Below are 144,179 nucleotides of genomic sequence, written 5' to 3'. Positions count from 1 at the left end.
GTTTGCTGGTGACTCACATTTGGTCCTCCCGCGGATCTGTCTTCAGGAATGTCTCTCCACCTCTGTGACTGGCTTGTGTCTGCAGATGCACTCTCCAGTAGTGGCACAAGTCCTCGGTCTTGCCACATTTCTGCATTCCTCCTGCAGACCTGCAGTTGTTGTGATCTTCTGTGTGGCAGGTCTGTCGCACACCTTTCACTCCTCTTCACTTCTCCTTCATGATGTGGCATTGTGCCATACTCTTCTCCTTTCCAGTTCCCTTTCACAATGTGGCATTGTCCGATACTCTTCTCTCTTCTCCTTTCCAATTCTCTTTCACGATGTGGCATCATGCCACGCTCTTCTCTTTGTCTGACCAGGCCTCTCACTGTGATGTGGTGTCCTGCCACGTGTCACATGTTCACTTCACATGGACCTCTTGCTGGTCGCGTCCTGTTTATAGGACAGTGTATCTTCTCACACCTTGGACCTCTTGCAAGGGTAAACAACGTTTACCACGAAACTTTTTCCCTGCAGGGAATCACAACGCGGTTGTTACAACGACCGCGTTCCAACACCTTTCCTAGTGTCTGCACAGGCTGGAGTTGGAATAGTAAATTATACTATTCCAACATCCAGCGCCCCCCACTCCGCAAGTCGTTGTTCCATCTTGCGGAGCAATGGTATGCGGAATCACAACGCGGTCGTTGTAACGACCACGTTGTGATTCCCTGCGGGGAAAAAGACTGTGGGATGACGACATACATTCCATTCCTTTCTGTAGGACTTGACTCTTCTCTCGTCATGGACCTCTGGCAGGTCCTATCTCTTCCTCAGAGATCTACTTGGTGCTCTGCTCTCTGGATGAAGGATCATCTTTCTGCCTTTGCTTGGTGGTGCAGTGCTTGTGCCTTACGGCTGCGCCATTGCAGCCCTCGGTCCTGTCTCAGTTTTTTGCGTACTGGGCAGGGTTGGTCACTCCGTGTGAAATTCTCATTGATGGACCAACGGTGGTCATTCGGTGCTGGGGCGGCTAGCTGGTGTGGCCTCTGTCATGCATCATTACTTCTCACTCTTCGAGGGCTCTCTTTCCAGGGCTGCTGCTCGTGCTGTCAGATTCCCAGGTGTGGCCTTCTGTACACCTCTGAATGGTCGCCTACCAATGGAAAACAGGAGTATTCTTCAACAAGAACTATAAGATGCTGTTGATTCTCCCGAGGACCAAAGAAATCAATAGCAATTTTCTCCTACGCATGATGTGGCAATTCAAAAGGGTGCTGAATGACTTCAGATGAAAGACAGTTGCATATGTGAAAAGTCTTCAATTCTTTGTTGACCCTTTCTTTGGTATACGGAAACCAGACTCAATCACGGAGAGCTCTCTTAGTGGCAACGATTCCTTAATGCTCCTCATGGGCAACATCAGTTACTTGTTGTTGGAGACTCTCTGCAGTGACAATTCATGTATCCCACAGTGAGGCCCTTTTGAGTCACTGAAAGTTTATTCTTCCATTTTTGAACTTCAAGTACTCACTGCGAGAGGTCGAGAGTGCTGGTTCTATGATTGATGAGCAATAATGTCTTTCAACTTGTCACTATCTTGGCTCGTGGTGGTGGCAGTTTGTTCTAAAGACATGTCAGCTGGTCTGCTCGATTTCAAAATAAAATTGATGGAGGCCTTCACTGTCTTAGATAGGGTACCTGGGCACTGTAACCACACTTAAAAAAAATTTAGCAAGATTTCGATCTTTCCCTGGATGATGAAGATTTGTATAGCTGTATTCTTGTAACCTCAAACCCAGACGTTCAATTCTAAAACTCAGTGAACCTCCAGGATCTGCGGACCTTCTCCACTCCCACCCCCTTTCTCTCAGCGCCTTGAGACCCGTACCGGGTGAGTAGCTTATGCTTTATAAACACTTGATTGATTGATTGATTGATTGATTGATTGATTGATTGATTGATATGGGGTAATTTGACTTTGGGATTGCCTCATATCATTAACAGTGCTTGATGATCAGTCACAACTGTGAAAGGCTTTCCGTACAAAAGCACTTGGAAATATCTGCCAGCCCAGACCTCTGGCAAACTTTTTTTCTCAGGTTGTGAATAAACATGTTCCATTTGTAACAGGCTTTTACTGGCACTGCTGCAATAATTCTCTGGAAGTTTGGCTGTCCGTTGTGCTATTGCTGGGATTGCACCTAACCCTACATGGCTAGATTCAACAACAACCTGTGTGTGAAGCTCAGAATCAAAATAGGCCATTTCAGTGGCACCCTCAATAGCTTGCTTGATTTTTGGGATCTCTTCTCACATTCTCGTGACCAATGAAAAGACAAACTCTTTCTCGTTAATTTTCGTATGGTGCACTGACCATGGCAAAACCTTGTATCATGTATCTAGAACAGCAATTGGCCATTCCAAGGAATGATCGTAATACAGAAATGCCTTATGGGGGATTTGCCATAGACTATGCTTGCACTTTTGCCGGATCAAATTTAATAGCCCCATCAGAAAATAGATAGCCAAAGAATTTCAAACTTTTCTTGTGAAATTCACATTCGTCAGCATTCAGAGTTAAGCCTTCATTGTTCAGCAAACAACTTACTTGCCCATGGGCTTTGTCATGCTTTTTATGTGTGGTTCCAAAAACCAAAATGTCATCACTATAGTTAACTTCGTTTACTGTAGGCTGTATGACACATCCAATGACGTCTTGGAAAGTTCTGTAGCATAGGATATACCAAACTCATTTGCTTGAGTATGCGTAGAAAAGATTGTAATGTACCAGGATTTGTCTACAAGCTCCAGTTGGTGTTATCCTTTATGTAAGCCGGGAGAGGAACTTTGGGCCATTCAATTGAGTTATCATATCAGCAATGTGCAGACTGGGATGTCTCTCCTCACTCAATGGCCTTGTTGGGCTGACGCATGTCAGCGCATAGGCGTACAGCTCCTTGCTGTTTCTTTTAGGCACTATTACAATGGGAGAAACCCATCGTGTTAGACCAGTTGAGCATTCAAAGATGTCCTGTTTAAGCAACAAATTAGGTTCTTTTTCAACAGATTTTTGTAAGTGAAACTCGACTAGTCTGTGTCTTTGAGCAACAGGACGAACATTCTCATTTATGTGTACCTTTACTTTCATTGCTTTGAGTTTTCCTAACCCGAGAAATAAAGAAGGAAATTGACTTAAATAATTTCATGATGAGCTACATATTGTAGTTCACTGATATCAGTCCCATATCAGCAGCAGTGTTAAAACTCAGCAAACAGGCACTTGAAGCTGTTCCTTGAAGTATATAAACAGGCGCTTGTATCAGAGTTTCCTTATGTTTTATCGTAGCTACAAACGAACCTTGACTTTTTAGGGACGTTGAAGCAGCCGACATCTGACTTGTCCCACATGTGCATGCCTTTTTGAAGTAAACATTGCACAATTGTCATTGCCACTGGAAACGGATACTGAGAAAGTCTTTGTCGATGATTTGGACAACGATCAACTTTGTCTGGTGTCTGGTGTCTGAGGTAGCGTTTGGTTGGCCATTTTGTCTTCATGCTCTGATGCACTTACTTTTCTCTTCACCTTGCATGTTGTCACGAAATGGTTTGTATTACCACAGCCAATTCATATTTGTCCAATGGCAGGACATTTACCTTTGTGTGGAAACAACAGTCCACATTTATAACATGTTTTGTTTGGTGACATCGCCTTGTGTCCCCAGCCTTATAATTTGGCTTACTTTTCATGATCATGACTGATGCATTTTAGGCGCCTCCATGTCAATTGCTTAACAATCAGCACACTCTTCAGCGCCGGATGCCATGAGGACTTGTTCTAAGCTCAGAATTTCCACCAACATTGATCATCGAAAGGAATCTGGCCGACATCCATTGATTACTCTGAGGCGGGTAGCTTCCTCATCATTAAACTCACTGAATTTGCCGTGCCTCACCAGAACATCCACTCTCTCAACAAACTCAACAAATGGTTTTGCCTAGTCTTTGGTGTTCTTGGCTGATTATGTATCTTTCATAATCCACATTTGGCACTGGATTAAATTTGATATTCAAGGCGGTTTTGATTAGATCGTATGTCATGACACCTTCTTGTGGTATCTTTTTTGTAGCACCTTTCATTCCTTCACATGCCATGTTCTTCAGATACTTTAGAATATTTTTATCGTCTTTTTCATCTATTGCATCTATGAAATATTCAAAAGTCTTTATCCATGCAGTCCATCTATTGCCAAAATTGTGTTTCTTGGCTGTATTAATGCAGCAGCCATATATACATTGGTGGTAAGTAGTGGTCTTGCAGGAACTTCTTGGGGAACTAAAGCAGGCACATTCTCTCTAGCCCAGAGGTCCTCAAACTTTTTGATGCCGAGACCCCCCTGTCAAAATTTTCTGGCTTGAGGACCCCCCTCCGGACAAAAATTTCTAGAACTTGGTACTCCTCATCATTGACAAGAATAAACGCCCCGAAGTACCCACAGCAAATCATTTTGATGGTGGGAAAATATTATTAAACAGTGTTTAGCAAATCAAAGGTTTGTGGCTGACTGTGAATTGGAGTCACAGGCTTACTACTCAGTTCAAACATAAAGTCTCCAAAAAGAATTGCCCAAAAATGCACAACAATACTTTATTTTTCCCAAGCAAAGCATAATTTGACAAAACCTATTTGGGTGACGATACATTTCTGAACTAATGTGATGGGTGTGCCTGTTTTTCTCCTGACAGACGGTCAATTTGTAGATGCTTGACACTCACTTGCTTCCACTAGTGCCACCAAATGTCGCCTGCCCTCTCACTCATCACTGGAGCTCACTGAGCTATAAGGGATATAGCACGGAGTGGACAAAGAAGTTTACTGCATGTGAGGGCAGTGTATATGAGATCTAAAAAAAGAGTCACTTGTTTGTAAAGCGGGCAGTTTTAAACCTGTAATGGATTGAGCTGTATAGGTGTTTTGCAAGTAATGGTAGACTGCATGCATTTGTGCTTCTGCAGAAAATATTTGTGGAAGTAGCACAGAAATCAAGAGTAAAAACGCTCCACCTGACCATAAAAAAGCCCACACACTGACTGGCTACCCTTTGGGCACTACCAGACTACCCTATAGGCAGGGCAACTTGAATTATGAGGCAGGGGAGGACCAAATTAAGTGGCAGTTTTAAACTTATAAAGACCAAGCTATATAAGTGCTTTGTAAGGCATGGGAGACTATATGCATTTTCGCTTCCTGCAGACAGTATTTGTGGTAGTAGCACAGAAATCAAGATTGATACAGTCCACCAGACCAGAAAACAGGCCAGCGAGCAGCTAAAAAAAACAACCCACTCACTGACCTGACTTGTCAGCCCTTTGAGCACCTCCAGACTGCCCTATAGGAAGGGCAACTGAAATTATGAGGCAGGGATTGACCAAATTATGAGGCAGGGCTGACTAAATTGTGTGGTAAGAAAATGTAAATAATGTTATGTGATAAAGCATATTTTGGGGTAGTAATGCTTTATTATTTTGACATTTTTTTACACACAATAAGACTGGGCAAGATTTCACCTCATCAGTACCAGTTTATAACCAAAATACAGGAATGAACAACAGAAAGATGTCTAGTCAACCTTTGTGAAGGGCCTTCCACCCCACAGGAATACATGTCGGCACATTAGAGCTCACCTGGCCGAGAGCAGTAGTGGTCCCTTAAAACCCTGGAGGTGTTGTGCTGAGTTAAGCAGTTCACTCACGCCTCTTTTCTCCCACCCCCTGCCTTCCATCCCTCTCATCTGTCAATTAAAGTATGTCTGGCCCGGTCTCTCAATACCTAATAATCACACACAGACTGGGCTCTTCCCATTCATCCCTTCAGTGTTATGCTCCCTCCAAACCCCCTCACCCCTTCCGGCCCCCACTGTCAGCTGCATGATGGCAGTGCCATTTCTAATAGGGGCAGAGCACCTGCAGCTGGCACCACAGCTGCGCTGCCCCAACCCTGCCTCGGAAAAAAAGTAAAAGACACTCACCTAGCCCACTGAGAGCTCGGATCCGAGTGCACACAACACGTGATGCCTCTGGCTGTATTCTTCTTATTTCATGTGTTGAATACTCAATGATAACGCAAGATTGAATTGTGCTGGAACTGGCTAGTTTTGTCTTCAAAAAACTCTTTTTGTTTGAAAAGATTGTTACTTTCGGAGGCACAGCACCCCCTCACCCCCAGTGAACCTCACTCAACCCCCCCCCCCACACCCCCAACACCAGGAGCCCAGGATAGCCTTTGAGGGCTTTCCTCAAGCCAGCATGACAAAAACGGAAACAGGAGAGCGGCAACAGCAGGGGCAGAGCAGAGGAATACCAAAGACATCAATGGGGAAAGGGTGAGAGTGAAAATAAAGGGGGTGAGGGTAGCAACAGAGAGATGGTGGAAATGTAACCAGTGCCATCAGCAGTAGAAAGCGGATTGTTTTAAATGAACAAATCTTCCAGGGGGAAAAAGTATTCTGGGAAACATCTTTAGGAGAATTCTTGTAAATAAGAATGGGTGCGTGTGTGCGTGCATGTATGTTTGTGTGTGTGTCTGAGGAGTGAAAAGCCAGGGCATGGTGGATGTGGAGGAAGGCGGGGTAAGAGGCAGCTTACTCACAAGTTCTGTGAAGAGCCTACACAAATGATTGAGAGTTTATACAACCCTGAGGGTTGGCATGTTCAAATCCCCACCACTTCTGTTCAACAGACAAGTACTGTTGTGACCAGAAGATTACAGGCTTGATTGTGTAAAGATGTATGTCTCAAAATGAAATGATTCGATGCACCCTAAATGGCAGAATTACCAACCTCATAATGTCCTCTATCAGTTAGTTACTATACGTGAGCCCATATGCTGCAAAGTAACAGAACATTTGCTGCAGTTTGTACCCAATTCCTGCCATGTGTGAAGAGCGTCCATAGTTTTTTTTTACTATTTTCATTACATCACTACTAGAATATGGCATAACGGCTAGGGTGGTCGGCCTCGGAGCTCGGGAACCGGGTTAGTCTCGGCAAGGGCGCTCAACATTTTGTGATTCTGGGCAAATCACTTAGTCGCCTCATGCCTAACAAAAATTAACGTGTCCCTCTGTATCATAACTGGTGCTCATGTAAAGATGCCTTCAGGTCTAGTTTGTGCTATGTAAAACTCCACCAAAAAAAGAAACGACTCCACAAACTGATCCTTAAATGGTTACAATTCAAATAAGCCCACATGAAGCTGTGATAGTAAAGTTGGTTAGGCTCTGGGGCCTGACCATGAACACCCTCCTTTGTGGACAGGTGTTCTGTTCTTATCACTTTTTTCCCTCCAAAAGTATAGCAAATATTTGCAGCTATTGTCTCCTGTTTCACAAATATGCTTATTGCAGTCTATACCTTGTTGCGTTTCTTGCACTGCAACTCTAACGTTCACTATTGGCATGTTGTATTTCACTCTTTAATTGATATTCAGAATTGGTGTTCATCAGCTATGGCGCCTTGCTCACTTGACAAATGAATAAGTCTAGGAATAAAGCAAGCAGTAATGTTCAAACTGTTATCTGGGTATTTACCAACTAATAATGGCCTGGTAAGATGTGTGGATAGTTACTGCACATGTTTATATAATTTGACTACCAGAGGACAACAATTTTTTTCCATCTCCCATAATGGGCCAATTTGAGTGTGGGATTATGTTTGCATGAAACAAATGATATTGCCTGCTCCGGTCTATCCACTTTGAAAGGAAGACCGTTGCTTCTGTGCCATAGGAAGAGAGATCACGCAGTCTAAGAGCCTTTCACATCACAGTATCAAAAGAATTTTTTTGTCTCTGGAAAGCCTGTAAAGACCCACTGATGCAAGATGCGGTGTGCTCTGATAAAGTATAGAACTGGTACAAGACTGTTCATAATGCTGCCAGAATCTATGATGATAGTAATGAAGATCAAAATATGAGTGCAGTGTAGGTATGTTTTGAGGCACAGGAGGCTCCATTAACATGTTAACTTTATCAGTGTGTCTTCCATCCACCTTTTGGCTAACAGTACTTGAACAAAACATTGATTTTTATTAAAAAACTTAAAATACCTTCCCACAATATACATTCAAGCTAATAAATACTATTCAGGCCAAGACATTTCATTGCAAGGTAGAAACAATGGCACACTGCCACTTTCTTAAATTTTACCTCTGATGCCTTGCCTGAATACTCATTCACTTGATATCTAAACAATAGGCATATTTGCAGAGTGTCCAGCTCACCCCAAGAAGGCCCCTTGGTGTCACTGACAGATAACTGATGTTTATTTTTACCAAACTCAACAATAGTTATTTTATCAACCTCGTAAGGATGGAAGGCAGAGTGCACTCACCGAAATTCGAACCTGTGAACATGTGGTCAAAGAGAAACTCCTGGAACATGTACAAAAGTTTACTGAGCCACCAGACCCAGATCACTGCGATCTGCGAACTCATAATCCATTCCTAATGCATGATTTTGGAAAATAGCCCACGTACACATTCATAGCACATACATAATTTCAGTACTTTGCTGTTGTTTGATGTCACCTAGTAGCGGCGGAATGATGCTGTTAAAAATCGATTTCAAAGAAATCAAGGGACCACGCAGAATAGGAGAGTAAAAAGGCTTATGCAGTCAGTGTGAAAGAGGAAGTGAACATAAATAAATGTTACTTTTGTAATGTGGCCAGGTTTCAGAAATAGCATAGTTTGAAATAAAGGTGAGGGGTGTATGCATACATGCCAACATTTCAGAAGAGCAAAGTGGGAGATTAAAAAAAAAAAAATCGGGAGACTATGGCCTTGAATCGGGTTACTGACATGTATGGGCTTTGGAAGTGAGCTGCTGCAGGATCGGACATTTTCGAAACACAAATGCACGTTTTTTTTACCTTTCAGAAGCATGGAGGCAATGGCAGGTGATGCAAGTGTTGTGCAATGGCCTGGCAAGTTGCTGGCAGTGCACCCCCCCCTCCCCCCGTGTTTCAGCCCGGGCTGAAACAGCTTCCAGTGCAAACACACAGCCCCCCCCCCCAGTACTTCACAGGTCTTTAAAAGACCATTTACTTGCCAACGAGGCTGTGTTGGTTTTTCACCCCTTCTAGAGCCCCTGCATCGCCACTCTGACTATTGCTGGAAAAATTAGCCTGTTACACAATACCAAGCCCTGTCAGCTGAAACCCCGAGGAATCGGGTTCTTGCTTGCAGGGATCGGGAGGCGGGAGACTAGCCTTGAAATCGGTAGTCTCCCGCCTGAATCGGGAGGGTTGGCATTTCTGGGTGTATGTGTGTATGTCTGAGGGGTGAAAAGTAGGGCATAGTGGATGTGGAGAAAGGAAGAGGCAGCTGACTCACCAGTTCTTCGAAGCCTTGTTTTCCGATGTTCTCCAATCAGAGAGCACATTGAAATGCACTCTTCGGAATTCAAAACAAAGAGCACACGTTTTGGATTCCGGATCCAGGCAGGAGTGCGATCGGGAATGCGCGACCCCCTTTATGTGAGTCCACGCCCCCCCTGGGGGTCGCGCCCCACAGATTGAAGACCCCTGCTCTAGCCCCTTATGACGTGCTGGCTTCGGGGTCACCCATGACAACTTTTGGAGCTTGGATCTCAGCCTTTCTCTCCTTTGGAGCATTTACTTGACGGCGGTCTGTGAAATTGTTCTGGGCCCCACTGCGGCAGTTTTAGTGAGGGGGTCGCTCTTTTGGGGGAACAGCTCTATATCGGCCTGCTCTCCTTCGGAGCTCCTTTGTCTTAAGGAGTTGTTCTGGACCCCTATGCGGCAGTTTTGGTGGTGCTGTGGCTTCTTCGGGCATAGCAGCTCCACAAGTACCACCCTGACCCTCCCTCTGTGGCCACTTCACAGCACGTTGTTGTCCGACGATTCGTAAGTGGTTTTCGTAAGTAGATAAGCGTTGTACTCTACTAGTCCATGAAAGCAGATAACGTTATGATATTTGGTCTGCTTTGTGCTTAAAGTCTCTTCACAAACACTTGGTTAATCTCGGCTTCATAACACATGAATTTCAATTTGATTTGTACTGAAACATTGCTGTGCGCTGCTTTCATAACATGGTTGCATCTGCCTTTAGCGTTCTTACTCCATGTAGCGTATGACATTAATTCGCGTACTGGAGCAGTACCTTTTATTTGCGGTTGTTTCCTTCAGGTGCAGGCCCCCAACATGTAGACTTTCTAAGTCACTTTCTTTAGCTTCCAGCGTTTTATACAGGCTGGCGTTGCGCTGAGACTCCACCGGTGCCAGGGTTGATTCTGTACTTCAACTGCAGTACACATGGCATGCACTAGTAGTTGGCTAGACCGCGGCAATCTCTTTGAAACAGAGCTTTCAGCAGTCGGGCTTCGTATTCCTTATCTCTTCACCAGTTGTAGCGTCCTGCCAGCCCAGGCTCTCGCCAATAACCACGCCACATGGAGAGTAATTTTACAAGTCTTTAGTATGCTGCGTGCAAGTCAGAACGCAACATTCTAAGCCTGCCTTCAACTCATCTCTGCAACGCTTACGTCACAGACATATGGTGTAAAGTGGGAATCAAAAGAGTTCCAGCATTCTTTTATTCACAAGACACTACACTGGGGGGCTGCTCAAAGAAAGAAACAGAAACTAAGATAAACACAGAGGCTTGCTGTAAATGGCGGGGCTTTAGGACGGCCAGTAATACTTTGAATGGTCCTGGATAACAGGCTGGCATTCTCAGCACCTGTGCCTGAATTGTGCGCTAGTCAGCACACAGTGTGCCAGGGCAAGGAGAGAGCACAAATGTTCCATATCTTTGTAAATATGGAGCATTTCTGCTCTCACTTTCATACAACTGAGTGCAACAACTTTGTTTGCTCCCCGTGTAGGAAGGTGGAATCTGACTGCATGGTTGCCCCCATTTTTTCCTGGTGTTTTGCTGGTTTTCGACTTAGTCTGGGTGGGATCCTGCTATTCAGGACCCCAGTCTATCTGCTTTCCCCTTTAAATTGATTACATGTACTTTAGGTAGACTCCAGATTGGATTCTGGGGTACCCTTTTGAGTCCCTAGTATATGGTATACTATGTACCCAGGGCATAGGTACCCCAGAGGCTTAACAGGGGCTGAAGCATGTATTATGCCACCCCTGGGAAAGCATCGAAAATGACACCACAGGTCTGCTACTGCAGCCTGGGAAGGTGGTGCATGCACCCCTTACTGAGATGTAGGTTACCTATATCTCTCCAAATCACTGCACATGTAAACCTATCAGTCACCCCTATGGCAGGCCTTAACAATCCTGAAGGCAGGGTGCTTGGTTTCATGTGAGAGAGTGCCCATGCATGAGCAGAGACCCTTTGCAGCTTTTGGAATCTCTATTCCAGGGTTGTTTGTGATGCAGCCAAACCATATACTCTTAAGTGCATTATAATCAAACGGTAAATGCTAACTTTGGAATGGTTGCATGAAAACATGTTGTGTTTTGTGTCAAACACCTTGGAATCATACCCCCACTACAGTAACTGGTGTGGGAGTATGATCCCACTGTACTAGAGGGAGAAACATGGCACCACCGGTATACCCGGTACCAGCTTAACAGAGCCCTGGCATCACAAAATGGATGCTACAGCCACAAACACGAGTCTGACCTCCTGCTGCTGGACAAAACTCCCGCAGAGGTGGCCTGGACAATAGGTTTCTTGTCACAGGGAGGTGTGACCACCTCCCAGACAGGCTTTAGTGTATTGGGGCTGGGTGGGTGCACTGCAAGAGTGCTTTGAAGTCTGCACTGGGGGCACACTTGGTGTCCATTTGCATAGTCCAGCTCAAACTGGTTGCAGGGGCTACCAGCCCCTGCTCTGGCGCGAAACTGGACTAAGGAAAGGGGTGTAGCCACCCCTCTTTCCTGACCCTCCCATAGGTGGGTCCCTAGAGTTTGTCCCACCCCTTCCTTGGGTATAAGATAGGAACCCCTGGCTACAGGACTTTAGATTTTCCTGGATGAAAGTCTGACATATAATCCTGGAACTTCGATGATCTACAAGGCGCTGGATGACTGAAGAATCTCCCTTGGAGTAAAGGAGTTACTAAAAAGCATCTGACCGGTTTGCATCTCCGAAGCTCCTGCCGGACTCCGAAGAATTTGCAATACAGGAGGTGAGTTCCCAGACTTCTCAGAGGCTGACCCAAGCTCCCAGCAAAGCTGAGACCCATAGCCCTCGTGGGGACCGTGCAACTGGAACCCCTGGACACCATGCACATTTGCAAGTGCATAAGCTTCTCGTTGATCCTTGAGGCCGTGATTTGGGTTACTTGTAGTCCACACCCCGCGTAACATTTCCACTGAAGATTATTAGCCTACACTCACCGAGTGTCCCGTGGGCTGGTATTGTGTGATTCTTCTCAAGGTGCCTTCGCGATCTCTAGTCCATCAACTGGTGGGTCCCTGTGAAGGCAACTTTAACTTTAATTGGGCTTACCTGGTTGCCCCAGATGTGCCCTGACTCTCCATCACTTGGGGAGTCACCAGGACCTTGCTGGTCTGCACCGAAGCATCTTTTCTCTTCCTGCGTGGGTTGCTGTTGCCAAGGCTTGTTGTGTTCAATCCGAGCACCGACACTACAGCACTCCATATCCTTTGTGGGACAGCTCGAATCCAGCTCCTGGTTGTCATCGATGCCTCCTGGTCCTCATGGCTGCAGAGTCAAGCTTCACGTCTTCGCACCTGAAGCACCCAACATCAGTGGGCATTCATCTATCATGCCCCTGGTCTCTGTCAAGTGACCCAGACTCTGTCCCCTCTGCTTTAAGGTTCTTCTGATCTTCGATCCAGGATTGGATCCCTCCGGACACTTCTCTTCTTCCCGACAGCAGCACTTTGTAGCAGGTCACCATTGAAAACGATGACGCGACCCGACACCATTTGACACCTATGCACCCGGCTTCCCTGGGTGAGGTAACTCGAGTACTCCAGTGCTCCTGTGGCTGTTGTCCCTAGAACCCCCTAAGTCTAAAGGGTTTTGCTCAAAGTCCACTCCTAAGGGTCCTTAAACTTTAAAATTCCAACCACGACTTTCCCATAGAATAGTACGGGGCTCGCAGCTGTGTTCTCACACTGCACACGTCCCCCGTGGGTCTCCTGTGTCACTACCTTGGGTGGTTTCTTGGGGTCCCAGTGATTCTTCGAGCTCTAGGCACTGTGTCTAGTCAAGTCGTGGTTCTTATGCCACTTTCTTAGTATATGGTTTGGTCCGCCCCTGGGTCCCATTGTATATTGTGCTATTTACTGTCGTTTTGGAACTGTATTATAGTGTATCTTGGACTCTAATCTCATAAAGAGATTAGTAGTGAGTGTTTAGAAATAAATACATATATTTTATATAAACCTTGTGTGGTTCTCCTTTCATCTAGTTATTCAGAAGGTTATAATCTGGTAAACCAAGCTACTTTACGCTCCTTCAAGCATTAGCCTGAAGGCTGCTCTCCATAGCTACCACTAGGATAGCTTTCAACAAAGGCTGTCTTTAAACCTATCATCAATAAGAGTTGTTTGGACTGGTTCAAGGTGCCCGATATAACTAGTGGACAGCATATACCAGGCCAACTTCTCACACCTTGTGGTGCGCCAAAGTTTAATAAATATGCTCGTGGGTTTAGAAGACGTAACCATGGTACATCAATCTTGCACTCACCATCTGACTACAGCACAGGCAGTCACGGTGCTAGCTTCTAGCTCACACACAGAATGCGGTACCAGCACTGACAGTGCAAGGTTCTTAGTCACACAGAGTACAGCACAGGCAGTCACGGTGCTAGCTTCTAGCTCACACACAGAATGCGCTACCAGCACTGACAGTGCAAGGTTCTTAGTCACACAGAGTACATCACAGGCAGTTACGGTGATAGCTTCTCACTCACACAGAATACGGCACCAGCACCCACGGTGCAAGCTTCTTATTCACACAGAGTACAGCACAGGCAGTCACAGTCAAGCTTCTCACTCACATACAGAATATGGCACCAACAGTGCAAGCTTCTCATTCACAGAGAGTACAGCACAAGCACCCACAGTGCAATCCTCTTGTATATACAATCTGAGCAGAGCACATGCCATCAGAGTGCATGATTCTCCCTCACATAAAAGTTAAGCGCAGTAGCAGCAGCAGTTCTCACACACTGAGCAGGCACAGTGCAGTATCAAACCAGTACAGGCAGAACAAGCTACCTTCACACACAGGATGGGTACAGCAGCAGCAGTGCTCACACATGGAACAGGCACAGTGCAAGATCATACAGGTAGAACAAGCTTCCTTCGCACACATGATGGGTACAGCAGCAATGCAGACTTCCCTTATATATGGAACAGTCACAATCAGGACACAGTCATACATGCCACATCTGGGAATACTCAAGAGGCAGATTTTAAAACAAAAGGCATATCAAATCAGCCCCTAGCTTGAATTTGAGAAAGTGATAGCCTTGATAGGAGAAAAAAGATCCAAGATATGAAAATGTCAACTCAGAACATCTTTACATTCATAAAAGGTACACAAGGCACACACAACGACGATTTGAGTTTCCCTCATACACATGACAGGTTAATTACAGGCAATAGCAGTTCATGCTTCCTCTACACAGGTGCACTATAGGCAAATGAGGTGCATCACAGACAATACAACAGCAGTGCAAGCTTCCCTCCCACAGAAGAGGGAACACAGATGCCAGCAGTACAAGTCTACCTCACACAAAAGACATGCAGCACAGGCGCCAGCAGTGCAAGCTTCCCTCATTCAGAAGAGGTGCATCACAGACAACAGCACTGCAAGCTTCCATCACACACAAAAGAGGTGCATCACAAGCAAAAACAGTGCAAGCTTCCCTCATACAGAAGAGGTGCAACACAGACACCAGCAGTGCAAGCTTCCCCCATACCGAAGAGGTGCATCACAGACAACAGTGTAAACTTCCTTCACACAGAGGAGGTGCAGCACAGACACCAGCAGTGCAAGCTTCCCTCATACAGAAGAGGTGCATCACAGACAACAGCAGTGCAAGCTTCCTTCACACAGAAGAGGTGCAGCACAGACAACAGTGCAAGCTTCACTCACACAAAGAAAAGAGGCGCACCACAAGCAACAGCAGTGCAAGCTTCCTTCACACAGGCAAAAGGTGGAGGGCGGCAAAAAACTAAACATGCATGCATGCGCATAATGCAGTCCCAGGGTACAGAAGGCTCCAACCCTTCAGGACTCAGTGCCCCATTTTGTCGGGGTCAATGAATATCTATGTTGTTCGGCAGAGTCAGGGGCCCCTCATCACAATCTGCAGGGAATAGGGGCTGGGCATCATTCTCTGTCACGCTACTGAAAGGAGGCCAGAAAGCGAGAACCATGCAGATTCCGGCGATGGAGAATCTTTTTCTGTTGAACCCGCCTGTGCCCCTGGGCAGTGTGCCGACTGCGGGACACGAGAAAAGTGCTGCATATGTTCTCACATGCGTTCAGTATGTGCTGTACCATGAGCTGCAGTCTGGGGGTCGGGAAAGTGATAATGGGATACACCGTTCCACCCCTCTACCCCCTCTTCCCACCATCACTCACATTCAAAAGGCCTTACTTGAAGCACACATGCATTTTTCCACCCTAGATGGAACGAGGGCCTAAAAACACCACTAGGCCACAGCCTTACTGCGACACAGGGACTGCTCGACCAGGCCTGGCTTAGAAGCCACGTCTCAAGTTTCATGGCACTATAGTCCTGTTTCTATTCATGCCTTCCTTTACAGTCCACTGTTGATGTATCGTGACGGCAGGTGTACCGTGAGTGCTGCCTCCTCTGTGCACCTTTACAGATGTTACACTGCCCTCTGCTGGTAGTGCCTGCCACTGTGAGCCTGTATTACTGTCTTCTGGCCTCCGTACTCTGGTAATGTTCACTGCAGCTGTGCTTCCCCCGTTACTGTCACCTGTCCCTGTGTTAACATTACTGTTGCCATGGGGGCCCACCAGCATTCCGGGATATTTAATGCAGATTGAAAACCATGCAGCAGAAACGTGTACATAATATATTGGCACAAAACTCAAAAAGTGACGTCCCGGTCTGTTTAATTAAAAAAAAACAGACATCACTTAAAACTACAGATCTCACATGTGGGGGCCTTGTGGTGGTCTCCTGCTTGGAACAAGCTTTTTGGAGATGGTTACAGAGCAAGAAAAACTGACAAGGAGTTTTTGTCCCAGGCTAAGTAAAAATACATTGAGGAGGGTAAAAGGAAGCGCTTGTGTCGTTTGAATGGCACATTAGTATTCTGTCGCATTTTGAACAAGCATTTGCAATGCATGAGGTCTCGCATTTACGCGAGTTTGAGCTATTGGCATTGTAAGTGACAATGCCTTTTATTTATGCTTTGGTTTTTAAAACAGAAATAAAAAGGCATCGTCATTTACAATGCCAATAGCTTAAACTCGCGTAAATGCGAGACCTATTGCATTGCAAATGCTTGAGCTCACATGGGGCCTTCCACCCGTTAAGTACCAAGAGTCCTGGGTGTCTGTGTTGTTATTGTACAGCTGGTACCTGGCCCGCCCCAAAAAGATTATCCTGGCATTGCTTGATATCTTGTCTACGATAAAGCTTGCTCGGTCTCTAGAATCTCGCCCCATAAAGCAGCATACTATGGGTTGGTTTGATTCTGTGTGGGTCTGTGTATCTGCCCGTGTTGGGTGTGATTGGAGGTGGTAGAGGCCAGTAGCCCTACTGTTCTCCCAACTCAAGCCCATGATAGCATAACTGAGTTAATATCCCTCAGAACAGGGCAATAACTTACATAGCCGCAACAATTGACACAGATGACTTACTTTAATACGGATTTGACAGTCCAGACGAGATAGAGAGGCACCAAAGCAGGCCTCTATTCCCCGACACCTGGATGGCAGGGGGAGAGAGTGATGGTAGTAACAGGGAGGGGGCAGCATTTTTCAATTCTCGCCTAGGGCAGCAAAACACCTAGAAACGGCCCTGGCTCCGATGCATGAAGGTGACACCCCACACAGCAAGAAATCCGAGAGAGCCGGAAGCTTCAAACCAGGCACCCATCACGTTGCAGTATCGAGGACATCGAGTCCCTTCTGCCTGCCCAGCCTAGTTGAGCCCCTCCACCCCCATGTTTCTGGGATTTGTGGGGTGAGAACAGCTCTGCCATTGATTGCAGTGATTTATAATGGTATGACTCGTTTGCCACAGATGCACAGCAGTATGTATTGTTCGTGGCCGGCTCAGGATTTCTGTGATTATGCTGTGTTGATGTAAACACAGAAAGCAGTTTGCTACTTCTCTTGCTAAATTTGCACTCAGTAGATGCCTATGGGCCAGCAAGAAACCCAAAGGGTAACGAATGCTATGGAGGCAATATACAGAATCTTACGACCGAATGCATTAGCTAAGCCAGCTTGCATACACCCAAAACTGCACAGATGTGCCATATAGTTGGCTACCATTACTACGCTCACACCAACAGTACTTTCTAGAAAGATGTCACTATTGACGTCTAACAGAACATGTTGGACAGATCTCCCAGCTTACATCAAACATGGCCACGATGGCTCTCATAGATGGCTATTGTGGTAAGCATGAGAACATGCCATCAAAATGCACCACTCATATAAACACACGTTATTAGTCAAAACACACACATCTCCATCCATCACAAACATGCACACATAGATCTCCATCTTTCCCCTTAGACACGCACACCCATATATATGTGAATGTGTGTGTGTGTGTGTATATATATATATATATATATAATCTCTGTAACCAATTGACAGCACTCTCTGACATTAACTCTTAAAGAATAACATCAATCATACCCCTTGAGCTCAATGTGTGAGTGCCATTGCCCAGTGATGGTGAGAATTCAACTCATCTATTCTTGAAAACAAAATACAATGTTGTATTCTGTGTCCTGAAATGGTCATGGAAGGCTTGAACAGGCTGGTTATATTTTGACCTTTTCTGAGTGATGCGGAGTGGTGCTCACTTGGGAACCCCAGATCACATTATTATGGGGGATCAGTGGTTTGGTGGATAAAGGCCTGTGTGTGTGTGTGTGTGATGTTGTGAAGTCTGATGGCTTGAATGTTCATAAAATTTTTTAATCTGGTAAAGTTTGCTAGATGAAAAGTTTAAGAAGTCTATATCAAAATAAAATATCCGGCTACTTTAGCACCCCTTTGTTGAACTGGAAAATACGCCCTGCTTCCATGAAGGGCTAACGCCGCTCAGTGGCAGTCCTCAGTCCCTGGAAAGGTATCAAGGGGAATACCTGTTTGCTACTGGTAAGTGCTGGTACTTTCCCAGTAAAAGTACTGCATACTGCTGATAAATCCTGGTTGTCTCCATTTCAAATTCAGTGAGTGTAGGTACTCTGTGGCTGATAGTGCCTGCCCATGTACAGCTGGGTGTGTGTTGATTGGCACTTGGGGGTTTGCTGGGCACCTGGCTTTGGTGGAAGGGAGGCTGTGGGATGTCAGGAGGCCCTGCTGAAGGTGGAGGGGGCAGGAAAGGGCGATGGCAGATTATTAAAAGTGCGCCTCATGGTATCGCTATGTCAGGAATGTCCTTATCTCTTCCACTGAACTATGGGGTCCATCAGGGGAGGGGGGATGAGGCGGCCTCTGAGGGCATGAAACGAGGGGGCGAGGCCTGGCTGCAGGAGCCATGCTGCATGATGAATAAATTGTATATAAAGAAGCCAATTGTGATTACCCTTCATATAAATAAGCTGCGATTCATGGCCCCTGCGTTTCTTAACAAAACTTACCACACACCCCCTCCTGCTCAGAGGTGCAACAGAAACAAAAACACGTGCGACAGGATAAAAACATGCAGTGCGCAATTGCCAGCAGATTACCGCCTTAGAAAAGCATTGCAAAAACGAGAACCATGGAATCTCACTTTATTGTAAATCACATGGAATTCTGCAGGCACTGTGTTGTATTCAAGTGTGGGAACTCGTGGTGGGTGTGACACAGACGAAACCAGAGCGAGCTCTCAAGAATGGTCAAATATTAGATATTGACACCCAAAAAATCACAGACAGACAATACGACAAAATGTAATATCCTTAAATACCAGCACATGCTCAGAGGCAAATGAGTAACAGTGTTTGGGGTATAGGATAAAACTAGAACATTAAACAACTAATAGAAAAGAAACTTTGAGCCTTAGATAAAACAAGCATTGGCCGCGCAACGCGGGAAGCTTATAGTAATGTTAAACAAATACAAAACGACACACTGGTGATGCGCAGCAGCATGTGAAAGTGATTGTGCTGGAAGGGAGGCAGATGGCGGCTGCGTGCGTGCGCACTCGTGTGAACGCAAGCGCTAGGCCACCAAAAGCCTGTGGCAGCACTTTGGAAACCCGTACACTAAATGTCTCGCAGAGCAGCACATGCGCTGGCTCAGCGAGACCTAAAAATTACATTCACACCCCCTGCCCCCTCCCTCATCCAAAAAACTCTTCCCGAGACACCCCCTCCTAGAAGTCTACAGACAGCCATCTCCAGCCGGGCAACGGGGCAAGAAGCCAGCGTGAAGAGAGGGACCGGACCGGACCAGAGCGATAGAGATTAACAGAGTTTGAGTGGAGAGGGGGGTGCCAGGGTGGAAGAGGCGACCCCCGCACCAGCAGAGCAGGCAGGAGGACCAGAACCAAATTCTCGAGGAGGGAGTACGGCCCCCACTCCGCGGTGAGAGACGACTCAGAGACGCAACAAGATCTGCGTATAAATGCGGATGAGCTTGACCAAAGTCACCGAGGCTAAGAGAAGGAAAGTAAAAGGGACGACTGCAGCTGCCACTGCCACTGTCTAGTAAGATCTGCACCAATAAATACCACCGCTACCGACATTTTCTCTCCGGTGCGAAGACATCTGCAAGTCTTTCTACATTTGATCGTGACCCAGCGCAAACTCCAGGGACACGGTGGGGAGCTCCGCACTGCGGGAAGCGAGCAGCTGAAGCATCGCAGTGTAGTGGAGCCGGCCGGCGGGTACAGAACTCACTGCACCGGAGTGCAGGTGGTGAGGCTCGTGGGCCGTCCTGGCGGGACTGCGGAATGACTTTGAAATTTTATCAACTGCTGCCTGCGGCTGAGCTGGAGTGCGGAGGTGGCAACGATTGCCGGTGCCATCTCAGCGGTATAAGGCGACGACGAGGTGAGTGCGGCTGGCCTAATAGCTGACCTTGGACTGGATGTGCTCCCGTTGCGCGACCGGGGCCCGTCTAATTTCTCTTGTCTGGCGGCCCCGGGGTGCGCTAACGCGGGACTGCTGCACCTTGATTTTTATTTGTGCCCCTGCCTGCCCCCTCCATCTGACAGTCGCTCTGACTTGGGCCAGCTGGTGCGCTGTGGGTGTTGGCTGCGACTGGACACGGGCAGCCCCTGGCCTCCCCCCTTGTAAATTCTGCGGGGGTGGCTTGAGGACTGTGGTGGCTCGCCGGGTCACCCTTCTTGCGTTCCGCGACCTGGGCATGGTTTCCTCTTCACATACCCACCATCCGCTTCATGCACATTGGTTGGCGGAGTTGCCCTCTTTGTGTATTCTGGGAATCCACAGGCTAGCTACTGACCCTGCGGTTGTGCACCTAAACACTGCGAGCCTTCCGCATTGTATGTGACTCTGACTCTGCCTTTTCTGTGGCGGCCACTAGCTCCGTTGTTGCCCACAGAACTGTATCCTATTAGTGGTGCCCCCCCTGCTTTCTGGTGGCGACGGTGCTGTGGTACACCTGCGCAATCTTACAACAGCTGATCTTTGCCTTCGGTAGCATTGTGCCATTGGTCCCCTGTCAACCGATGCGATTGTCGTGAAGTCAGTGGCTACTACACCGCGCTAGTGGCTACGCAGTCTATTTAATAGAGGGAATTCGAGGGTTCCAGTCCACTGCACTGACCTTTGCGGGACTAGTTATTCACCCACAAAGCCAAGGTTAACATCAGAAGTTTGTTGTCTGCGACGCCATAAACAACTGCATGGTGAGACACGTCTGTGGGGGGAGCCGAGCAGAAAGAAACCATTGTTTCGGGAACTTGGGCAAGTTAGACCCTAAATAACCCCATTTGAAAGCAAGCGCCAAACGCGCACAATGGAATCTTCCACAGAGCAAGGCGCTGCTCTAGGTCCAACGGAAACTGCGGATAGCTCAGAAAAGGAATCTTACTTGAAGTACCTTCTAGTTCCACCACGGGAGACAAACTAGCCCTCTATCCCTGGCCCTGCACTTCTGGTTGCCTCCTGTCCACAATCTTATTAGATTATCCTCATTCGACCTCCGGAATATGCGCCCTCCTATTCTTATTCTTCTTCTTTGCTCTATCGCTACCCTGGTGGCCCCTTCCCTCCCTATCATGGCTGCCATTCGAATTAAGTCCGTATTTAACTGCTTCAAAGTCATTTATCCCCCTAATCTGTCCAAAGCAGCAGCAAAACGGTTCAAGCACAACACCCTTGAACAGTTCCCCGATTCCCTCTTTGTTGATCAATTCCACAATGGGTGCCTAGAGAAGCTCAAAAATTACCTACTTTTTTTCACTCATGATATCCCTTCCTGGTCCACCAGCTACTACAATTCCTTTAACGTCTCCTCCTCCTCATCTATCCCGCATGGACAGCAGCTAAATATTTCCCCTTCCGCCAGCTTTAGTGGCTCTCTCACCATTACACTTTACAATAATGGCACTGTCATGATTCAAGCTACAGTCTCATGTCTCTCTCTCTTTGACCATCTTTTCCACTCCCTTTGTCCAACCCATACAACTATGATCTCCCTAGATTCTTCCTTGAGCTCCTCTCCTTTCTCCCCCCCTGACTCCCCGATGCGCCATCAGGCCACGTTCCCGGGAGTCACAGGCCCACCCTTTATTCCCCCCTACTTCTGCGCCCTCCTCTCCCACTCTTCCCACTTCCCAATATGTTCCTCCCCCTATCCCGTCTGCCTTGCCTCCGGCACCCACTCCCCTCCCCACCCTGCACCTGCCCGAGTCTCTAACGCTTTCGCCTCCCCCCTAATCCATCCAACCTTCCCCCTTCTTAGTCCACCTGTTTTACAACCAGTTCTACCGTTCAACTTTCCTTACCTTCCCCTTTCCCTTCCCCTTTCACCCTATCCCTTTCCTCTCTTCCCCATCCCCCTTACCCCAAATTCTTCTCTTCCACCTCCCCGCTCTCCTCTCTCTTCAACCTCCCCTCCCTCTTCCTTTGCTTCCCAACCATGTCTCCCTCCCCAAATTCTTCTCTTCCACCTCCCCTCTCTCTTCAACCTTCCCTCCCTCTTCCTTTGCTTCCCAACCATGTCTCCCTCCTTGACAACTCCTTCCTCGTCTCTCCCTCTGACCTTGCAGTCCCATTCTCCCTCAGTTTCCACCTAGCCCAATCCCCCCCACTCCACCTGGCACCTGTCCCCCTTCATCCACCGTTCATAACCTACAGTTCCTGTCCAGCACCATCCTCTCTTTTCTCCCCATACTCATGGCCTTCCTGGGACCCCCCTCATTCCCCCCCCTGTACAGCCACCTCTCCCCTCTTCTCCACGAACCTGTGGCATTCATCTAACCCCCTGGCCTCCCCTCCCTGCTCAGCCTCTTCTCCTCTCCTATCCCCTTTCCTTTGGCCTTCATTTGACCCCCTCCTACTCCTCAACCTTCTCCTCCTATTGTTGATCTCCACTCCTCCTCTCTGTTCAACACCAGTAATAATTTTTCTCTTCCCACCACTGTGTTTCCATACACTCCTATCGCCCACCACCTTCCCACACCTTCCACCTTTGCTCCCCAAATCCCCACCCATTCCCCTACCCCTCCGACCCTCTGCACTTCCTCCCTTATCCCGTTCCCCTACCCTGCCCTGTCCTCCCACACTCCCTGCTCTCCCTCCAGTTTCCCGATCCCCCATCCCGCCCGCCCTCAATCACCCTCTGCACCACCTCCCTTATCCTGTTCCCCCCACCCCTCCCCGTCCCCACACACCCTCCGCACTCCCACCCTTTTCCTTCGTGCCTCCCAACACTCCGTGCTCTGCTCTCCGCTCCCTGGAAAATAAACTTGATTCTCTCATCTCTTCTATCTCCCAGCTTGTAGCTTCTATCTCACTTTTAAGCGCCAAGATGTCCCCCTTCCCTAATATCCTCCCGAGGAGTTCCGTGCTCCCGCACCCCAATAAAGCCAACAGTCTGTCCTCTACAGGCATCTCCAACTTACTAGCCAGCTACATGTCCACCAGCATCACCCCCCCCCTCCACCATCCTCTCCTAAGAATTCTACGCAGTTCACTATTCAGACTATCTCCTCTGTCAGAACCTACCAGCCTCCCTCTTACCGGCCAAAGCCAAAGAAGCGGAGATAAAAATATCGCGCTAGCAACAACAGGGTGCTAACATGCAAAATTGCATGTTAGCACCCTTTTTCACTACGCTTCCCTTTGCATCTCTAATGAGATGCAAAGTGGCGTTCCAGAGCAAAATAATAGGAGAAATGTCGCTAAGCAAAATTTCTCCTATTATCAAGCTTCACGCTAACCCTGTTAGAGACAAAAAAAAGCAGCGCTAACCACGGTTAACGCTGCTTTTTTACGTCTGCTAATTTTCAGACTTAGCTATGTAATCCAATGGGAGGTGGATTACATGGCTAAGTCCACCATGGGCTATCAACAAGGATATCCCTATACTTGTAGTTTTATCGCTGCATTACCAGCAATAACCTCCCAAAATGCCGCTGTCGCTGGATTTTTTTATCGCCTAGGCGATTAGCGTTGTTAATAATGCGATAACCAGGCGATATTATCCAGCGATAGCGGGCGTTAAAAAAATTAACGCTAAGCGCCCTTAGCGTTAATTTTTCCTGTTCCTTGTTAATATGCCCCTTAAAAACCCCTATCCTGTCCGCTCTTCGATGGCTTCTGATTGAGGCAAGATCCATTTACAAAACTGCTTGCATCACACATAAAACCTTACACACGTCCTCCCCTCGTTACCTGGCAAACAAGCTCTCGACCCTCTCGCAATGCGGAAAAGCTTCCGCTTGAGCCCCCCACCCCCTCCCCGTCTTCAAAAGGGAAAGATCGATGGCGCAATCCTTCTCAGGCAATGCGGTGAGAATATGGAACTCACTTCCCCCATTGCTCCGTGCTACCTCCTCTACCCGGATCTTCAAAGCTGATCTCAAATCTCTCCTCTTCCAAAGACACTTTGAGAACTAATACTTTCATTCTCAGGCCCCTCTTGGAAGTTCGCTCCTCATTGTAAAATTTTGTATTTTTTTTCCTGTACATTCCTCTCTCCTGCGTGCTTTATCTGAATTTGTGTCTATGCAACCATCATTTTTAGTCTCCTGTTTTTCTTTGTAATGTTTTATTGTGTTCCACTGTTCTTTTGTAACGTAACTGGCTCTATTGTACAGCACTACTGTTTTTCTTTGCAATGTTTTATTGTGTTCCACGGTTCTTTTGTAATGTAACTGGCTCTATTGTACAGCGCTCTGACACCTTCGGGTAATGTCCGCGCTTTATAAAAATGCGCAAATAAATAAATAAAACCAATGAGAACGAGTGTGTATGGGTCTCCTCTCCGGTCCTCTTCATCGGTTTGTGGAACGTGGGATGGAAGGTATCGAGGGCAGACATTGGACGTTACCCTGGTCCAATGAGCAGAAGAGTTTGGCAGTTTACTTTCCGGCCATGAACGCACAAGCTTTCCGGTTCCTTCATTTTTGCAGTTTTATATAGCGTGAACTCGACCCGAAGGCATCAGAGCGCTTTACACGGGCACCTGTTACGTCACAGAAGGACACCGTCCTTTTTGGTAGGCAGGGAGTGTGGGAGGGACAAGTGGTTTACACAGAGTCACAGGAAGCTGAACTGACGCCAATGGTATTTTTGTCCAATGAGGGCGCATCTTTGGTCAACATCGCAGGCATTTCAGGAAGTACAGATGAAAGGAGTCATGCTATTGGACGTTTTGTTGATCAATGAGTTCACACGGTGGGTAGTTTCCTCTCTGGTCCACCGCTCCTGCCCGTGGAGAATGTCTTGGATTCATGAATTTCCCAGTTATGCGGTCGGAGATAAACGTTTGTGATTGGCTGCAGCTCTTGGCCAATGAGTGGGTTTGCTTCTTACACCTTCGCGCTGAAAATAACGAGTTTTGACACATTCAGACTCCTTATTGGTGCCAGCTATTTCATGGCATTATATATCCAAGGAGGGCGCCTACACCGTGCTGCCCTCTCTGGTCCAGAAGCAATATTTTATTTCCACTTGAAGGATGACACGGGGCTCCGGATTGGTGGTTTTACATTTTTTGCGTAACATGATTGGCCACATCGCCCTTTAAATATGTTGGTAGGGCATTTGGATTGGGCAAGAAGGCCTCAGAAAAGAGATGTTGCGCTCTTCTATATGACCTTTGCAGGTTAGTGGGCCAGGAATCCAGAAGCACTGGAGTGTGTTGGAGAGTCGAGGAGCTGAGAAGTATGAGAAGGAGAGACCGAGCAATGCCGTGTACTTCCAATGTGAAGGTGGTATCGTCGAGAGAGCCAGGAGGCCTCCGAGACGGTGCTGCGCGGAGCCACGCTCCAGGAGGAGCGTGGCGTCAACAGGTACGGGAGCGCGTTACCGGGTGGGTGGGGAGGAAGCCTGCTGCTTAATGTCCTTCCCGTCATCCCGCCTCAACCCCGGATTCCCTGCACTATCACCCGCCTAGATTGTGTGACACTGCACCGGTGATTCTCCCATCAAGTGTCTGCAGGCCGCATGCCCGCCTTCTCCTCCTTACATCCTCCTATTACCCCTCCTCCTCTTCCTCCTCCTCCGTCCACGCCCTCGGGTTCATAGTCCGGCCCCTACCGGTAAATACTGGACTCTGCTTCCCTCTCGACTGGTTCCAAAGGTCCCAAGTCACCTGGGCTTCACACATAGTCCTGTCCCCTCTCCGGGTCCCCTGACTGTCCTTCTTGAGTCTCCTGTCCCGTGAGTCCTGCTCTCCTCAGCTGTCGTTCTTTCCCAAGTCTCCAACTTCTCTGCAGTGTGCTGCCTCCTGTCTCCCCCTCACCGCTCTCTCCGGCTGCAGGGTGCAGACCGGTCTGCAGAGGGCGCAAAGGGACGGTGATCGGGGGCTCGCAACATGCCCTCCTACGGACGGATTTTGGGGTGAGTAGCGCCATCATTTCCTTTACCCTTGTACGGGAGAGTCTCGCGGAGCTCTCAAGTTTCCCTGACGCAGCTTCGAGTTTTTTTCCCTCCCAGAACAGTATTTTCCCTTTGCATTTTGGGTCTTGTAATCCTAATAGGGTCACATGAGAGCTCTGTGTCATCAGAAGCCAAGAAGGGTCCTGTGCGTGGTGTGGGGAGGTATTAGGGTTCATCGTTCATGTGAGCAGTATAAGATACGAGGCACCCGGAGGTTAGTTCATGGACACTGAATACAGTAAACTGGCAAGATGTGCAAAAGTTCGACCAGCAGCGTCCATGCCACTCGCGATGCAAATACCCCTCGCTGCTTTACCTGTGCAAGCTTTTATATTCTGCTAATTCGATCCAGTTGGTTTCAGAGACGTGAACCAAGACTGCAACTACCAGAATACACTTGATTGTAACATAAATGCCCGGATGTGGAGCCTTGTGACTGTGGTGAGATGGAGTCCTATCGCACACCTGACATGGGCGGTGTAAAGCAGCTAAGGACTGTCACGGGTCATGCTGGGAGATAGGTTGTGTAGTATGCGTTGAGGGCCCCTATCGGTGGTATACAATGGTATGCGGTTTCTATAGGTGGTATACGATGATAGTACCTGTGTTGTGTTTGAAAGTATTGGGTTTCATAAGTCTAGTTTAAGGCAGCCACAATCAGCAGTATAGAAAGGTACAGGGGTCATCCTTGGTGGTATAGGCAGGAATAAGGGTTAGTTCTGTTGCTGCAGGTAGTTTATGAACAACCTATGTTAATTTGAGGAAAGTTATTGGTTGTATAGGAAAGTATTAGTTCCCCTGTACTCAGATTTAGCAGGTGTAAGGGTCTGTCTGGGCATAATAGAAAGACATGCAGGTTCCTATGGGTGGTTCTGAAAGGTGTGGGGGTATAACTGGATTGCATCGAAAGTTCTAAGGCTTCTATGGATGGGTGAGGGAGATATTACATACTGTTTAATGTTGTGAGCGCTCCTATAGGTGTATGGATGGGATATGGAGGTAGAAAGGTCCCTCAGGGCAGTACGACAGTACATACCATCATACGAGGAACGCTTTTGATGGTGAAGGTGAGTATGAAGTTCGTGTGAGTGGAAGGTGGAATAAGGTGTAAGGATTCTTAAGGGTGGTTTGGAAAGGTATGGCGGTCTCTATTGGTGTTGAGGCTGTATAGGAAAGTATAACCAAATGGTACTAGAGTCTCTGGGGTGGGCCCATTTATGTGTCTCCAGTAGTTTATTCGAGAGAGTGAGGCTCGTTGTCTGCAGTATCAGTAGGTGAGTTAGCAAGATGGGTTTTGAAGGTGTAAGAATGTCTGTGGGGCACATGTGGGGGCTCCTTGGATGTGTGGAAGTACTTGTGTTTGGTGTCAGACCCCTAGATATGATATCTACTAGTCCATGTATTTGTATCAAAAGTGTAAGGATTCCTTGAGGTGTACCAGAGCATGCATGGATCCATTTGGATAAGTCAGAAGGTGTGTGGGTTGTTGCTGTCATGCCAGATGTGAGCGCTCCGGTGGTGATACCAGATGGTGTGTGGCCCTTATGGTAGTACCCAAGGTGAAAAGAGTCCTAAGGTTGAATTAAAAAAAGTTGAGGGTCACGGTGGAGATGTCTGAGGGAGCACAGGGTCCTGGTGGTAATATCAGTAGTATGAGGGCTGCAAGAGTGCCTGCGATGTTGTCAGTGTCAGGTCCTTGGGTGTGATGGAGGTGGCATGAGAGTCCATGGGGTACGGGTGAAAAAGAAGGTGCAAACGATGATGCTAGATGTGTGGAATACTGGGGTCGATATGAGGTGTGAGAGGCCCCTCATTGTGATATCAGAGGACGTGATGGTTCACGTTGGTGTTTCTGTGGTTTGTGGCCTCTAGGGGTAAAGGAGGAAATGAGAAGGTCCATGTGGAGATGTGAGATGGAGTGCGAGCCTGTGGTGGTGATCTCAGAAGGTCTGATAGTCCACGGGTTTGATAACAGGCAGCACTGGGCTCTCTGGGTGATATTATAATGTGTTCTGGTCCGCCTATTTCAGTCACATCTATAGATGCTAGGGCCTATAGAAGTGGCTTACATCTATAAGGACCCTTGGCGTCAGAAGGTGTTGGGATACAGGTGGTGTATCAGGTGTGATACCAGTTTGTGGGTGGTGTCGGTCCTGTATTTGGGAATTATAATGTGTGAGGGGCCCCTCTGGTGCAGTGGGGATAGTTGTTGGTGCATAGGTTCAACAATGTGTGGGTTCTAGTGGTGGTTTCAGAAGATGGAAGGGCCTAAGAAGAGACATAGGGCACAGGAGGTGTGATCATGAGATCACATGATAAGAAAAAAATGCCTGAGGAGGGATGCCAGTAATGAAAGATGAGAATACCCATCAAGTACTAGATGCGTATCCTGGCGGACAGGGATAAAGCGCACTGTGACATTAGACACCCTACTCCTTTGGCCAATACTCGCTGTGACAGAACAAACACTCTGCATGCGTGCACCTTACTTGATTTGGAAGGCTGATGATGTCCCCTGAGCAAATGTTGCTCTGTTATAAATAGGGCTTACAGTTTTATGGTATTTATATTGTCAATACATTTCTGTCTGTATTTTTCCATGTTTATTTTTATCATTTTGTTTGTTTATCCATATTTATTTGGGGTAAGAAAACATATCTACGACTAGTGCATTTCTGCACTTATTCAATCAATAAAGGGCATTCTTACTTGAAAGGATGTTGGCGCTTTCAGAAGCCCTGTTTAATGCAGCACTCCTATGCAGTGCAATGAATCATTCGGATTGTAGCACAAGTGTAGGCATATCTGCAGCTGTTTAAAGGTTCAAGACACAGACCCCTTTGTACCCTCCGCCTGTCGTTATGCACAGACGAGGCATTGTTGGCAACATTAAGAATCACACAAAGAAAGATGCACTTTCCAGTTTATACAACATTTAAATAAATACAGCCAGAGAACTAGATGGTTTTCTGTCTGTTTGGCTTTAAAAATCTGTAAAAATAAATATATCAAATCAGCAAACTTGAAGCCTTCGTTATAAACCTCGGCTGCAGACCTTAAAATGCTTACAGTGGCAATGGTGAATCTCTGACAGGAGGAGCATCTTTTAACTCTCATTTGGAGGATCGCAGGGGTTAAGAAGGCAGTGGGACACCTCCCATTGGCTTCATTCGCCTCTGAAGTTTCTCTTTTGTATTTTGTAGTTTCCATAAATAACAGCGCGTGCACGCTCATACACTCGCCAATCGTTCAGATAAGTGTGCACTGACCTGGAGAAACATATTCACGAGTTGAAGTTTTCTTAATAGCCTCCTCGGGGGTAGTAAGCGCTATATAAAATACGGGTACAAATGCAATTTTGTTTACTTAGGGCTGATAGCCCTTAAATTATTATTTAATTGAATGCAGGTATAACAGTCACTGCCTGCAGCGAAGATCTGTACTAAACCTGCAGGTCACTGTGAGTCACGGGAACCATGCAAAAAGGGCCTATTTTAGAGTGTATTCTAACGAAATCCTTCGACTTTATTTGGGGGGATGGTAACGCCGCGTGTTGCAAGGTACTGAAGCGACAAGACTGTAGTATCCTTAAATGAGACTCAACCCAAATAAAGATGAAATTGCTGAGTTCTTTATTTCAGCCCCCCGCATACAGGAAAAGCACCTCCAGCGCTGACAGTCTCCGTAGCAGAACTGTCTTAAGAAAGAATCTAAGAATACAATACATTCTACAATCTAGAATAGTGTGACTCGTCTTCAAGCAACATACTACACAATCCCCCTTCTTAACCCCTTGCATGCCCGCCCCTTTCCCCGCCCAGTGCCGCGCCTTCCATTAGCGGGCGGAGTTCATGACGAGCTGGACTCGTCATGGGCACAGCGCCACCGCAGCCCATGACGAGTCCAGCTCGTCATGGGCACTGAAGGGGTTAAAGGAAACAAAACAGCCACAACAACAACAACAACAAAAATATCTAAATAAAATCAACTACAATCAAAGATTTCTAAAGATTTTGGTTTTTTAACAATTCTACCACTAGATGTTTTTACGATGTTTTCATTACAAGATAACTATGGTGTAACAGAATCCTGAACATCATGTGAATTGTGTCACCCAGGGGAGAATTGACATCTGATGAAACCTCCGGCAAGGAAACACTCTTTGGAGAGACAATACAATCATGTGAATCCTCAAGATTAACATCAGAAGATATTCTTGGAATAGAAGAACAATCAGAAGTTACATTTTCATCATTTGAATTAGAATTATCAATATGTTGTGAGAAATCACATGTATCTAACCACCAAAAATTCTTGCATTTATTACATTCTTCTGTTTCAGAATTATATGAAACTGGTGCAAGACGACTACAATGCCAAACTTCACCATTTTGAAGTAAAGCAGTGTTGTTCATAACCTTGACTTCTAGTTTAGTTTCACTAAACTTGCTTTCGGTTTTTGAAACTCTCTTAGCATTTTTAACTCTAACCCATTGACCTCTATGTAAGTTAACCTGTTTGGTGCCATGTTTCAAATCATAATAGGTTTTGTTTTTCATCTGAGATTCTTTAATATTCTCTCTCACAATAGGTATGTCGCAAGAAACTATTCCACTTTTATTTAACCAACCAGGATTGATTTTTGAATGTGGAATTCTGCCTCTCATTAAAGAAAAAGGACTTTTACTAGTAGTACCATGGATAGTACTTCTATATGCCCAAAGGAATTTTTTTTAAATTCTTCTTCTTCCCAAGGTAGGTTACTTTTGTTAGCAAGTTGGATAACTCCTTTAATACTACGGTTGGCTCTCTCAACAATACCATTACCGCTTGGGTGATACAATGCCGTGAATCTCTGTTGAATCCCAGAAGCATTTAAATAGTTTTTCATTTCAAGGGATTTAAATTGTACTCCATTGTCAGATTAAATGAATTTAGGGAAACCTTCCCTTAAGAAAATATCATCTAAAAATGTTATTACCGTTTTAGTATTGATGATATCTACAACACACATTTCTAACCATCTTGAAAAAGTATCAATGAGTACCAAAATGTATTTCTGTGAACTATCTTGCCAACAAATTGGTCCCATACAGTCAATGGCAACAACTTCCCAGGGAAAATTAGGGCAACCAGGAGAAGCTAAAGGTGGATTGGATGTTTTAAGCGTTTTATCAGAAATCTCACACTTCACACATGATCTCACACATCTTTCTACATCTAAATCAATCCTAGGCCACCAATATAATTCTTTCTGACGTAGTTTGGTGCGTGTAATACCTGAATGTCCTTCATGACATAGATCAACTATTTTATTCCTTGTTTTTTGGTGGGACAATTTTATCACCACGTAAAACCAGTGTATCAGAAAGACTTAGTTAATTCCGAACTTCCCAAAAACCTCTCAATTCATCGTTGACAAATTTTTTATCAATTCCATTCCATCCGTGCACAATTAATTGTTTGAGGACAAGTAATATTTGATCAGAGTTCTCTGCTTCGAGCCATTCTTCTTTGCTAAAACTACTTTGAGTTCTATTTGATGATATGTGAGCTACTGAAAAATCATTCCAAGAATTCATGTCGAGCTCAACCAATGGTAAAGACATACGACTTAGAAAATCTGCAGTAAAGTTTTTGACACCAGCCATATATTGAACTTCATACATGAAGTCCTGTAGTCTCATGGATAATCTAGCAATTCTGGCTGTGGCATTGTTCAAACCATCAGTGGTCAGTAATTTAGTCAATGGTTTATGGTCGCATCGTAAGATACATTTCCTTCCCCAAAGAAATTTCCTAAAATGTTCTAGAGCCCATACACAAGCTAGGGTCTACAACAGAGTAACGTTCCTCAGTAGGAGTGAGAGAACGTGATGCGAAAGCAATAATGACTTCTTTGTTGTTCTCATCTAATTGTGTCAGTACACTACCTAACCACCTGCTACTAGCATCAGTGGTGACAATGGTTTGTGCGCAAAGATCAAAACCTTGAAGACTAGGTGCTTGCGCAATGGCTGTTTTTATTTCCTCAAATGATTTTTGTCAAGAAGCACACCAAATAAACTGTGCCTTGTTTTTAAGTAGGGATCACATTACACAAGTTTTCTCTGAGAACTTGTCCACAAATTTTGAGTAAAATTCTGCAAGTCCTAAGAAAGATCTAAGATCCTCTTTCGATTTGGGTGGAGGAGCATCTTTAATGGCACTTACCAGGCTGGTTTTGGGTCTAATACCTAAGGCACTGACTTCATGACCCAGATATGTCACGTTATTTTCTGCAAATTTTACATTTTGAAAGTTCAGCTGTAACTTCTTTGTCTTGTAAGATGCGCATAACTTTCCTTTTCTTCATCATTAATTTTTTTGTTAGGACCCATTATAAGAATATCATCTTGGAAGAATATTATACCTTGCATATCGCCCAAAAATTCATGCATGAGCCTTTGAAATACCGCAGCTGCGGACGCTAACCCGAATGGCATGCGGCGAAACTGGTAACAACCAAAAGGAGTACAGAAAGGTGTGAGATACTCAAAGGATGTAAAGAAATTTGGTGATATGCACACGATAAATCAATCGTTGAGAACCATTTTGCACCTTTGGTTAATGAAAGCATTTCATTGATTCTCGGGAGAGGAAATTGATCAATGATTATATTTTCATTCAAATACCTTAAGTCTATGCACATGCGAATTTTCCCATTAACGCGTCTGGCAATAACAATCGGGGAAATCCGATCAGGTGCTTCAATTGGTTCAATAACTTCTGCATCTAGTAATTTTTTAAGTTCTGCTTTTACCTCATCTCGAACAATTAGTAGAATGTGACGTACTTTATGAATTTTGGAAATTGCATTGGGTCTGACTAAAATTTTATGTGTAAAACCCTCAAGATTCCCAATGCTGCCACTAAAAACGTTTGGAAATTCTTTTTTTTTTTTTGACCTTTGTAAACCAACTTTATTAGTTGTTCCCATAGAAATAAGAACAATTGATTAAATTAAACTGTATAGAGCAAAATAAAAATGTAAAAAGTCCAATTTGATCTTAGGGTCTGTTGACCTACTAAATCAAATACATAAGAAGGGTGACCAGATGCTGGAGGAATAAACCGAATACCAATTACTGAATCCAGTGTTAGGTTATAAACGTACATTTACAGGGGTGATTGCAAGCTGGTTTACCTTGGATAGCTATCAAATTTTTTTAATTTTTTTTTTTTTTAAATTATTATTATTAAATGGTGATGCAACCATAATACATACAATACACAGACAAATCAGCATATACAAAATGCACGACCAGAAGACACAGATATACAGAAAAGCAGGAAGGCACTGGGGCATGTCCACAGTTATTAGTAGTTTTCCCTGGATTTTGCAGTCACATGAACGGGGACATTCTGCGGGATACAGTCTGCACACCATTTAGTCCTCCCCCAAACACAATACATATCTTTGTGTAGTCTCTATTTTCACATTTTTCTTCAGATGTGTCATTTCAGTGGCCCTAAATATATATTATATGGCATATTGCCGTAATCAGTGCATTCCCATAGCTTACCACCCACCGTTACCGCCGTTCGAGGAGGCACCATCAGCTCCCCGGATTCCGCTTCAATTCCCAGTCACAGTGGGGTGACTCTACTATCGCTGCTATCAGGTCCGTCAGGGGGGGACCCACCAACTCGAGCCTGCAGATATTTCGGCTGCAAGAACCCAGCCTCTATTCCTCCACATCTATCACACCTGTCTGTGTCTTGCAGCCCAAAACGGCACATCCCAGCCGGGGTGCAGTACATACCCTGCAAAAATGTATAATGAATGATACGCAACCGGGCACTTGCTGAGATTTCCGCAGTCTGTGAGCAGCAGTATCGCCATTGTTCATCGGTAATGTCCCTTTTCAGGTCAGTCGCCCAGTGCGTCCGCGCCTTGTCATGAGGGATCTCGCATTCCGCTCGTATCGTGCGATACATGCTGGACACCAGGTATCCAGGATTTACACTCTGTAGCATCTGGTGTAGTGGCTTCAGTATCTCTGGCTCCCGCGGAAAGCTCAGGAGAATGGCCCGCATGCCCTGCCGCAATCTTACGTACAGAAACATTTCCAGGGGGGTGTGTTGTACGTCCCCAAAGAACTGAGCGGACGTACAAAATTTACCAGTACTAAACAGGTCTCCCCAGGTTCGTCTGCCCACTCGAGTGCATAATTGTCTGAAACCTGTCTCCTGCAACAGCGTCAGCCGGGGGTGAATCGTCAGAGGCAAAGTTGGGGAATAAAGGGTCGAAACCCCCAGGGTCCTCATAACATACTGCCAGGCGTCAATAGTGCTGGTGATTGTAGTTGGTGCATTATTCCGAGGGCGAGGAGGCACAAGTATCATTCCATCCAGGGGAATCGGGTCTGCCAGCCAGTAATAGGCGTAATGGGCTTGGGCGCAGGCATGATATAGCTCGAAGTCCGGGATGTCAAACCCTCTATTCAGTGCAGGCCAGGTAAGCACCTTCCACTGGACCCGCGGCCTTCTGCCCCCCAAAACAGTCGTATAAGCTCGGAACGCAGCGTTTTAAGGAAGAAACTCCCCGGGTAGTAAGGGAGATTAAGAAATAGGTATAAAAACTGCGGCAATATCACCATCTTAATCAATGAGGCTCGTCCTGCCATTGACAGGGGCCAGGCAATCCAGCGAGTAACGTTGTCGGTGAGCCGACTCATGGCAGTGCCATAGTTTAGTCGGATCATTTCCTCCCTATCTCCCGAGATCTGGATCCCCAGATATCTCAGGTCTGTGTCACACCATTCAAGCGGGTAGTCCAGTGGGAATTTGACCGCTGCCACCGTCAAGGGAAATACATGCGATTTTTCCCAGTTAATGTGAATGCCAGACAGTTTCCCGAAGATTATAAATTCTCGCAGCAGGGGGTTGAGGTTAGTCTGGGGGTCTCGAACATAAAGAGTCAGATCATCTGCGTACATTGATATCAATATTTGTCGCAGGGGGCATCGGAGCGCTCTATCATTATGGTGCTGTCGCAGTCTGCACGCCAGGGGTTCGATCGCAAGGGCGAACAGGAGGGGGGACAGTGGGCACCCTTGTCTAGTCCCTCTTGTAACGGGAAATGCATGTGAAACGCGTCTGTTAACGAGTACCCTAGCCGTGGGCTTTCGATATAGCAGCTGGACCCAGGACACAAATCCCGGGGGGAACCCCATGCGGAGCATAATGCCAAATAGATAATCCCATTCGACGGAGTCAAGCGCTTTAGTAGCGTCCAGGAACACCGCAGCCAATGGGAGCTCCGGCGATACATTCCGTAGGATCGAGCACAGCGTACAAAGATCATGAGAGGTTGCCCTCCCTGGAACGAATCCCGCCTGATCCGGCAGGACCAGTTTGCCTATGAGGAGGAGGAGGACTCGATTCGCTATGAGCTTTGCCAATATCTTGGTGTCACAGTTAAGGAGCGATAGCGGTCTGTAGGAAGCGCAAAATTGTGGTTCCTTGCCAGGCTTTAATATTGACGTGATCAGGGCTTCACGCATGGAAGGGGGTAATGTTCCACCCTCAAGAGCCTCCTCAAAGAGTTCTTTCAATATAGGGGCCATAGTATCTACATACGTTTTATAAAATTCAGCAGGGAGTCCGTCGAGGCCCGGCGCCCTCCCAGATTTCTGCTGCATTATAGCCTTGCGGATCCCGTCTAACTCAAATGGGGCGCAGAGGAACTCTCTATGATGGTCCTCCAACCATCCCAATGTAACGTCTCCCAGGAACGTCTCGAATTCCAAGGGGTCTCTGCGCTGTGTCGCATACAATTTGGCATAATGGTCAACGAATATATCCTGCACCATCCCCGTGTCTCGGCATAGCTCCCCCCCCCTACGTCTGCTATTTCAAGAATATAATTTTAGAACCTAGGTTTCTGTATGGCTTCAGCTAGCGCCCTTCCCGTGCGTTCTCCCTCCCCATACCTCCAAGCCGTCCAGTATTTCCCCAAGAACCTAGATTCTCTCTCAGCCGCATCTGTATATTCAGTTAGCTTGTCCCTAAATTCTGCATGTGCCCGTCCCCTGGCGTCCTGAGTCATCCGCACCTCCAGCTCCCTCAGCTCGGTTTCTAGTCTCTGGAGCCTCCCACGCTTATTTCGGAGCACCCCACAGCTCTTTGAAATGCACAAACCCCTGATCGTGACCTTAAATGCTTCCCATATAATCTCCACCGAAGTCACGGAACCCCTATTTCTCTGGAAGAAAAGCCCAATTTCCTCCTCCAGCTCGGCATGGAACACCGCATCCAGCAGTGCTGCGGGCTGCAGCCTCCACGCCCGCTGCGCTCCCCTCCCACCCAGCAGGTCAAGCACAAGGTGTACTGGTGAGTGATCCGAGTATGTGCGCGGCAGATGGTGGACTCCTCCAATGCATGGCCCCAGTCCCCTGGATGTTAGACAGTACCTATCCGAGGCCATGCTTGACACAAAGTGCGTGCCCTCCATGGATTGTGGGTGCATGTGGCGCCAAGTGTCTATTAGTCTGCCTTCTTCCATGATCTCTCGCATCGTGGCCTGTGTGCGATTGTAATGGTGTGGCAGCGCCCTTGATCTGTCCATGACAGGGTTGAAGGCTACATTAAAGTCTCCGCCCCAGATGACGTGTGTGGTGCCTAGCGCCAGTATTTTGCCCCAGAGGACAGTGAAGAAGTCTGGTGTGTCCACATTTGGCCCATAGCAGCTCACTAACGTGAATGTATCCGCTCCCAGTCTCCCCCACACTATCGCATATCTTCCCTGCGGATCCATTAGTTCTCCCTGCGGCACGAAGGGGGCATGGCGCTTTACTAAAATGGCAACACCTCTGGCATAGGAGGAGTAGGAGGAGAAGAGCCTGTAAGTCGCCCATCTTCCCGCGAATGTATTACTAGTGTGTGGAGCACAGTGTGTCTCCTGCAATAGTGCAATACTGATTTTATGTTGATCTAAATAGGAGAGTATTTGTCTCTTCTTTCTAGGGTCCCCCATTCCCCTTACATTCCAGGACAGTATCTCTATACAATTGTCAGGCACCCTGCCTTCCGCTCGCTCCATTAATAGTTACAGGAACCTTCCGTATCCCAATGGGTGTGTCACTGTCTACTTCTGTACAGTTGCACATTCTGTCTGAAAACATCTGAACCAATTCTAAACCATTCTCCCTATCCATCCCCCAACCCTCCTCCCACTGAAGCATCCCAACCATGCCAGTACCTCTGTTCCCTCCCCCCCCTTTCCCTTTGCAACTTAACCCCCAACAAAAACAAAGACACTTCAGCTAATTGCCGAAGAGATTCTTCAAAATGGAAAAACACCCTGAGGGATCTCCCAGATGGGGTTGTCACCAGGTGGCTCACAGGTATCACCTGCCATCCCGGGGACTCGCAGGAACGCGCCGTACACTGTCAGGAAGGCATGGGTGTCCGGTGTGGTCCATGGAAAGTCTTCATTACCAGGACTAGTATACTGTATGATGTGGGGAAATATTTCAACAAGTGGTGCAGGTCCGTCGCCAATGTGAGGTGCACTATTCGCTTCCGCGTTGGTTGCCATCCCACGACAGATAACACCCCTATCAATCAGTCCATGTCCGAGGTGGTAGTCGATTGGGACCCCGCAGTAAGGCGTTCCCCCTTTATTTCGGCGCCTCAATTGCTTCAAGAAGTCCTCAGCTTGCTGTGGTGTAGTGAAGAATTATTGTTTGCCCTGGTGGGTGATGCGGAGCCGGGCCGGGTAGAGCAGAGCATAGTCTATTTGTGCTTGCCGAAGCTTTTGTTTCACGGGGAGGAATTTTCTCCTGTTCTCCTGCACCGTAGCAGTAAAGTCCGGGTATATAGTGAAAGTGACTCCGTCATACTGAAGCTGCTTCTTCTCCCGTGCCACCCTGAGGGCCACATCCTGGTCTCTATAGTTGAGGAGACATGCGATAACGGGCCACGGAGGTCCCCCCACCAGTGGTCTTGGGTCCAGAGATCGGTGCGCGCTCTCCACCACGAATTGAGAGGATTCTGCCCCCACTGTCGCCATGAGTAGTTTCTCTACGTACAGCTCCATCCTACCTGTATTCGTAGTTTCAGGTATTCCTAAGAGGCGGAGATTGTTGCGGCGGCTCCTCGCTTCCATGTCCTCGCTCTTAGCTGCAATGACTTTCAAGAGTTTGTCCATTTGAGTCATTGTGTGTTGCATGCGTGCAGCAGCGTCCTCCGAGTCTGATATGCGCGCCTCCGCCTCCTTGAGCCGGTTTTCATGCCCATCTATTTTACGCACAATAGTGTCCATTCGTGTGGTCATGTCATCCATTTTGCCCACGATCGAAGCTATTCCCTGTCGTACTTCCATAAGGATAGTTTTCATGTCTACGTCAGGTTCCATCGCCAAGTCGTGGGTTTTCGTTGCCATGGGCTCGATGTCACCTTCCGAGCTCGCCTTGGGATTTTTTTTCGACTCGAACTGGAGCCGAGGCTGGCGAGGATCCGTCTTACCCATCTCTGCGGGTCACGGGTTGCTACTACTAGTACCCAGGAGAGCTCAGGCAGTGGCTCAAATCTTTCCGCCGAGCGACACGTAGATGTCCCTATCGGCCAGTGTTCGGGGCGCTGCAGCACTCGCTGTGTCTGGGGTGCCTTCCCTCTATAGATTGTCCCCAGGGGTTTTTCGTATCGTGGTCTGGTCGTGTAGTGCTCCGTCCTCCCCGTCGCAAGCGCCGTGCCACACCGTGCCACACGGCAGCGGTCACCCTTCACGTAAAGCCCCTGGCCAGGATATCGCCATACTCTGCGCCACGTTGTAGGGTGTCGCGCAATGGAGCGCCTCATAGGCCTCACTCACCGTCCGTTCGAAGGGCGCTCTCCCAGCACCATGCGACAGAATGGAGACAAGGCCTCTTCAGGTATGTCGCAATGTGTCCATTTTTGATTGCTCTGTTGTCTCCTCTCGACCTTCGCAGCTTCAATAGCAGCTCCACAAAGCCAGCTCGCACGGCCCGTCCACCCCCGACCTGCCAAGCGCCTCTGTTCCTCTAGGCCTCAGGACTTAGCCCCGTGTGGCGCCTCCAGGGTATTATGTGGGCGATGTCCTCATGCGTCTGCCCGGTTTGTTTTCTTTTTTTTTTTTTTTTCACACCCTCCCAGTCAAAGGTCGCGCTCCCAGTCGCCGCTCCTCGCTGTGCCCACAATGTTTTAATAGCACCTGTGTCACAGCTCCCTGGCGCTACAATAGAGTCGTATACACCTCAGCGCCGCATCCCCAGCAGCGCCGCTATCTGTCAATTCTAGGAGCTTACTTTGTCTTGGGCAGCTCTCCGTTGTCAGGACCAGGGCTCTGCCGCCGCTACCTCTCGGGCGCCTCCGCTCCGGTCTCAGGTCGCCACCGAGGGTCGCAGCGTGCGATCTTCCCAGTCTTCCGGTGCGCTACGCGCTTTCCGCAGTCCGCCCCCACGAGTTCCCTGGACGTGTCGCTCTTTCCTGCCGCTGCAGGCGTTGTCACTCTGGCGCCACAGCGACCTGTCCGCCCCTCTATGGCCTTCTTGTGCCTTCGCAGCCGTGAGTCCCAGACCGTCGTGGCCTGCACACCTCGTGGGCGCACCGATCTCTCGTAGCTGTGTCCTGCCTAGCACGGTCTCCAGTTAGGCAGACGTCTACCTCCGGTCGGGGATGTTACCTCCTCGTATCGGCTCCTCACTCCACCGCCAGCCGCAGAACTCGCCAGAATTGTAGACCGATCAGTTCCCCATCAGTGCCATGCATTTGCAGCTCATGCCTGATCAGGAAGGAGGATTAATGGACGGATTATTCCACTGGACTGCGGGAACTTCACCCAAGGGCAGCCATTCCGCAAGTGCGCCACCTAGCGCCAACTTTTGGAAATTCTTCCAAAATCCATTTCTTTGTGTTCTCTGCTTCACACATGACTAACACTTGCTCAGGACTATTGGGATTCAAAATAATATCAAGAGAACGTTGGTCTTTCCAACCTAAAACTGAAGGCCCATCTTGGGCTACATACAATTTACACAATGCCCTTCTACCCTTGAACTCGAATATTAAAGATCTAAAGCCAAGCATATACATTTTTTGTCCAGTGAAGCTTTCTGGGTTCACATCAGTTGGTTGTAACTGTGGGCCAATAGTGTTAACGAATTTATTATCCCACACTGATTTAGCGATGATGGTGAACTGAGATCCAGAGTCCGCTGCAACCTGTAAAATTATGCCACCAAAAGAAATCATACATAAGGGCTTATTGCTATCATTGCTTGTAATATTGACCACAACATGCTTAGTTACACCACTGGAAACATTCGAGTTCTCTAAAGAGTCTTCATCTTCATTGTTATCTGATAAATCAGAATTGCTGTTCGTAATACAAGTTGCATGTGATTTTTTTTTATAACGTTTCCTCCTACAAACTTTGGAAAAATTTCCAATAATTCCACATACTGAACGTTTCGTAGATTTGGCAGGGAATTTTTCAAATCTTGCTGTATGAGAAGTACTCCCACATCTGTAACATACAAAGCCAGACTGATAAAGATTTTCTTCTTTTTTAGAGTTAGAGATTTGATGTGGTTTCCAATTATTGTTTTGATAAGATCTAGGTTGCTTGTAAGTAAGACCTTTGTCTTTCCTGGTGTCAGTAATTTTATTGACAGTCACTGTTTCACTTGAAGGAGAAACTGCTTTAGCACATCTTTCTGATAATTCTGCTTTTTTAACTAACGTAATTATATCTTTAAGACTAGCATCACCTTCAATCCAAAGTTTGTCCTGGATACTCTTATTTTTGGTGCACATAACTATTTGGTCTCTTATCATGTCGTCATGCAAAGAACCAAATTTGCACTTTATGGCAAGACTTTTTAAAGCAGAGACATAATCCTCAATCGATTCGTTAGTCTCTTGTTTACGTTTATAAAACGTGCGTCTGGATACTGCTGCACAAACAATAGGTGAATAATGGTCATCTAGGTCAGCTATGGCACATTTGAAGACATCAACATCACCACTTCTTTCACTTTTCTGCATTTGGTTATAAACTCAGGTCCTAAACAATGCATTAAAATTATTTTTTTTCTTTCAGGAGACATAACACTACCATTATCCTCAAGAGTAGCAAAATAATTAATGAAATATTCTTGCCATTTAATAATAGGTTCTCCAGGATTGGTCAGAAATTCTTTTGGGTTACTTAGAGTAATGCTGACATTTGTACTTTGTGTATGATTGCTGGCTGTGGATGTTGTACTGGATTCACCATCCATATTCACTTACTTAGAAATGCTGTTGAAGTATTTAATATAATAGAAATATGTAAAACAAATCTTACTGTAGAATAGAGTGAAAACAGTCGATTTTCAGTTTGTAACTCCTTAAAATGTTGAGAATTCCTTGTAACCGCTGTTACAATCGAAGTACTTCACTCGTACTGTATTTCTAATGAATACTCAAGATGGCCGCCAGGGTCACGTTGCGTGACTTCGAAGCTTACGCGAGCTGATGTCACCGCGTTGCGCTGCCAAGAAGCACAAAATAGACGCCTCTTTCTAATCAATGCCGCGCCGAGGAATGGAAGCTGCTGTCATCTGCACGAGGTAAACTGCGCTCGCGCCAGGGAAGTAACCGTCACTAGATTAAATATCAACAGCGCTTGCGTTGGCAGAAATAAGTAGATTCTTGATGTAATACGCTGGGGATTGAAAGAAATCGCAACTAAACTCACTTAAATGTTGAGTTGTCTGTTGTTGTTCCCCTTCGCGAAATAGTGCTCTTGGTGAAATAATGATGGATAATTTGATTATTTATCCGGTTCAATATTTGGCAGGGGGCTGAGCATCCTTGTCGCCAAATTGATGTAGTATCCTTAAATGAGACTCAACCCAAATAAAGATGAAATTGCTGAGTTCTTTATTTCAGCCTCCCGCATACAGGAAAAGCACCTCCAGCGCTGACAGTCTCCGTAGCAGAACTGTCTTAAGAATCTAAGAATACAATACATTCTACACTCTAGAATAGTGTGACTCATCTTAAAGCAACATACTACAAAGACGTAATAATTATATATGTAGCTAAGCGCTCGTACGCCAATATTTTATCATGGCGCTTCCTGGAAGAGCCACAATAACCAGCACTATCCCTCACCCATACTTCGCACATTCTACCTGCAATGGAATGCCACCGTCTAGTGCCAGTCGGCCGGGACCCGGAAGTTCGTCACGTTCTGAACGGGAGTTTATTGACAGAGCGAAGGTCCCTGACCTGAACGTTATGTTCGAAGCGGATTGTCTGGAATCGGCCAGAGCCCCATACGTGCTTTGTGTGGCACCAGGCGCGCAACACCCATTGGACTGAAAGGGCTTCAGCACCGCCCCCATCGTGTGTGGCACCCCGGGATGAGACAGGTTCCGGGGCACATACACAGCCGCACCGGAGCAGTTCACAGGCCTTTAAAATACCATTTGCATGTTAATGAGGCCTTGCTGTTGTTTCACCCCTTCTAAGAGCCCCTGCAGCTCCACTCTGCCTATTGCTTAAAGATTCAGCCCCCCTCCACCCCCCCGAAATTTTTCTTAGCACCCCACCCCGGAAATTTGGCTCTAGTTGCGCCTATGTGTGGCACACAGAGCATTTGGACTTTGTGTGATGACGTAGGCACGCCAGCACGGGCTAATGCGTGCGTGGTACAGGTGTGTGTCTGCTGCTCCACAGCTGAAGATGCGGCCCCCGGGGGAAGTAAGGTCGGCAGACTAGTCTTCCCCCGGGGTGTTCGCGCGTGACCGGGACAGGGAAGTTAGGGGTGGGATAAGGGGTGGGGTCTAGGATAGAATAAAGGGGGCTGGGGGATGAAGTCCTTCCTCTTCCTGTCCCCAGCGCCCCAGGGTGTTTAGGTAGCTCTGTTTGGCTTTGTTCGGACGGCGAGTGTCGGGCGGCCCAGTCTGTCGGCTGGAGCAGCCTGGTGGTGCGGCGGCGGTTGAATTGACCATGGAGGTAGAAATGGGGGCGAAGCCTGACGAGGCGGCAGTGCGCGCGCCGCTGCTGCTACTCGGACGAGCGGGGAGATCGGATCTCCTTCGGCCGGGGGTTTTGGAGCAGGCGTGGGTCGGCATGACCCGCACGCCACGCTCCGTGTCTGCGGGGGTGGCGGCTGTGGTGGCAGCTTGCCTCGAGGAGCCGCCACCCGCAAAAACTCAGTTAGCGGCGCGGGGGAGGGGTAGAAAAACGAGCACGTCCTTGAAGCGCGGGGATCGGCGTCTGAGCCTCCCCGCGCTGGGGCCACATGCAGGCAGTGAGGTGGCGGAGGGGGTGGGGGTGGGGGGGAGTGTTGTTGAGGGGGATAAAAGTGGTGGGGGGCCCCTGGGGGCGAGCAAAGTGGGAGCACGGCCGGCACGGGAAGGGGAAGGGTTATCAGGGCCGGGGGTGGGCTTAGTGGAATACAGTGAGGATAGTGACCAGGGGGGGGAGAGTGAGGAACAGGCTGGGGAGGAGTTTACGCTGCATCTGTCTGGGAGCGAGTCGGTGGGGGGAAGGAGGGCGAGTGGGGGGAGCAGCCCATGGACCTCTCCAGAGGAGGGGAGGGGTGGGGGGCGGGGGGCCAGGGCAAAGGCCCAGTTAAGGTGGTGGGGGCGCTAGTGGAAGGGCAGGAGGCCCCGGGCCCCTCCTGAGGTGTGGGGCAAGGCCGCAGGGGCAGGGGTGAATTCAAGGGGGAGGACAAGTGGGAGGGGCTGAACATTGAAGAGCGCATTCGGGAGCAGCGTAAGATAATTGAAGAGACGGAGCGCAGGTGGCGGGAGATGTGTGCGGCCAGGGAGGGGACGGCGGCAGGGGGGGTGCCATCGGGGGGGTGCCAAGCGGCACGGCCGGGAGATCTTGCGTCGGCGCGCAGGAAGAGTGGGGGACAAGCTAGGGTTCGAGGACAGTGGGTGTGGGTAGATGAGGTAGAGACTGACTCGACGTCTCAGAGACCTGGTGGCGCTGGGGCCCCCTCGGGCTGTGCCGGTCCGGGGGGGGGAGGGGATCAAACCAGCGATGGTTGCTGGTAGAGGCCAGGGTGGGCCGGCGGGGCGCAAGACGGCCTCCAAACGCCGGGGCGAAGCAGCAGCGGGGTCCGCGGCGGCCTGCCCTCCGTTGCGGGAGCGGGCATCGTCGGCGCCGGAGTGTGAATTTGTGCCGGGTATGAAAGGGAAAGGTGCGAAACGTGTGGTGTGTGAGGTCCAGAAGGTGCAGTTTGAGGATGAGTTTGAGGAGGAGCTGGATTATGAGTCTGACAGTGAGGAGTTGGAGGAAGGTGAAGTGCGTGAGGTGCATAGGGGAAAGCGGCAACCGGAAAGCCAGCAGCAGTGGGACACAGACAGAGAGGAGGGAAGCCCAAGTTTCCGGTGGACGGGAGCGGGAGGCACCAGTGAATCTTGCAGGTGAGGGTGCTTGGTGGGAGGCGTGGGAGGTGGGAGACGGGGGGGACGGAAGAAGGCCTGTAGGTCAGTAGGTGTAGGTGAAGGGTCGGTGAGGGAGGTGGGAGCGCCGTTGAAGGGGGTAGATGTGGCGGGGGAAGGGAGACGGTTCGTGGGGGCTGGTGTGCAGACGGACAAGGTGGGGGAGACAGAGTGGAAGGACGAGGTGGGAGAGAAGCACAAGAAGAAGTTGCCATACCTGGGCCTGGCGATGCCCTTGGGGTCACACATATCGACGAGGATTTGGAAGCACGAATATGTAGATGTGTTCAAATTGTTGCACAGGGAGATACAGGCCAAGGAGGGTTTGAAGGAAGAGGAGTGGGAATTGACAAGCAGGCCTCGGGTGCCGGTGAATATGGAGAATTGGACGTCGGCCTTTTTGACCTATGCGAGCATATATTGTGAAAAGCACCAGGACAGGGCTATCGCGTTATTGAAGTATATGGATATTACACGCAAAGCGCAGATGCACTTTGGGGGGTTCGCTTGGCTCAGCTACGACGAGGAGTTTGGGGCCCGAATCAGTGTTAATCCCGATAAACCCTGGGGGGAGGTGGGCCAGGAGTTGTGGGTACAATGGATGTCTTCCACGCAGTCGTCCGCTTCTACGCACGCGGCTAGTGGGCTTCCGGTGACGTATCGTTTTTTTCAGTCTCGTACCGCCCAAACCGGGGCGGGGGGGCAAAGTGGTGTCGGGAGCACGGGAGGACAGGCCTCCACTTCGGTGGCATCAGGACAGTCAAGTAAGAGTGGGGGAGCTACCACAGGGGCATGTTGGAACTTTAACAAGGGTTTCTGCACCCGCCATCCATGTAAATTCAAACACGAGTGTTCTATGTGTGGGGGACGTCACCCGGTCACACAATGTTTCACACTGGCCACTCCCTCTGAGCAGTGGCGGATTACCAAAGGAAGGGGACAGGCTGGGCTAAAGGGCTCCTACGCCGGTTAAGGTGGAGGCCATGGGTCCATGGCTCTCCCGATACCCTGACAGGGAGGCTGCGCGGAAGCTTTACTGGGGGTTTGCAGAGGGTTTTTGAGTGGGTTATCAGGGTCCTCGGGAGCGGAGATGGGCAGAGAATTTGCGGTCGGCGAAGGAATTGCCGGGGGTGATGGAGGCCAAGTTGCGGAAGGAAAATCTGGAGGGTAGAATTGCCGGCCTGTTTGACACGTGGCCAATGCCTGAGCTCATCATATCTCCATTGGGGGTAGTACCTAAAAAGGAGCAAGGGGAGTTTCATCTGATTCACCACCTGTCGTGGCCGGAGGGGTCGTCTGTGAATGATTTTATCGCGGTGGAGGATTCCAGGGTACTGTACGCGTCGGTGGATGATGCGATTGATCTGGTGAGGGCCTGTGGCAGGGGGGCGGAATTGGCTAAGTGTGACATTAAATCTGCGTTTCGCCTCCTTCCCATTCATCCGGCGGATTTTCCATTGTTGGGTATGCAGTTCTGGGGGGGAGGGAGGGGGGGGGCGATTTTTGTGGATAAGGTTTTGCCGATGGGCTGTGCTGTATCCTGTGCGTTGTTCGAAACATTCAGTTCTTTCTTGCAGTGGGCCTTCACAGACAGATCGGGACACCGACTGGTGTCCCACTATTTGAATGACTTCTTGTTTGTTGGGCGTGGTCAGTCGGGAGAGTGTGGGGAGGCTTTGCGGCAATTTCAGCGACTGGCCGGTGACTTTGGGGTTCCATTGGCGCCGGAAAAGACGGCTGGGCCTAGCTGTTGTCTGTCATTTTTGGGTATCGAATTGGACTCCGTGGCATGGGCGGCGCGTTTGCCCCAGCAGAAGGCGGGGGAGATGCAGGAATTCTTGCTACAGGTGGTGGCACAGCGGAAGATTGACTTGAGATCGGTGCAACGTCTGTTGGGTTTGTTGAACTTCGCTTGTCGCGTGGTGCGGGCTGGCAGGACTTTTTGTAGACGGTTGGGCATGGCCATGTCCGTGGCGGTGCTTCCCCATCACAGAGTGCGGATTTCCATGGGCGTTCGGGCGGATTTGCGGATCTGGAACGTTTTTCTGAGCGAGTTCAACGGGGTGGCTTTGGACGACAATATGGTGTGGCAAGTGCAGATTTTTTCGGATGCGGCTGGAGCACAAGGTTTTGGCATTTTCTGGGACGGGAGGTGGTGTGCGGAGCAGTGGCCGGCACATTGGTTGACACAGGGCAGGAGTATTGCATTTTTGGAGTTCTTTGCGTTGCTGGTCGCGATGCAGGTGTGGGGGTTGGAGTTTCAGAACAGATCGGTATTGTTCCACGTGGACAACAGGACGGTGGTGGACCTGGTGAACAATCAGAAGGCAAGGGATCTGCGGGTGCTGCGCTTACTGCGAAGTTTTATGCTGCTGTGTCTGCGTTTCAATGTGCTGTTTCGCGCGAAACATGTGCCGGGCGCTAGCAATGACATTGCGGATGCATTGTTTCATTCGAAGTGGCAGCACTTCAGGAGGATGGCGCCAGGAGCAGAGGCTTGCAGGACCGAGGTGCCGGAGGGTATCTGGAGCTGAGGGGAGTGAGAGTAGTGGAGCTGGTTGAGAAGTCTATTGCTGATTCCACAAGGTGAGCGTATCGATTGGCTTGGGCTGAGTTTGGAGCGTTTTTGGGGTGGTCAAAGGAGACTTGGCGCATGGCGGAGGACGGCTGTGAGGAAGGGGTGATGAGGTTTGTGTTGGACTGTATGGACAGGGGTTTGTAGCATGTTACGATTGCGGGAAAGTTAGCGGGTATTTCCTTCTATGGCATGGTGTATTTGGGTTTTGATCCAACGAGGAGTGAGTTGTTGAGTAGGATGTTGAAAGGTTGGGGTAGGGTGAGGGGGGGAAGTTGGGGGGGCAGCTTTGCGGGAGGCTATCACGTTTGATTTGTTGGTAGAGATATTTGCAGAATTGAGGCTCTGTTGTTATGATGCGGCCGAGCTGGCTGTGTTTCGTTTGTGCATGACATGGATGTTATTTGGGGCCTTCAGGGTTTCTGAGTTGTTGGGGGCGAGAGGTGCGCCTGGCAGGCGATTTGAGGACGTGCGAGTGGACGAGGCACGGCTGGGTATCTGGTTGGGGCGGACAAAAACAGATCAGGCAGGGAGGGGGAAATGGGTGTGGTTGTGCGAGTCGGGTGGGGCGGGGGCTTCTCCGGTGCAAGGATGGAGAGCGTTTTGCAGGCAGGCGGGTAGGAGAGAGGGGGAGATTTTTTGTCACGACTCGGGAAAGAGGGTCACAGCGTTTCAGCTGCTGGCAGTGTTACTTATGGCAGTGAAGCGCCCAGGCAGGCACCCGGCTTTGTATGGGACACGCTCCTTTCGGATTGGCGCGGCGACTGCGGCAGCTCGGCTGGGGTGGTCCTGGGAGAAGATCAGGCGGATTGGTAGGTGGAGGTCGTGTTGTTGCGAGCGGTATGTGCGAAAGTAGGGCTGTTGAGCGCGAAGGGGCGCGAGAGCTGCTGGAGCGGTGGGGCTCTGTTTCGTGTTCTAATTTCTTTTCTCTCTGTAGGTTGCGTGGGGGGTTCGGGAGCCAAGACGGTTACCTGGATCGTTGGACATTCCTTTGTGCATTGGGCCTCCAAATATTTGGACAGGCAGGTGTACGGTCGTAGCCTTGGCCTGCGAAGCAGTCATCATGAGGTACATTGGTGGGGCAAGAGTGGGATGCGCTGGGGTGAACTGCTGCCTGGCTGACAAAGAAAGTTTCACAGAGGGGATGCCCGGACATGCTCGTTATCCATCTGTGGGAAAATGATCTGGTGAAACAATCAGGGGTGTCGTTGCTTCATTTGATGCAAAGGGATTTGGAGGCTATGAAACGCAATCTGGCTGGCGCCTACATTGTATGGACTGAGTTCATCCCACGACGGATCTGGAGGGGGCATTGAAGCCTGCAGCTGTGGAACGAGCAAGGAGGAAGTTGAATAGGGCAATGCGGGTCTTTTGTGAGAACACTGGGATCAAAGTGATTGCGCACACGGGGCTGCGGCTCGAAGAGCCCCTGCTTTTTAGGGACGACGGAGAGCACCTTTCGCACATGGGCAATGCGTATTATATGATGGAGTTGAGGGATGTCATCAGCGCGTTATGGAATGAGTCCATTTGGTGCCGGAGAGAGTGAGGACGAAAGGTGCACAGGAATGGGGTGGGGCAGGTAACCGCCCTCCGGGGGTTCCCTGGTTGGCAGATTTGGGGGGGGGGGAGGGGGGAGTCCATGACGGGCATACTCACCCTTCCGGGGAGGGGGATACTGGTGCAAGGTGGGGGTGCGTCATACTGGATTACGATGGATGGAGATGATGTAGGAGGTTGGAAGAGAAGTGAGGAAGCGAATGGGATAAGTGAGGAGGTTGCTGTGTGATGCGGGACTGAGTATTTGGAGTATGGGAGAGGATGGAAAGATGAGAGATATGTCGTTGGGGGGTTTGTTTAATGTTTGGTTATGGTTGTTCAACCCTGTTGGCCTTTTACGCTAAGAACTTGCGTGGAGTGGTTATTGCGCGACGTACCACCACAGCCCCAGGTTTGTACGCCTGTAGCACTCCTTCTTCTAAGGCTAGAGTGTAAACTATAGAGGGTTGGTTTCTGGAAACGCAAGCCTTAAGATACTGACTGAGAAGTGCCATGCTATAACGATGGCCTCATTTTGGGCCTCAAATGAGCGTTTCGGTGCGACTGCTGAGTTTTTAACTGGTCACGAAGGCTGTGGGCGAGGCCCTGGGCTTCATGCCTTAAGTTCTGGGTCCACCAATGCTCATTAGGACACACCAGCACTTATGTATTGTTACTGTCAATCATATGTAGCCAATGCAGTTCTGTTGCATTCTTCGAGCGATATCCGGAAGAACCGGTCCCTGAAGTGGTACACGCCTTTTTATGGCATCGATTCTTGGAAAACATGATCATCCTCTGCTTAGGTGAAACCTGGTAGCGTGCAACTTAGTCAGTTGTGCCAAGGACAAACTTACAAGTAACAGGGCCGAGCTTAAGGCAGAACCACAAGTTATAAGGGCAGTTCACCCCATAGATCAAGGGTGCAATGAAACTAACCAGTCACACAACACGCAATTCCCCTCGTCAGCAACGGTTTTTTAAAACGTGTTACTATTTGACAACAACCTTTTGTGTTTTTTTTTTTTTATAGGAGACAAACCTAATAAAACAGGTCTTATATCAGAGCGACAACACTTGCTGTTACAGCACAGGGCGGTGCATGTTTACAGATCTGCTGACAGCACCGTGGTGGGCCATGTGAACAGAATAATAACCGAGCCTGCTGTCTACAGCTTGCTGAAGCGCACAGGGAGGGTAGGACTGTCACTTAATGTAGTAGTAGTAGTAGTAATGCGCTGTATAAATGCTAAACAAAATACAATGTATGGGGAACCACACGCACTTATCTTTGAAAAAAGTATGCTTTTTTCCATGACTGTCTCATTTGTCTCTTGTCTTTCTGGTATTGTACACAATAAACTTACCTCTCATGGAATGACACAATTATGTGTCAAGTTACCAGAGAGCGCTTTGACATCGCCACTGAATTTCTTGGGAAAGTAAATAAATCCGATTTTTTAAATACAATTTTGGAACTTCTTTGGGGCTGAATTTCTCAATATAACATCTCATTGGGCTATTAAAGGACGCCAATTGCATACTTCTAATTAGAAGGGTTGTGTTCCTTAAAAAAGAATTGGCTCCGCACCCTCCACTGTATTACTCGCCTCAATAAGATGATCAATGTGTTGGTTGTTTATATTTAAATCGTTTTTAAACATAAATGAAAGTAAGGCTACAAATAGAACTTTGAAGACAGACTAAACGTCCTCATTTAATCACAGAGTGATTACATCAGCACACTTTATTCCAGGTCGGACCAAATATATACTTTTTTCCATCACTATATGCCCCCTCACGGGCAGCATATGGCGCCCTCCCATCCCAGTCCGGGGTGTATGGGAAGAGAAGGAAGTGGCAGCAACCAAACAGACTTGTGTGTAATCCAGTAAAAACCTAAACTGCAGAAACCTGTAACTCCAACTGCAGCCTTCGAAGACGGCGATGGCATATTAAATGTAAGGAGAGATGCTGTCGGACAACTAGGAACCCCTGCCATCCCATTGCACCCAGCAATATTAACAGGCAGACCCCACTGCTTTCATATGTGGAAAAAATGCCACTTGCCCTCAGAAACCACCTGCAGTCTCGCAGGATGCCATAGCGATTACTCCGCGCCTGTGGCAATCAAGCCTTTCTTAATTCTCTGTAGTTGATGGCGCCATCTCACGGAGACCCTGCTGTAGTCTGAGCACTTAAGCATCCTCTCACGGGGGAAGTATATCTTCCCACTCTGTTGAAGCGCTCCCAGGATCATCTCCTTCTCTGCCGCAGTTCTCTACTCGACAATGAGTCTTTCTTAGCACCTCCCCTTTCACTGTCTTGGTTGATGGTCCTAGGCTGTGCTGATGGTCACTTGGGAGGATACAACCGGCAAGAGAACCCGTCCTTGTCTTTTTAGGGAGGTATAGCTATGGTCTGTGCCCCTTGCAACTCTAGGAGGACTCCCTAGGTTGCTTCGAAGTTCAACTTGTTGTGCCCTGGTTCCAGGCAGCCATCTGGGGGCTGTGAGAAGTTGGCCTGGCATATGCCGTCCTCTAGTTATAGGGGACACCTTGCACCCGTCCAATTCGACTCTTATTGATGATAGGTTAAAGACAACCTTTAAAGAAAGCGATCCTAGTGGTAGCTGTGGAGAGCAGCCTTCAGGCTAAGTCTTGAAGGAGTGTTAAGCTTATCGTTTTACCATAGATAGCCTCTTCAATAACCAAATGAAAGAGTAGTCCACACAGGTGTATATATATAAAATATATGTATTTATTCTAAGCAGAATCCCACTAGTCACTTTATGAGGCTGGAGGTAAAGTTACAATTCAAACAAGCATTGATAGTTACAATAAATAGCACTGGAATCATTGGGCCCCAGGGGGGGACCAAACCATATATTAAACAAGCATTTACAATGCAATGGTCTCGGCATTGGTAAAGTTAGAGCTATTGGCATTGCTCATGATATTATTTTTGTTTATGTTTTTGTTTTTAAAACATTTAAAGAAACGGCATTGTCATGAGCAATGCCAATAGCTCTAACTTTAACAATGCCGAGACCGTTGCATTGTAAATGCTTGTTAATGTTGCCCTTGTACTTTTTCTGTGCTTTATTGCTTAGTGTTTTCAAAAGGCGGCGTGCCTATTATGTTGCTCGCCGTTCCCCAGCCTTATGTTCCGTTGCCATTCGTGTTTCTATACTTAATGAAGCAACGGTAGCAGTTGATCATATTATCCTACCCCTTTGATCTTATAATATTATCGATCTCAGTGTAATGTTGATTAATTTTGCTAATGTGAAATTATAATTTTTTTCCCACTAATGTACACTGATGTTGCCTGTTCCTTGTAACCAGGGCTTTCAGTGGGATGGAAAAACTCGTAGGTCTCTCAATGGGGCATGGCCAATGTAATTAACGGCGTGGCTTAAAAACACGTATACTAAAAATCTGTGCTTTGCATAGTGTGCCGCCCCACTTGTATGTTGCTGTTTCTGTCATTGCATCCAGATATATAACAAGTAACATCGTGTTGAGCATTTTAACGATAGCTGAATGCAAACTACAACAAAACAATCTGTAATCAAGGCGTTTTCTGCATATCTGCCAAGTGGAAGCATGCTACGTGACACGTCTATAGAGTGCACATTTTTTGATCAACCACAATTAGCATCCTATGTCTTGATTTCTACAATTCCCAATTGGTGGTACTGGCAAAATCGCAATGAAAAGGGGTCACATGTAGCAACTATTTGGGCAAAAAGAGCACCATGAAACGCAATACACATGAAAAATAATGTAAGGACTCTACACACTCAGAAGTTGAGAACAGAAAGGCACGTAGGTAATATAGGCATGGGGAAACAAATTTGTGCAATTAACATGCATGAAGTGATCAGAAGCAGAGAGCAGCTGTGTGTGTGGGGGGGGTGGCAGACAGTGATGGCGGACTTGAGCAGCGAAGTCAGTAGGGGCGGGACGGCACAAAGATGGCGGATGGTGGAGGAGGGACTTTGGCAGCGATTAAGCACCCTGGAAATCGAATGCGAGACGGATCTAACTTTACGAGATGGGGTCCTCTAAAGTACCAGGAGAGGAAGAGACATGTTATGTACAAGTCTCAACCGAAACAACAAAAGAAATGCGCGCGCTCAGGACCGCGGTACGTCACCACCCGCCGAGACTCACTACATACCGCCATGGTGACCGGAAGCGCCCGCGTACGGGGCTCCTCCGTCAGCTCCCCCAGTCTCCTTCACCTCCCCCAGTCTCCTTCACGGATTCTCTGGCACTTTCGGTCTGGACACACCGCCTCTTCCACCGTTCAACTCTAAAACGACAAGCCGAGCACCTCCTCCAACAAACGTCAGCACCCGCATAGACGAACAAAGGGGAGGAGAGATCACCAACGAAGGCGCTGCATTCTGAGTAATAGGAAGAGCAAGCGAAAGGAAATAGGTGGGGAAGCGAACAAGTGTTTGGTGATGTCATAACAGCAACTGCCAATGACTTCCTGGGGTTAGAAAGTATGAGCACACACATAGAAAAACGAGAAAGAGCGGACTGAGCAGAGGCTGCAGATACGGTCTGAAACAAGCCGAGGGCACCGGAAGACACCACCGCCTTTCTCCGAGGCAGAGTAGAAATGCCTCGGAGAAACGCAGCGTCCTTTTCGGATTCGGGGGCGTGTTTTGCTGTTGTCTCCTCCCTGAGACTTTTCGCAAAAAACACGCCCCCCGATCCGAAAAGGACGGGGCATTTTTGGAGTGACGGGACCTATTCTCCAATGGCTGGCCAGCATTTACTAGGCCAGCCAATGGAGAACAGGGGAGAAGAGGGGCGGGTTCAAGCCCCTCTTCTCCCAAGTCATTATCTCTCGCGAGCGAAACTGCGCAAGCGCAGCCATCGCTAGCCGAGACCTAAAAAGTGGTATAAGAACCACGACAATTCTACAGATAATGCCTAGAGCATTGAGGGTCGCTGGCCCCTTAAGAAACCACCCAAGGTAGTGAGGAAGGGGGCCCACGGGAGACGCGTGCAGTGGTATAAGCTGCTGTCGGGATCTCTATTAAACCCTATGGAGATTGTCGTGGTTGAACTTTACAAGATTAAAAACACTTCTAGCAGGAGTTCAAGGTCAGGAGCTTAGAGTTAAGCTTTTGAAGTGCCCACACCCACGAGAGTACTGAGGTACCACGGTTACCTGCCCCAGGGAAGCCGGGTGCATAGGTCGTTTTCGATGTCAGGTCGCGGGCTGGTTTTCAATGGGAAAACATGAAGAACTGCTGCTAGCAAGAAGCGTCGTCAATGTCGTGAAGATTGAAGATGTAGATATTGAAGAGAAGGACCTGAAAGCAGAAGGGACAGTCTGGGTCACGGCACAGTGACCAGGGGGCTCAAGGAAAAGAGCCCTTCAATGTCGGGTGCTTCCAGGTGGAAGAGGAGCAGCTTGGATCAGCAGCCACGGGCTCCGGGAGGCTTCAAGGAAGGCCAGCTTCTGGAGGGCGACTGTCCCACGAAGGATGAGGGTCGCTGTGGTGTTAGTGTCTGGATTGGATCCACTAAGCCTTGGCAACCGCAACCCATGCAAGAATCACAACACAGCTACTGGTGCAGACCCACGAGGTCTGAGCGAGGTCTCCAGCGAGGAGACGGAAGAGCAGGCCTGGAGCAACCAGGGGAACTCTTGGAAGTGAAGATTGACCTCCGCTAGGGCCCACCAGTCGAGAGACAAGGGACCGCGGGAGGTAGCAATTTGGCGTGCGTAAAGATGCGCCCACGGGTCGCCGGAGCGGGCTAGGGCGTCGATCTTTGGCACAGATGATGCTCTCTCTGTGTGCCCCAATCATCTCTATTCCACACATTCTAAACTCATAGTTTGATTTCAGTCCAGATTCCGCACTTTTGCTCAATTCATGACGGGCTGCTGCTTCCTGTACAGAAAAGTAATTATTGTCTCCAGCATAGTGGTTGACATAAATAATTTTTTTATAAAGTTGAGTGCACACTGTTTTGTTTGGGTTCGGCCACAAAAGCATTGTTTAATCGTGACTTCAAAGTCTGTTTCATTCTTAGACGACACAAACCAAATACAAGGCAGCTCCGAGGAGACACAGTACAATAGGAGCTGTTGGTATTTATTATAAGGTATCAGGGCCTCGAAGTAATTCAAATAAGAAACAGTCTGTGTCCGCCCCACAAAACCATCTTGCCTCCCCCATCGCACATAGAACCACGCAGCCACTGCCATGACAGCTAGTCTCAACTCCGCAATGCCATATTATACTCTCGTTGGTGACACAGCTGGTCTCCTTTCCACCACACACCCTCAGGACTGACTTACAAAAAGATACTACTGGGGAACCCTGTCTCAGTCCCACAACCTTTGATGGGCAATGCAAGCATGCACACACTCAATATTTTAGGACAACTTTGACACAACACACTTAGGAGTGGGCCTTCTGACCATACACGTGCACATACTCAGAGGTTTGACTGTAAAGACAAATTAGTCTTGGCAAAAATATTCAAACCATCCCCGCACTGCAGAAGGCCGTGAACAGCATCGGGTCAAAAGGGCATAGTTGGGTCTTGCAGACCCCAAACCGAAGCCCCCTGTAAAAAGCCGGTCTGGCTGTGTGCATTTTAACACTGTGGATATCTTAGTCCTCCAGCATATTCTGGCACAGACCCACTCACCAACCCACACAGATCTGCCTCGTGCTCCTCACACTCACAGGGAGCAGACACGCAGAACTGGGCCAGGGTGGTAACACCAAGGACCCCATTGCCGATCTCTGAAACTGTCTAATGGGGATTGGGGATGGAAGCTCTGCAGTGTTGACCCGAGAAGACTGATGTTCACATGGTATATTCAACGTGCCATGCTATTGCAGTTGGAGAGTATTTCACAGCACGGATTTATCATGCACATAGGTGTTGCTCCTAATAACAGTTATGCAGCACTTCACTGTACAGTGAAAATGGCTTAATAAGAGGGGTACAATTTTTATTAGTGTAGCATGTACAGTGGTGCCAGGGCACACAGGCTTGGCAGGACCACCTCACCCCAACAATGGCTCTTTTTAGGTCTCTCCTCCAGAAGCTTTAGCTGTTGCCAAAGACCTGACAATAACAACACATAGTCTGCTTTGGGTCAGGCTGTTGCCTACCATTGGTTGGCTTTCTTGTCGGTATCATTTTTCTTGCTTCTCATTCAATGGCTTTCCTTCTTCATATGCTTGTTTTTTTTTTAAACCATAGCTTCTTTACCATCCTCTTAATTGGGTGGCTTGTGTTGGGGTGAGAATATGTGGGTGTGTTTCCTTGTCTGAGTGCCTGACTGCAGGTATATCGGTTAACCTGACTTCTATTTTGGTCCTAGTGTCACTCTAACCTAAGCATGGACACGGTGGCCTTGTCCTGTCACCGACAATGTGCGGTCCTGAACCTGTCCTGTGTCCAGCGTGCCCTCCCAGTGAACCGTGTACTACTGTCTCTGTCCTAGGTAAAGCGCACCAAGCGGTGGTGGCAGTAAACTCGGTTTTGGAGATAAAAAATGTGACCAGACCTTTTTATCTCTGTCACTGAGAGTGAAGCTTATAGGGCCCTCTCGTTTGAAGTTACACTGTTATTGCAGTGCCCAGAATGATGCAGGGGCAGCCTCCATACAGTGAGTGAGTAGCACAAGTATAGTAGCAGGGGTCCGTGAGTGAGTAAGCCTGAGTACTGAGATCAGTGGGATCTATTTTGGATAACCGTGACTTGGTATGGCATAGGATGGACAATGAGGCAAGCTTCTCCAGACAGTGGAAATGTATTACTTGCATTCCTATAGCTGGAGGGTGAGATCCGTTGAGGAGGAATGAGACAGGAATACCTTTAGAAATTCCACGAGGACTTTTGTTGGTAAGGGCCTGTTATCTTTGTTAATGCTCGTTTAATCCTCGAACAGAATACAGAGGACTTTTTCCTTGCATTCGAGTTCGTGACAGCCTTGCTACGTCACAGCACAGGGTAGAACCAGAGGGTGGCAGTAACGGCCGAGCTTTCGAGGCTGCGTTCGGGTGCCCACCTCATAACTGCACTGAAAAGCGTTGCTGCTGGCGGACATAAATTGCACTCCATAATTCATGGTCGGGAGGCGGGGCCAAGGAGGGGACAGGGGGCGGGGAGGACTCTGCCTCCAGGGGAGGGGTGGGACGGGGCGGGCTACGGGAGGGAATTCCTCGAGGAGGCGCTTCGGACCTCCACGTTTCAGCAGCCTGCGTACGTGCTGCCTTGCCGGGTTCCACATCTGGGTGAAAGTTCATGAAACAAATGTATTGCACGAAGTCGAGCGATGTCTGGGGAACAGGTGGGGTTCACACAGGGGGTGCATCAACGTGCGTGGGTGTGTGACTACTGTAATAATGTTTAGTTTGGAGGTTAGCATTGATGAGACGCACTGACACTGCCCGTATAGAAATACCCTTGATGAGAAATTCTCGTACCGCCCAATTAAATGTAAAGTACCGGGAACCTGTGTAAAGTCCAAATGTCAACGGAACATGTGGCAAGTGCTAGTATCGCCCTTTGTTGTTCGTCTCAAACGTCCTCTAATATTTGATTCTTGTTTACTAGAGCTTGCCTTCTTGCACTTCTTGCTTGTGACCCGGCACTTTCACCCTCCACGTCCATTCTCCGGCACCCTCCCTCTCAAGTCGATCCGGCTCTTCAGGTTACTGAGAGCTGGGTTAACAGCGCCTAGGGGCTAGGAGGAGCAGGAATCAGACAATCGGAGCCCCTCCCTCTCCTGATTAACCTACAGAGGGTACAGACATGGGCGTAGGAAGTGTGGGGATATATCCCCCCCCCCAGATTTTGGAGTGGGGGGGACACGGGGGACAAGGGTGGGGGGGACGAGGGGACAAAGGAATTTCCCCTCTCCCTTCTGTTATCGCAGGGCCATTAGCACGCGAAAGCGCTACCTAATGGCCCTGCACTTGACCTGCCTGGAGTCAGAGGCCACCCGCCCCCTGCCTTTTGTTCTGCTGCAGGAAGGCTCAGCCGTTCTGGGAAGGGCAGAGAACGGAGAACGAAATAAACGCTGTCTCTTCTCCTTCATGGCAAGGACCGTGTCCACCAGGGCCGTTTCTAGGTGTTTTGCCGCCCTAGGCGAGAATTGAAAAATGCCGCCCCCTGCCTTTTACTACCATCACTCTCTCCCCCGTCATCCAGGCTAGAAGAATTAATGCATTAGATATTCCCAAACTCATGTTTTTTGCCACCCTCCACCTTTTGCCGCCCTAGGCGGCCGCCTAGTCTTGCCTAATGGTAGAAACGGCCCTGGTGTCCACTACTCCTGATCTGGCACTGGCGGCTGCCCTTCTCTCTCTTTATTCCTCCATCTCTTTCTGTCTCTGTCTCGCTCCTGCTTACGTGCTGATTTCAAGAGGCAGCTCTTAAGGTACTCTCTCTTGCCTCTCCTTTTCTTTATTTGTTCCCCTGTGAAATTGATCCAAAAAAGGCTGAACACTTTGGCTGTAAATGTCCTCATGTTCTGACCGTTTTCTATTGAAAAGAAAAACCTCGGAATGGAGAGAAAAAATAGTTAAATACCTAAATAAAGCAATACAGAGTGGACAGCAGACAGGCCAGACTGTTATTTACACCCACACACATTAGCGCCACTTTACAGAGTTTGCCAGTGAAAGCGCTACTTTCTTTTTATCTTCTTTCTTTGAACAACATTGTTTTCCCAGGGTGGGTAAGTGCGCCATTCCTAAAGGGACTGCAATACCTGGTTGATGGGTCGAGTGGAAACGTTTAATATGATCGTTTTCAACTTTTTAATTATTTTAGCTTATAAAATGCGGCTCTGTGTTTGGGGATGTGGTCTTTTTTAAACCAAACTGCATACATTTTGAAAGGATATAAGCAATGGACATTGAAAGGGGTCCCTTCCTGGTCCTGTAGCCATGTCTTGAACTTTTCAGGCAAAATCACTTACTGATTTCTGAATAATGAGTTTAAAACCGTTAAGGTAACCATGTTTTTTTTCTGATTACAGTTCACATGCTTTGCTTATTCTTGCATTCCCTATGAGTGTTTGCTTTTTCCAGGGTGTAATTCATTTTTTTTCAGGCAGCATTTTACTGTTGTCTAGTGCATAATTTGAATTTAGTCGCAGCACAATTGAGTTGTGCTGAAGACAGTGCGAGTTTCTCTCAGTGGGGCAGTATGGTGTTCAGTGTGGGAGAGAATGTGGCACTCTGGCCAGAGCTGCTGAATTTGGAACTGGAGAACCATGTTCAGCCTTCATGACCAGTTCACCATACCACACTCCTGACAGAGCTTATTCCGATGCTACACATTAGAAGGCCCGATAGACCTTAGAAGCCCAGGTGTCTTAGCACCCGCAGGTGGACCTGTCCACCACAATCCATACTGCAGTTCACTTCCAGTCTTACGGGCAGGCATATGAAGAAGCACATCCTAGATCGACAGTGAATCTGTCACTGAGGTCACAAGACCCTTGAGGCCAGTCCACCTCACCCATTGGTACCTCCATTGGCCTTTTTCCAGCACTAGCAGTGCAACTTGCCAGGGGTTGGCAATGTAGGATTTGCATGCACACCAAACTTAGGGGGTGATTATAATGGCAGTGGGACCGCCACGTCACCCCGTCAACATATCACTGCACCATGTGGCAGGCACTGATATATTTAACATGTTCCTTTTTTTTTTAACTTTGCGACGGATGATGCAGCCAGCAGCACCTGCTGCACTGTAAAAGATAGGCACTGCGAACACCGTAGTGGTAGTCGCATTGTAATGCCTATCGTGGGGCCTCCACCTTGAAGGCCAGCGGTCCCATTCCCCGATTCGATGGCGGTGGTACTGAAGTCCGCCTGCCATCGTAGTCAGCCCCTAAGTTTGCATTTTATGAATATGAATCAGCGGGAAATAAATTGATGTTTGCAATTTAATTGACTTTGGTTGGCCTCTTATCTATGAGATTTCCCTGTTGAATGTGCCTTTACATTATACATTTTTGGTTGTATGAATTGATTGCATACTACACTCTCCTACAGGTATTAATTTGAGTGTCATTAGGAGTGTCTGGGACCAATTGTTTTCTTAGGAATTGTTTTCTTTACTAACCTTTGCAAAGGGCCCTAAACTTCACAGCAACACAAGTCGCATTTCTTTTAGTAATTTGGGATCCGTTTGAGCTACAAAATTGTTTTGGAGGAAATCGTTAGATTATGCAGCAGATGATGTATTATGTAGCAAATATGATACAGCCATAGTTAAGTGGAAAACATTTTTCCACTTAATTTTGCCCCAACATTGTAGTTGATCAATTTGTAAGTTCCCCAAACCCAAAAGTCGAGTTTGGGCACAATTTGCATTTTAAAAGCAGCCCTATAACACAGGGCTACTTTTAAACTGACCTCAGGCTTCAGCAGTGCACACATGCATGCGCAGAAAGGGCTGCTGGCCTCTAAACTGCCATGCCTTATTATATTCTAGGGACTTAAAAGTAGTTCTAATCCCCCTGCCCTATTATGTACTAGGGCCTTATAGGAGAGGTCATGCCAATCATAGGGGTACCCTAACCCATAGTGAACCCTAGTGTATGTAGGTGTTTTCACTGTATTTTTAAGTGCCAGAATAGCACTGGCTGTTTAGGCAGAGGCCAGGGTCAGTCAGTCAGGTACCACCAGTACCAGTCAGCAAAAAGTTGGGGAGTGCCCAGGGCGGCTTTGCAACACTAGAGAAACACAAACTCAGAATGTAAAACTTAACACCATGGTTGGGGGGTTCTCTTCAATAATCAGAATTGATTTCTATCCTAATGAACCCATTTTCCAACATTAGGATAGGGAAAGACTGGAGAAAAATCATAACGTTCTAATCTATACATTGAAGTTTTTATGCAGCTCTTTGATGACGGTTAATAGCTCACTGTTCAATGTTAGGATTTTAACTTATAAACTTCAAATACCAAAAGAATATCTCAGACAAAAGCAGTAACTCACTGACCTATTGAATTAAAACTTTCACTAGACAAGCCTTCGATCTCTCTCAAAAAAGAACATTAATCACCAAAGTTATCTTCACATTTTTCTTGTTGCCTGAAAATTGCTGGAGACCAGGAATGCAGCAGCAGGTACTTTTCAAACCCAAATGCACTTGCAAACACGACGCCCCCACCCTAAGTCAGCGGCCTTTGTTTGCTTTGTGCATTAAGATGCAAGATTCATATATATGTTTTTTTTAAACATTTGGTCTCATTACTATATGAATGTAAATAACAATAAAGCATACATGCAAACTGTGACTACATGCCTGCTTTTCTCAATATTTCACTTCGAAAGTATGCGATTGTATTTGTTTAACGGGCGGTGATTTGTATAGGGTCACTGGAAAGTGCACAAGGTTGTCCCTGTCCCCCCCAGAATTTTAGTGTCTCCTACGCTCCTGGGTACAGACACCTCTGTAGGTTATAGATGTGGTATTTACTACTGTTCCTTTGAGTTACTAGAAGAGTTACTAGAATCTTATGTTTAGAATACTGGTATGTCATTTTTGATTCCATGCCTGGTCAGTTGCTGTTTGGTTCTTGCTCCCGCAACTGCGTATGCCGTGGGCTCCGTCTTGCATACTACTACTTCCTGTAATCTACAAATAAAAGAAGATTCTGGACATTATCAACGTTTCCTGGAATTTTGGCGTTCCCCTCCTCTACATATTGGTACCAGGAGTGGGGTAATTTCTTCCACCTATTCTGTGCTGTCCTGCATCTAATTTGGAGCCCACCGGACTACCTTCTCTGAGTGCCTGGCACCCTGACGACCTCTCGGGACATAATTTTGAGGTGGGTCGAAACTTTGTCAATTTTATCATTCACGCAAGCTTTCTTGTATTGGGCCGCGCACTCCTATTTCAAAAGTCGCTTGCCTGGCTCATTCTTACCGCTCCCACCTCATCGTTCCAAATTCTATGTCAGGACCGGAGGCTCCGATTATGCTTCTCATTCTTTGCTTTATTACCAACAGCAGCCAATACAAAAACATCTTTTTTATTCCAAAACTACAAATCCCATGAATGCAATGCATCAGAATACCATACAGACTATCAGTACATAAGGCCCAGCTGAGTCAGACACCTCCTCTTTCTTTGCTGCTCCGCAGCCAGTTAAGTGCCTCTCCCTTACTGCTTTTTCTTATGATTGTGGTGTATGGGTTGGATGCGCACTGTATATGATAATTAGCTTTCATATGTAGAACGCGCGCTGTTATAATTGTATTTGCTGTATTGCTGTGAGTTTCGCTCTGCTAAAGCGTTTGGCTACTTATTTATTGACGCGACGTTAACCTTCATTGTCCCCTCCTTACCGTTACGCTGCTCGTGCAGCGGAGCGCTCGCGTCTGTGCTGATCAGCTGGGAGCGCTTCGGCTGTGCGCTCTGCGCCCGCAGCCTCGTTCTGAGTGGAGCGGGAGTAACTGGGGGCCTGAGGACGGCACGTCTCTACTCGCGTGCGTCCTCTTTCTCTTTTCACGGGCGGCCGTCTCCGCGCATGCGCGGCGGCCATTCTCCGTTCTCGGTCTGATCGGAGTTGTTGTCAGAGCGGGAAATGCTCGTTTTTTTCAAATTCAAAGCCCGTATTTGTGCCCCGACTGACGCCCAAGGAGAAATTAAACCTCGGGCTGTACAATATATGCATAGGCTCTGCTGAGAGAGGTAGCAGGCCCTCCTTCCACTGTTTTAATCAAGTATTGTGGCATTTTTGTGCCTGGCCTGCTTGGGGTTTTTCCTCTCCCCCTGATTTACTCCTCCCTTCGCACCATTGTTGTGCTATAATGGTATACGTGTTACTAGCACCATGGCTGAATACTCTTATGAGGAGGAGTATTATGAGTCAGAACCTGCGGGTTTCTTTGAGCAAGAGCTCGTTGAAGCCTTAGATGCTGGGGTTCAGCATTCTGTCAGCTCAGCGCTGGTAAGGGCGATTGCGCCCCTGAAACGGCATTTGAAAGATTATGCACGACAGCAAGGATGGCTTCCGGCTACAAGTACCCACCCCAAGCCAACTAGTAAGAAGGCTTCTAACCCCCACTCTGAGGACTTCGCTCGGCTTTCCAGGGCCCTTGCGAATGATCACTCTTATTTGGCGTGCACTGACCAGGTTGAGTCTTCTCATGAAGACAAGGGGGATTCCTCGGCGGACGGGGAGTCCGATCTAGAGGAAAGCGCGCAGCCTGCTAAAAAGACTAGAAAGGAGCATCATACGGAGCCCACGCCACCGCCTAGACACCTGACTTTCGACCCGTCCGATATCATCCACCCCAATTCAATGGCATGGACCCCCTTGCAGGAAGTGGCGGATTACCTCCAGTCAAACCTCCGTCGCCCTTTTGAAAAGGACGTAAGGGCCCGCCTTAAGTCTGAGTGCCCCAGGCCTGACCTGGCAGCCCGTGTGGCGGAAACTCCTGAGGTGGACCCGACCATGATGACCTACCTTAGGAAATACTCTAAGGACCCAAAAAAGGGCATTGACCGCGCCTGGCGGTCATGCCAGGATAAACTTGTAGATTTGTCGGGGCTGTTGGCAAAACTTCTGGATTTGGGTCTCCAAGCGAAGGAGTCCGGCGGAGATCGATCCTCCTCAAGCTCGACCCGAAATTGGCGGAATTGTCTTCCTCGGAGGCAGGTCCAGTAGCCCAGGGTCTCCTTTTCGGACAACCCTTTTTGAAAGAGCTCACCAAATTCGTGGCTACTTTCAGCGGCCTGGATAAAGCGCAGGAGTCGCTACGACGAGCCTTCCGACCGGTTTTCGCCAGGGCCGGACGAAATCGAGGGCGGTCGTCCGGCCTAGGTAATCCCCAAGGCGCCCAGCGCGGTCAACAACACAACAGAGGAGGTTACCAGGATAACTACTCCGGGAACTCCAACTTCTACCCCTCCAGACGAGCGCGGAACCGGTTCCGCAGAGGCAGGTTCGGTGGTAACCAGGGAAACCACCAGGATTCCGGATTAGCAGGTGAGACTTATCCTTTGTTCGGAGGTACAGTTGGTGGGTCGCATTTAATGTTTCCTGCATGCTTGGCAAACGCTCTCGCAGGATCCCTGGATCCTGGAAACGGTACAGGGTTACAAATTGGAAATGTTCAACACCCCCGTCCAGCGTACCCCCCCCCCCCCCTCCCACCCCCCCTCCCATCCATTTTTCCCAACTCGATCAGAGTTTTATCACGGGCGAAATACATTCCCTTTTACAGAAGGGGGCGGTTGTCGAGTCTCAACCGCATCCTCGCGGTTTTCTAAGCAACGTGTTCCTGGTCGAGAAGAAAGGGGGCGGGTACAGGTTGGTTCTGAACCTCAAGGAATTCAATGGCTGGATCATTTACCGCCATTTCAAAATGGAGGGCGTCCATTTGCTGCGCGATCTGCTGCAGGAAGGCGATTGGATGGTTCGGCTGGACCTGAAGGACACTTACCTGGCCGTGCCCATATACGCTCCTCATCGGCGCTTTCTTCAATTTCTGTGGCAAGGAGTCTGTTACGAGTACGCGGTTCTTCCCTTCGGACTTTCGTCAGCACCATGGTGCTTCACGAAACTCCTTCGTCCGGTAATGGAATCACTTCGCTCGCGCGGGGTGAGGCTGATAGTCTATCTGGACGACGTCATTATCATGGCACAGTGTCCGCATCTAGTGACAACACATCTAGAGTGGTCCATTCACCTTCTTCAGGATCTGGGCTTCATTGTGAATTCTCAGAAGTCCGCTCTGGTGCCTACGCAGTCTATAGAGTTTCTGGGCTTTCAGGTGGATTCTCGCACCTGCCAGCTTCTCCTACCCGCACCCAAGATCAGAACGATAAAGGAAGAATTGAGGTTGATTGTGAACAAGCGGACTGTGTCCTTGAGATCCATAGCCCGGGTAGTAAGCTTGTTGGCCTCCTCGATTCAGGCCATATTTCCGGGCCCCCGTCACTACCGTGCTCTCCAACGATTAAAGATTCAACATCTCCGCAAAGGCCTCAGCTATGCCGATCAGATCCCTCTTTCAGAGGAAGCGAGGTGGGAAATGTTGTGGTGGCTCGACCACATGGAATCGTGGAATGGCAGAGCCATTTTTGGGTCCAATCCGGAGGTAGTGATCGAATCGGACGCCAGTCGTTGGGGCTGGGGAGCCCGCTGCGGTCCGATCTCGACGGGGGGTCGGTGGTCTCCGGAGGAACTCTCCCTTCACATCAATTGCCTGGAGTTGTTAGTGGGATCGTTCGCAATTCGCAGTCTCTCCCCGCAGAAGATGAACTGCTGCATTCTACTAAGAATGGACAACATATCAGCAGTCCGTTACGTGAACAAACTTGGGGGTACACGATCCCGCATCCTGGCGGAGATTGCCAAAGACTTTTGGCATTATTGCCTTCAGTACAATCTGTCAATAGTGGCGGAATACCTCCCGGGCCGGAAGAACGAGGTGGCCTATTGGCACTCCCGGTACCTACGGGATTACAGCGATTTGGGTTACACCCTCGAGTATTCCGGATGTTGAATCTCCTATGGGGTCCGTGTCAGTTGGACCTGTTTGCGTCACGGCTGAACAAGCAACTTCAGGGACAGATGGCAGGTCCCGGGACTTTCGACAGACGCTTCTGCCTTAGTCAAGCAGGCGTGGTCAGATAGTACCCATAGGCGGTATTCATCAGCATGGAACAAGTGGTGTAGCTGGTGTGTTCAACGGGACGTCGATCCCACTGCAACTAATGTCACCATGGTCATGAATTTCCTGGCTTCTTTGGCGTCCTCTGGTTTTGCTTATAGGACAGTCAACAATTTTAGATCCGCTATTTCCGCTGGGCATGCTCCGTTGGAGGGCAAGCCAGAGGGAGAACACCCTCTGGTGTGCAAACTACTTAAGGGTATCCGGATGGTCATACCCCCGTGTCCAAAGTACTCTTTTTTTGTGGGACGTTACCGTGGTACTTCGCTTTTTGGATTCTTGGCCACCTAACGAGCACCTGTCGCGGAAACAGCTTTCCGCCAAACTGGCGATGTTATTATGTTTGGTCTCTTGCAAGAGAGTTTCTGATATTCGAGCTTTGGATCTCGCGGGCCGTCGGTTTTCCCCGGAAGGGGTGACTTTCACTATTTCCAGACGGACCAAAAGCAATTCCACTTCAGTGTCTTATCCGGCCTTTCCGGATAATCCCAACTTATGTGTGGTGCAATGTGTGAAAGCGTACGAGGTGAGTACATCCAGTTTCCGTTCTGACTTGCAGGGTCAACTGCTGATTGCTTTGCAGAAACCCTTTCGCCCAGTGTCCTCAGCTACTTTGGCGAGATGGGTGCGTTGGCTCATGAATGAAGCAGGCATTGATGTGTCTCAGTTTGGTGCGCATTCTGTGCGTGGCGCAATGGCGTCTAAATCCTTTTCCTTAGGTGTAACCTTAGCTGACATCATGAATACTGTGGATTGGTCGAATGAGTCCACCTTTAAGTCATTTCATTACAAACCTATAATGGATATTGCATCAGTGGTGGTGGCTCGGCTTTAAACCAGCATAATCGGAGCCTCCGGTCCTGACATAGAATAAAAAATTTGCGAACATCCGTGACAAGAATTTTCAATTCTATTAAGGACAACGGAGGTGAGGATTATCCCACCCAGAGTTTATATGTTATTTGAATATAGATGTAAATCAAGTTATGATGATTTCAGGTTGCAATATACTGACTGCCTTATTGCTCTCTCTTGTTCCCACCCTGTTGTTGTAGTTCTTATACCATTGTGATTGGAACATTGTCTGGGAGATTACCGTTATTACGGAATTTTTATCTTTGTTTTAGATTCCAGTGGCAAGTGAAACTTGTTTCTGTTCAGGATATCGTTGGGAATGGCTTTCCCCTTCGCGATGTGAGGCTCGCTCTCCTGTTTTGATCTTCAGAGTTTCGTTCCTCGGAGCCGAAGTTCGCCTATTGGTTTTCGGATGTTAGTTCACATGGACAATGGTTCAAGATCTCAGTTCAAGAAGGAGTGATTTGTTCAAGTTCTGGACTTAACAGTTATCGGTCACGCAAAGAAAGAGGAGGTGTCTGCCTCAGCTGGGCCTTATGTACTGATAGTCTCTATGGTATTCTGATGCATTGCATTCATGGGATTTGTAGTTTTGGAATAAAAAAGATGTTTTTTTATTGGCTGCTGTTGGTAATAAAGCAAAGAATGAGAAGGATAATCCTCGCCTCCGTTGTCCTTAATAGAATTGAAAATTCTTGTCACAAATGTTCACAAATTTTTAATTCCTCTGGAATTTCGTCCTCCATTTTGTTCTCCCTGTTGCTTCCTCTGACGTCGCCGAAAGGAAGTTGCCGCGGTGCATCCTGGGAGACTCCTTGATGACACACTCACAGCGGCGGCCATTTTAGGTGAGTCAGAAACTGAATTACTGCGTTGTACTTACAGCGATTGTTTGCCTCTCATTTGTGTGACGATACGAACGGTGATTTGCACACCATATGCTATTTACAGTAAGTGTCTGCTTCTACCAAGTGCGATACCGCCACCGGTGATTCGCACACCACAGTCTAACAATTTAATTTTTTTCCTGCCTTCACCTTTCCATTTGGATCTTTTGTGGTGTGACACACTGTGATTCGCACACCTTTCTGTGCCTGTTTTATCAACTAATAAGTCCATATTGCATATATTATACTTCTCTTCTCGGTGGCTCACACGTTATTTTATTTATATATTTTTTTATTTCTAATTTGTGCATTTGTAGTTTTTTCAGTGCAATGCTTTCAATTTTATTACATCCTTTGTTCATTCAGTATGGCGTCCAGCCAGGGAGTTATTCAGCCCGCACCTTTTTTGTCAAAACCAGGCAAGTCTGATTTAAAGTGGAGCGAATGGCTAAGAGATTTCGAAAATTACCTTACGGCCATTGATGCTGATGGTTACTCTCCTTCGAGGAAATTAGCTTTGCTAATAAATCATCTGGGCACAGCTGGTCGCAGGGTCTTTGACAATCTATCATGCTATCCTTCTCCTACATCTGAAGATACTGTATGGAATGTTTTCATCAAAGCTAAATTACGCATGGCCAAACAGTATTCCGACTCAACAAGTGTTCTATTAGAGAGACTTACTTTCACCATGTGCAAGCAATCTTTAGAGGAGTCTGTGGAAGATTACGTAGCAACTTTGAGGGTTCTAGCTGAGAAGTGTGAGTTTGGCCCCAATGTTGACATTCAAAGGGACCAGTTTGTCTTCTATTGTTATTCCAAGAAGATCCAATAGCGCCTTCTTACCTCACGTAATCCCACCTTGGCTTGAAGGACTGGGTTATTCTAAGACCCAGCGGTGCCAGGGAACAACACCTGAAACCTTCGTGGGTTACCTGTTCCGGCGTACAAAACACAGAGACACGGGACACTTCCAGCGACGTCAGAGATCAGCGTTTATCTACTGAAGGGATACAGAAGTCACAAGAAGTACACAACGTGTAGGTTCTCGGAGACTGCTTCGATTTGCAAAAGTGGATCGCTCCTTTTATACACATTTTTGCCATTGCACAGTATGGCGAACAAAGGTTACAACTCAGTTCCCACAATAAACTTCACCAAAATAGTGTTCATGTTTCAGGAGGCCGGAACATAATTACAACAGCATTGCCGGTTCCCAACTGTAAAAACATATCTTTTCCGCAATAAAACACATTCCATCCTGACCGTAAACACATTAGAAAAAGGGAACGAAAACAGATGCAAAGAAAGGACAAGGATGCACAACAGATTAGGAAAGAGTGTTGGGAGTAATAAAGGAAACTTGATAACGGGATCAAAGACCTCGTGTCCAATGTATGCATGACTGAAACAATAGAACGGCACGGCAAGATGAGCCTCGAGCGGGGCCATCTGCCTTCGCCGTGTCATTTCCCTCATCGTAAAGTCACCCTCAAAGAAACACGTGTCCCTCGTGTAAGCTTGGGAATCCCAGGGTCACGAAGCGGACAAAGTCCGTTCGCTGGCTACTTGAGGGCAAGAAACAAAATGGATGCTGTATCTAAAATGGAACCCGAGGGTTCGGATGAACAAACCCAAAAATAAGACGAACCATACGTGGTTGCATAGCGAAACTGAGTACACCCACTATACTCGTCATTTGCGGTTCGTAGACACCAAACTCATCCATATTCGTCACCACTCAAAAGTGTCGTTCCGTCCCACACGGAACCTCAGACGCTCCTTTTGCCCTCATGTAGGCAAGCACTAGTCAAGATCGGAGTCTATTTCAATATTCATCAAATCGTTCAGCTGCTGCTGAAACATCATTCTATTCATCAACGGCTCCTTGGTAACAGATGGCCGTCTTATACACGTTGTAGCACAGAGGCCACATAAGGCAGGACCACACTGTACACAAAGACAACACGTGAACAGAAACGTTACAACAACCCCTACGATCATCAGAATCTTCCAACCCCAAGTTGACATCAGGCCCCAAAACCATCCTAGAAGCGTCCAATTACCTTCGTCCACGTGTATGGACTCGGAAATCTTGTGCAACTTCGAGATGGCTTGGTAAACAGTTGGAGCATTGTCAGGAATAAAAATGCAACAACTCGAATGGATAACTTTACACACACCACCTCTATCTGCAAGAACAACATCTAGAACCATACGGTTTTGCAATGTCATGAGTCTATCCGCCTGAAGTTCAGCTGTTAAATTACCAAGGGCACTTGCAGTAATATTAGCAGTCGACTCAACTACACGGGTCAACTGTCTTAGGTTCCTACTATTAACCATAGGTCCCCAAAACGGCAAGAAACCCTTAAAGAAGTCTCCTGCTTCTTGACCGGCAGTATCCTCTTTGCTAATAACGCCTCTCACAACTCTAGTTTTGTGATAGTCTGAGGCAACTGTGAAAGTCGGTGGTAAAAGATTCGCAATATAACAGGTACCCGAAAAATCACAGGGTAACCATGTATATGCGCGTTCATAACATACGAAATAAGTGCCCTTAGCGGTCAGAAAAACAGGGGAAGAGAGCATCGGTAGAACATACGTGTCAGTGCAAGCGCTGTTCCCAAGTTGTGCTCTCGGCTTTTGACCCAAACCTTTCAAGCAGAAATTACCGAGGTGTGGTACAATCCATATTGGGGACGAGCTCTTAAGCTGTCTATCACCCACTGACGTACTATACTCCGCCTCGCTCAGATCCTTATAGGCCTGCACTTCTTCATCTGGGATAAGCGATGCATCAAAAACATCTCTATCTAAATCCGCTATCGCTATCGCCAAAGGCTTGTGATACGGCCCAGAACCAAAATTGACAGAACGTGGCTCTCGACTGGGGTAGGAATCTAGTGCACTACGGAACATAGTTTGGAATGCTCGAGCTGAGCCCTGGGAGCTGTAAGGAAGGACCAAATATGGAATACCCCTATCCATGGTATGTGGCATTAACCCACACACCCAACAATTGGTAGTATTCATCACCAGCTGATGCTGATGTAGAAGTTGAACGAAGGAGTTATTCATAAATTCCGCACGTCTAACCTGTTCATGTTGAGGCAACGGGTGAAAAGAATGTGGGGAAACAGTGGTGAGGGAGCTTAGTTTGGGAGAAAGAGTAGGTGGAACAGAAGGTAATAACAACGATACTCCAAAATACACTCCACCCACCACTAGCATAGATACGGTCAGAAACAATAGGAACACCTGAAACAGAAAACATTTTGTTCGTACAACCCTATATAACTCTGATCTCTGCGCCGACATCCTTTCTACTTCCAACAGCTTGGAGAACGCCATCCTCTACAAACCGTCCGTGACGTACTTGACGCACTTCGTTCTGAGTAGCGATTATCAATCCCCAGGAGTTCCCAGGAATCGACAAAAGTAACCGACCTAGCGTCAGAAACCTGCTAAACAGAAAGGAGTACCCGCACGGCCCTACGGTAACCCGGATGGTAGGTATTTCTCAAAACGTTCAATTTTAATACAAATCTCTTTAGCAGTGGAAGACATAAAAAACTCAAAAAGAAAGGATGTAATTGTCCATAATGCTCATCGCACCGGAAAAGGAAAAACCAATATACAACTTAATTTTTATTAGTCCTTGAACGAAGAAAGTATCGACTTCTTCCAGGTCGAGTTTGTTCTGTAAACAATTGTTCAGCTGGCGCAACAGTGTTTGATAAAATGGACAACGAGTCGGACCTCGGGTTCTCTGCTACTGATGACTCCACATGTGGATTTGGCAGTGGCAAATCATCTCTTACAGGTTGAGCGTCACTAAACGGCACAAAGTGTAAAGGAGTCTCAGTTTCCGTTGCCGAAATCCCAGCTCTCACCCAACCGTCTGTTGGTAAGGGGATCGGTACCTTTTTCGTGTGGCTAGCATGGACCCAGTTTTTCCGGCCCTCCAGTCGAACCGCAGTCCTCGTTGTCAACAAGACTTGAAAGGGTCCTACGAATCTGGGCTCCAAGTTACGTTTCCGACCAAAATTTCGGGTAACGACCCAGTCGCCTGGCTGGAGCTGATGTCCAGGACCCTCTGTCTGCGCCGGTAGAGCTTCAAAGACCTGTTGATGGATTAACCGTAGTTTAGTTGTCAAATCATGAAGATAATCAATTAGCATTGGATACTCAAGACTATCAAAAGCCTTAGGTCTCGGGACTCCCCAAATGTTCGCAGGGCGGCCGAACACAATCTCATATGGGCTAAGCCCTACTCGAGAGTGTACAGTCGCTCTGGTTGATAGGAGAGCCAGAGGCAAGGCATCTGGCCATGATAGACCAGTCGTAGCCTGTATCTTGGCGAGTTTGAGTTTCAGGGTACCATTGTACCCTTCAACCAAACCCGCTGCCTGAGGATGATTAGCGCTATGGAATTTTTGACGAATTCCAAGGCCCTTACACACACTCTGCATTACACTTCCCACAAACTCGCTTCCATTATCTGACCACACGATCCGTGGCATTCCATACCGAGGAAAGTATTCCTTCAGCAGGATTTTCGCTGTGGACAGGGCAGTGTTATCCTTAAGAGGATAAGCCTCGATCCATCTGAAGAACGCACAAACCACAACCAAAACATACTTCAAGTTATTGCATCTCTCCATATGGATAAAGTCCAGTTGAATAACCTCAAAGGGACAGACAGGAGGAGCAAAATGACCAGGTGGGCTGGGGGTGCCCTTGCCAGGATTATGCATCAAACACACCATACAATTCTTAACCACTCTCTCGGCACACTTAGCAATACCCTCATTCTACCATACAGGGGACAAGAACCTACATATTCCTTTTGCACTAATATGTGACAACCCATGAGCCATCGTCACAACAGCTAATACGTACGCATCTGGTAACATCCACCTCTGACATTCCGTCAGGTCAACCCAACATCCATGCATATCCAACTTCCCCGTACTTTCTTTCCACTTGGTCTTTTCAGCTTTAGTAGCTTCGTTCTGAATTGCTTTCACACTCTCGACAGTATTTTCACACATACCAGTCTCCGTCGGCCACCTCACAGAACTCGTAACATACATTCGGGTCGTACAATCCTTAGCCGTTTCCTTAGCAATCTCATCCACAAACGCATTACCACGACCAACGTCATCCGTCACTTTTCGATGTGCACTACATTTAACGATCGCCACTTGTTTAGGCAATGTAAGTGCATCCAAAAGGTCATTCACGAGCTGCCCATGTTGAATCTTCGTACCATGCGATGTCATAAATCCTCTTTCTCTCCACAGTCGTCCAAAGTTATGCGCAAAGCCGAATGCGTACTGACTGTCGGTAAACACATTCACTCACTTTCCTTTAGACAAAACACACGCTCTTGTCAATGCAATCAATTCTGCCGCTTGTGCTGAATTCTGATTCAATCTCGCAGTTTCCACAACCGTGCTCAACGTCACTACAGCATACGCAGTCGTCACATCGCCATTCGGCAATTTGAAGCAGGAACCATCCACATACAAAGTACCATCAGGATCTGTCAAGGGAGTGTTTTTCAGGTCCACACGACCCTTTGTTTCTTCCTCAGTTCGTAAATAACAATCATGTGGTGGTATATCATCTGATTCCATATTAATCGGCAACAATGTCGCCGGATTCAGTACATTACAACGTTTAATCTGTATATGACTTGCCAAAAGGGTCAGCTCGTACCCAGACAACCTTGCACTCGTCAGATGTTGAGTCTTTGTCCGATTCAAGAGAGTGTCAACCGCATGCGGAACCATCACCATGAGCATATTATCCATGACAAGACCTGCGGACTGCCGAATAGACGCCGCTGCTGCCGCTGTCGCCCTCAAGCAACTTGGCAACGCTCTGGCTACCGGGTCTAAGGTCGAGGAAAAATATGCACAAGGGCGCTGCTTGCCACCAAATTGTTGCGTTAAAACACTTAACGCACAACCTTCCCTCTCGTGGACGTATAGTGTGAATGGCTTGCTGTAATCAGGAGTACCTAACACAGGAGCCGAACACAACGCATCACGTAGTTCAGAAAAACTTTTCTGACATTTCTCCGTCCATGGCAAGGGAGTCGAAACATCCTTGCACGTGAGAGCTATCAATGGCTTCGCTAACAGTGAAAAATAATGAATCCACTGTCTACAGTATGACGTGATACCTAAAAAGGCACGCACATCTCTGAGTTGTCGGCACAGCCATTCGAGCAATTGCTGCGATTCTTTCAGGGGTCAACCTTCTTCCCGCCTTTGACAATAAGTGACCTAAGTAGGTAACTTCTTGACAACAATATTGTAGTTTAGAAGGTGACACCTTGTGGTGTAAACCACAGAGATGCTGTAACAGTGACACAGTAGCAGTCTTGCAAACTTGTTCAGTGTCTGCAGCTACCAACAAATCGTCAACGTACTGAATCAAAGCCGCACCAGTCGGCAGCACAAATGCATCCAGTTGACTCTTAAGAGCTTGGCTGTAGATCGATGGGCTCTCACAGTAGCCTTGAGGTGCACGTTTGAACCGGAAGCTACGACCTCTTAATGAAAAGCCGAACAAATCACGACTTTCCTCAGCAATCGGAATGCTAAAGAACGCATTCTTCAAATCGATTACCGAAAACCATGATGCAGAGGCTGGAATCAGAGTCAGTAAAGCTGTAATGTCGGGCACCACAGGAAACTGCGGGACAACAATTTTATTTACTTCCCGTAGGTCAATGACTAGACGGTACACGGGAGGCTTGGAGGGATCAGTTCGCTTCAAAATAGGCAACACGGGACTATTACACACATTACCTCGTGTCTCCTCGATAACATCTTTATCGATCAGATCATAAATGATCGCTAATAGTGCCCGTTCACCATCAAGGGAGATACGATACTGTGGTATGCGTGGTAAGCGCGCATCAACTTTCAATTGAACAACATAAGGTGGTATATCCAGCAGGCCCACATCATTGGGACCTGTCGCCCACAAAGAAGCCGGAAGAGAACTCAATTCCTGTGGGAGCTTATCGATCGATAGATACATAGGAGAAATCACCCTCTCACCCAATGTAAGCTCCACACCTGTAGGAGAGCAGTACAAAGTCGCATGTAACCTCTTCAACAAATCCAAGCCCAGAAGATTCTCACCACAACCAGTAGTCAAAATCAAAGGAGCTTCTAACTCATGAGACCCAATCGTAAGGGGCAAGGGGCTAGAAACTGGATTACTAACGGGGGCGCCAGAGAATCCAACGGAAACATTCGTTAAGCCAGACAAAGGTGCGCCAGGGAGTTTCGAATGCATAATGGAACTTTTCGCTGCACCAGTGTCCAACAGAAAAGGCTCAACGACGCCCAATGCAGCAACTGCAACATAGGGCCCTCTCTGATCAACCGGAACTGATACTTCTCCCTTCCTTTGTCTATGGCTGTCCTAGTAGATACCATCCGTATCAACATCACGCTCGACGTAATAGTCATCCACATGATACTGTGCAGATCTACCAGATGAGAGGTCGCGTCGATCGAAACAATTCTGCGAGTCTGAGGAAGTGGCAAGACGCTCGGCCTGATTCTGAGTAACTCCACGACCTCTACCACGTGAAGCTTGTTGAGGACCACTACGACCTCCTCGAGCTGACACACCATTGTTCCTATCACGGAGAACTGGACAATTAAACTTCAAATGGCCCTCCCCTCGACAATATGCACATTGATTATATCCCAACACAAAACGAGGTGCGGGAGAGTCATTTCGCGTCTGCGACCTGGAAAATTGTGATCGATTTGGCTATTGCGAGTCACTGAAATTTGAGCGCGGAGGATACGCTTGCTGCAATAAGACCTTAGTTTTAAGATCTTTCGTTTTCTTATCTGCACGTTCACTTTCTTCCTTTTCTCTATTTTCGTAATATTGGGCCGTAGCCAATATTTGAGCAGTGGTAGAAACAGCCCACAAACTCTCAGAATTTTTCAACTTGTTGCTAAGTTCGGGCAACAAGTTTGATACAAACTTATCAACGAACAACCGCTGACCACCCTCCGAACTCATGTCTTGACCACTATGATCAACAAATGCTTCCTCGAATCTCGTAAAGAAATCGGAGACGCTTTCATCCCTCTTTTGCTTGCACGCGGACAACTTGTCCCAATTGACACGCATCGCTGGCATAAGCGTCTTCATGAGGGTAATTATCCTCTGGGGCAGCTCCACAATAAGCTGTTCAGGTTTAGCCCCACCAACTTGCTGAGCGTCTGCCGTCGTAAGGGCAGCCCAGTCACCGCCTAACTCGGCCGCGTGATTCTCGTGACAAATTTTCGCCCATATCGGCTGAGGCACTACATTACCAAACAACATGTCAATATCAGCAAGGTTCATAACAGTAGCATCCACTAATTGGGACAGCTCCTTATAATAACCTGCAGGATTTTTACGAGGATCAGGCAAAGTTTGCTTCACCTTCCGATCGTTTCCAAGGGAGGTGTATCCACACTCTCTGAAAACGGCCTGGGACAGCAGGGTTAGCATTAGGATCACCTGGCATCCACACTGGAGGAACTTCCCGCATAGGATATTGACCAGGTTGCGCCATCCACTCTGCGGTCTCTTCTTTAAACAATGCTCGAGGTTGCACTGTACACCGAAAGGATAACAGGCGTTCTGGAGCATCTCGAACCTTATCACCTACAATCACGCCAGTCGTGAATTGATGCTGGAGCTCAGAAACCTCAGACGGTACATTATCGACCACATCATGATCCCACTCCTCCCTCAACGATTTACACATTTCCTCAAACACGAGTCGTTGCGTGGGCGCATTAAACTGGGAAAATGTTTCAAACACTACACGCGAGGAGTATTTAACAGGATTACGAATCCATTTACGTGCCATTTTTACCAACGATTCACGTTCCCTACCATCAGGAAGCTGGCTGCGCCTCTGGGCAACATCTGAAAGAGTCGAGCCGAGTATTGGCCCAAAAAGCGGAGAATAAAGAGTAGCAACAGCAGTCAGGAGACGGCTACGAACAGAAGGAGAAGAGGAAGAAGGTGTAGGCGCAGCGACAGTAGGAGTAGAGGCAGTAGAAGTAGACGCGGCACCAGGAGTAGCGGGAACGACAGGCTGAGGAGGGACTTGGAGAGGCGCAGTAGGAAGAAAAGCCGGCAAAGGAGGATGAACGATCTGCGGTACAAGAGGATTCGGGAGAGCGGGAGGAACGGCGGGCTGACCAGCAGCCGCCAAAACAGCAGGTTGAGGAAGAGGTAGAATCACAGGACCCATAGTATCAGGAGCATAGGGAGGTGGCGATTTCAACAAATAAGATAGTAGCGAATCCTCTATCGCTTCTTCTCCCGTCTTATCGGCATTAGACGGTAACACCGGATAACATTTATCCACTGCCATATGATGAAGTCGAGCACTAACTTCTTGCTCTTTCTCATCTTTGTCTCGCTGATACTGTTCTGCATTTCGCATCACCGTAATGACACCTTCTTTTTTATTTTTCTTACTCTGTTTGATTTCTTTCTGCTTAGCCTCTTTCCGCCAGAACCGGAAGGAATCAAACATGGCCGGCCTAGCCTTCTTTTTAAATAGTTTAGCTTCCAAATTATCTAAGACGGCAGTTTCGAAACTACCATGTGATGGCCAACTAAGAACGCCATCATTTTTAGTGTAGCGGACCCAATATTCATTATATACGATAGGACCCACGCCATGGCGACTATAGAGCTCGTAAATTGGAGTTCCAACCGGAGGTATCGGACATGAATCCTCCAGCCGGGAATCCATTCTGAAACATTTGAGAAACCCAAACAAAGTACTACGGCCAGGCATCGTGCACACTAACCGAGTATACAAACTTCGAGGGCTATCGAATTATGATGTCCTCGCACAAAAATGCAAGACCCTCGGTTTTTGGCAATTGCAATCGTCAAATAAAATCCAACAACTAAGAACCACAAATGCTATGGAACCATGCAAACAACGAAGGAACACTGGGAGCGACCCACAAATACTTAACTGAGAGAACAATGGCGTCACCAGGAAGGCCCGTCTATAGTCTCGCCGTACAAAGGACTACGCCAGGCGCCAAAACAGGTTGACAGTCAGGGCATCAGTCCGTCGCAGCCGTCAGGAGGCGGGGATCTTCGCGGGAAAAGTCTTCGGGCCACTTATTTCGACAACTGGATCGATGAAGCGGGGTGCACCTTCCCTCGGAGATTTCACACGAAGTTCCTCACGATCGTCGGGCTTTGGACCGGTACCGTTGATGTCGCCCGACGTTGGGCGCCAACTGAAGGACTGGGTTATTCTAAGACCCAGCGGTGCCAGGGAACAACACCTTAAACCTTCGTGGGTTACCTGTTCCGGCGTACAAAACACAGAGACACGGGACACTTCCAGCGACGTCAGAGATCAGCGTTTATTTACTGCAGGGATACAGAAGTCACAAGAAGTACACAACGTGTAGGTTCTCGGAGACTGCTTCGATTTGCAAAAGTGGATCGCTCCTTTTATACACATTTTTGCCATTGCACAGTATGGCGAACAAAGGTTACAACACAGTTCCCACAATAAACTTCACCAAAATAGTGTTCATGTTTCAGGAGGCCGGAACATAATTACAACAGCATTGCCGGTTCCCAACTGTAAAAACATATCTTTTCCGCAATAAAACACATTCCATCCTGACCGTAAACACATTAGAAAAAGGGAACGGAAACAGATGCAAAGAAAGGACAAGGATGCACAACAGATTAGGAAAGAGTGTTGGGAGTAATAAAGGAAACTTGATAACGGGATCAAAGACCTCGTGTCCAATGTATGCATGACTGAAACAATAGAACGGCACGGCAAGATGAGCCTCGAGCGGGGCCATCTGCCTTCGCCGTGTCATTTCCCTCATCGTAAAGTCACCCTCAAAGAAACACGTGTCCCTCGTGTAAGCTTGGGAATCCCAGGGTCACGAAGCGGACAAAGTCCGTTCGCTGGCTACTTGAGGGCAAGAAACAAAATGGATGCTGTATCTAAAATGGAACCCGAGGGTTCGGATGAATAAACCCAAAAATAAGACGAACCATACGTGGTTGCATAGCGAAACTGAGTACACCCACTATACTCGTCATTTGCGGTTCGTAGACACCAAACTCATCCATATTCGTCACCACTCAAAAGTGTCGTTCCGTCCCACACGGAACCTCAGGCTGAAACAATTGATATTGCTAAAAGCATTGAAAGATCAATTGTTACATCTAAGGTTTTATCTGGTCATTCTAACCAAACTACACTTCTTCCTACTCAGTCCGCAATTTCTTCTAATATAAGTCTGGTTTCTGGTGACAATACTGTGTGTGCTATGAATGCTAAACAGACTTTCAACAAAAGGCCTTACAAAAATCAACCTTCAAGAGGCCAATTGGTTTGTTTTCGGTGTGGTTCTAGAAACCACATAGCAAACAATCGCAGTTGTCCAGCCTTAGGGAAAACATTTACTAAATGTCAGAAATTTGGACACTTTCAGGGTGTATGTAGGAGTGGTATGAATACTACACCATCAAGTAGGGTTAAAGTTTCAAGCATTTCTTTGGACACTCCTGATGTCCAAGATTGTACTTCTCAATTTGCTAATATTTTAGTTACTGTCGAAGTCCCTGAATCTTCGGACAAACCTATTAAAGGGCCATTAGTTGACATTTCCATTGATGGTAGAATTATTCTAGCCATGGCTGATTCAGGAGCTCCTGTTACTATTATAGCAGATTGTACATTTTACTAATTTTGGCCTAATGACATGCCACATCTTATCTCTGATATCAACCCCAAAGTTTTCGGGGAACAAGACATTGATCTGCTGGGTTATTTTTAGGACAGTCTGGAGTGTCTGGGCAGATCTGTTAGTACAAAAATGTTAGTAGGCATCAAAGGAAGAGACTTCATTGGATGGAAGGACCTTGCCCTTCTAGGTATCGTCCTGGACAAGATCCTCCAATTATCTTAGGTGATTTTCCCTCAAATATTTTATCTGTCAGTCAACCAGACTCAATTGTTGAAGATTTTTAAAAATCTTTTCCAAATGTATTTAAAAATTCTGTTAGCACTATCAAAGGCTACGAACACACTATTATGTTTAAAAAAAATGCTGTTCCCATAGTGCATAAGGTCAGACATGTACCTCTTAGTATCAGAGAGGATTTAAAGTCTCTGCTTAATGACCTCCAAACTGAAGGTATCATTTCTCCTATAGATTCATCAAAATGGATTTCTCCGGTTGTTTTACGGAAAAAAAAGACTGGGGACCTGAGACTATGTGTGGATTTAAGATCTCTCAATCAAAACATTCTTGTTGATTGCCACCCCCTACCTCTCATACACGAAAGGTTAGCAAATATTGGGAAGTAAAAGTTTTTCTCCACTATTGACTTACACTCCTCCTACCTCCAAATTCAACTTTCTCCTAACTGTCAAGCACTTACTGCCTTTGTAACCCCTTTTGGGGCTTTTAAGTATCTTAGGTTAACTTTTGGCCTCGCTTCAGCCGCGAGTGTTTTTCAAAAACTCATGGACAGTTTGTTTGGTGGTTTTTCGCAAGTGCAAGCATTCCAAGATGATTTATTAATTCACACAGAAACCAAGGAGAAACACCTACAAATTCTTAACAAAGTACTAACTATTTTACAAGACAGAGGCATGACTGTAAAAGCTAATAAATGTATATTACTTGTTAATACAGTTGAATATCTGGGTCACACTATATCAAGTGAAGGCATCAAACCAACATTTTGTAATGTAGAAGCTATACGTAATGCACCTCCTGCTTCTGACAGACGCCTTACCTTTGTATCCTGGCCTGTGCGAATACTATGCCAGGTTCATACCTGATTACGCACAATTAGTGCAACCACTAAGGTGTCTCCTCAAGAAAGGTACTGAATTTGAATGGAATGACACTCTATGTGAGACATTTGAAAAAATAAAACTTTTAGTTATCAATGCACCTGCCATACACCCATTCGTTTCTAACGCCAGTCCTTTTGTGTCTGTGGATGCCAGTCAGAAAGGTCTTGGGGCAGTTTTCGGACAATGGTATGATGGCAAAGAAAACACCATTGCTTTTGCCTCCCGTGCCTTAACACCTACTGAATGCAACTACAGCACGATTGAACGGGAGGCTCTTGGGTAGTTCAGAAATTCTAAACATACATTTGGGGAACTCAGTGTGAGATTTTTCACTGTTCACAAACCTTTGGTTTCCTTATTATCTGGCAATGGTCTGGGAAAATCCTCTGCCAGGCTGGTTAGGTTACTTTCCAAATTACAAGAATATAATCTTATTATAAAATATATTCAAAGGGGGTAAAAACATCCGGGCTGATTGCCTTTCTCGTATTCCTCTCCCTGATTGCAGTGAAGGTGAAAATAATGTCCACAAAGATTGTGTGGTTGGTCTTATAGATGCTGTTTCCATGTGCAATGGCAGCATCTCACAGGATGAATGGGCTTCTGCCATGGCACTTGATGAGACTCTCAAAAAAGTGGTGGTGTTCATTAAGAGTAAATAGCCTGCTAATAAAAATTTGAGCAAAGGTGTAAAGTGCTTTGCACAAATCAGTGAATTATTGTCTTTTGAAAATGGAGTTTGCGTGAGGAATGTTTGTTTCTACCTCCCACTACCCTCAGAGAGAAGATCATCAAGATTGGCCATGAAGGCCATTTAGGTATTTCTGCTACCTATAAAAGATTAGAAGACATCTACTGGTGGCCAGGTTTAGACAGATAAGTGGCCCTTTTCATAGATAATTGCCCTAATTGTGTTGTTTCCAACAAACATTGAAAAACCAACAAGAAGCCTTTACTTCCAGTTCCATTCCCTGATTCCCCTTGAAAAAAAATTGCCTTGGACTTTTCAGGACCTTTTAATTTGTTACCCTCAGACAAAAGGTACTGTCTGGTTGCCATTGGCTACCATTCCAAAAGTAATTAAAGCTAGAGTTGCTGCAAAGCAATCACTGCAAAAGCAATCCTAAGATGGGTTTTCTACATCTCTTGGCCCTGATCTCAAAACTAATGATTGGGTTCTCATCAAAAAAACCTACAAGGTTTGCAAGGGCCAATCTAAGTTCACACTACCAGTTCGGGTTATCAGGGTCACCAAACCTGTCCTTTTAGAAAACAAAGGTTGGTGGAATAAGAACAATATTGTGAAACTTACTGACAATCAAGTTAGCATATTTAACAACGGTTATGGCAACAGGTCTAATGAAGATGATACTGATTTTACTTTTGGACCTGGTTTTGACATCATAAACTTTCATAATGCATCGGTTAACTCTGATTCTACTGCATTTTCTTCCCCAAGTTGCTCTAATGTTGTTTCACCTAGTACTCGTTCTTATAATTCACTAGCTATGACATCTGCACGTAATCAACGAGTTTGTAAAATGCCTGTCAAATTTCATGATTATGTATTATATTAAAGTTTTGTATTATATGGGGGGAGGGTATGTGGTATTTACTACTGTTCCTTTAATTTACTAAAATGTTATGTTTAGAATACTGTTATGTCATTTTTGATTCCATGCCTGGTCAGTTGCTGTTTGGTTCTTGCTCCCGCAACTGCTTATGTCGTGGGCTCCGTCCTGCATACTACTACTTCCTGTAATCTACAAATAAAAGAAGATTCTGGACATTATCAGTGTTTCCTGGAATTACTGGCGTTCTCCTTCTCTACAATAAAATAGAATATTTTAGAAGAGGAAAGTTGGAGATTTAAAAAATAGAACAGAGAGAATGTATTTCTCCTATTGACTTCTATTAAGGGCGAGGCCTCAGTCAGGGCTATGGTCATGCGTGGGACTTGTAAGTGTGCTGCTGCAACTTAGGTCGGATATCAGAAATGCACATATATATTTTGTTCTTACCTGTCAGCAGCACATAGAAAGCTCTACAGCAAGCAGAGAAAGCGTGACAAAAACATTGTGCACTGGCCTGCAGGAGCAGGTTAATGGCAGTTCATATGCTGAATCACACTAGACCAGTCCTGGTCGGCAGACGCCTGTCGAGGAATCAGGTTCTTGCATGTAGGAATCGGGAGACGGGAGAGAAGCCTTGAAATCGGTAGTCTCTTGCCTGAACCAGGAGGGTTCGCATGTATGCTGATACTAAATAAGCGTTACTCGTCAGTTAAAAGAAAAAGGAACCTTACAAGAAACGCAAATTGTCGGAATGCATAGAGCCCTCAACCCCCAGCGCCTCGATGTCAACTTTCAGGGGCCCCTCATAGGCCGTTGTAGACTGCAAGTGAGAGACATTCAAGCACAAGAGGCAGCCTTGGTTAGGGACCCTTAAGTGAGTTTTACAGGGGAAGGGGTTGCAATGAGTTTATATTATGCTGCTGATTTAGGCACCACTAGTGTTGTAATGTAACGCACAGTACATAAATAAGCAAAATCACTTAAAGCCAGTATTTTTAGTCCTAATCGGTGTATACTTCATACATCATGTACAAATAGAAAGCACTTTTAAATGTGTTCTAGAGCTACATTAATGATTAATAATTAAGATAAACGAAGGCCTAAAAGCTGTGTTACAAATGAATGCGTACAATTTTGTTTCATGTCCTATTCAGTATTATTCAAAAAATAGAAACCCAGCTATGTCATGCGAAATAACTCTCCACTGAAAAAAACATATGAAAAAAAAGGTTTTCTTGTAAAAACCCTCACCCACCAGGTTTACCCCTTGGTAGCATGCTTCATCATCGGGTCAATCCCATTCTGCTGCAGATCGGGGCATGATGCGGTCTACGGACTACGTGGGAGCACTTTTTGATTTTACACAATGACAAAGAAGATGTTAAAAAAGGAGTGGGGGTTACTTTGTTCTTGTCCACATCTTGTTGGTTAGCGCATGCAGACTGCACTTCGTGTGTTCGTCCCTCTGGTGGAGTGTGGACCAAGTACAGAGTAATGTTCTTCCACTGCTCGCACTCAGATGGAGATACTTTTTAGTTGGTCGGCTGTTTTGTGAAAGAGCACACTGCCTTGTTGTGCGAATTCTGGGCTGGCTGTTGGTTTGTGGCCATTTTCTCTTGGGATTAACCTTTCTAGTATAAATCACTGCAGGAGAGCTCTTATGGAACACCTTCACAAACACAGATGGGGGCACTGTGTATTGGTTGGCTCTGCACAGTCACGATGCACCATAAGGATGTTTTCTAAACCAGGTAGCAGACAGTACTGCCCACGGTAACCCGTCCAGTCGCTGTTTGCGCCTCCAAGCACCGGTTATTGGTATTCTAGAAGTAATCTAAACATTACAGCATTTCGCAGGTATAAGGAGCACTGCATGCCGGCCTGTGCTGGAGTGACGAAGAAGCTTCCAGAGTTAAAAAAATAGAGAATTAAAACTATTACACAGTCACTGCTGCAAACAGAAGCAACGCAACCATGTTCACACAAAGCGGGAGTTTATATGGTCCTTGACTAGCTATTCGTTATTATTGGCATTCTTTGATATGGTCTGTTATATAGAAACTGTGCAATCCTGAGTACACTAAACAACAAATGAAATGAGCCTGATGCACTCAATGAAAATGTAGTTATAATAAAGCGCGCATTCTTTAGTATTCTATACTACAAGTCCACTTTGATTGCCAACAACCACACATTGGACTAAAGGAAATGTTTCTGCTTTAAACCTTGTGTTTCACATACTATAATGTACTTTAAACATATTTAAAATGTTTGAGGGACCTGTCGATCATCGCGCCGATAGGTTTGTCTGGTTCAGTTTGGCAGTTCCATCCTATTTGACATGAAATAGTCCACACATATAAACACTCACGTGTGGCCACTTGCACAGACACACAAAAGTGCTGCCACTTTTATTCTTCCCTCCTACAAACACATGCACACACATTTGTATTAAATTCTTCTAAAAATGTAATAGGCATATGCGTTGTCAAGGGCACCTGTGCCAGGCAATGCATCGCTACTTGATGCCAGACAGATCAGACTGCAGCACCAATCAACTTTCCTGTGTGAAATAAAAGTTGTTGAAACGTAGACCGGGTGCAGCAGCCAGTGGCTTTGAGTTGCGTAGCGAATGTGGTATACTAGGGTGGGAATGTTGTGAATAGCCCTATGATTTCACACAGAGCCAACTCTTCTAAAGTAGCCCGAACTTACCTTTGCATTAAATCCTAGCCATACATGAAACCAGTGGGCAAACAATGGGCAGGCAGGGTATCACAAGATGCAACGAAAGCATTTTAGGAGGCTTATCTGTGGACATTTCTCATCACGTAGACATTTGTAGAGATTGGTGTACCTCAAGTACAAATGTCCTGCAAGACCCCACTGTATTGCATTTGTTCCCTGCCATGACTCTTAGCGTCACACTAACATGGCATTAATTGTGCAAGCATGGTCAACGACGTCATCAGTGCATCACTGTTTGTAAATAAGGGACTGTACAATTTGTATACTATTCTCAAAACGCAGCACAATAGATTTTAACAGTGAGTTGTGCTTCCTGACATTTAGTACATCTGGGCCATACTCTCTGCTCTCATGCACTCCACTCAAAATGCCACTATCCTCCGGTTGCAGATCAGAAAAAGAAGTGGTTTATGTTGTGGCATGTGGAATGAAGATGCAGCGATGTTTAAATATCTTTCATCAAAGGGCATTTCAATAGGATTTGTAGAGGTTCTTCAAAGATGACAGAGAACGTTTCAAGTAAGCAAAACCACAAAAATGATGTACTCCTGTGTTGTCAACATAATTAAGGTATGGGCATAGCCACAGAGGAAAATAGGAAAACATGCCCCATTTGAGGCTATAAAAGTCTCAGACCATGAGAAGAAATGCTTAAGACTTTTTGGGAACTAGGAGAAGCTTGTCTCGTGAAGAGTCTGAAAGTGCAGAAAAACCATCCGCTAACTCCTCTACTAAAACAAACAACCAGTAAAGATCAGATGTGATGCAAAATGTAAATAAAATGCACGATTTGCATGCTTGGAGGACAAACTGAGATAAGCGTGGCAAAGCAGTCCCACTTGTTAATGGCAGAAAAAACCCCAATAACCTTAATAGGGGAAAATGGAGACAATAACAAGTATTGGTAAGGCCATTAGGTCTTGCCTATGCAAACGTTAGTGGCTTTGCCTGTGTCTTATAGCCATGTTGTACAGCATCATGGCAAAAAGTAAAGTTAGAAAAAAGTGCTGGCTGAGCATAGCGCTTTACTTTTAGCCATGCTGCGCAGTCACGCTGCACTACAACACGGCTACAGCAAACCCATTAGCTTTCACATAGGCGAGACCTATTGGCCTGCCAAAGCTTGTTCCAAAATCCATGACAAATCCAGCATTCTAGAAGCCAAAAGGATGCAAGCCAATGTCACACCTATTGGCAATGTGTGTGTTTTTCTTGTTGTTTAGCTTGCGTTAATAGTTGTTTAAGGCAGTGCTTGAAATGGAAAAATAGAAATGCAGGTTCTCTATACAAGAGTACCTGCGTGTTTTCTGAGAAGTGCCGGTACTTTCCAATTAAAAGTATTGCATTTCTTTTGAGAAGTGCCGCTACACTCTCTCTCAAAATAAAAAAAAGTGCTGGTACTCCGTACCGGACAGTACCGGCCCATTTAAAGCACTGGTTTAAGGCATACCATAGATTTAGTCTGTCGTATGCTTTTTTCCCCTATTCCAGTCTCCTGTCTCGTCTTGGTTGCCCGGTGGGTAAACAGCTTTTCAAAAGTACCTAAAAGCAGGCAAATATGTGTGCACTGTTCTTGTTCTTTACATATTCGTCCATCAGAGTTTGTAAGACAACGTTTTTGTCTGTTGTTCGCTACTTGGGTAGGAAGTCTATCTGGTCCCTATGTAGAATATTCCTTTCCATTATGAGGTATTCTCTTGCTAGTGATGATTCAAGCATGGTCAGATATTTGTTTGTAGTAAGAGCAAGCACATCTCTAAAGGCAGAAGGAATGGGCCAGGCCACGTGTTTGGAAAGTTCCAAGTTTATACTATGGTGTTGAAACGATTATTCAGTTTGTCTTTTGCGGTCATTTTGAAAACATGCGTCTAGTTAGTAATTTGTATTTAGTGGCGCCGTGGAGAATACTCTTAACATCAATAAAAGATAGATTCATATTAGAGTCTGATTTAAAATTGTATTAATTCCTTGACTGCACAGGTGCCTGCGTGCTCCTATGCCTCGTATATTTGTCCAAACACTCGAGGGACCTTATCCTTAACCGCTGTGGCACGTGCACATCACATTTAGGAATACATCATTAGAGTGTACAGCAGCCCTTTTATGCCTTTTTAATACATAGAAGCCTGCAATTACTTTATAAAAGCCAGTCTCTAATTTCCTTATTGCAGTCGAGTTGTGATGTGTCTAGAGGCCTGTAATAAATAAATGATGGACCTGATCAACTGTAATAACTTTTTCAGTGGAGTTCTGACATCATAATTAGGGCTCCCTGTTTTCCGTTTTTACTGATTTTTACAGATAAATACAGACAGAAAACTATGTATATTCCTGTGTGTATTCATTTTTAAATACAGAAAAATATGGAAAATAGGCCTGCTTGGGTGATTTTTTTTTTCTACTGTCAATCATGAGTGCCAGGTCAGTAGTGTACCGATTGAGAAGTAGGGGAGATTAAAAAAAAAAAGACAAAAGATTTCTTAATTAAGCTTAACTAAGGGCAGTTCTACAGTTATTGATGCTATTCTACAATGCAAGTGTTTTCAGACCACGCTATTGCACTGTATACCGATGAAACCATTAGGACATTGAAATGCAAGTATACATTTACAATTTAAATAAATGTGGAAAAATACTTATTGCTGCTTCATTTATACAGTGAACACAAAATAAAAATGGATGAATATAGAACAAATTAGCAAAAAATAAATGTGGATAAATACAGACGGAAATGTTGAAAAAATAAATACCATAAAACCGGGAGACCTAATCGTAATGTATCCTGCCAGCAGCCAAGGTGAAAAGCAGTTAACAGCTTCATTTAAGTAACTAAAAGGAGAAATGGCTTTTCGTTCCTCTGATTTTCTTTTTCTAAAATAAAGAGTGATCAGCAAAAATTAGATTTTTGTGGCAACATGTTTATTTTTTCCACCTAGGTAACTACAGGAACAGCATAGTATATATTGCTATACCTTCTGAGCCACAGCAGATTTTCTTAATCTTAAACTGATTCTACCTTTCTTTTTGTAACACACTTGTAACTACTTTTTATTGTATGTATTTTGCACTACAGAGTATACTTTTGTTCTTCATGGGTGTAAACATAATAGCTCTTTCAGATGCCAGAGCCAGTAACAAGGGTGAAGGGCGGGTCATGGAGTATGATTACAGCTGCAGTTTAAACAAGGAAACCAGGAACTCGTGTATACTTCCTCTGCTAGGTTTTTGTGAATAGAAAAAGTGATCAGCAGAAATGAGATATTTTATAGCAATATGTTTATTTTTTCACACTATAGGTTATTATAGGAAAGCTACAATCTCTGGATGTTTTATGTCACTTGAGCCACAACACTTTTTAACTTGAGTTGCCTTAAACTGATTCTAATAAATAAATAAAAATATGAACTGCTTTTGTTGCATTTAATTGCAATCCAAAGATTCTGCTTTTATTCTTCTAGTCTTCAATGAACATGAAAACGCAAGTATGGCGTAACCATGTATTTTAAAGAATAAAATATAATCTGCTGTACATTATAAGGCTATTACAAGTCACCTTGGAGTTTTATGAGCCCCATAAAGAATTTTTGTTCTTTTGTTCTCGTTCCTCTAGATGGTGATGGAACTGTTCGTGACTTGCAATACCCTTATACTGTACGTCAGAGGGTACTTTATCTGATATATTACACGTTAATGGGGTAGTCAGTTGGGTAAGAAAGACATTGGCCATGCTGCTTCACTCATTTGTGTGGATGATATGCACACCTTGGTTTTTCCCCTGGCTTATCAAGAAAACCCCAAGAGGAAAAGAGAGGGAGGGGGAGGTGGGGGGGGGGTGAAGGGGTTATTCGTATTTTACTGTTGTAAGCTTTGTCTATATGTACAGAAATTAGGGGAAATGGTCTGTTATTGCTTTTTGACAAAACTTTAGAGCGGGCTGCCCTGAGTTGAACTGAAATAGTGAAAAGGCGGAATAGAATGTTTTGCCATTCTAAAAAGAAACCACGACCTAGTCTTTGCACTGTCTGACGCGTGTTCTCTTTTCTTATAATCTCGTGTTCTCCCCCTTGCAGGATCTGTTCCCATTCGCTGAAACAATGTGCAGCTGCACAGAAGAGTCCAGGTCGCTCAGTGCATTCTCTGCGGGTCCTGAATGGGGATCTGGACCTGCTATCTGGCAGGGTGAGGGAGTTTGTGGTGAGCAGTGCCAAGCTATGCCAACCAGACAGCATCCACATATGTGATGGCACGCCAGAAGAGGAGCGCAGTGTGCTTGCACTGCTGCAGAAGGATGGCATGATCAAGAGACTGAGCAAATATGAGAACTGGTAAGAGCAGGCAGCGGGGTGGCAGGGCGTGGGTGGGCGTTTTTGTTACCTGGCACTTATATAGTGCACACTGGGCAGTTATTATTTATTTATTGTCTTTATGGGATTGAATTGCATTTGGTAGTCCAAGGACTACTTCCAAGGCATTTTAACAATTGCAAGGAGGTACTAGAAGGGAAGTGCTTTAAGGTTAGCTACTTGGCTGACCCAAGAATTGAGACACTGAAAGATTCAGGAAATGCTCACTGTGAGACCCTCCACTGCAACACCATCAACTGCACAGGCACTGTGAGAATGTACTTTTTTTCATCCTGGACACTGTTGGAAAAAAAAAAAACCTCTTCTTTCCCCTCCAGGGTACTTGAAGTCCCATGCTGTGCATCATTTCACCATCTAAACCTGGCATCCCGAAACATTCGCTATTTATTTATTTTATTTGTTTTTGAGTGTTGAACAGGCGACACAGTAGCCTTCTTTTAGAATTTTTATCACTGTTGGGTTTTGACACATCGCTGAGAACTCTAGGTAGACGGCCACCGAAAATCAGGGGAAAGAAAAGTGGCTAGGTTTAAACCGGTTATTCAAATTAAGAATTGGCGGCAAAGCACAGAGACGTTGAGAAAAAGTACACAGATGCTGAAAACAATTGCTGAAAAACAAAGGAAAAAGGTTCTTCAAAGCCTTTAAGAAAATGCTCCCTTTCGTTTTTGCCTGAAGTGACAACATAAACTAGCACGTCTTCCAAAAGATCAGAAACCTGAAGGCCATAAGACTGGTGAGAAATGTAATTCTAAAACCATGAAGATGCAGGAGATACCATCTTTAAAGGCTGTAGGACTATTAGTTTAAGAAGATTTGCATGTCCCAGAAGAAGCAGATGCAGGAGGATCCATGGGGGAGCAGAAAGTGTCTGCAAGAGTCTGCATCAGTAGTATGAGAAAATCTCAGAAAAAGGAATTTCGACATCAGAAACAAAATGTGCACCTACAATTCCTTAAAGTGAAAGCCACAAGAGTTGTATTTGAAGAAAGGAAACAGCCTTAGATGCTGAAATATTTGGCAGTCGAACAACCTCAAAGACCAAGGAGCCGACTGGGCCGAAAACGAGACCTCAGAGCAGATAAACCTTGGCACTTGGCTTCAAGAGACTGAAAGAAAGGACAAGGACATCCCAAGGGAGAAAGATATACCAGAAGAAGAGGGGATCAATCGTCAACATCGAGGCGGCTTTGAGAAGAGAAATGAATGCCTGAAGTCGAAATGGCAGCGCTGCTACTGGAGAAGGCGATTGATCACAGATTATGTGCTTCAAAAATCCCCCACGCCAGGCACAGAGACAGTGGAAGAACTCCTAAAAGCAACCCCAAAACCTCTATGGGAGCTCTAGGATGGTGAGCATTCAATTGGTGAGGAAGAAAAATGTCCCCTTAAATGAGGACACACGCTGGGATGAAAAATTAATGGCAGGATGTAATAGCATATTCACCACAGGGGGAAGTAGATTCCTACCCATGAAGGCCGCCCCCCCAGTGTTGATGGAACAATTTTCAGAGTGGGGGTGCTGTCATCAATGTAATATCACTGAAGGGATTTTAATGCGTCACAGAAAGATCAAGTGTAGAAAATGAGCCACGCCCATTCAGCAGCAGGTGAGGATGTGATTTGCAGCCTTGGGTGCATTTTGGAGCACACTGTCGCAAATCCATGATTAAAGCATGGGAGGTAGGACAATGCCATTTGGAGGCAGCATATATTCCATTGAAATGGCCACTAACTTTGCACAGATATACTGATAAAACTATACAGAGCACACATGATCGATAACGTGTCGGTTTTCAGCGAGTATTTATCATTTGTGCATCACTGAGTAACATGTCTTGATTTGTTTCGATCATATGAAAACACTTTGTTTCCATCACACTTCAGAATTACAAAAAAACGTGCTTCATTTGTGCTCTTGTAACTGGTGATATATTCTGAAATATTGTACAGTTCATTGACCGGTATTTAAATTGTGTTGTGTGTTAGATAGAAATAGGCCCCCAGCCTTTCCTTTCTCATTCACTGTATTCCAGGTAAGTCTATCACATAGTTCATAGATCACTTTACAAAATCCTACAAAGTTGCAGTCAGAGAAAGAAACGTAAACACCAATCTCCATATCGCTGAATTCCAGTTTGGTTTTACTGGAGTTGTTGCAGCGCTCCTTGCATCCTTACTTCCAGCACCCAGCCATCACCCCCAGATGAGCGTTGCCTGTACCCTACTCTTAGGAAGAGAAAACCGGCCCTTAAGGGGTACAGCTAGCGGAAGAACAGACCGTTAGGTTTCCTACAAGAATCGCTACACCCAAAACGGAGATGAAACCAACCAATTCCTTCAAAGCATAATTCACGATGGTAAGGAAGCCATCAGTGAACCAGCCTCACTAAAGGTGGTAACTTTGAGAGGGGAAGGAATATATGGCCTTACCTCAAGACCTGTGGATGCATTAGAACCAATATATCTGTGGATTTCTTAATGGAGACAACAGCCCATAAGAGAGCCACCACCAGACAAACACAGCAGAAGGCTGTATGTAGTTAGGAGAACACAGACAGGGCAGCACAACTAAACCGAGAACAGTGAGCTCCACTAATCAGCTCAGCAGATGCTTTCATCAACAATGGAGAGTGAGACCTCATGCTGTATCCACCAGAAAACTATAAAAATAGGTTAAAATGGGCCACTCAAGAGGGAAAGACCCGATCAAATACATTCGCGAAATCATCCTTAGACATAGCAGACATTGCCAATAGATAATTGTGTATTGGAACAGTAGTGACAAAACACACAGTACTCATGATTCCAACCTTCAAACCAAAGGTATAGGCCTAATTGGTCAATAGACCACATACAGGAGACTACCTGTTTGGTGGAGCAGTAGATGACTTGCTGGAGCAAACGAAGGTCACTGACTAAGCAAGAACGATGGGAGCCGCTCGATACAAGGCGTCCTTCAGAAGGGTTGCACAGTGCAATAGACAGGGACGTCTCTGTTTTTCAACCTTAACAGTTCCAGATATGCCAAGGGTCAGGAGAACAACTGGAAAATGCATGCACTCTCATGAAGAGCTCTAGGCCAAAGAAAAAACTGTTCCCTAAAAGTGAAGAGTGGAAAGACACAAGTAAATTGGCAATGCTCCAGGGGTTGGACAGACACAAAATGGACTAGGCAAGCCATCGAATACGAAGTAGACAAATAAGAGTGACAGTAAAGCCAAACAATTTTAAACAGTGGGTCGGTTTCAAGCCTCTCTGTTCTTGGGAAGCATACAATCTGTCTTTAGCAGCCAGACAGCTGTATGTTCTGGTAGGCCGACCTAGAAATTGCTGTCGTCTAAAGGTGATGTTCATATGTTGGTGAAAAACAAATAAATTAAAATGACCTATCACAGAAATGAATGAAAAAAGAATGAAATAAAAGTAGAAATATAAACAATATGTCAAGTCACAAAACTTATATAGCGCACTACATACCCATAGGGTTTCAAGGCGCTTAGGGAGGGGAGGAGGATTACCTTTCAAATATCCAGGTTTTAAGTTGCTTTCTGAATGCTAGGTGGTTCTGGGTGAGGCGAAGGTATGCGGGGAGAGAGTTCCATGTTTTAGCAGCCAGGTAAGAAAAGGATCTGCCTCCCATGGTGGTCTTGTTGATGCGAGGGATAGTGGCGAGGGCTTGGCTGGAAGAGCGTAGTTGGCGGGAGGGGGTGTAAAAGGACAGACGTGAGTTGAGGCATTCTGGTCCGATGTCGTAGAGTGATTTGTGTGCGTGGGTAAGCAGTCTGAAAGTGATCCTCTTATTGACGGGTAGCCAGTGGAGGTCTTTGAGGTGACCAGAGATGTGTTCGTTGCGTGGGATGTCTAATATGATTCTGGCTGAGGCGTTTTGGATTCGTTGGAGTTTCTTCTGGAGTTTTGCGGTAGTACCTGCGTAGAGGGTGTTTCCGTAGTCCAGTCGGCTCGTGACCAGAGCGTGGGTGACAGTTTTCCTTGTTTCGGTGGGGATCCAGCGAAATGTTTTTCTGAGCATGCGAAGAATGTTGAAGCAGGAAGAGGATACGGCGCTGACTTGTCTGTTCATTGAGAGTGAGGAATCCAGGATGACGCCTAGGTTCCGTGCGTGGTCCGTCGGGATGGGTGCTTTTCCGAGGGCTTCCGGCCACCAGGAGTCGTCCCATGAAGAGGGGGACGTACCTAGGATGAGTACTTCAGTTTTGTCTGAGTTCAGTTTCAGACGGCTGTGTTTCATCCATTCGGCAACTTCTTTCATTCCTTCGTGTAGGTTAGTTTTGGCGGTGCTGGGGTCATTGGTGAGAGAAAGGATAAGTTGGGTGTCATCCGCGTAAGAGATGATGTTGAGGTTGTGATGGCGTGCGATGGCCGCGAGGGGGCTCATGTATACGTTGAAGAGGGTGGGACTGAGTGAGGATCCTTGTGGTACGCCGCAGATGACTTCATAGGCCTCGGACTTGAATGGTGGAAGGCGGACTCTCTGGGTTCTTCCGGTGAGGAACGAGGTGATCCAATCAAGTGCTTTTCCTTGGATCCCGATGTTTCTGAGGCGCTGTAAAAGGGTGCTGTGGCAGACTGTGTCGAATGCTGCAGAGAGGTCAAGGAGTATGAGGGCGACTGTGTCTCCATTGTCCAGTAGAGTTCGAATGTCGTCTGTTGCTGCGATGAGGGCGGTCTCAGTGCTGTGTTTTGCTCGGAAGCCAGATTGTGAGGGGTCGAGGGATTTGTTGGCTTCGAGGAAGGCGGCGAGCTGGTTGTTGACAGCTTTCTCGATGACTTTGGCCGGAAATGGAAGAAGCGAGATGGGGCGGTAATTTTTGAGTTCGGTGGGGTCTGCTGTGGGTTTTTTCAGAAGGGCAGTGAGTTCAGCGTGTTTCCAGTCTTCTGGGAAGGTAGCGGAGTTGAAGGAGCAGTTGATGACGTCTCGGAGGTGCGGTGCTATGACGGAGTCTGCTTTGTTGAAGACGTGGTGAGGGCATGGGTCTGTGGGGGATCCTGAGTGGATGGAATTCATCAGGCGGATGGTGTCCTCAGTGGAGATTGGGTTCCAGGCGTTAAGGGTGTTCACGGGGGGAAGGTGTACAGCAGATGGTGGGGTGGGTTGGTTTCCGGGTTGGTTGTCAAAGCTGTTGTGGATGTCTGCAATCTTGTTGTGGAAAAATGAGGCTAGGGAGTCGCAGAGGGTTTGAGAGGGGGTGATGTCGTTGGAGTTGGCCGAGGGATTGGAGAATTCCTTGACGATGTTGAAAAGTTCCTTGCTGTTGTGGGCGTTGTTGTCAAGTCGATCCTTGAATGCTGTTTTCTTGGCTTTTCGGATTAGTTGGTGGTGAGTACGGGTGGCGTTTTTGAAGGCGTCCTTGGTGCTGGTGGTAGGGTCTTTTTTCCAGGCCTTTTCGAGGGAGCGGCAGAGTTTCTTGGATTTCTTAAGCTCATCGTTGAACCATGAGGCCTTCTTGTTGCCGGGTTTGTTTTGACGTTTTTTCAGTGGAGCTAAGGTATCAGCGGTGTTGGATAGCCATAGGGTGAGGTTGGCGGCGGCTTCGTTAACGTTAGAAGAGAGGGCTGGGGTGTTTTGAAGGAGTAATGCGGAGATTTGGTCCGTGGTGATTTTGTTCCAGTTTCTTTGCAGAGTTGGTTGGAGGTGGTTGGTGGGTTTGGGCTTGTTGTAGGTGAAGTGGACGCAGCTGTGGTCAGTCCAGATGAGATCCGTAGTGTGGCTGAAGGAGACATGATTGCTGGAGGTGAAGATGGGGTCGAGTGTGTGACCTGCGATGTGGGTGGGGGAAGTGACTAGTTGTTTAAGTCCGAGGTTGTCCACGAGGGTGGTGGTGTTGCGGTCGTTGATCTTTTCGAGGTGAAAGTTTAGGTCTCCCAGAAGGATGTATTCTTTGGAGGGGAGCGCGTGTGGGGTGATGAAGTCCGTGATGTCTTCACTGAATTTTGCGCGGGGTCCTGGTGGCCTGTAGAGGAGTGTGCCTCTGAGTGTGGTCTTGGGGTCGGTGTGGATCTGGAAGTGAAGGTGTTCGGAGTTGGCGAGGTTGGCGTCGGAGCTGGTTGAGATGCGGATGGATTTCTTATGGACGATGGCGATTCCTCCTCCTGTGTGGCTGGTACGGTCTTTGCGAGTGATCTTATAGTCTTCAGGGATGGCAATGGTGATGTCTGGTGCGGAAGAAGCGTTCATCCATGTTTCCGTAAGGAAGGCGATGTCCGGAGAAGTGGTGTCTAGTAGATTCCATAGGTCGATGGCGTGCCTGTGGACCGATCGGGTGTTGAGCAAGATGCATTGTAGGTGGTTGGGGTCGGGTATCTGTGGTGTGGTCGTAGTGGAGATGTTGTTGGTGCCGCTGAATTTGCAGGAGAAGCAGGAGAAAGGACCGTGAGTTTGTCCAGGGGCGGCTTGGACGCAGTTGGGGGCGCGACCGGGGTTAAGGGCTAGGAGGGAGGCGGCATCGTAGGTAATGCGGGGGGGCTGGGCAGCGCGAGGGGCAGGGGGTCTGGCGCTGGGCGCGGTCCAGGCGCGGACGGGCGTAGACGGGCTTACCTTTGGCGCACCTTCGGCGCGGGTTGGGCGCGGTCGCTGCGCGTGAACGCTGCGCGCGGGAACAACTGTCATATATGGATAGTGGAGGGGGAGGGGCGAGGGCGGCTCAGCTGGGAGGCGTGGCGGGCTCAAGGGAACAACAACAACAGTAACAGAGCCAAAATGGAGGGGAGGGCAGAGCAGGGCGCCGATAGCACACGATGTAAATTACACAATGTAGGAAAGTAATGGAGCGACCAAGCAAGCATCCGGTGAAGCAGTGACCAGGCGGTGGGAAATGATAATGATTCCTGGCGCTGTTTAAATAAATAATTAAATGCTCACACGCTCTAAAATCTTTTCGCTATGCAAATATAAAGTACCGCAACTCTGAAACGCTGAAACGCTATGGCGCTATTACAATCAATGAATCACTCAGCTTTGTAGCACAATACCGCTTTTCAGCAGCAAGCAGGCAGGGGAGCGACCACTCGAGGCAGGAGCAAGGAGTGTCACCATCCCTTGCGCTGACGTGGAATGCTTTTTGGGTGGATGATCATACGTGAAAATGACATCGACTGCAGTGAAGAAAGCCAATAACAGGAGTGAGCTGATAACCACCCTATGCTCCATGTTGTGGTGGATGGAACCAAAATGCAAATACTAATTGAACAGACCAGTGGATGGAGAGGATTGACCAAAGCCCCTGTGTAAAAATTGACTTTTGGTTCTGGCTCAAACGTACAAAAACGCACAAATCTGCTAGCTATGGTATACAATGCCCACAAAGAACGCTATATCTCAGGTTGTCCACTATACACAAAACATCCATTTTGTAATGTGCACTAGTAAAAAGGTAATCCGGCTAGAAAAAACATGGCATCTACTCCTGTGCACCAATTCCCCTGCTGTTCTGGGCACAGTGAAAAGGCCTCCTGCCCGGGTCACTGTGATGAGGCCCCTTTCTCTCCCCTGTGTGAATATATCCTACTGCTGAGCACTGTGAGAAAGAATTACAGGCACTTTAAAAGGCATCCCTCATCTTCCTTAGCATTGTATGTGCCACTCCAGGGCTCCATGGCACTTTTGAGATGATCTTATTCTCTTTTAGGCACTATGAAGATCACTCATCTCTCCATGGGCCCTATGAGAAGGTCCGCGTCCTTCAGGATACTGTGGGAATGCGTACTCTTCATACCTGGGCACTGTGAAAAGTTCCCTTTCTCCCAGATACCATGAAAAGGCTCCTTTTTATTCTCACGGGCACCGCGAGAAGGCCCACTTAATATCCTGGAAATTCACCAGTCACCGTTTACTGAGCTAACTATAAATTGCGCCCTGCTTATGACCTTACATATTACGTCGCTGATGATTTGTCAAATGACATCACTGATGACAGCAGGGATAAGACCATAGTCACATAAAGTTAATATACATTAGGGACCTGTTAAGCAACTGAGAAGATCAGTAGGCTGAGTAGACACACGGATATTGGATGCTCTATTTATGCAGATATCTCTTTTTACCGACATTTAGCCCTTTAAAAACACATCGTGGATTAAATTACTATGACGCAGACCTCTTCTCGCATTTTTAACTCTCAGGCTCCATGCCTGCATTAACAGTTCAATGCTGATTTACTTCAGCCTGCTCTTTCTGAAAGGCTGTAAATCCAGCAGCTCAAAGTTCAACAGAATGGTGTTCAGTGTACCTCTCTTTTCCCTTAATGCAAATTGCTAGCACTCTAGTTGTTCATTAGACCACTGTAGTGATGCTGCAGTTGATTACTTGGGAGTTCACCAGTGGCGGTTTCTAAACCAGGGCGTCGGGGCTCCGCCCCTTTACTTTAATCCCCCAGGGTCGGCCATTGTCAAAGTTAAAATACACACTTTATTTATTTATGCATTTTTATAAAGCGCGGACTTTACCCGAAGGTGTCAGAGCGCTGTACAATAGAACCAGTTACGTAACATGAGAGAAATGTTACAAAATAGAACGTACAAAAATAGCAGGACACAGAATCAAACACAGCAGGCAAGAGGAACACAATATCAAACACAGCAAGCAAGGAATGTACAAAAAATAAATAAATATAACAAATTTACAATGAGAAAATCATAAGAGAAAACACTTTTTTTTCAAACATGGTTCATCAAATCTCAGCAGAAGGTCAGCGTTTTTCTCATGATAAAATCATTGTAGAACACACCACAAATCTTAAAATGAGTATGGTACACTCAACAGATTTATATTCGAACTAAAAGCTGTTATCGCCCTTTATATGTGCTCCTTTTTATGACCCTCAAAACCTGGCATTTACTACAATGCATTTCAAAAGGGAACATGCCCACATCATCCATAATGACTGCCACAGCATCTTGTCCATGTCGTGGCCAGCCAGTCATAGGGAAGGGGCCTCTTTGGAGAGTCCCTCCCCCACATGCCTATTGGTGTCCGGTTGAACTCACCCTGCCTGCCTCTTATATGTTTTTTCATTTGTTTTCAGGATGCAGGGACCATGTTCCAGAGTCCTGTATTGGCTGCCATAGCTTATTGCTCAGGTTGTGGCCAGCCAGTCCTAGGGAAGGGGCCTCTTTGGAGAGTCCCTTCCCCACATGCCTATTGGTGTCCGGTTGAACTCACCCTGCCTTCCTCTTATGTTTTTTCATTTGTTTTCAGGATGCAGGGACCATGTTCCAGAGTCCTGTAATGGCTGCCATAGCTTATTGTTCAGGTTGTGGCCAGCCAGTCATGGGGAAGGGGCCTCTCTGGAGAGTCCCTCCCCCACATGCCTATTGGTGTCCGGTTGAACTCACCCTGCCTGCCTCTTATATGTTTTTTCATTTGTTTTCAGGATGCAGGGACCATGTTCCAGAGTCCTGTAATGGCTGCCATAGCTTATTGCTCAGGTTGTGGCCAGCCAGTCATGGGGAAGGGGCCTCTTTGGAGAGTCCCTCCCCCACATGCCTATTGGTGTCCGGTTGAACTCACCCTGCCTTCCTCTTATGTTTTTTCATTTGTTTTCAGGATGCAGGGACCATGTTCCAGAGTCCTGTAATGGCTGCCATAGCTTATTGTTCAGGTTGTGGCCAGCCAGTCATGGGGAAGGGGCCTCTCTGGAGAGTCCCTCCCCCACATGCCTATTGGTGTCCGGTTGAACTCACCCTGCCTGCCTCTTATATGTTTTTTCATTTGTTTTCAGGATGCAGGGACCATGTTCCAGAGTCCTGTAATGGCTGCCATAGCTTATTGCTCAGGTTGTGGCCAGCCAGTCATGGGGAAGGGGCCTCTTTGGAGAGTCCCTCCCCCACATGCCTATTGGTGTCAGGTTGAACTCACCCTGCCTGCCTCTTATATGTTTTTTCATTTGTTTTCAGGATGCAGGGACCATGTTCCAGAGTCCTGTAATGGCTGCCATAGCTTATTGCTCAGGTTGTGGCCAGCCAGTCATGGGGAAGGGGCCTCTTTGGAGAGTCCCTCCCCCACATGCCTATTGGTGTCAGGTTGAACTCACCCTGCCTGCCTCTTATATGTTTTTTCATTTGTTTTCAGGATGCAGGGACCATGTTCCAGAGTCCTGTAATGGCTGCCATAGCTTATTGCTCAGGTTGTGGCCAGCCAATCAGGATTGACTAGTCCTCTTTAAGGTGGCCATTCAGAGCCTATCTGGACACCTACCCTTGTAACACATAAGTAAACTGCTCTTCTGGTAGCCGACACACCACGTCCACTGTTCTTCATTTCTATTGGGGTTAAAGTCATTATTTGGGGAGTATCTTTTAAATTAATCATGCCGGCATTGTTGCTCTTCTTGTAGCTGGCTGACCAGGACGGATCCTAAGGATGTGGCACGAGTGGAATCAAAGACTGTGATTGTGACGGAAAATCAGCGGGACACTGTGCCCATTCCTGTTGGTGGTGCCAAGGGTCAGCTGGGCAACTGGATGTCTCCTGAGGACTTTGAGCGGGCGGCTGCTGCACGGTTCCCAGGGTGCATGAAGGGTAAGTTGGATGTGAGAGGAACCTACTTTTTTCCCCTTGCTTTCTGACAGCTGTCTATTTTTGGTTGCAAGTTTCCCTTCCCTCATTCTAAAAGTGCTCTTTCAATCCTTCCCCTATTAGAATGCCCTCTCCATCCCTTATTCTAACACTCGTTCTCTTACCTCTTGTTTTAATGACTTTCTTTTTATCTCATGCCATTGGAAAATGGATGTTTGAATCCTTAATAACTTTCCCCTTTTGACTAATCTCTACCAAAGTTGGCAATGACAATAATTTAGAATACATCTAAGTGCGTGACGACTTTCATGCAGATTAGTCAAAAAATCCAGAAGTTTCAAAGGGGGGTGGGGGGGAGGGCAAAATCATTTTTCACTCGTGCTGTTGACTTAGCGCAGGGTCAGTTGGATCGCCAGGTGGAAGCACCATCTCAACCTGTGAGTTTCAGACCACATTTGTTTTATGGTATAGCCACTTTTTGAAATATTAGTCAACCTTAACTTCCTTCTAACACCAATTTGTTTAGAGGATAATATATATATATATTGAGTGGAAAACAGCCAAAGGTTAAATTCAAGTTATAGTTAGCCTTGGTAATAAGACCTTAAAATGTGTTTTAAAAAACACCTCTGAAATTCATTGAAAACATCAGTTATGATTCCAAAACCTAAACAAAAATTACTGAAAATGGCCAGTTATGGTTAGGTGAACTAACTTACAAAATTATGCACTGGTAACCATAGCTTTACTTTTTTAACCTTTGGTTTTTCAGTGAATTTCAGTTTTTTAAAATCGTCTGAAACTGCTCCTTGCCCCCAATCTTCTATTGACAGCCAATCCCTGCTGCAGACGCCCTGCTCAGTGAGGGCTGGCAAATAGGGCTAAGGCCTGGCATGTGGCCAAACCCACTATGGGAAGCCAATTCCTGCTTCACATGGGGCCTTCGACAGTACCTCTGGGGGGGTGGGGGTAGCACTGGCCACAGAAATGGGTAGGGATCATGGTCTGGCCGTTTGCTAGTTCCTTCGCCAACCTACTGCAGGCTGCCAACCGCGGCCTTCAGCCTGTGCATCATTGTTGACCGCAGGGCGTATTTCCAAACCTCGCGTGTGGCCACCTCCAGCTGCATCATTCATTTTTCTTTTTTTCATTTGAGGATTTTGCAAACCTTTGGACTCTGGGAGGCTCTAGAATTCACAAATCCAGCACATGATTTCTGAGTCTCACCATGTTTAAAATATATATATATATATCCATTTTTTTGATGGGGTTCCTTTGGGGGCCCTCACGTGCTTTAGGGTAGCTTCACCCTGTTGCCGTATGTATTTTTTTTTTCTTTGCTTGGTGCTCCGTGTTGGGTAATAGCAGCGACAACACAATAATAATAATAATAATAATAATAATTATTATTTTTATTCTTCTTCTTTTACTTCTCTCTCCTCTCTCTCTCCTCTCTCTCTCCTCTCTCTCTCTCTCTCTCTCTCTCTCTTCTCTCTCTCTCTCTCTCTCTCTCTCTCTCTCTCTTCTCTCTCTTCTCTCTCCCCCCTCTCCCCCCCTAACCGCCCCCCGCCCATGGATTTCTGAATGCGTGGAGGGTTCGTAAATTAATGATTGATATCTCTAAAATTTTACCTCTTCAAGTCTAGACTGGAACACTTTTTAAATTCTAATTTCTCAAACTACTGACCGGGTTTACACCACACTAAACTGATGCACTTACTCCCTTGAGTAAAGTTCCATTTGCATGGCAAGTTTGGTGTAGTTCTGTTTATCCGTGTGTCCTGTACCTAGGGGAGTTAAAATTCGAAATATCAGTTTCTGTTTTGGCCCTCAATAAACAGATCTGCACCCAGCTTGTCATAAAGAACCAAATTGGAATACATTTAAGCCCAGATTTGTTGACTGATGTCAGATTCATTAAGAAAGCAAAACATGCCTTTAACCGGAAACCCTTACCTAATCCTAACTACAGGCACTAACCTCTATAATATATGGACACACCACTGAAGTACCCGAACTCCATGTACTCCAGGCACCACAAGTCACCAAGGAGTATCATGGTGACAGTGGGATTCCAGAGTCCCTTGCTGTAGGATCTCAGTAACGCGTCTGATCTGCCATTTCACTCCTTCAATTCAGACCGTTTAAATAAAGAAAGGTATGCAAGCTTTATGGGCGCCGCCATTGTATAGTTCTGACCACTCACTAATGGAGAACATACGAGGTCCACCCATTTCTAACATAAAAAGCTGAAGTAGAAGGACAGCTACAGGGGTTTGTTGTTGTGGAGCTCCTTCTTCATGTTTACCCGACACATGTTCTCTGACCGACATACATCTCCCTTGTTTCAATGCTTCTCTAACCCACTCCCTTTGTGTATTTATTTATAAAAAAGGCGCATTTTCGGATCTTATCCATGCCCAACCATTTTACAGGCTTGGAGTGCCCCATAGATTATGCACACAACAAATCAGAACCCTGAGTAGGTCCAGGTTTTAGGTGGAGTGCAGCTCCTTCATATGGAACACTCTCAAACTACTCACCTCAAATGCCTTTTTTCCAGCAGAGTTTGTAAGCATAAGATTCGCATAGTGCCATCTACGCCGAGCTTGAAAACTGACGGTCTTTTGCCATTTTTGCAGGAAAGTCTTTAAGCATAGAATTAGTTGGTGCCATCCACGTTGAGCTGAAAAATGGCAAAAGCCTTTTACCACTCCACATCCTGCCCATCATCTCACTTTGTTATTGAGGGAGGACAGGAAAAGCTATGTGCCAGTGGTGCTTGTGGATCAAAAGTGATGCCTCTAGTAACCTATCATTAAATGCTGCATACTACATATGATATCATTTGCTTTTTCCAAGCGAATTATGAAATTAGAACAAATTTGTTGTAATAAGAACATCTGTGACCGTCGATCACAGGGAGATTATTTTCTCTCGAGTTTACCTCTGACTCCCTTATGTTTTCTTTCCATTTTTAATAACACCCTACTTTTTAATCTTTCTTTTTCTCACACCAGTGAAACGCTGTCTCCAATCTACCTGATTATAACCTTATCCCCATGTATGGTAATGCTCCTTGCATTGTATCATGTCTGCCCCATAGGTCGCACCATGTATGTGATTCCGTACAGCATGGGTCCTATTGGATCTCCCCTCTCTAAGATCGGAGTCCAGGTCACAGACTCGCCATACGTCGTTGCCAGTATGAAAATAATGACACGGATGGGGTCCCGTGTGCTGGACACTCTTGGGGATGAGGAGTTTGTGAAGTGCCTACACTCCGTGGGACGACCCCTGCCATTGCGAGGTAACTAAGTAGCTTCATAGCCATCTGGGATGGAGCTCCAGTCCGGAGAGCCAGAGGTTCACGAAGAAGTAGTAGCGTATCTCCCATCCGTCCAACGTAGCGTTTTCCTTGATATGTTGAGTTAGGTTTTTTCCTGATTATGGACAGAAGAAGCAGTGTGTCTTGTTGTGTAGTTTTGGGGAGAGCAGTGGATTATCAAGTAACTGGCTGTGTGAAGTGTTACACGACTGTGGGGGCTGTGGAGTATTGTGTCACTTGGATGGTATTTGAGTGTCTTGTTTAGTATTACAGGGTGTGGAGTGGCCGATGGGAGTGTTGTATTGAATGGTTGGTTGGGAATGGCTGGAGGGTGGAATAAGTTGTATCCCATAGCTGGGTGGAGACATTTGCTTGCGACTGGTATTGGAGTGTCTCCAGAGTGGGGGTTCAAGGGGACAAGTTTGAAGAGTTCCACCACTGACCAGCATCGCTGGGGAGGAGTTTCTTTAGTGTGAACAAGCGCTAGTATGGGGGTTTGAGGGCATGACATTTGGGCATAAGCTTCGTTCTTTCAGCCTGGTCAGACTGTACTTTTGACATTCATGTATATGGGTCCCCTTGCCTCCTACAAAGCACCGCTTACCAATGGCTGGCCTTGTAATCCCGAGAGCACCCTGATTGCCCACGTGCCAGATCGGAGGGAGATCTTCTCCTTTGGCAGCGGTTACGGCGGCAACTCTCTGCTCGGCAAGAAATGCTTCGCACTGCGCATTGCATCGCGCATTGCCAAAGATGAGGGCTGGCTGGCTGAGCACATGTTGGTAAGTACAGCAAGAATGTGAGAGGGGCCAGAGAAGGGAGGCATGGGAGATGGTCATAGGATGCTCAAGGCTAAGCGATGATGGGTTAATCACGCGCTAGTGAGCAGAGTAAAACTGCAGAGTAAGACCGATGTGGAGAATGACTGGCAGAGCTGGACATAGAGAGCTGGTTTGGCTTCATATTTTCATAAATGTCTTTCTCACCAACTTCTTCCAGATTTTAGGAATCACGAATCCCCAGGGACGGAAGAAGTACATTGCAGCAGCTTTCCCCAGTGCCTGCGGGAAAACCAACCTGGCCATGATGAGCCCCTCCCTGCCTGGCTGGAAAGTGGAGTGTGTTGGGGATGACATTGCGTGGATGAAGTTTGACGCTGAAGGTGACCATCCTTCTTACAAGCGGCTCTCTTCTGCTAGCTTCATGTGTGAAGCCTCCTCTCACTTCTCTCTCTCGACTCACTCGTTCGACACATCTGCATTTCCTTCCCTGATGCTCCCCCTTTCATCTCCCCCTAACCCTTTGCTTCCGTCTCCTCTGCAGGGCGCCTCCGAGCCATCAACCCTGAAAATGGCTTCTTTGGCGTAGCGCCAGGTACCTCCATGAAGACTAATCCCAATGCCATGAGGACCATGCAGAAGAACACGATCTTCACCAATGTGGCAGAGACCAGTGAAGGCGGCGTCTACTGGGAGGGCATCGACGAGCCTCTGCCTTCCGGGGCTACGGTCGTGTCCTGGCTTGGCAAACCATGGAAGCAGGGTGAGTGCCTTTGAGGGGAGCAATGGAGGATTCCCTTTGGTAACCATATCATGTCTATGCCCCCTGACTTGTGGCCCTTTTAGTCTTTGTTACAATGCATACAGGCATACCCAAATCCTGACTGCCTAGCAGGGCTATAGCGCACAGACCTGGTGGTCTGTCAAGCATGTCCCCATCACCTTTTGTATCCGAGGCAAGAGGGAACTGTGAGATCCATCAAGAAAATAGAAATGGTGTGTCAGGTGTGCTCTTATGGCACACACACACAAAGCCTGTCCGTTTTATGCGGTATGACAGATGCAGCGAAGACCCATTGACCATTCCACATTGCACAGTGTTACAATGAGACAACATGACACCATGTTTAGTCCTCGATGTAGACATTCCCTGTGAGCTGCTTGTCTCAAGTTAAAATTCTGACCAGGCTACCTTACTTTTCCCGCCTTCCATTATTCATGAAATAAGATGAGCACTGGAAGGAATGCAACCTTTTCGCTGTGTTCACTCCTGTCCCGTGGACATCCACAGCGGGTGCTGTAACCTGCTACCTCGGCACAGCCACATTTGGTATGTTCCAAGGACAGACTTTTTATATTTCCAAAGTGCTATCACTGTCACTCTTGCAAGAGAGCTATCTCTGCACAGCTTGCACAGGGACAGATATGGCTAGTGCGAGTAAAGATATATTTGCCCCACCTGCTTCTAAGACATATCCTTTTTAGTTTCATGTTTCCCTAATAGCCTTTACTGAATGATGTGTCTCCACCTATATCAAAAGTACTGTGGCTGTTAATTTGTAAACGTTGATGTAGTAAACTGTATCAAAAACATATTTACAGCATGGAGGTAATCTATGCTGAAATGCTCAGACCAAGTTTAAAGATAAATCCCAAACACCAATTATCCCGGTTATAGCGGTTATGATACAGAAAACAACATTTTCTTGGGCTTCACTGAAGTGCTGTGACTTCCAGTAGCATCCGTACTTCTGGCTGGGCTGGAGTGACTTTGCTATACTCAGGATGGGGGGGAGAAGCCCACTGACGGCTGGCACGTAGGATATCTGAGACTTGATGCATTTTTCTGAAGAGATGAAATGGTTCTCACTGGGGCCCGTGTCCACCTGGACGCCTGGGCCAGATGTGTACTTGGGTGCTGAGATTTGTGATGCTCGGGGATCTGAACTGTGAGGGTCAGTGGTAGAGTTGGGAGGCATGGAGAACTGGGTTCGAGGCACATCGAGAAAGGGAGTAAACCCTGTGATAGTTATGACACCAGAAACTAGTGGATAATGCAGGGTAAGAAGGGACATGTGTTCCATTTTCAGGTCTCGTCTGATCCAGCGCTTTAGCGCTGCTCTCGCGAGAGATTTTGTTAAAGGGGGATCTGGAAGTGCAGACGAGTGCTTTTCAGGCCTCCAAATACAGTGCATGTGCGCCGGGCGCGCGCACCATTTGTCAGCCTGCCTGATCTCTTTCGCGGGCGCTTTGATGTTCTCAGTGAGCCGCGCGGCCACTGAGAACATCAACTCGGCCGCTAAAGTGCTCACCATTTGCCACCCCCTCCCTTATCCCACTTCCTGCTTGTTTTTTTGGGCTTACAGTCTTCATGCCCTCTGGCTCCTTCGTGCTGCTTTACCCTTCCCTCTGCTTGTGCTTCCTATCTCCTCCCACTCCTGCTGTTCTTTCTTTTTTTTTAAAGTCATTTTACTAAGCGCCAACGCGAACTGAAGGTATCGGAGCGCTTTACATGAGCACCAGTTGCATTACAGACGGACGCATTCATTTTCATGGATGTACAGCCAGTAGGTGTGCAGGGGCGGGGATCTCATAGCAGCGGTTCTCAGAATACTGTACAGTCAGTACAGTGAGGCTCAGTTCTGCAAGCCTCGCGCCCTGTTGCTCATCTTGCTGCCAGCCTTTCTTCGAGGGTGGCCTTCAGGCTCACACACCTCGCACCTAGCCACAAACCACAGAGGTCGAGCATCCTTTGAACTGGTCTCTAATTAAAGAAATGACCTAGAAACCAAAGGCATTTCACAAGTCATCGCGCTGCAGACCATGCGCACGTAGAGTACTGTCAGCACACGGCTCCCAAGCCAGGAACTTTATTATGAGATCCGCCTTATATTAGAATGATTCAATTCAGACCTCTCCGTTTCGGACCGGGGGAATGTTTTAGCGATTTAGCAGGCAGACAGACATTTGCATTTCTTCAATAAAACGAGAGCGAAATGGGCTTTGACTCATTAAACTAGGGAGGTCCGCCCCTTAACAAGAAAATCCATGCTTTAAATGGACAGTTATTAGGTAGCTGCACTTTTTAATTTGAAAGGCACAGTTCCGTATTTTTAACTAGCAAACTTTTAATGATAGCGTATCTGCACTTCTGCGTTGCAACCAGGTATCCTGGGAGTCAGAGTACCTGCACTTTAATGTTTAATTTTTAATCAATGACTGAATTGATGACGTGTATGCCCAGGTGTGCCACACTTGTTGTGTTGACACCAAAAGCTCCGGGGGGACAATGCAACCAGTATTCAAGCATTAAAAAAATTAAATGCATAAAATGTTAGACAAGTAGCAGGAGACAAAATATGCAAAATGGCCGTGATGCAAACAAAATGAAAACGTGAGAATTACATCTATCCAGGAAACGATGCATGGCTATAGAGGGAGTTTTGTTATGATTTGACTGATTTATACTTTTTTCAACGCACAATACATATAAGGGTCTCTTGGCGGGGGCTTCGTACTTCCTGGAAATAACATTTCAAAGGAGCCAGAATTACCGGGTTTTCTCTAAAACATATCAAAGCAGTCTGGTTCGAGGTTTAGTGCTTCAGTGAACGCTGAACCTCATTTGCCAGATAATCACCGATTGCGAGTAACCCTTCTAAGAAAGGGAAATTACAGGATCCTATTGCACAAGCCATCTGTGTTGTCAGGTTTCGCTGGCACAGCGCTTGCGCAGTACCCATGGCAAAACAGCCGGTTTATGTGTGCAGGTCCGTCATGCTCCTTTTCCGAGAAAGACCTAAATAAGCAAATTTGTGTAAATGCATGTAGTCTGTGTGGACCTGGGGAACTGGGTTCGAGCCTCGGTAACGACGCTGAACATCCTGTGATTCTAGGCAAATCACTTAATCTCCCTGTGCCTAACAAAAAAATGAATGTGTGTCCTCATGTAACGTAACCGGTGCTATGTAAAGCGCTCTGATACCCGATTGGATTTGGGTCAAGTTTGCGCTATATAAAACTCTGCTAAAAAAAAAAAAAAAAAAGAGCTCCTTTCAGGGGGAGTTCCTTGGACTGTCAGATCCAAGCTGCACTCTAAAGGATCATTTGTTACACGCCCTCATCCACTCTCCCTGTCACCGAGCCACCTTTCACACTCCTGGGCGACATGAAACTTTAGCAGACACCGTGGACCGCACAACATCTCAAAAATTAACACGCATTGGCATAGCCGATAGGTCTCGTTTTTGGGACCTTTGTAAGTATTTAGTTATGCAGCACAATATCCTTGGTGCAACACCAACTGTTGCATGGCTAAACACTTAAAAGGTCCCAAATGCGAGTCCTATTGGCTATGCCAATGCTTGTTGGTCATGGAGACCATTCTACTTGCAAGGTGGAGGGGGCGGAGTGTTATCGTCACATAGTCTCAGGGATGCTTGATGTCTTCTTCTCCCCCCCCCCCCCTTTTTTTTAATACATTTTTGTTTATTTATATTAACCCTCAATCTGTTCCCTTCTGTTTTCCAGGTGACAAGGAGCCATGTGCCCACCCAAACTCCCGTTTCTGTGCTCCCGCAGGGCAATGCCCCATCATTGATGAAGCCTGGGAGTCGCCAGAAGGAGTGCCCATTGAAGCAATCATCTTTGGGGGCCGGAGACCCAAAGGTAAGTCCAGTTAGTGGTATACATGAGAGAGGGGGGCTAGTGATGCCATCAGCTGCTGATGAAAGGTGATGGAGCACTGCTTGTGGAGGAGGTCGGGTGATCTTTATCAGTGAAATAGTACATTTCATAGGGTTTTCCCCATCTTGCTTCATATACGCATGGTGGGTATTTGATGCCCATAGGCATTCACCATTGCTGATAACCCGAAATACATGAAAGTTGTTGAGAAATATATAGCCACCATTGCTAACACCAGGCTTGGAATTTCATTGATCTTAGCCTTTTTTTTTCCTTTTTCCTCGTTTGTACTCTGGGCCTGAGGCTTCACTGCCTGTTTTTAAAATTTTTATTTTACAGAGTTTTATATAGCCCGAACTTGACCCGAATCGGGTATCGAAGCACTCTACATGAGCACCAATTGCATTACATTTTTGTTAGGCAAAGGGAGATTAAGTGATTCGCCCAGAATCACAGGATGTTCAGCGTCATTGCCGAGACTCGAACCCAGTTCCCCAGATTCGAGGTCGACCGCCCTAGCCGTTAGGCCAACTCCTCTCCCCTGGAAACTTTCACCTCCATTTATACCCCAGGCCTTGGGATTTACTGCTCCTAGGTCTTCACCTCCATTATGATCTTCCTCAGGGGTGTTTATAGAAGATAGTTTTCACCTCCAGTGTTTCTTTTCAGTGCATACTATTATTCAATAAAATGCGGGGTCATGGCGTTTTTTAAATGTCTATTAAAATCTTAGAGGGTATATTGTGCCTATTGCTTTTCCCATCATTTATATCACCATTATACATCCTTCGGGATTAGAATGCACAGCCCACAGCATTTCAGCTCCATTATTACCACCCAGGAGTGGTAGTAGCGGCTCCTGGTGGGAGTGCTGCGGAGCGGTGAGGCGGGGCGGAGGTGGTAGAAAACCACAGAATACGGCCGAACGGAGGTAAGTACATTAATAAATAAATAAAACAAATCACATTGCGCACGCCGCAACGCCAAATGTGCGTAATGTAATTAGTTTTATCTATTTATGTACTTACCTCAATTTGGCCGTATTCCGTGGTTTACTACCCCCTACCCTGCCCCTCCCCCGTCCCGCCTCACCGCCCCGCAGCACTCCCACCAGGAGCCACTACTGAGGAGTGGGAATTTATTACCTGTAGACAGTCACCACAATTATTAGCCCGCAGGGCTGGTTATTTAATATCCACAGCCATTCACCCATACATAGCTCCATGGGGGCAGGTATTTACTGCTCATAGCCTCTCTCATCACTTGGCTCTCACTCTCAATACATGGCTGTTTACTTCAGTAGCTTTTCCCCTCAGTGAATACCCATGTGGGGTGGATCTTTACTTCCCACATGCAAGCCCCACCCCCATATCTTTGCCCACGATCTTCCAATTATGGTTTTATAAATGGGATTTGTGGTGAGCTGGTTATCTTGAGGCGCACCACTTATTTAACATGGCCCTCCCTCCATTGTCTCTGTCTCCCATGTCACATCGCACATGAATCAGGTTATGACCTCATCTAAACTGCAGAAGTAATCTTTCCATTATTTGTATTCCAAGTAATGTGTGGGTCCCCTTACCTTGCTGCTTAAAATGATCCCTGTGAATCTCAGGGAAGTCCACCCTGGAGCCTCAGGGCCTGTTGAATCTTGCTTTTGGAAATGCCTTAAGTAGTGAAAACACCTGGGGCACTATTTGGGTATCTGGGAAACATTCAGCAGGTCCCATGATCAGTTTCAGTCTGTGATGACTTCATCTTGTTGTGCACATGCTTGAAACTCAATGTAGCCCAGTTATTAAACGCAGCATATCTGACAGTGGCATTTTTATTGTGGAGCAGTAGCTGCGAGGTTTGCTGTGAGGTACCACTTAAAGGTCACCGCCTAACTCTCAGGCCTCCCGCCTTACCCCTTGAAACCCCATCAGTTTCTTTACGGTGTTGTGACCTCTGCCATCTTTCACTTCTAGGAGTGCCTTTGGTGTACGAGTCGTTCAGCTGGCGTCACGGGGTGTTTGTCGGTGCCGCTATGCGATCAGAGTCCACGGCAGCAGCTGAACATAAAGGTAAGACCTGTGCCAAACCCAATCTGCATGTGACAGCTGTGGGAATGCCTCCATCGACTTGTTTGGCAGAAGCATGGGGAGAGTCACCCAACATGGGGCCTTTGAGAAGTGGATGCCAAGTGTTAAGTGCCTTTCAAGGTTAGAGGTATGCCAGCCCACTCATTGTGGTCTGAAAGTAGCTTGGCAGAGACCTTACCCAGTGAGGTCTGAGATGCAGGATCCTTGCCCATCATGGCTTCACTGTGAGTAGTAGGGTCTGCCTAGTATTGTGTAAAAAATAAAAAAAAGCAGATCAGCAGCGTTAACCTAAGATGGGGTGTGTATGTGTTTGACCTCTACGTAACCTGACACGTGTAAGGGCTGTATAGTAGTTACATCCATTACTGGACATGAGCTAGGTCTCTAGATGAGGGACGTACAAGAGGCTGTTGGGCATTTTCAGCATGGTAGGCATACAATCAGTTTTAGAGATGCAGTCGCTCTACAAAGTGGTGGGATTGAATGGTGAAAGGCCAAACCCTTGAGATGCCATGGCTAAAGATAAACCCTTCTGAGGTCATGAGCCTGCAATTCAGGGGTTACTTGCCTGTGTAACCTGTAACGACTGTCCGACTGTTAGGATTTCACCAGGCCCTTGCTCCTCATGATGCATGAACTACAGACCACTAGGGTCTATAGAGGCGATGCAACAAACAGTTTAGTATAAACGCTCTCTATTGCCTTTCTCACTGTAGTTTGTCATTTGTACACTTTTTTCTCTCTATTTTTCAAAACTTTACACATATCTAGATTAAGGACAAGATTTTGATTGGGGCTTACATATTACTCCCTTTGAGCTAACAAATGCTACCGACCTATAGAGGCAACACTAGGCAGAAACTCATTGACCAGTACGGAGAACATAGGACTACTTTATTTCATCATGTCGGACTCAACTTTTTAACCTTGGCGAAGGTAGCAAAAAAGTTATAAATAAACTACTGTTTATCTCCAGGTGATCCTCAGTCACCTCTTACAAGCCCTTTCTACATATCGCCTAGGCAACCCATCCACTAAGCGCTCCATCTTTCAAGCCTGTTGGGACTTGCTCAACGAGGAGCAGGACCAGAGGATGAAGCACTCATTCTTAGTGGGTGAGGGTCCTTGTTATCTAAAAGTAAGACCTCCATGAATTTAGGTAGAACACAGTGTTCGAGGCATGTGGGCTGCTGAATTCATATCTGTGCATAGATCGCCACCTAGTGTTGGGTCCGGATGTTTGCATGTTGTTGTCCTGGAAGAGTCTTCGAAGTATCCTGAGATAGGTGACTCCTCCCCTGGACCACAGTGCGCATGGGCATCCTCTCCATCCTCAGATTGTTTTTTTCCGCCATTGGGTTCGGATGTGCTTATCTTGACTCAAGTTAGGAAAAACTTTTTTCAGGCCAAAAGGCCTTTAGTTTGCGTCGGTACTGTTCCCGATCGGTATCGACAGTTACTTGTTAGTTTACTGACTTCAGCAACAACTTTTTCGCATCGTATCCGACCATCGACCCTACATCGACGATGGAATCGAGGACACCATTCAAGCGGTGTCCTGTTTGCAATGCGAAATATCCCCATGTCGACGTCCACCCGGTGTGCAACAAATGCCTTTCACCGGATCACGACGAATCCACATGTATGGCCTGTGCCCGATTCCGATCCAAGAAGACTCTCCGGAATCGACGAGCGGCGAGACTTGAAGCGCAGCAAGCGGCACCGGCCCCGACCAACATCTTCAGCGCCGAGGACGAAGATGTGGAAGGCGTGGAGAACCTACCCTCCAGCCCTGCTTCCGAACACGATTCCGGATCGGAAGACGTCGAAGAACAACTCTTTCACAGAGAAGAAGCCGACACCGAGGTAGGAGACTACGATGAGGCCTTAGGGGCCGAAGAAAGTAGCTCCGGTGACGAGCAAGGCCTACCCGTACAGACGGAGGATGCCCCAGTGCGTCAGTCAATGGCTCCGGTCGAGGGATCGCCTTCGGGCCTTACCCAAGACCTATCCCGCAGTTCTTCGGCCCCGCCATCTGGCCCGGCCTCGGACATTCAGCGACAGCCATTAGTGCCCAAAATGACTGGTTTCCCTTCCTCGAGAACGAAACCGAAAGTCGTATCGGTTCCACAGAAACCGAAACTGAAAGTGACACTGGTCGGATCGAAGCCCTCTACACCTTCGACGCCAGCCAAACCCGTCGGCACCGACCGCACCAAACGGGACTTCGGTGCCGAACTCGCAGCAGCCGACGTCGGCACCGACACACGGAAAAAGGCCATCGGTACCGCCAAGCCGCCTCGGCCCCCGGCACCGAAACACTCGGCTCCGGCCACAAAGGTCAAAATGGCCGCTGCGTCGCACATCGCTCCGAAAGCAGCACCGAAGGCCCAATCATCGACGTCGTCGACAGCTACTACCTCTCCTCGACTCGATGACCCCGTGGCCCCGAAGAAGTCCACGCCTGCCTCTGCAGAACCGCTCGGCGCCAAAGAACCGTCGGCGTTCCAGGGTCGACAAGTTGCAGCGTCCTTGCAACGCATCAAGGAAAAAGCAACCCTCCAGGACACGTCGGGCTCCGAGCCGAAAAAAGCTCACAAAGCTTCTCCAGCAATACCCAATATCACTTTTGGACTGCCACCATCCACGGCACCCAAATTGTTTGAGATCAGGACACGTGTCACCCAAACTAGGATCACACCTGCTGAACGTTCTCCTACGGAGACGTCACCGTCCCACATCATCGATGCCGACACCGGCAGACTTATGCTCCAGAAGCGGAGAATATCTTCCGAGCAGCCTTTGGACTCCTACCGGATCCCGTTAAAGAAAAAGCTGCCAGCGGATTCGGTACCAGTTCTTTATGAACGTCTCCATACCTCCTACCTAGATCCACAGCCCTTCTCTCCGACACCCTCCGAAACAGATGCTTTGGAGGACTACATGGGTGACGATGTCCCCTACCCCAGAGAGATGGACCCTGAAGGCCAACAGGACCCTGACCAGACTTGGGATGACCCTGTAGACCCGGGTGCGCCTATGGATACACAGGACACGCAGCTATATGGCGCAAAAACGTCTCCCACAGAGGACACTGCCGCATTCAACGCCCTCATTGAACGTGCTGCGGCCAATCATGGTGTGCCACTCCACTCTGACACAATCGAGGACGATTTTCTAATGGATACTTTCGCATCCTCAGAAAGGAATATCAAAACTCTACCCATGCTGAAAGGTGTCCTTAAACCAGCAAAGGACATTTTCAAAGAACCCACTAGGGCAAGAGTAATAAACCCCAGGATCGACAAAAAATATAGGTCGGCGCCTGTGGACCCTACGTACATTAGAGGACGGGTTGCCTCTAGATTCCATTGTAGTCGCCAATGCTCGCAAAAGGGCGCACTCACAGACTACTGGCGAAGCTCCTCCCCCGGACAAGGAGTCCAAGGTGCTAGAGACCTCCGGCAAACGGGTTGCAGCACAGGCAGCTAATATATGGCGTATTGCCAATACCCAGGCGCTCCTAGCTCGCTACGATCGCTCCCACTATGACACATTAGAAACCCTACTCCAACATCTCCCTGACCAATACAAAGAGGGAGCAGAGATCCTCATCAGGGAGGGACAACTCCTCACAAACGCATCCATTAAGTGTGCACTGGATGCCGCAGATACAGCTGCTAGAGCAATAAATACCAGCGTCATGTTACGACGACTTGCCTGGCTACGAATCTCCGGATTCAAACCTGAGGTTCAAAATAACATCCTCAATCAGCCGGTCAACCCCGACTACTTGTTCGGACCGGAGGTTGACACCACCCTAGAAAAAATTAAAAAGGACACAGACACTGCAAAGTCCATGGGGGCTCTCCAAACACAGTCCTTTCGGAGTGGCTCCTTTCGTCACCCCGGAAATAGAGGAGCAGGTAGAGGACAGGGGTCACAGCAAACCTTCAACAAGGGCAACACACAAAGTACTTACGATAAAAACACCCGGGGTGGATATCGTGGCTCCAGCACAAAGGGTAGAGGACGCGGATACGGCAATACCAGGTCCTCCCCCAAGAACAAACAGTGACGCCCTCTCCCTTCCTCCCGACCACACAACACCTGTCGGGGGAAGGCTACAAAGGTTCCTGTCCACGTGGAACTCCATCACCACGGACAGGTGGGTCAAAGATATTATCAAACACGGTTACTGCCTAGAATTAACCTCCACTCCACCCACCATACCACCAAAACACCGTCCTATGTCCTCAGAGCACTTAGCGCTATTACAGCAGGAAGTGCTAAGTATGCTGGAAAAAGGCGCAATAGAGGTCGTGCCCGTCCGCGAGCAAGGTACGGGGGTGTACTCCCTGTACTTCTTAATCCCAAAAAAAGGACGGGTCACTCAGACCTATACTAGACCTGAGACCCCTCAACCGCTACATTCTCTCCGAGCATTTCTACATGCTCCCCCTACAACAAGTCCTCCCGCTGCTCAAACAGGGAGACTTCCTGGCCACACTGGACCTCAAAGATGCGTATTTCCACATACCCATTCACCCCTCACACAGAAAATATCTCAGGTTCACTATTCATGGACAGCACTACCAATTCAAAGTCCTTCCCTTCGGCGTGACAACCGCACCCAGAGTTTTCACAAAGTGCCTAGCTACTGTGGCTGCACATCTAAGGAGGCAACACATACACGTCTACCCTTACCTGGACGACTGGCTTGTTCAGGCAAAGTCAGCCCAGCAATGTGCCAGCCACATGTCCCGCACCATTCACCTCCTTCACAGTCTGGGTTTCTCACTAAATTACCCGAAATCACATCTCCAACCCGCACACGTACAACAGTACCTAGGTGCGACCATAGATACTCTGGCAGCCACAGCTCAGCCAAATTTAGTGAGAATCAACAGCATGCAAATGCTGATTTCCAAGTTCAAACCCCAACACTCCCTTCCCGCGCGAGTGTTCATGCAGCTGATAGGCATGATGGCCTCCTGCATTTTCATAGTCCCACACGCGAGACTACATATGCGCCCGCTTCAGGAGTGCTTAGCACGTCAATGGAATCAGGCTCAAGGACAACTAAAAGACCTAGTGTTGGTGAGCGGTCGGGCATACAACTCTCTGCATTGGTGGAATCCACAAAACCTTTGCAAGGGCCGACCGTTCCAAGAGCCTGTTCCACAAATAATACTGACAGCGGACGCGTCTCTCCAGGGATGGGGAGCTCATGTACTCAATTACACAGTGCAGGGACTATGGACAATACAGCAAAAGAAGATGCACATCAACCTTCTAGAACTGATGGCAATCTTCCTGGCAATGAAAGCATTCAAAGTACACTTGTGCAACAAAGTCGTGTTGATCCGGACGGACAACATGACTGCCATGTACTATATAAAGAAGCAGGGAGGAACACACTCTCCACAGTTGTCTCATCTGGCTCAGAGCATGTGGAAGTGGGCCATGCAGAGGAACATATTCCTCATGGCGGAACACCTCCCCGGCAAGGACAACCAGATGGCGGACCTGCTCAGCAGACACAGCCACCAGATGCACGAGTGGGAGCTACATCCGTCAGTACTCCAACCGTACTTCCAACAGTGGGGTCACCCAGAGATAGACCTATTCGCCACAAGCGAAAACGCAAAATGCCAAAGCTTTGCCGCCAGGTTCCCACATCCGCAGTCGCAGGGCAATGCGATATGGATGAACTGGTCCGGCAGATTTGCGTACGCTTTTCCCCCAGCACCATTGATACCGCTGGTGGCACGCAAACTCAGACAACACTCACTGACACTCGTCCTAGTTGCTCCAACATGGGCACGCCATCCATGGTACACCACCTTTCTCGAACTTTCCGTGGTGCCGCATCAAAGGCTGCGGATCAAACCCGCGCATTTGACGCAGAACCATGGAGAGATTCAGCACCCAGATCCACAACAGCTGAACCTGGCAATCTGGCTCCTGAAGTCCTAGAGTTTGGCTACCTAAACCTGCCACCTGACTGTATGGACATCATTAAGGAAGCTAGAAGACCCACTACCAGAGCTTGCTATGCAGCCAAATGGAAAAGGTTCGTCATTTATTGCAATAATAATGACATTAACCCGCTAGACGCATCCATCCAAAACATAATTTGTTACCTCTTACACCTATACCGATGCAATCTGGCGTACACCTCAATACGTGTCCATTTGACCGCAATATCAGCCTATCTCCAGAACAGGCAGCACCTCTCTTTATTCAGAGTGCCTGCCATCAAAGCATTCTTGGAAGGACTCAAACGAGTAATTCCTCCAAGCCACCCACCAGCTCCAATGTGGAACCTCAACTTGGTCCTCACACGCCTGATGGGTCCACCCTTTGAACCTCTACACTCATGTGAGATTCAATTCCTCACCTGGAAAGTAGCTTTCCTAGTAGCAATCACTTCTTTGAGGAGAGTTAGTGAACTCCAGGCACTAACCGTTCAAGAGCCATTCATACAGGTTCACGCCAACAGGGTCGTACTACGTACCAACCCCAAATTCATGCCCAAGGTGATATCGCAGTTCCACATGAATCAAACCATTGAACTGCCTGTTTTCTTTCAAAACCCACAAACTGTCGCAGAAAGAGCACTCCATACACTAGATGTAAAGAGAGCCCTCATGTACTATATAGACAGGACTAAAGTCTTTAGGAAAACAAAACAACTTTTCGTTGCCTTTGCCCCACACCACAAAGGTAACGCCATCTCCAAAGCAGGTATAGCCAGATGGATCGTTAAATGTATTCAAATTTGCTATCAAAAAGCTAAACGCACATTAACGATTCCCCCACGAGCCCACTCAACACGTAAGTTAGGGGCCTCCATGGCTTTCATGGGAAACATTCCTTTGCATGATATATGTAGAGCAGCCACCTGGTCCACTACACATACCTTTACCAAACACTATTGTGTAGATGTGCAATCAAAACAGCAGGCAGCTGTAGGACAGGCTGTTCTCAAAACTCTTTTTCAGACCGCTGCAGCTGGCACTGGTAGCCGCCGCTAATGGGAGGTACTGCTATGTATTCTATGCACATATATGAATTCAGCAGCCCACATGCCTCGAACTGAATATGCTACTTACCAGTATGCATCTGTTCTTGGCATGTAGGGCTGCTGACATTCATATCGCCCACCCTCCTCCCCGGCGCCTGTAGCAGCTGCAGCTCTCAGAATTACTGTATAGCATGGTCATCACTTTCTGTATCTACTCCATCACTGCCACAATGGCGAAAAACAATCTGAGGATGGAGAGGATGCCCATGCGCACTGTGGTCCAGGGGAGGAGTCACCTATCTCAGGATACTTCGAAGACTCTTCCAGGACAACAACGTGCAAACATCCGGACCCAACACTAGGCGGCGATCTATGCACAGATATGAATGTCAGCAGCCCTACATGCCAAGAACAGATGCATACTGGTAAGTAGCATATTCATTTCTGCACTACACCCCAAGGGAATTTACACTGCGTTGTTTGGCTATTGTATCTGGCAGGATGTATGGTGGATCAATTACATTCCTCTCCCACCCCCTTTCTGAGTGTTTGAATAAAGATAAACCCAGCCTCACCCTGAAGCAAGGTAAAATGGATACATTTGCGAAGTTAGATGGCATAGCACCGATGGACCCCGGGTTTGGCTGTGTCACAACAATGCAGGTGCAAGCCACCTTGACTCATCAGTCTCTGCAGAATTCATTCAGTGATGATCCAGTTCTCATGCTCATCTCCATAGATCAATATTAGGGCAGTGGGCATGGGTGTGGTGCTCCCCCACCAGGATCGAAGAATACGGTGAATCGAGTCAATGAAGCTCAGGACTGAATATCCAAACTTGAAGTGGTTACGGAGGTGCAAGCCAACAAGTCTGTATTTTCTAAATAGATGAAGTAGAGGATGCAGCGAGACGAGCCTGCCACATCAGTCTAAGATGCGTGGGCTTCGCAGAGGGTGTGAAGGGCAATCATCCCGAAGCCTTCCTAGAGCCAGTGGCGTACTCTCTCAGATGGTTGGTGTGCTTGTTTTGAGGTAGAGCCTGATCATTGATCCAACAGCCTCCTGCAGAGATCACAGTGGGGTAAACTTCAATTGAGCGATATAACCCATTAATAACAGACATGGCACACTAGACTCCAATGGAGGACTTCGTTGCAGCTGCTTTGTGACGGCATGTAGCTTACATTATGCATGGCAGCACTGCCATGCCTACAACCAATAATACACCTTTTTTTCAAGAGTGCACAGATCCATTTCTAAGTTCTATTTTTTTTATTTTTTTTATTGAATGTGAGAATGGTAACCGAGGTAGACCTTTTAGCCACAGGGCTCTCAAAGTACACCCCAATTGGCTAAAGACTAGAGGGAGGGGAGGCAAGGCTCAGCAAACCAACATGTAACGACTTAATGCTTGGGGTTAAAAAAACACTAGTCTTAGCAACACTCGTTTTAGGATGGCCCTACAAAAAGAAACCGAGAAATTCCATTGACTTAACAAAGGTTCCATTGATTCCCCAGCAATATTATGGAAAGCATTTTAATCCGTAGTGAGAGGCAGGGCTGTAGACTACATCTTGAAAATAAAACATGGCAAGCAGGAGGAAATCTGTGCTGCAGAGTTGGTACTCCTTAACGTGGAGGGACTATACAGACAGCAACGCCACTGCTTGATATTAAGAATGGCAAATTGCAGTATCGACAGCTTCTCACAGAAGAGGCCAAAATCTGTGGTTATTGCCCAAAGCCAGTTTTACGACCAAGATGATAAAACTGTAAACTTATTCTACGGACTGGGGACTAAAAAGGAAAATATACACCATTTCGTATACACCTGAAATACGGAAGGGCAGAGAGTAACAGACCCAGCAGCAACTGGAGCACTGAGTTCTAGCAGGGAGGGCGCTCTCAAATAGTGTTACCCTGAGGCCTCCGTAGCAGATCTTTAACTGAAGAGCCTCACTGACATGACGAGCGACCCTATTGACTACCCCATTACCGAGGAAAAAGGTGACTGGCGCTATTGGGCAAATGTCCTCATAGAAAGCCCTGGGAACTAATGGATTCTCCGTAGAATTAGTAAAATTCCACTCCAGCACACTGGACCATATCTATTGACCACGCACACAGCTGCAAGGGAATTGGGTGAGATACCGCAAGACTCCATTGAGGTGGACATAACCACAGTGCGTAAACCTGAGTGTCCAGTCAACTGCTGCGACAATTTCATTTATGTTGAAGCTATAATATATGTGATGTCACAAAAGTCAATGCATATCACGACTAACAGCACTATAACCATGGCCTGGTACTAGCAGTCCTTCAGATAGACTTTGACAAGACTTTAATAATCTGAAATGGGAGCACATGTTTGCCCTCATATGACTGAATCCAGGCCAGGTCTTCCTTGCATACCATAGCTGCATTGTGGCTGAGACTAGCACTGAGCTTAACCGCCAACCAGATACATTTAGCACCTGTGACAGGAATGGGTTAAATTAGAGACCATGCAAAGTGCATGGTCTCTGGTTTGATCCGCTCCTGTTAGGATTGCTTAGAGAAGTGAGGGTACCATTTTTATCAGGAGAAGTGTGGAAACGCATGGTGATAGGAACTTGTGGAACACTACATATTCCGGAAGTTTCTCTCAAAGAAATGTCAGGGAAATACGTGATTTTACCCAAAGTTTGGGGTTTCCATGGCATTCTGAGTAAGAAAACTTAGTGGGAGCCATGCAAGTCGCGCCAACCTGGACTCCATTGGGTGTTTAGTTTTCAGAAATGTCTAAATTCAGAACGGTTTCCTGGTTGTTGGCTGACCCAGAGTCCGAATAGTGCTGCCATTCAGCATGGCAAGTGACGGGAAATTGGGATTTAGCTCAATTGTGAAAACCATATGCCAAAACTACGCCTAAAAGAATGCAGATTTCCTTTTGTTTGCCATGGGAATGCTCTGGTCCTCATGGGGGATCAAATAATGTTAGGGGTATATGATGTCAAGACAGCCCCCATCCCATTATTTCTTTAAGAAATATCCCTGGCATCAGTGTGCTTTCTGCCAGCTCCCGGGAAAGATTCGGGGCAAATTCTCCAGTCGTCCCCCGGAAAGGGGGACACAAAGACTTCTGGGTAGTCTCCTGGGTTGGAGGCTCATAAGGATGCCAGGGCTTACTGCGGGTAACTCCCGCCTCCAGTTACCACCAGACTTCAGGGTGGGGGAGTTCTGCCCCCAATGGGGCCAGTAGGGTATAAACTACTGGGCCCTTTCTGGCATGTCCTGATTCTTGGGCGAACCGGCCCGAACTCTTCTCTTTTGACAGGGGGTCTATGGAATAGTCAAGCTGCCAGATTGGAACTGACCTGGTATTGTAAATCGGTCTTTGACGAGGATCCAGGCATGGCAGATTTTATGGCATACTACCAAGCGTTTTACTTAGCGGTCATGACTGACTGTATGTTTGTTACCGTGGAATACTCTGAGCGAGCTTTGGGTGATGAATGGAATAACACCTATACATGACATCTGTGGGGGCTGGGTGGGGTAGGTGTCAGCAGTGATGATCTACCAGCCACTAAGATAGTACTGGTAAGAAGCAGAGACACCTTGCATGCCCTGGGGTGGACAAATAAGCTAACAAGAGAAACCCATCCCTGTGCAGGGATACTCCCAACATAGTGTTGCAGCTGTTGAGGGTTTCCAGGGCTGGGGTGTACTTGACATCTTTATAATAGGGATTGTGGTCAATTGTAAGTCTACAAATTCATTCCCAACCGTGAGGAAGGAGTTTGGACTTTTATAGCCCCAGTTCTTCTGCTGCTTACAGCTCCGCCATGCACTGACACTCTACCAAACCATTCTTGAGGAGCTCCCCCAATCCACCCATTAGTGGTGAAACTCACCATGTCTAAACTCACAGATAAAAAGATAATGTGAATGTTTAAAGCAGTGGTGATGCATACGCCAGGCACCTTCTCCGTACTAATAGAGGCATAGGAGGCTTACGTTGGTCCCTTGGATGTAGTGGAGCGGCTTACTGCACTGATGGCCCCTAGCCCAATAGCCATATCGTCAGCCTACAAGCTTATGCAATTTAAATATTCACGCCATGCATACTTCACAAGAATAAGACTCTGGAATATTGGTAGATACTCTCTCGCAACAAACCCCCTCGCCCCTCCCACCCCATCTCCCCCCGCCCAACATGTATGAAATGTCAGCGAATGGTGACTTTCATTAGGGGCTTCTGGGATGCAGTGCTGGAGTTACTGACAGCATATTAGGGCACCGAGCAGTCCTCAAGCCCCAGCCCCCCTTGTGCTACTAAACGGTCTAGATTAAATGGATTTAAACAGATGTTGCCTTACTTTTAGGGACCTAGACTTGAAAGACGCTAAAAGGGAGACTGATCGGCACAGGAGGGAGGCGGCAGCTCTAAGCCTGCTTAAGCAGGGATAGACAGGTGCAGAAAGCTAGACAAAACAATAAATGAGGCTCAGAGCCACCCACAGAAGCACAGCAAATGGTGGGAAACGAACAATATCGAGATGCCTCCAACTAATGCACTCCATTGTGTTTATAAATGTAGTAATTGTTCTTGCTATGTTGCACTTTGTTATATCCAGTTTTACATGCTGTGTATCTAATGTCTGCTCTCTGTGTCTATGGTGTCTGTGAGGTGATGTAGAACCCTGGTGTGCAGTAGATGCCACCAATCAGACGGAGGAGCTCAGAATGGCTAGGCCTGAGCTGATGCCAACATGCTTCTGGTGGGGTGCTATTAAATATACCTTCCCTCAATAAATCAACGTCATGCTACAATTGCTTTGGACTTCTTTACTTAATAACCTACTTCAATCCACTTTTACGTACGGATAGGACTAATGTGCTTGGTACTCGCAAATGGGGGGATGTCACTGTTCCATGCCCCCTGGCATTTTCTTCTCCTGTTGATTGGTACATGAATAGCTAGTAAAACAGTTTATTAAACAATGAAGTCTAAGAACTTTGTAACAGCGCCCCTAAGGAGTCTCGGAGTGGCCCACTCAGAATGGTGTTTTTGAGATATATGGTAGCAAAGCCACCATGTTATCATTAGGAGAGACACACCGGATGTAGTGTCTTTGAGAGCTTTTTCCTAGTTGGGGTCTGTGAGAGCCACAACTCAAACGGTCTCTAAGAACTATGTGAGTCTGACCCAACATGGTGTCTATAAGGACTTGGCAACGTTACCCAAAATATACAGCTGTTTACCGTCTTCCCTTCTTTCTTGTCTCCCAGGGAAAGTCATCATGCATGACCCCTTCGCCATGCGCCCATTCTTTGGATACAACTTTGGCCACTACTTATCACACTGGCTGAGCATGCAGAACCGTCCATCTGTCCACCTTCCCAAGATCTTCCACGTCAACTGGTTCAGAAAGGACTCCGAAAACAACTTCCTGTGGCCCGGCTTTGGGGAGAACTCGCGAGTCCTGGACTGGATCTTCCGTCGTGTGGATGGCGAACCTGGTGCCCGGGTTACACCCATTGGTTATGTGCCTGCAGAAGGAGCACTGGACTTGCAAGGGCTGCCCCCAATTGATACAAATGAGCTCTTCTCCCTACCCAAGGGTTTCTGGGAGCAGGAGGTAGGCGAGGTCAGGCACTACCTGACTGAACAGGTGAACCAATACTTGCCTGGTGAGGTAGTTAGTGAGCTGGACGCGCTGGAGGAACGGGTGAAGAAGATGTGAGTGTCTGAAGGAAGAAGGTGCAAGTCTTTACTGCCTGGCTGCTCTGTTAGTGAGGGAGTAATGGTTACACTCCTACAAGGGGTGAAACTGTGAAACATTCCATTGTTTACATGATTTTTTTAAGGACAAAAATCTGATTATTTTTCAGGGAAGACACTCTTCATCATGAACCATAGACAGCTTTCTGTGGGGAGGAAGGGGAGGGAAATAGGGATTGGGTTGGGTCTTTCCGGTGTTTTTTGCCTTTTAACTCTCTTTGTACAGAAATAAATTGAGGGAAGTGTGTTTTCTGTACTTGTTGAAGAAAAATAAAGAACTATGCTGTGAGTTTGGATTACTAGACTCAAGTCTGTTTGCGAAAAATGTTGGAGGTTTGTTCTCCTGTCCTATTGCAATAACTGGTCACTAAGGAAAATCAGTGTGGCTCATTCATTTAGCAAGGTATCTAAGAGACTAAGGTTATGTTGCACTCCAGTTGAATAACCACATTACTATATTTAGGAGTTTGACTCTTTGGGAGCACCCACATTGACAATTAATAAACTCCAAGTCCAGTCAGAACAGCTACTTTTGTAAATACAATATTTCCTATTTACAGGGAGGTTTAATAAGCCAGCTGAAATTAATTTATAGACAAAAACAAAGAAAGGCAATAGGTTCTGATTCCCAGATACGATCCAAGACTTCTGTACAGTGACTGATCACCCGGAGGCTAGATCTAGGCTGACCCTGGTTTCCCCTACGGGAACTGGGCAGGGAAGGTGTAGGCTTGTTACACTTGCTGTCCTAAATTGTACTGCATCCCTGCAGTTAGGTTTTGGGGATACTGGCCTGATAAGTCCTTGTGTCTCTGGTCGGATTGTTGCAGCGCGGAAACCTGCGTAACGGGAATCAAGGCAAAACCCGTACCGAATAGCATCCCTTTATCACAGACCAGACATCACGTTAACACATTCACTCATTCAATCACTGGTGGGGCCCATAACACCAACATTCACACTTCACTTCTTACTGTGAAGAAAAAGGCTGAATTATGCCTGGCGGCGCAGGGTGCGCCTGAAATCTTCTGAGTTCGACTTCTAAATGTACAGAGACACGGAACACTCTGTTGCCATAGGAACTTCAATTTATTAGCTGCAGCTAGGTACAGTTATCCTAGAAGTACATCAGTGGTAGGTTCTCAGGAGACTGCCACTTCAATCCGTGGCTCACAGTCTTTTATAGCGCTTGAATCCCCTAAAGCAACAACCCCCTCAATGTGCAATAAAAACGAACAAATCATCCACTAGCAAACATTCTTTGTACAAGATACAGGATAATAGGTAATAGAAATTCCTTCCCTAGGGTCGTGTTCTCTACCTGACCCTATAGGCCAGGTGGCATGAGCATTCCTAAGTTAAATTAATTTACAACAGGACGTGTTTGCGTGTTGCAGGTGGTGATTCGTAAAACAATTGGAGAGGCAGAGAAAGATCACCAAGGGTCAATAGATGGTTATCACGGGAATTAGTTGCTTCGAGCCGGGTCTCAGAATGTACTTCGCTCAGAGAGACAGAAAAGGTCGTTTAACATGTTACAGTACAGAGTATGGAAGAAACGCTACGAAGGTTGTCGGTGCCTGAGTGAGGGCAACATCGCAATGGTGTCAATACGCAAGATGGAGCCATAATCAAATTTTCCTCAGACCCTCCTTTTGCTATTACTCAGGCAAAAACACTGAGGCTGTTGTTAATCAGAATCGACTTCAATAGCCATGAAATCTACAAGCTGTTGTTGCAGCATTATCTTCGTGTTCTCTGCTTTCTGAGATACCGGATTTGGAACACACAGGGTGGCGTCTAGCCCGCATATAGCGGGACCACATTGTAGGCAAAGGCAACATGAGAAGAGAATAGCCAAAGTTGCTCCGACAAAGGTAAGAATCTTCCTTCCCCATGTAGACAGTAGTCCCCAAAACCATCCCATCAGAGACCAATTCCCTTCATCCTGGTGAACTGACTCAGCGATCTTATGTAGTCTAGAGATGGCTTGGTATACTGTAGGGGCGTTGTCTGGAATATAAATTCAACAGCTAGATCCGATCAATTTGCATACGCCCCCACAAGAATAATATCTAATACCATCCTGTTCTGAAGCGTGACAAGGCGGTCAGCAACGAGTTCTGCAGTGAGATTACTCAAAGCTCCAGCTGTTTCATTGACAGTGGCTTCTACAACTCGGATTAGTTGTCTTATGTCTCTACTGTTGGCTATTGGGCCCCAGAATGGAAGGAGTCCCTTCAAGACATCCCCGACTTCTTGTCCTGACGTATCCTGGTCTGACGCCACCCTTCTTTTCTGTAAATGATGCTTGGCATCTGCTATATATGCAGGGGGCAACAACCAAGCGATATAACAAGTGCCTCTCCAATTACCAGGTAGAGAAGTCTAAGCCTTATTTCCACACACGAAGTATGTATTACGTGAGGGAACCATGCGAGGCCAATCTGTCCCATTCAAGGTCACAATATGTTGGCATTTGCTTGTACCTTTATATTCTAACCCTCCTTTCCTAATACAGAATGGTGCTTGTCCAGGTACCACTAGAAAAGTTTGTCCTTTTCGAGAGGTTTTATTAGAGGGCAGGAAATACAAATCCGTAGATCTGGTTTGGCGATCAGCATATTCTGACTTCTCACTATTCGTCCCATATATCCTTTTTCTGTCCCGCCAACATAAATGGTATAGATGTACTCCCAAGCTCCTTACATCTCGGGTATCACCATCTCCAGAAAATACCCAACTGGCACTCAATTCCCACCATGCACTACACGAACCATTAAATGAAAAAGGAAGGGTAATGTATGGTATTCCAGTATTCACCGAACTTGGCAGAAGACCACAAACCCAACAGTTTGTCGCATTAGTAGCCAATTGATGTTGGTGTAGCATAGAAACAAATGTGTTGTTACGGAATTCACTCCTTCTTGACTCAACATGAGGTGGTAGAGCGACATGCGTATGCATTTCAAAGGTAACTTTGGGAGTAGGCTGCGTAAAAATTAAATGTAATCCCCATCCTATGCAAGACAATATAATACACATTAAAATCAATATTATTAAAGCCACTACAAAACGATTATGCAATAATTTACAATGCTTCGTGCTCATTGTTTGTATTTTGTCCGTTCCTTTTTTAACAGTCATTTCCATCTCTAAATGTTGCCCGTGACGGGAGGTTGCTTGACTCAGCTGTGATTGTCTGTAGTTCTTTTTATTTTCCTACAAGTCCCACAGGCCTAGAGCCACACCTTGGGTCACAATTCTGAGACTACGATCACGGCCCTGCAACATGTGGAAATCGGGATACAGACAAAATTAATGAGGCACTATTGGGGTATTTTTGTTCAGTCTTGGCCTCAAATCGTACCTCTGGGAACCAGGTACAGTTTGTTCTTGGAAAAGGAGATGTGGTTTAGTAGTGTCCAACTTCAATGCCGGTGGTATAGCTGCTTGGAGGACCTCGTCGTCGTCATTCTTTGATCTGGCAAAGTCTAGGTGTGCATCGCTAAACAGTCCAAATCTTGGTATTCTTTCGTTTTCAGAGTCGCTAATTGGGTTGCGAACCCACTGATCATAAGGCAAAGGTAGGGGCACTTTCTTGCAATGTACCCCATGTACCCAGTTCTTTTTGCCGGCCACCTTCACTGCAGTACGCGTTGCTAGAAGTACTTGACGAGGTTCTCTCCAGCGAGGTTTCAAGTTCTTCGACCTCTGGAAGTTTTTAATGCAGACCCAATCTCCGGGCCGTATGGTATGACCAGGGTCTGTTGAAGCCTGAGGCAAAGTATCTTGTACCTGTTGGTGAAGGACACATAACTTAGTGGTGAGATCATGCAAATAGTCAATTAACAATGGATGCTCTATCTCAGAGTATTTCTTTGGCCTTGGGACTCCCCAAACATTTGCAGGGCGCCCAAACACAACCTCATAAGGACTAAGCCCCATACGGGAATGGGTGGTTGTTCTGGTGGATAAGAGAGCCAAGGGCAAGGCATCAGGCCAAGCAAGACCCGTGCTGGCTTGTATTTTCGCGAGTTTAAGCTTAAGAGTGCCATTATAGCATTTCACCAACCCTGCTGACTGAGGATGGTTTGCTGCGTGGAACTTTTGTTTAATGCCAAGGCCTGTACATACTTTCTGCATGATCTGACCCACAAATTCACTTCCGTTGTCACTCCAAATAATTCTGGGTAACCCAAATTTCGGCAGAAACTCCTTCACAAGGACTTTTGCCGTGGATAGAGCAGTATTATCTTTCAGGGGATAGGCCTCCACCCATCGGGAGAAGGCACATACCACAACAAGAATATACTTCAGATTGTTACATCGTTCCATGTGAATGTAATCTATTTGCAAAACCTCAAAAGGGTACGTTGAGGGAGCAAAGTGGCCTGCCGGTGTTGGTGTACCCTTCCCCGGGTTATGCATCAAACATATAATACAATGCTTAACCAGATTGTCTGCACATTTAGGAATCCCCACATTCTGCCATACCGGAGCCAGAAGTTTGCATATACCTTTAGCGCTAATGTGGGCTGGACCATGTTCCATGGTAACTACTGGGAGTACATAAGCATCTGGTAACAACCAGCGTTGATGTTCCGACAAGTCTGTCCAGCACCCTGTCACATCCAACCTTCCTATACTCTCTTTCCACGTACTCAATTCTCTCTCTGTGGCCTCTGCCTGGATCATTTTCACACTGTCCACAGTATTCTCACACATCCCTCCGTGTGCAACCCATCTAGCAGAGCCCACAACATACATGCGGCTTGTAGTGTCTCTAGCTGTCTCTTTCGCTATCTGGTCTGCGAAAGCATTTCCTTGACCTACATCATCAGTGATCTTCTTATGTGCACTACACTTCACAATCGCTATCTGAGTGGGCAAGGTGAGTGATTCAAGAATGTCATTTACCAATTGGCCATGCTGTATCTTAGTGCCATGGGATGTGAGAAACCCTCTTTCCTTCCACAGGCGGCCAAAACTATGGGCCACTCCAAACGCATCCTGACTATCAGTATACACATTCACCCTTTTTCCTTCAGCCAACACGCAAGTTCTAGTTAGTGCTATCAATTCAGCTGCCTGGGCTGAATTATGCATAATACGCGCTGTTTCCACAACAGTGTACAGGGTAGTGACTGCATAGGCTGAGGTCGTTTCACCATTGGGAAGCATAAAACAAGAACCGTCCACCCATAGGATCCCATCCGGATCCGGGAGTGGAGTATCCTTTAAATCAACTCTGCCTCTTGTCTCTTCCTCCGTGCGGAGGAAGCAATCATGCTGCTCCTGAGTACCATTTTCTACTGGAATTGGCAGCAATGTTGCCGCGTTCAGGGCATTACATTGCTTAATGTGTATGTGGCTAGCCAAGAGCGTCAATTCGTACCCCGAAAGGCGGGCACTCGTGAGGTGTTGAGTCTTTGTTCTATTTAGGAGGGTGTCTACTGCATGCGGCACCATGACAATAAGGGTATTATCTAATACCAATCCAGCAGACTGGCGAATGGAAACTGCTGCTGCTGCTGTAGCCCTCAAACAGCTAGGTAATGCCTTGGCCACTGGATCTAACGTGGCCGAAAAATAGGCACAGGGACGTTGCTTGTTCCCAAATCGTTGCGTTAAAACTGATAATGCGCAACCTTCTTTCTCATGAACATAGTGTGAAAGGCTTACTGTAATCAGGAGTTCCTAACACAGGAGCAGAGCATAAGGCAGTACGTAAATCAGTGAAACTTTTCTGACATTCCGCAGTCCATGGGAGAGGGTGCGGTGTATCTTTAAGAGTAAGTGCCAACAAGGGTTTCGCCGGGAGGGAAAAATTGGGGATCCATTGTCTACAATAAGAGGTGATACCTAAAAAGGCACGCACCTTTTTGCGTACATGGAATAGGAATTTGGGCAACTGCTTGGATACGTTCTGGGGTCAATCGCCGTCCCTCCTTTGACAAGAGATGACCTAGGTAGGTAACCTCTTGGCAGCAATATTGCAATTTTGATGGTGAAACCTTGTGGTGGTGGTCAGAGAAGTGGCGTAACAGTGAAATGGTAGCCTTTTTACAAGTGTCCTCAGAATCTGCTGCAACCAACAGGTCATCCACATATTGAATGAGAGTGGCCCCTGGTGGTAAAGACAAAGTATCGAGCTGTGATTTTAATGCTTGACTATAAATGGAGGGGCTCTCGCAATAACCTTGAGGAGCCCGCTTGAACCGGAAGCTTCGGCCTGCTAAGGAGAAGCCAAAAATATCCCTACTTTCCTCAGCAATGGGAATGCTGAAGAAAGCATTTTTGAGGTCAATGACAGAAAACCAGGAAGCTGAGGCGGGTATCATTGTCAACAGGGCATTAATATCCGGGACAACAGGGAATTGAGGTACTACGATCTTGTTGACCTCTCTGAGATGAATCACAAAACAATAGACAGGTGGCTGAGAAGGGTCGGTTCGTTTAAAAACAGGCAGAACAGGGCTATTGCATACATTTCCCCTAGTCTTTTCAACCACACCATTTTGTACCAAATCATGAACTATAGTCAAAAGAGCTTTTTCGCCGTCACTGGAAATTTTATACTGTGGAATGCGAGGAAATTTAATATTAGGCTTGAGGGTTACAATGTAGGGCGGGATTCGCAGGAGGCCCACATCATTGGGGCCGGTGGCCCAGAGGGTGGCGGGAAGAGATTGTAATTCAGGGGGAAGCTGGTCTTTAGACAAGTACATCGGTGAGGTCAATTTCTTACCTAAGGTGAGACGTACACCAGAAGGGGAACAGTGTAATGTCGCATACAATCTCTTCAATAAATCAAAGCCCAACAAATTTGCACCACAACCAGTTGTTAAAAGGAACGGGGCCTCCAATTTGTAAAAACCTATTGAAATGGTCAAAGGGCGTCTAACTGGGTTTTGAACTGGGGCGCCAGAAAAACCTACCGAAACATTCGTACAGCCAGACAAAGGTGCCCCAGGGAGTTTAGAGTGAATCATAGAGCTCTTCGTCGCACCAGTGTCTAATAGGAATGGCTCTGTAACACCTAGTGCTACCACATCAACATAAGACCCGCTTTGGTTCACTGTAACTGATACTACTCCCTTACTTTGTCCATGGCTGTCCTAGCTAGATTGGGAATTCTGGCTCTCATCCTCGGTATAATAATCATCATTGTAATAGTTGGTAGACTGAACATTTTGCTGATCAAAATAATTCGTGGAGTTTCCAGGGGACATGGAACGTTGGTTATTAGGCGGTGTACCCCGTCCTCTACCCCTGGGTGCTGACTGATAACTACCCCGGCCTCGTGACCCGGGAATGCCGCTCGTGCGCTGTAACAAAACCGGACAATTATACTTTAAATGGCCTTCTTCTTTACAGTAGGCGCATTGATTCTGGCCCAGTGGGGGTCGGGGAACAAAAGGCCCAGACCTCTGCAACTGTCTCTGAAAATGTGGAGGCGGCTGATATTCACGTTGGGCAGGGCGAGGAGGATAAGCTTGTTGCAAAAGAACTTTCGTTTTCAGCTCTTTAGTCTTTTTATCAAGTTTCTCTCTTTCCTCTTTCTCCCTAATTTCATAATACTGAGCAGTAGCCAATATCTGGGCTGAAGAGGAGACCGCCCACGCACTTTCGGAATTCTTCAATTTATTAGATATTTCCGGAACCAAATTTGACACAAATTTGTCTACAAATAGTCGTTGGCCACCTTCCGTGCTCATATCCTGACCACTATGATCGATGAACGTCTCCTCAAAACGAGTGAAGAAATCAGAGACGTTTTCATCCGCTTTCTGCTTACAAGCTGCTAACTTATCCCAATTAACTCGCAGAGGGGGCATCATAGTTTTCAGTAAGGCAATGATCCTAGCTGGGAGTTCTGTAATTAAAGCCTCAGGTTTGGCACCACCCACTTGGAGTCTGTCTGCGGCAAGTATGGCAGCCCCATCACCCCCCAATTCCCCGGGATGGTCCTCCTTTCGAATCCTAGCCCATAATGGTTGTGGGACCACATTACCCATTAGCATGTCTATATCAGCCAAATTCATAATACATGCATCTACAGTTTGGGACAACTCTTTGTAGTACCCAGCAGGATTTTTACGGGGGTCCGGTAAGGACTGTTTAAGGGCCAACACCTCAGATCGTTTCCAAGGAACGTGTACCCACACACGTTGAAAGTGAGCAGGTATAAGAGGATTACCACCCTGAGCTGCAACCTCCTCTCTCCACACTGGGGGAACCTCTCTCATAGGATAGTGTTTTAATTTTCGTCTAACAGAGGAATCGCGTTTTGGCAAAGACCGGCAAGCAAACATCATTCTAAATGTGACAAGCGTCCTAACCGCATCCTCAACCTCTGCGCCCACAATCAGCCCTTTATCAAACTCGGCCTGAACATCTAGCAGGCCCTGAGGGGCTGGTCCCAATCCCATATCCTCCCACTCTTGACCTAAAATGTTACACATAACATCAAAAACATATCTCTGCGTTGGTGCCTCCCACTGTTAAAAGGTGACCATAATGTCTTGCACACTATACTGGGGGCCATTCGTGATCCACCTTCGGGCAAGGAGATCTAGCTCTTCCCGTTCATCTGGACCTGGGAGCTGACTACGAGTTTGTCTACGAGGAGGAACAGGGGTCATTTGAAGTGTCCCAAAGAGAGGGGACAAAAGGCCAGAAACGGTATTAACCATTCGCCTCCGAGCGGAGGGAGAATTCGTCATTAGGTCAGGAGACAGAATATTAGGCGGGGCAGAAGAGGGAGTAATGGGTACAAAGGGAGACGAAGGTAGGGGAGAGCTCGGTAATACAGGAAGAGGCTGTGATGGGGGTGCAGGAACCGATTGCGGAGGTGGAACAACAGGTGGGGCAGGTGCTAATAATAAAGGTGCATTCGCTCCCGGGGCAGGCGGTAGTGCAAAATGTATATTAGCCCCCTGCGCATAGGGCGGAGGTAATCTCAGCAGATGGGACATTAAAGGATCCTTCTCAGGGTCCACATTTTTCTCTGTAGGAGAAGTTGGCAACACTGGATAACATTTATCTACCGCCATACAATGTTGCCTATCTGATATCTCAATCGCATGATCGGTCTCATTATTTTTAAACTGTTGGGCAGCTTGTAAAATAGACATATCCCTCCTATCTCTTTTAGCTTGTTTTATTTCTTTCTGTTTGGCCTCCTTACGCCATAAGCGAAAAGAGTCAAACATAGCCGGCCGGGCTTTTTGTTTAAACAAAGTGTCCTCCAAATTATCTAAGATATTGAGCTCAAAACTGCCATTCTGCGGCCACCGTAAAACACCATCTTTCCTAGTATAGCGAACCCACGCCTCATTAAAGGCTATGGGGCCAATACCATGTTTAGAATATACTTCATAAGTGGGAGTCCCGGCCGGAGGAATTGGACAAGAGTCCTCCAGTCGGGAATCCCTATCGCAACAACAACAAAACCATCTTCCAAACTTACTGAAACCAGGCATCGCTATCACACTAGTTTCTTTACAAACTTCAAGGGGTTAATTAGTCACTTTATAGTACAAAAACTGCACTCACCCCTCGGTTTCGGCTTTTGCAAAAGTCGAACAAAGACTAAACAAAGACAAAGGAGTGGCCACCATACTTAACTTAACCAGATGTTTCCTTACACCAACAGAGGTCCGTCTAATGTCTCGCAATACCAATTACCAAGGGAGCCAAAGCGTGGCGGCAGTCAGGGCAGCAGGTCTTCGCAGCCATTGGAAGGGAGAAGCCACACTTGTAAAAACCTTCGGTCCACTTACGACATGCAGGGGTCGATCACGTGGTGCCCGTCCTCCGGAATTTCCTTGCGGGGCTCCTCACCATCCTCGGGCTGGACCCACGACCTCTGAAGCCGCCTCACAGAGGGCACCATTTGAAGAAACAGGCTGAATTATGCTGTCGGCGCAGGGTACGCCTGAAATCTTCTGAGTTTGCCTTCTAAATGTACAGAGGCACGGAACACTCTGTTGCCATAGGAACTTCAATTTATTAGCTGCAGCTAGGTACAGTTGTCCTAGAAGTACATCAGTGGTAGGTTCTCAGGAGACGGCCACTTCAATCCGTGGCTCACAGTCTTTTATAGCGCTTGAATCCCCTAAAGCAACAACCCCCTCAATGTGCAATAAAAACGAACAAATCATCCACTAGCAAACATTCTTTGTACAAGATACAGGATAATAGGTAATAGAAATTCCTTCCCTAGGGTCGTGTTCTCTACCTGACCCTATAGGCCGGTGGCATGAGCATTCCTAAGTTAAATTAATTTACAACAGGACGTGTTTGCGTGTTGCAGGTGGTGATTCGTAAAACAATTGGAGAGGCAGAGAAAGATCACCAAGGGTCAATAGATGGTTATCACAGGAATTAGTTGCTTCGAGCCGGGTCTCAGAATGTACTTTGCTCAGAGAGACAGGAAAAGGTCGTTTAACATGTTACAGTACAGAGTATGAAAGAAACGCTACGAAGGTTGTCGGTGCCTGAGTGAGGGCAACATCGCAATGGTGTCAAGCCCTCTCTTGACCCAGACTGTTCTAAGAACTACCGTTCCATATCTCTGCTGCCCTTCCCAGCCAAAATTGTCGAAAGCTGGGTTAGTAACATCCTTTCTACCCATCTGGAACGTCATCATCTTCTTGACGCGGATCAATTTGGTTTCCGGCCCACCCACGGAACCGAAACCGCCTTGATCACCGCGATGGATGAGCTTCAGAGGCGTGCAGACAGAAGGCAGGCAGCGTTTCTTATCCTGCTTGACATGTCTGCCGCCTTTGACACCGTGAATCATGATATTCTGTTGAAACGACTGTTTGAGGCAGGAATAAGAGGTTCAGCTGTACAGTGGTTCCACTCGTTCCTCCAGGATAGACAGCAAGCGGTATCCATCCCCCCTTTTCAGTCGGTGTTTACTTTGGTCCCACATGGGGTCCCCCAGGGCTCTGCAATCAGTCCAATTCTTTTTAATCTGTACCTAAGACCTCTGATCTCGCTTATCAAAAGCTACAATATCAAAATTATCAACTATGCTGACGATACACAGTTGATACTCTCCTTGGAGGGTGAAGACTCTATCTCTATTGAGACATTTCACAAATGTCTACGTGACACCTCTCACTGGCTAAAAAACAACTCCCTCCAATTCAACGCAGGGAAAACTAAGGTACTTTTTAGCACTAGCACTAAGATTCCTCGGCCCTTCCCAGACAACTTTTGGCCACCTCAATCCGGGACCATAGTGCGTCCAGTAGCCACAATCTGCAACCTCGGGGTCATGCTTAATCAGGAACTCAGTATGGAGACGCACATCCAAAAGACCTCTGCTTGCTGCTTCGCTATCCTCCGCTCCCTAAGGAAGATATTGCCTCTCCTCCCCACTCATGCACGGGCCCAAGTGGTACGCTGTACCATCCTCAGTCGTCTAGACTATTGCAACGCCTTGTTGCTGGAATCCCCTGGGTTCCTGTTAGACAGACTCCAAAGAGTCCAATCAGCAGCGGCAAAATTGGCACTGGGGTTTCCTAGAAGAGCAAGTGGAGCCTCCCCATTGAGCAAACTCCACTGGCTTCCGGTGAGGCAGAGGGTCCAATTTAAAGCCCTCTGTATAGTGTTTAGGGCATTACATTCAATAGGCCCTGCCTCCCTCCAATCTAAATTTTCTTGGTATACCCCAGCCAGGCAGCTTCGCTCTTCTGAAGCCAAGCTGGCAATGGTTCCAAAATTCAAAAAAATCAGATCCGGAGGCAGATCCTTCAATGTGGCAGCTGCCAAGCTTTGGAACTCGCTCCCAGCGGAAATTAGACATATTTCTGAATTTCTACCCTTTAGGAAAAGAATCAAAACCTGGCTTTTCCCCAAGACTTCTGTCCACTAATCTTGTCCCTTGTTGCTTCTGGCCATTCCCCACCCCATTAGTGTCAGTCAGCGCCAGGATGCCTGCCATGGTGACAGTGCGCTTAACAAATAAATAAAATAAATAAATAAATAAATACGCAAGATGGAGCCGTAATCAAATTTCCTCAACTGGTCTGCACTTACAGGAGAGATAAATGTTCCAAGCGCGGACATGGAAAGAATACCTTATGACCTATGGAGAGAGATTTATTTACACATCTATACACTAATATTCTTATATCTACACACCTTAAACCTAAACATTAAGATACTCCTCCCACGTGATCAATGGATCATTTAGTTGGATTGGAGTGATGATTTATTCCCGCTAAAACATACTCAAAGATCCTGATCTATCTCTTCTCAATAAACGACCAAACACATTTTCTTGTTAATCAATATTTTTGTTTATCTAATTAATGCAAGAATTTAGTTCCATCTAATACATTTATTAATCATTACGCAAATCACAGAACACCATATTTACCTAATCTGGCTATCAGTCGTCCTCTAAGTCATCAAATTTGGTCGTCAATTAGTCAGAATTCGAAAGTTCTTCATGCAGCACGCTACAGTCCCAAAGATTGGGTCAAGGACCAGAGACGTGCAAGCATCGATCAGTGCCCATAGATTTTAGGTAGTCCTCAGTTTATCAAGAAATTGGGCAGCAATTCAGTCTGTCAAAGATTCAGGAACGCAGCCGTCATGTAGAGTCACCGTCGTCTCCGTCAGCAAAGTAAAGTACGGGAGCAGTAGAGATAGAGATGACCTCTCTATTCTAACGTCACTTTTATAATGAAAGTAAGGTCTAAAAGATACATTTTATAAAATTTGGGCTCATCCCATTGGTTGGTTTGGATCGTCTGGTGAGGTTTCACACAGTTCAGGAGGTTATGTCATTAGACATGATCCATCCGGTTCCTTGCATTAGTCCTTTGTTTGAATACTTGGCGAGCATCCCATCGTGACCTTGCTTGGGCACAGCAAGTCTAGGGTCATGCCGAGGCCATTGGTACATGTGGTGGCGCAGGCGCACTTCGCCCGAAACCTCGTGGAATGGTGGCCATCGCGTCGAGTCAGTCAGGCGGCCATCTTGGTTTTAGGCCCAAAGGACAACTTAAGCGAAACAAACACAAAAAGTAAATTAAAACATAGAAATAACGAATAAAATGTTAAACCCTCACTAATTCCTCTGTGTGCTTGTATTTATCTAGCGTATGGCGACATTTAAAGCGTTCATATTCACACATTGATGTCATCTGGTGCAACATATGATAACGTCACAAAAGCAACATATATCATGCGATATTCTATTTTTCTAGTATTAGTATGCGTACGTATGTTAATTACAAATTATTTTAGCCATGCAAAATGCAAATCCCACGTGTATTTCGTACATTAGTAATGTTGATTAAACTTCATGCAAACACATTAATAATATTACAATTAATAGATTATTCTAATTAGTATAAACATGCAGAATAGGGGGGTATACAAAATTGTGTACTACCCGCTCCATTAGGATCACTCTAGATATCTCCATGTAGACTTCACCTATCTGGATTTCTCTCTTCCTCTCTTGGTGAGGGACCTACTCTTCATCTCTTACTGGAAGTTCACCATACTCTTCTTTAGCCGCACTTTTGGTAGAAATGAAGCATGGTCTTACCCTGTAGTATGAAACGGCTCCAGCATCCCCATGAATATGCTTGTTGGGCCGAGGAACGGTCTCCTCACAATCCAGACACTAACCCGTTTGTGGCTTCTAAATAGGACCAGATTCATCATACTCCAGAGGCAGTGGCAGGAACTAGAGGCAGCCAAACTTCAAGTTTCCTTGAAAGGTGAAATACTCCTTCGTACAGTATGGAACTGGTTTGGCAAATGAAAATTGTGGCTGCCCCCTGCTACTATCATGACTATTAGAGTGTCGGGGCAGAGATCCAGAGGAAGAAGCACGCAGGCTTTTGCATCCACAGAGGGAAAAGACAGCCAATCTACAAGAGAATTAGCATTTTTTGCAGTCTACCACACACTCCCATGGACATGATTCCACATATACTCCATGTGTGTGTATGCGCAAAAAAACCTTGACTTTGAGGAAGGGCCACAAAGGACACCAGGTCTGAGATGCTGCTCAGGTTTTACAGGGAAAAGACCAGTGGGTCCACTCCAATCCACAGGTAAAGCTGGCTCTGCCACAATAGTATGTCACTGCCAACTACCAGTCTCGTCGTAGGCCGGTGTCCGTGAGGGGTAGGGGTCGTGGAGTATTCCCCCTTAAATATGGGTGGGGATTTATTTTGGTTACACCCCAATTAAACATCCTTCTGGAAGTCTATCAGCATCTCTTTGTGATGTCACTGTGCTGTGCTCCACGGGAAAGTCTAACCTTTGCAGGTATGTCTAATATCAGAGTGAGCAAGTATCTCGAAAGATCTCGTGATGTCGCCTCAGATGAAGCACAATTTCTATGAGGAATCAGGTAAAATCGACAAAAGGGTGACAGTTTGCAAATCCCCAGCCACATAATACACTCAGACGCGTCTTACAGAGATCGTGAGTACATCTCTCTCCTTTCAAATTTCAAGTGAAGTGGAACCCAGCCGAGCAACTTCTTCAGATCAAAATGTTGGAACTAAAAGCAATGTCTAGCAATGACGATGTTTCAAACAAAAGTATAAATGAAAAAATACTCTTTCACACAGACATGACAAGCAAGTACCCTGCAGGTCTCTACATAAAGCAAAACATTTATTTGTTTCTTTTGCTCCTGCACACCTCGGTCAACCTATTTCCAAGGCTACACAACCCACGAGAGTGAAAATTTGGAAGCGAGATATGAAAAATATCAGTTCCAACGTACTCTCAAGCTCCATCCCTAACAGCTTGCTCCCCCTTGAAGGATCATCCGATGCTCATAGCCTGACCAAACACTACTTCCACTCCATGAGCACGTTTCTAGACAAAGTAGCTCCCCTTCAACTGAAAAGAATCACCAAAAAAGACTCAAAACCGTGGTATGACGGCAGGTTAAATGAAGACAGAAGATCCCTCGAATTAATCGAACGACGGTGGAGATCTATCCCATCCGCTGACCACCTCAAGGCTCTAAGAACCACGAGAAATGCCTATTTTAGAAAGGTCAGACGATGTAAAGCGGACTTCTTCAGCACTCAAACCTAGCTAAGAACCGACCCAAAAAACTATGCGAATTAATCAAAGCGCAAACTAAGGATGCCCCATCCCCCCTCCGCCAGGATAATCCAGACATAAGACCCAATTGCGAGGATTTTTCTGCATTCTTTACTAGGACGACGGAAACATAAAGACGGACCTGCTCAACGACTTAATAACTCTCACGGACACTCAAACAGTCCCTCCAATTACCACACCACTAGCCCGAACCTCCAGTTCTTCAAAATTCGACCTCAAACAACGCATCATGGTCCTCCTTCAACTTTTACAGTAAAGAATCCATAAAAAAAAATCTGATGGCCTTGAATCCCTCCAACCACTTCACAGACCCTCTCCCCACAAATTACAAAAGACTTAATACCATTTGTACTACTTTTAATACCATTTGTACTACTTCTGTTGACCAAGATCATAAACATATCCCTCAGTTAAGGAACCATCCCAGATATCCTTAAAGCAGGACATGTATCCCCTATCTTAAAGAAGCCATCGGCCAACCCATCGGACTTAAACAACTATCGCCCAATATTCAACATCCCCACTCTGGCCAAACTCCTAGAAAAATGTGTTCATACACAGTTGGGCAACCATATAGTCCATTTCAACCTGCTCAACCAATACCAATCTGGCTTCCGGGCAGAGCACAGTACAGAATAGACGACACACTAAAAATCCTTGACCAAAACGAAACTCGTTTACTAATCTTGCATGACCTATCTTCGGCTTTTGACACAGTCAAACACGACAACTTGCTAGACCTCTTGAAACACAGAATGGGTTTATCCGGCTCTGTACTTACCTGGCTCACCTCCTTCCTCCAAAACAGATCACAAAGATTCAAGGTCAACAATTCCTTATCCAATCCCGTGCCAGTAACTTTAGGAGTACCGCAAGGATCATGCCTCTCACCCACTCTTTTCAACCACTATATGGAACCACTCACCGAACTCTTCAGCGCATCTAAGGTCCACTATCACATCTACGCAGATGATACGCAACTCTACTTAAAGATCCATTCACTTGGGGACATCAAATCTCTCAATTCAACGCTGGAAAAAACTCAATCCTGGCTGGCCGAAAACCATCTGAAACTAAACGCCCTCAAAAATGAATTCCTCTAATCGCCCCCACTCAACCATTCTTCCATCATTCATGACTGGCTGAATCACCTAACAGCACTCAAAGGTCAACCACTCATTGTCGGTTCGGCAAAATCACTAGGAGTAACGCTGGACAGAAACCTAAACATGCAGAAACATATCAGTGCCTCTACAAAAGGAGCACATTTTCAAATAAACACCTTAAGAAAACTGAAACCCTTTTTGCCCGCAAATGACTTCAAACAGGCTGTGCAAGCCTTAGTAATCCCAAGAGTACAATATGGATGTGTCGCCCTTTGCGGTCTTCCCAGATCAATGACGGCCCCGCTAAGAGCCACAATCAACACAACGGCTAGACTAATCACAGGCTCCAAAAGAAACTCTCATATCTCCCCGGACCTTAGAGTTCTCAATTGGCTACCATTCGAGGCGAGAATTCATCTAAAAATCGCTTGTATGACGCACAAGGCCCTACACCACAATACCCGAAGTTATCTATCACAAAAACTGTCACCTTCATGTGGTAACAGATCCACCAGAAGCTCCAAGAATCTTCTTTTGAAACCGCAAAGATTTGCCAAGAAAAAAACATAAAACCAATCCTTCTCAGGAATGGCCCCTAGGATCTGGAATGCCCTACCCCCAGAAACGAGACAGAACCCCTCTACTGCCTCTTTCAAAAAAGAAGTGAAATCGATTCTCATGGCTAAGTTTACGTGAAATATTTCATTTCCGGATTTTTAGTGACTACTTTGTATTGGATCTATCACACCAAGTCTTGAACTATATTCTCAGGGATATTATGTTTCTAAAAAGTTTGTATATAACCTTGTAATGAATGTATATTTTTTTTCCCCCTAGTGGTAGCTACTTCTATGTATTAGACTCAATCATAGATTCTCTACTATATTTGTATCTGCTCCTGACATCTTGCAGGTAAAGCGCTCCGATACCCGCAACGTTCTTGTTTGCGCTATATAAAACTCTCAAAATAAATAAAGGCTGACATATCTAGGTAGATAGTTAAATGCATCAGCAAAGAATGACGGCCACATGTACATTCTCTGGCATACCGGGCTAAGTTTTCGGCCTCATTTTAGAGAAATTAATTAGCAGAATCCATCATTGTAGAAAAGTACTTGTTTATTTCATTACAAGTTAAATGCATCAGCAAAGAATGACGGCCACATGTACATTCTCTGGCATACCGGGCTAAGTTTTCGGCCTCATTTTAGAGAAATTAATTAGCGGAATCCATCATTGTAGAAAAGTACTTGTTTATTTCATTACATAATCCTGCAGAGATAAACTGCCTGCAAAATTAAGCAATTGTAAAAGTTGCCGAAGAGGCGGCCATGGTTCAGCCAGCTCCCCGGCCTTTCTCAAAGATGACTCCACAATTAATTTCCTGTCATTTAAAGCCTCATAATCAATTATGTCATGCACCTGTGTAATAGCGGAGTAATAGGTGAAATCCGAACTGGATCACAAACCATAATTATATACACATATATAAAATTATTAATATAAAGTCAACAGGTGAAAATGACTGAACTGCATTTAATGATAAACTAATTTTCAATATTATTCAATCATATAACATAGATGGACATATAACCCTAAATCATATATTCATAGATTACTGCCATGATCCAAATGACGCAAACACAAGGAGATGATAGCATAGAAGTTATATAATACCTTTTTTGGTTGGCCATTTGGAAAAACCCTGCCGCTAAACTGACCCAGGATATCATAGAGGATTGTCTATGCTGCGACAGAGGCATGTCTAGTCCCTGGCTCTCTGGAGTGCAGAGCGTTCTTGGTAGTACGAATTTTCAAAATGTTTTTTCTGACCCTACCACCACTCAGCTCCCACCCAAGTGTGTACTTAGACAAGCTCTCTATACATTGTTTAGCGACGAAAGGGCTGTGAGAGAGTCTGCGAAACCCAGTGTCACTAGATACCTTGCCCGTAATTTTTTAACACACCCCATGCCCTGTTATTTAACTCTTCCAATGAGTTCTTGGGAGCGTGGCCTTTTATTTCGTCTTAGGGCTGGCACTATTAAATATGCTCTGAGCTTCCCATTATGGAATTTTAACGATCAAATTGCAGTGCCCTGCCCATGTGACTGTAGGAGTGACCAAACCATTTTACACTTCTTATTTTTTTGTAAATTTTATTCCAAATATATTAAATGGTTTTTAATTCCGTATTTTAAAAAATTAAAACCAATTAGCCTGGATCTTTCACTACTTATGATATTAACCCTGGATGAGCCCGAACTAGTTTTTCGCGTGGGTTCTTTTTTAAAAACTGCGGTTCGTGCCCGTCTGACCATGTCTTAACATTTGAATGAACTGTCGTTTTTATTATGTGAATATTTGTTCATTTTACATTTGTTCATGTTATTTGTATCTTGTGCTTTTATGGATTTTTCTTGTAATCCGAATAAAGTCTTTTGAACTTGAACTTGATAATACCTGATAGAAAAACATAGAGGGCCCACACTACTGAATATATATTGATGTCGTTTTCATTCATATACAAATTAATAAGAGGACAGGAAAACTTCTACATTACCTACATTTTTACATTAAAACCATCAATATATATTTTTTTCTGTTGATGTAATATTAAACACAATTCCATTTGTCGTAAACGGAGCTTTCAATCTCTTCTACTTTTATGTCTGTGGATTTAAAAAAATCTAACTATTTGTACTTCCACCATGATTTCCCAGAAACTTACAGCAACTGGATAATGGTCAAATGCACTTACATCTGCTATACATGTGCTCAGAGACATTCCACACACTCATTCCACTCTCGAAGAAGGGTATACCATGGTCTTCCTCTGCAACAGTCCACTCAGGATGTTTGCAAAACTACTACCTGGTCATCTATACACACATCTACAGAACATTAAAAGGCTGACAGTCTAGCAAAAAAAAGGAAACCCAACTGTTTCAGTTTTATTTAAAAAGTTACTACAGCTATGTTATGTTAATAAATGTATTAAGCGCCTGCATACCCGTAGGTGTCTTGGCGCTGAACAGTGGGTTAAGCCAGTATCTGTAAGACTAAGATGACTAGTTCTCTGCTTGCCATTGACCTCATACTTAAAGGAAGCAGCCACTGTTTTTAAGTTAGTGCATAAATGTGAACTACAACAAACCATGCTGCAGACAGAAAATGTGTGTAGAACTAGGGTTACTAGTTGAGAGGGGTGATACCGTACTCTGGGAGCAACCACATTCCTGTCACGGTGAAGTCACCAGCAAACCCCAAATGAATCTGTGCTCAACCCTCTGGGAGCTTGGCACAAAGCAGTCAGGCTGAACTTAGAGGCAATGTGTAAAGTATTTATGCAGCACCTTATGTGAAAACATAAGAAAAGTCCCACATCAATTTTGAAAAATATAATAAATTATTTGAGAACAAAAATCCAATCAGTAGAACTGGAGATATGTATTTTTAAAGATTTATGTATAGCGCCAAAAAGCTGCAAAGCACCAGTTGCAGTTACCTAGTCGTGCGAAGTTCAGGCTGACGGCAATGGAGCATGGGTCTGAAACAGGGACCAGGTTAGTCATGTGGAAAAGGTTACCTTCTAAAGTTCAACTCAAAGATTTCCATTCGCTCTGAAGGAGGCCATGAGAAGCAGGGTAAGTGATACGGATGGTCGTCCCTTTATCGCGAAGGGCATGCAAGGCATCACAGTTGGTCGTCACTTTAATGCGAATATCCTGCCGGTCATTGCGACAGCTCATGGTGACTACAGCCTTTCCCCGCTTCACCAAACATCAGAAGCTTCTTTGAGGCACTGTAAACACCTTACTTTTGTTCCTCTGATGGGTGGCTGCCAATCAAGGCTCTCACTCCCTCTGCCAGACAACTCCGTTAATATTGGAGTCAAGTCACCCTCAAGAAGAACAAATCTAGAGGGAATAGTAGGAGTGGGATGAAGAAGTACAAGGCCCTAAAGCCTGCTCCCAGCTTCAGATGGGGCTGGAAGCCCCAGCCCTATGAGCAGCTGGGAAGGACATTGCATCGTTTTCATGCTGTGCTATCCAGATTACAGTAATTGGAAGGACTCACTGATAAGGGCCCTGGTAGCCAGATTTCAGCAGACATGTCTGACAATTTCTATGGATTGAGCATCCGTGAAGGGTCTTTTCTGACTTATGCATACACACACGATCAATACATAAATTCAGTCATGATGTCAGGTTTCATCCTGGCTTGGCTCCCTCTTCCTCTTTTCAGATCTCTAGGCACACTGATGACAGATCGCATGAAAACACATTTTAAAATGATTATGTTTTCATGCAAGCTCTCCCAGTGGTCAGAGTATGATCATGTGTGGAGGCTTACAGTTTGTGGTGAGTCACCGCCCGAAGCCTTGTACACAAGCCACCACTGTCCTGAGTTATTTGAAGATTCCAAGAGACAAAAATGTCAATCCCTAAGGAACCTCAGCCACTTATTACTGCAACACTAGCATGTATTTGGCCTCTTGGCTTCCAGCTCTGCTAGCAAGTTGGGCATTACCAGAAAAACATCTCTGTATTAACTGTTTTTGGAGGTTCCTGTGCATAGGCAGGTGCCTGTGCATCTGTGGGACAACCAGCCTCGTGAGATCACCAGCCTTAGCTCAGTGGTCGCTCTATAATGCAATCTTTTTCCGCATGATACCATGAGGCACCCTGAGACTTTCTCGTTGTCCTTATCTTTTCTAGGTTGCACATGCCTACCAGAACGCTTTTCCTTGTGGGACCTGCCTGCTGCCATTGTTACTTACCTGCCGTGAGGGGAACGGCTGCTCCAGCGAGGTGTCTCCTTGCCTCTTTCCTCCGCTGTGCTGGCGGACGCCTTCAG

The 144,179-nt window shown here is 46.7% G+C and overlaps 1 protein-coding gene across 1 annotated transcript; it reads left to right on the top strand.

Annotated features, from left to right (window-relative positions):
* The first annotated feature begins 25,930 nt into the window (after window positions 1–25,930).
* Window positions 25,931–123,370, top strand: LOC146771115 (phosphoenolpyruvate carboxykinase [GTP], mitochondrial-like). The gene is made up of 10 exons (XM_085640349.1): window positions 25,931–26,204; window positions 88,577–88,831; window positions 99,226–99,410; window positions 102,514–102,717; window positions 103,330–103,517; window positions 103,735–103,897; window positions 104,059–104,277; window positions 108,045–108,182; window positions 110,171–110,266; window positions 122,589–123,370. Exons 1-10 carry the CDS (start codon window positions 26,179–26,181, stop codon window positions 123,041–123,043), a joined length of 1,929 nt encoding a protein of 642 aa, XP_085496475.1. The 5' UTR covers window positions 25,931–26,178; the 3' UTR covers window positions 123,044–123,370.
* The last annotated feature ends 20,809 nt before the right edge of the window (window positions 123,371–144,179 follow it).

Source organism: Triturus cristatus, unplaced genomic scaffold (genome assembly GCF_964204655.1).
Source record: "Triturus cristatus unplaced genomic scaffold, aTriCri1.1 SCAFFOLD_189, whole genome shotgun sequence".
In the NCBI taxonomy this organism is placed as follows: domain Eukaryota; kingdom Metazoa; phylum Chordata; class Amphibia; order Caudata; family Salamandridae; genus Triturus; species Triturus cristatus.
The sequence above is the reverse complement of the archived record's forward strand: the minus strand, read 5'-3'. Positions and strand labels throughout refer to the sequence as shown.

Bases quoted from the DNA above. Each gene is read 5' to 3' on its own strand.
- LOC146771115 (XM_085640349.1), top strand. From the start codon at position 26,179: ATGCCCTCCTACGGACGGATTTTGGG. The intron at 88,832-99,225 runs GTAAGAGCAGGC...CTCTTCTTGTAG, and splicing joins CTGAGCAAATATGAGAACTG to CTGGCTGACCAGGACGGATC. The intron at 102,718-103,329 runs GTAACTAAGTAG...CCTCCTACAAAG, and splicing joins ACGACCCCTGCCATTGCGAG to CACCGCTTACCAATGGCTGG.